This window comes from Melopsittacus undulatus, chromosome Z (genome assembly GCF_012275295.1).
Source record: "Melopsittacus undulatus isolate bMelUnd1 chromosome Z, bMelUnd1.mat.Z, whole genome shotgun sequence".
In the NCBI taxonomy this organism is placed as follows: domain Eukaryota; kingdom Metazoa; phylum Chordata; class Aves; order Psittaciformes; family Psittaculidae; genus Melopsittacus; species Melopsittacus undulatus.
This window is the reverse complement of record NC_047557.1, coordinates 43,597,274-43,728,974: the sequence shown is the minus strand read 5'-3', so window position 1 is coordinate 43,728,974 and position 131,701 is coordinate 43,597,274. Positions and strand designations below refer to the sequence as shown.

The 131,701-nt window shown below is 40.1% G+C and overlaps 1 protein-coding gene across 1 annotated transcript; it reads right to left on the bottom strand.

Annotated features, from left to right (window-relative positions):
• Window positions 1-22,318: 22,318 nt before the first annotated feature.
• Window positions 22,319-121,401, bottom strand: DAPK1 (death associated protein kinase 1). The gene is made up of 25 exons (XM_005154925.3): window positions 121,238-121,401; window positions 68,185-68,406; window positions 58,499-58,637; window positions 56,496-56,625; window positions 56,171-56,219; window positions 55,996-56,022; window positions 55,409-55,561; window positions 55,214-55,259; window positions 53,628-53,717; window positions 52,284-52,376; window positions 51,254-51,373; window positions 50,240-50,338; window positions 49,343-49,441; window positions 48,104-48,202; window positions 47,372-47,569; window positions 46,165-46,362; window positions 42,758-42,856; window positions 38,077-38,154; window positions 35,118-35,340; window positions 32,447-32,635; window positions 30,465-30,662; window positions 28,053-28,191; window positions 26,647-26,767; window positions 25,184-25,372; window positions 22,319-24,734 (listed from the first exon to the last, which is right to left on the bottom strand). Exons 1-25 carry the CDS (start codon window positions 121,297-121,299, stop codon window positions 23,502-23,504), a joined length of 4,293 nt encoding a protein of 1,430 aa, XP_005154982.1. The 5' UTR covers window positions 121,300-121,401; the 3' UTR covers window positions 22,319-23,501.
• Window positions 121,402-131,701: the final 10,300 nt, after the last annotated feature.

Below are 131,701 nucleotides of genomic sequence, written 5' to 3'. Positions count from 1 at the left end.
CTCTTTGGGGAGGTTACCATGTAGTCAGCTAGCATGTGATACCACTGTGTTACCTCTCCTCATGAATACTCTTGTGCACGTACACACACACAACTGCCAGGTACCATTTTTACTATAAAGATAACTTCACCCTACAATTTTTTTTTTTATTATAGTGGATAGAATTTATTGAAATTCTTGGAGGAGACAGGAATACTTTCACCTTCAGCACATTGACTTTGGCTTGCACTCAGTCATAACTGTTGTGTGGACGTACCAGTTCTCCAGGTATTTTTGGAAGGGAGCCTGGGAGCTCAGGTGCAGAAACATAGGCATATGCAAGGGAAATCTGTACTGCAACAGCTGTGGTCAGAACCTGGTCATCACAAGATTGCCATTTAGAGACCTGTGATAGAAAGCTAGCCTAGGACTACCTCTAACTCCTGTCTCCTATATAAACTTTTCCTCTCTGTGAACCGTTTATATTGTCATCAATGTGAAGACTGCCAGCCATGCTGCAGAGACTGTTCATGACATCAGTCAAGGTAAAAAAGTCATATGACACAGCACTGTTCCTGCTGCTTCAGTCTGTGCATTGTGATGTGTTTGCATGCCAAACTGCAAATGCAGTGTAGTCTGCTGAAGTCTGTTGAAGACACCTCTGTGAGGGCTAGCAGCCATGATGTGATCTGGTGGCAAAACACTCCTTTCACATTAGCAGACTGAAGCTGTGGAATGAAGAGCTTCTTCAGTTCCTCTTGAAAGCTCAGCTGTTCATCCAGTCCAGAGGAGGTCTGCGTAGCCATGCTAATCACAATAGTCACAGTCCTTTCTGCAATAACCTGAAGAGCAAAACTTGGAAGAAAGAAAACCCTTTTCCATTAATTTAAATCTCTCCTGCTTGGAGGGTAACTTTCCAAATAGCTTTGAAAAAACAGCTTTTGAGGAACTCCATATGTGCAGAACTCCAACTCTTTTGTCAAAGCCATACCACACTTCTAAGATACAGGAATAACATGTCATGTTTCCATTGCAACAGCTTCAGGATTGCTAACCTCCCTGTAGCTGCCTGATCCTGCAAAGTACCAGATGACAGAGGCCATGCATTTCTCAATATTCCCAAGAATGTGCACAGCACTGTGTTGCTTCTGCACTTGGCGGGTGGTCTCAGCATGGATCTCCAGGGAAGCATCTCATCAACGTGAAACTCAGCTGTCACTGCACATTTCAGGTGTGCAGCACAATCCTCCCCCTCTGGAACCACTCTGTGGTTTCTGAACTTGTTTTGTACTTCTAAATATTTTTTCTTTTTTCTTCTCCTGGTAAAAGTAGTGCAGGGGAAAGAGCCAAGGTCAACCTCTATTTGCCAGAAAAAGACCCAAAAATCAGAACAGCAAAGCTCCTTTGTCATGGTAGTTGACTTACAAAGCTACAGTAGGCTGCCAGTGTATCACAAACATCTGTGCAATTTAAACAGAATAAGCTAATGTCACACTTCACCATGACACGAATGCGTGCAGGGGCAACTCCAATACACCAGCAATTGCAAGGTAACTCATGTACCATGATCATTACTGAAGTAAAAACAAGTGGTTTGTTTGGATGCCATTTATCCCAACAGCAAAGGAAGGTAATTTTATTGGGGCAAACATCATTTTTTTCATTACTACAAAATTCAGGACCTTTATTCCTGGAATAAAAAAAGCTGAACTGGCTTACTTAAAAAGCTGTAACTGTGAACATGCTTATTTATACCACATCTGGCTTAAATGTGTGATTTAGGAATGGACTTCTACAGCAGTATGATCTTAATCAAGGTGTATCTTAAAGTGTTATTTACCCTCAAATACAAAAATAAAGAAAAAAAAATGGAAAGAACAGGAAAAAGCCCTAAGCAAACACCCCCCCCCCCCAAAAAAAAACCAACCAAAAAAAAAACAAACCAAAACAAAAAAAACCCAAATGAAAACCAAACAAACAAACAAAAAAGAAACCCAAAAAACCAAAAACCAACAAACCACTCAACAAAAATCTGGTCATATAGGTACTTCTGTTCAGGCTGACATTGATCCAGTTTAGAAAAGTACAGGCATATTGCAGGGCACTGTGCTGATTTTACATGCCAGAGTCTTATTTATGTGTAAGAAACATCAGAGTCATACTTGTGTTTAGGAAAAAGAAACTTCAAACATCAGGTCATAGAAAGTTTCAGAAAAATAATCATGTTTTTCTTTTATGGTAAAGATTCTTTTTCAGAAAAAAACACAGTAAGTTTCCAATACCAGAGTGACTATTTCTGAAGCTAGGAGGATGTGGGAAGTTAATTATAGAACAGATATCCTTGTGCCACCTAAAGAAATACTACTCACTTTAATGGTTATTTTTAGTGCCAGTTTTTGATGTAATTTGATTTGAATATGGCTTGTAAAAAGGCTACTAAAAAGCATGAAGAGTTTCTCTTCTTCCTTAGAGCTCCATGCAAAGTAAGCAGCCTTCCTCTCCAGCATGGGCATTCCTCACCAAAGATCTGAGGTTGGTCTGGACTTCAAAATATCCCTCTGGAATTAATAGCATTCATAAGTACCCACTTAAGAATCTTTGTTTTGAATTCTCTCTTGTAAAAAAATCAGATTCTAACTGTGCTTCAGCTATAGCACCCACAATGAAGTCAGTTGCATCATTATTAGGTTAGAAAAAGAAGCAGCATGTGCTTCAAGGGAACATAGGGTTCTGTGAATTTTCTGAAGACCTGAGAGATGGCTGGGACACAATGACACAACCCTTTTGAAACACTTCTTTGTTTTCAGTAGTCTTGTGATCTCCCAGAATCATCATTTCCTCACCCAAGTGCCAGATAAGAAACTGCATTCCAGCTTCTCTGCTGGCCCACAAGGCAAAGGCGACTTCGTTTGCATCTCAATGCCTTACCTGGTCACAAGAGCTGGGGAATGATGCAAGGAATTGCTTGCCTTGCAACAAAGAAGGGGCGGGGTCCTACCATCACCACTGCTTCAGGGTTAGAATTTCCCAAAAGCAGTATAATTTTCCTGTGGGGTTTTCTGATTATTTTTGTGTGCAAGGAAATATGAATTGGTTTGCTTTCTTTTTCCTTAACTTATATTTTGTTTAGAGAGCTAAATATTGAGTCGTATTTGAAGTCAGCTTTGAAGATTTGACATAGTGTAACTCACATACCTAAAATGTCAAACCTCAGTTTGATCAGTTCCTCATTCTTTACTCAGTGTCTTCTGATTTCTGGTGGGTAATCATTTCTGCGTTTTGGGAGACTTCAGATTTTTAAAGCTAACATGGGGGAATAGTGGCAGCATTTGTGAAAGTATCATATTAAATTGCTGATGTAGATGTTCATAAATACAGAATTATTTCCATATTAATGTTTTCTCTAAAATTTAAAGGGCATTGGGTTCCCTCCCCCGTACTAAAAAGAATACCTTTTTTTTTTCAATTTTTACACAAAAGTAGTTACTATTTTCTGACTCTCTTAATTTAGAATTTTATTGTAACAAGTTTGAAGTTTCAAATCTTGTCTGTATTGTAAAGTTTCTCTGACCAAGATAAATTTTTTCCTGCCTATCTCTCCTCTAGAGATCACAGTGAAGACATTTGAACAGAATTCAAGGAAGGCTTTGGGAAGTATTTCTTATACTGTTTAATGTTTGAAATCACATTTTGATTTAAACAATAATGATCCAACATTTCTGTTTTGAAATGCAAGCAGTAATTAAGTTCAGAGAGGTGTAAGTCTTGCTTGAGTGCAATGTTTGTGCTTCTGCAAGGTGTTGTAAACAGTTACAGAGCATGAAGGAAAGATCTGTCTGTCCTGTTGTTCTTGGAGCAGTGGTGTCTAAAGGGCAAGCTGACATGCTGGAAAGCATTTCTGATGATAAGGTTAGAGACTGTGAGTGATGTTAGGAATTATTTTTAAACTGAAAAGTTACAGGCTGGGCTTCATTAACAGATCATGTGAGGAAAGGTTAAACAAAAGCTGCTTGCAGAAGAGGAGAGAAGTAACTGAAACAATCCAGCACTGGTTTAAAGTTTGTTTTCCTGAAAATCAGGTAAGAGGAAAGAGACCAGTGCATGTGCTTTATGTGTGAGAGCAGTGGTGACTCACAACTGCTGCTATTCCCACTTTACAAATGGAAATACTAGGCAGAAAGAAGCCATGGTAAATCATAATGCATCTTTTTCCTCTCTTCAGTTAATCAAAATAAATGCCAGGGTTAGCTCATTTTGGGAGTGTGAACAGATGTGATATAAATCAGTGCAATAAGCATTGCCTTCCCAGTCTCTTGAGGACCACTTGAAGCATACTCAGCCCATTGAACACCAGCATGCTGGTATTTGTTGTCAGATTTACATAATTATTTCAAATATTTTAGTAACTGCTAAATCACTGTGGCAGACACACACTGCACCAGGTCATTTATATGACCTTTCTGGTGGCCAAGGACCTTCTTGATTCAATTTGTCTCACTATCAGTAGAGAAGTTTCTTCTGATCTCTCTTTGATTACCCTGGAACCGTGGAGCATCCTAAATGTACATCCGAAAGCACCATGACAGTACAGCAGAAGCAGAAAGACTTTGTGCTGGTTGCTTATGGGACTGAAAGCGAGTGTGCACAAGAGGATGCAAGATGAAGCTGGTTTTGTTAGTGGCCAGCATGAAACAAGGTATTTTTAGAACACATTTCACATCCTGGCAGTGTCTTGATGGCTCCATGTAAAGGCCATACATAGTGCAGCAGCTGCAGAGCTGAATATTGTGTCTCTGTTTCTTCTCATGGCAGCTATAAGCTTATGTAATTTATAAGCTTATGCAATTTCCTCTTGCTCCATATGGGAACATCCATAGGGAGTTTGCTAGACTTTACCCTTAGGCTTGCAGAAGGGCACAGTGATACACAACATTTGTATGATTACTTCTCATCCCTGTCACCAGAATCTTCCTCTGCTTTTATAGTAGGCAGTCTCTTTGTGTGTTATCATACAGTGCTAGAAAAGGAGGCTGGCATGTGGTGGTCACTGTGATGCCTATGGTAGCGTAAAACTGTGCTGGACTGTGGCCCAGCTGCCTAATATTTGGGCCTGCTCAGGTCCAAGCCTTACCATTCACATGTTAGCATCCTTGCAGTTTCCTCCTTCCCTAAGCAGTATTGTTGTAAGTAAGAGATTCAGGTATCAACCAAATAAACTGCTTCACACACTGGCTTGCAACCAGCTGATTACCTACAATACCCATTATTTAATTCAAAAATCTGACCTTTGCCCACTACTGGAAAGGTGGTGATAAAGCCCCTTTGCCCAGGGTCTGTCACAGCTCTGCATGCCAGAGTGGCCTTCTGCTCCCCTGCCCCTGCTAGCATCCCAAACACCTCCCATTAGCATGAAGAGCAGACAGCTAAGCACACACTGCAATTCAAACAGCACTAGCTGCTTTCTCTCCCCCAGTCCCAGTTAACTTTTTTCTTTTTTTCAGGATTTTGTGTTTCACTGAGCAAATAACTGTTCAAAACACAGCCTGTGTTTGAGGAAGAATAGTTTGGGCTTCTTTTCAGCTTTCTTTACTTGGCACAGGTTGGAGCAGCCACACTGGGGGGGCATAGGAGCCACTAGCTATGTACCCCCTCTGCGTCATGGGAATTGAGTTTGCCTGGGTGAACGCAGGCTGCTCCATCTACCATGTTTTCTGACACAGGCTTTCCTTGCTGCAGGTTTCAATCCAAGTTTACACAGGCCCTCAGTAACTCAAATACAGCATCACACATGCTGTTTCATTTATTGTTCAGTGAGCTGAATTTGTACTGTCCTAAACCAATCATGGAATGTACCTGAACATGCCCAGAAAGAAGGGTAAACTATTCTTGGAAAAACATGCTTTAGTGATGTACTGGATTTGGTGTACTACAATAATTTAAATTAAAATTTTCCTTCGTAATAGTATTAAAAATTTTTCCCCTTGAAGCAGTAGTTGAAGCTAAAACTGCAGAATTCTCTTATCAAATACTGTGTCAGATTTGGCTGAGCTAGCTAGAAAGGTTTCTAATTCCACATAGAAAACTTTTTTCCTCTTTCTTACTTCTCACTGAAAGACAAGCCAAGCAAATGTGGCAGAATCCAGCTGAGACTAGCCCATACTTCCTTCTGATGTAGTTGTGTTTAAAAACTATATATAAAACATCACCCATTGTCAAGTATTCAAGTCTTCACTTGCCTCTTTTGTCTGAAGTGGAACGAAAACATTAAATCTATTTCTAATGAGCTATCAAGAAAAGAATTTTCTTTAAAAATAACTTAGAAGATTCAGCCAACTGGCTGTCTTTCCATGTTTGCTTTTAAACAGGAATCAATATGCACTTGTTTTTAAGTGATACCAGAATAGCTACCATGGGTATGTCTGCATGTTTTAGCTCTGGCTGTGCCCTTTTCACCCGGACTTCGGGAGAATTTTCTACCTTTCAGGTAATCCCATACAAGCCCAGTGCCGCCAAGGTTGTTTGCTTCTCCATGAGTAAACTCAAGGTCAAAGTCCACTTCCTCAGCTGCTGGCCTCTCTGCCGCCAGTGGTCTTTCTCTTAACCTTTTTTCATGTGACAAAAGCTGGGTGCTGATGAATCCTCATGCAGAGTGAAAATGAAGACAAAGGGCAAAGTTGCCAGAAGTGACTGATAGTTGGCCTGAGTAGAATATGTGAGATTTCTCAACATTTTCCCTGGCTTTTTCTTTTCCACCCATCAGGTCAGTTCATTGTCCTTTATAGTGCTCTTTTATCCCTCAATTTTTTCAAAACAAAGAAGAGCAAAAGTAAGCTTATCCTCCCTTCTGCACCCAATTTGTATCAGCAAGACCATTCACTTCGTAAAATATGTTTTCATTAAGTGTCAGCCTAACCTTATCACTATCCTTTGAGAGAAGCAGAGGGCAGCAGCCACAGTAGATACCGTGTTAATGCCCATTGTATGTTTTCAACTAGATCTTGAGTGAAGATAATCAGAACAAAATGAATAGGAGCTAATAAAATACCTCACTCTCATGGTATCAATACTAATTGTGATGCTTTGCCTTGATTGAATGCCTTCCTCTTCCACAAACATTAACTAACAATGTTTTATCCTTAGGTAAGTCCTGTGAGGGAGTGGGAAATCAATCCTGAAAATAATCTGGGACTGGTGTCCCACACAGCTGTCAGGATGCTTTCCTATATGTTTTCCTAGCTAAAGCCTGGCTGAGGAAAACAAATTCCTTGGGCTAACAAATCAGCATATGTGTCACTGCAGTGCTGCCTGATCTTTAGGGGTGGAAGATGAAAGCAGATACTCTAGATTTTTTTTTCTTTTTTTTTTTTTCCTTTCCTTTTTCTTTTATTTATTTATTCTCTTCTAAGATAAAATGTTACTGTGTTCTTTGGAAAAGGCCCGGAACCATTTGTCTCATGCACAGCACTAGGAAGACCACAAGAATTCATCACCTATGTTTGTATTTCATCAGTTTAGATATAATTATGCAGCCTGAACTCACAACAGGCCTGGAGCAGAAAACAACAGACTGGAAATATGATCCAGTGAGGTCTTGGCTTAGTTGCTGGAGTTCTCCTCTTCAGGCAGAAGAATTCAGGAGGATGCTGGTTACTTGTTCTCACGTACTACAGCAAAGGTACATTCACAGAAACCCAGCTGCATGTGCAGTGGTTTTTCTGATAAGACTGCAAATAGTGGGGCTGTGGGTGGCTCTTTATGAATGTGAAGTAGGTGAGATATATCATAAAAGTTTTATCCTCAGGTCCCTGAATGACCTTCTTCTCACCATTGGGTACTTACTTGGAATTATGTACATGCATACGTGGGTACACAGATGTCACCTGCCTGTTGCCTGTTGTTTTCCCCACTGTTTCTGCTCCATTCCTCCCTCCCACAGGTTCTGGGAACAGACAGGTTTACCTCACACTTCTCAATCAGCTTTTTAAATGTACTAACCCCAAGTGTTTTTCTCACTATATTACTAAGCGTGCCACAAAGCAACAGCTTCTTATAATCAGGGAGTGCAAGCAGAAATTCAGCACAACTATTTTTTTCCATTTTCCTGTTTTGGAAAGATAAGAAAATGTTCACTTTTGTGTGAATCATAGTGAAATGCACCCTTACGTAGGCTGAATTCAGCGTGGCATTAAGAGTTTTGCTAGCTAGGCAATGCAGAAAAAACCACACTTGCCCTCGCTTAGTCAGACCAGCAGTACCTTCTAGGGTTTTTTTTTTTACCTTAAGAATATGGGACCTAGGGCGTCTAATTGTCCATGTGTCTATTTCCCCCCTCCTGTATCTTTTCAGCAGGTTGGCCATTGCAAGTCAGGTGTGAAAGGGAGAAATCTCCAGCTCACCTGGAAGGCAGCAGTTTAGTAGGAGAGAAGACATACAAACCAGATCAAACCAGAGCCACCACTGTGGGAAACCCAGGTAGACCACAGCTGCCACATGGCAGTGCCTGTCAGCTGCTGGTGTTCCTTAGCTTGAGCAGGTTCAGCTCTCGACTGCCTGTAGCATAGCTCTCTCTTGCTCAGCAGAGATAGGAACAGGTACAAAGAGGAAAAGAGCTGCTGGAGACAAAAGAGAGACCCAACAATAATGAGAATTTGTAGGTTTTGCCCTCCCAACACTTTTCTGCCATTCATGTTGCCCGACTGTTGCCAGAGCTGGTTCTTTTATTTTACTTGCAGAAGATCCTATAGCTACTTCTGTGTCACTCCTATAGCTACTTCTGTGTCACTACTGAAGACAGATAAACAGATTCTTGAAATGATGAAACTTAGCTATGAGGAGCAAGTGGGAGCACATTCCTACCTGCAATTCTGTTCTTAGTTTTCTTGTGCTGAAGAAAAAGGGCAGTGCAGTATCCTTGGGTAGGGAAACCAAGCCTTTGCACTGTAAGCAGTCAGGCTGCAGACAAAGGAGAAGGCAAAGGCAGGATGAGTTTTGCTTTTCTGTTTGACTTTTCTGTTTTTGCTTGTGTAAAGTCTTTTGGAGTAAGTGAAATCATTGTAAAGATTTAATACCCTGCAACTGCCGAGTATGATGTGACAGTGTACCGATTTCTTGTAGCAGAAGCCAACAAAGGTAATAAACATCAATAATTTTTCTAACCAAACATCTTAGAAAAGCAATAAGACTGAAAGGATCAGCACTAAAGATCAACATATTGCATGAAGAATCTATTATTTAATACAAATTTTAAAAATAAAGCCCTTCCCCTTTTCTATAGATGCCATTTCTAAAACACTTGTCAGGAGCCTCCAGCCACCCTAGTTCTGATGACAATGAAAAACCATGCCATGTAATATTATCCACAGGGATGGCTTCATGTGATTCTGTGAATTCACTCACCTGAATAAACTTACACACTTTTAAATGTTTGCAGAGCTGATCCCTGACCATCTAAGCTGTCTGCTTCAGTGAGAGAGCAAAATTAATTCTTTTTACTCAGGGAATACCTGATAACACTAAGTCTTTTGTTGCCTCAATTTTTTTCTCAACATTAGATTTCCTGAAGACTGTAAGATAAAAGATAAATAATTATAGGGCACACATATGCAATCTTACTGAACAAAGTGTGTTTTGAAGAGTGTACAGCTGAAGACCATATTTCTCATAAGACTAAATGGAGAGTAACCTGATGTTTTTGACACCTAACTTGAGAAATTAGCAACTTTCTAAGAGTTGTATAAGCAACTAGTATGTTGTGGAGGCCAGGTGGAACTGAGAGTAAATTATCAAAGCTGCTGTGAGGTTCATGCGACAGTTTTTGCAGGTGTTGCTCTCTGAAGTGCAGAGTATGAGGATCATTAGTGGTTTGTTCCAACCTGTACAAGTGTTACAGCCATATTTCACAGCTATATACATCTCTGTCCAGACTGAGTGCTTGAATATGAAGAATCAATGCTGGTAGTGTTGCTTTTTGTGCACAGTACCTTCCATGCTAAAGGGATGTTTCTGTTCCAAATCCTCCTTTTTCATTTTTTTTTTTTTTACTTCTGAAGTTATTTGGACTTGCATGTGGGAGGGAGAATGCTCTGACCGTAAGCTGAACATTTTCTTTAGGCAGTGTTGACAGAGCAACAACACTCACACAAGGTTAGCAGTCACTCACATTACTTGTACATGGAAACTGGCAGGGTGAGAGCAGAAGATCATAGCTGCTGTTTTACATAGACCTTTGTTACAGTCTTCTTTTCTCTTGTCTTTGAATCTTGCTTTATATACTTTCTTGTCTGACAGCCTCTGTAGGGTTTTCTGGTTTTCTGCTGCCACTTGAAGAACCTGATTTCTTCTGAGCTTCCTGAGGCTTGAATGGACGTGTGTGGTTTCCCTACCTGCCTGCCCTCCACCTGCCATTGGCAAAAAAAGAAAGAACTGTGCTGTAAGTATCCCTGCAAACTCTTTCTTTCCTTCTTCTCCAGTTGTTTACCATGACAGAAATCACAGCTATCTATGTACATAGAAAGGGTAACTGAAAGGACAGCATGAAACAGAAAATGGTGTGGAGGATGATCTCCCCTGTAGGGCCTTCTTCAATATGGAGCCTGAGCAGAACAAGGTAAATTCACACTCACTAATACGGATGGGTACAGTACCCAAACTGCTGGACAGAAAAAGGCATTATGTTTTCCCTTTGAATGATGAAACAATTCCTAGGCTCTTTCTCTGCTGCAGAAGTAGCATGTGCCTAACTATATTCCCATCCAGCCAAATATTTAGAGACATTTGAGTGTATTGTACAGGGGCCCTGCTAGCGTGGTGACTTCAAACGCATGTGTCCACACATGACTTACTTGGCTAGCAGCTATAGCAATTAAACAAGTTTTACCAGTAGCTTGGGTCGACATAGTCCTTTTCCCATTAAATAGGTCACAACATTGTTTTTGATTTGTGCCCTTGTTTATTGGATTCTTACCCTGGCTGGCAGATAGCCTGAAGGCATGGTGTTGTAAAGGGGCCCGAAGATGACTATAGGTTCACTGATAAGAGATATATCCCTTCTGTTCAGGCACAGAGCTATACACTGCAATGTTTCCTTGTATCTCTACAGGAGCACCTGCATACATGGACATGAAGTGAGGGAAGGAGATTGGGTCAGGGCACGTTGTACTCTGTGGTTTGGTGATTGTGCAATGCAGTGTCCCCAGGCAGAGACTTAAGCCAGTGCAACAGGCCACTTGACTGTCTCCCCACACCAAATACCTCCCCATATGGTAGCAGAATGCATCGCACACAGACCGTACAGGAAATCAGATGTAACAGATATGTGGTTATGTTGCAAAAAACCCTGACTCTGTGAAATCACCACATTTGTTTATCTTAGAGAATGGCCAAATGAGGGACCCTTCACCTCCTTTTAGAGGTGAATTGAGCAGCTTGTACCTCCAAGGGTGACTGGGGGTGAAAAAAGACTATCTCACCTCCCAGCGGCAAGTGTGCTGACAGGAGTTGGGGAAGAATTGTAAAACAGCCAAACAAAGGAGGCATGTTGCAATGGTCATTTTGAAATAAACCTGTTTGTGATGAGCAGTGACTGTGGTGATATTTATGCTATGATTCATACTGAAGTGTAGCACCTGCAGTTTTAGTCTGGATGGCTTTTAGGATAGAAGCAGCAGCAAATACTGTTCTAATGGTTTGAGAATGAAAAAGCTGGTCTGGGATCTTGGACTGCATTAACTCAGAGTACAGCTTGTTTGAGAAGCGTCTGGAGCGTATTTGCACCACAGTGTGCAGCTTGCTTATAATTGACATGACAAACAGGGGTTTGCACAGTTGCATCTCTCTGTATTCCCTTGCAATCTCTCTCCTATGCGGTAATTGGGATTACAAGGATCTCTTAGCTGGCATCTATCATACGACATTAGAGTTCTTTGAGGATGCCCTCAGAAAGCCCCATACCACCCTCCCACCCCCTGTTCCTCCATGTTGACAAGTCTGAACTTTCTTATCTGTGTCTGTGCTAGATTGCCAGTTACAGCGTCTGCTTCTCTGTCTGCCAGCTCCAGACACCTACTGGTAGTCCCCTTACAGCAGTCCTTACTGAGAGACATGCATGTTACTCTCTCAATGCTGCTGATAAGCAAACTGATACAGCCAGGAAGAGGTCAGAGATGGTCACCGCTTTGTATGTCTGGTTGTTGATGCTGTCAGAAGGCAGTTTGGGTATCTACTTTTAGAAACTCATCAAATTCCAGTGGGCACCTTTGGAAGCTGCATGTGATGACAGTGGAAAAACATCTCTTCTGGGGAAAACAAAATGGCAGGCTCCTGTTTCTTTACAGAAACACAGCACGGAGGTTTCAGAATATGGGACTGCAGTTCCACTCCTGCACTAAGACTGTTGATAAATATTTAGTGAAAATGCCTGGCTACAGTCTATCTTACAAGGGTAAAATAAGATCAGGAAAGGAAGTGCCCATAGATTATTTCCTCCAAGAACATCTTTGCTTCCAAAAAAATCTTCAACATACAGGCTTCTTAGTTCAGATTGCAAGAGTATTTAGTGTTTTTTTCTACCAGTGCTTAAAATACTTCAAAGTACTTGAAGAATCTTCACACAGGCTGATTGGATGACTCCTCTGCTTAGCACTACACATGTTCTGTTGTTGTTTTTTATCTTTACTCAACCACTCAAGGGCTAGTTTTTTAACAGTTTGAACAAAACACCTTTAAACGCTTAGGGACAAAAAACAAACAAACAAAACCCTAAAAAAAAGAAAAGAAAGAAAAAAGCAGTTTGTTCAAATAGACAAGTGCTTAACCAAAAGCCTGGAAGAACTGTTTCCTGCAGGAAACTTCCTTGCTGACATTTTGCTCTTCTCACCTGTCTTTAATTTTTAACTTGAAGAAATTTTTGTTTCATTTCCATTTCAGACAGGGAAAACTACTTTCTGTCTTCTAAGTCGATGCAAATGTATTTCAGATCCTAGCTGGTATATTTTCTTTACTGCTGAAAAGGCAAAAGTCATACCTCTGCACTTTGGAAGTAAGTGTGTGAAAGCCAGTGTTACCCACCCCTGAAGTGATGACAGATCCCTTGCTTGTCCTAAACTTAACAGATTTTCCCCACAGCACAGCCCAGTCATTCCTACTTATTTACATTTGCTTTATAGGTGAAGAGGAAAAAATTCAAATACAGATTCCCAAAGCCATCCTAAATTAATGGTGATCACAGAGCTTCCTTTACATGCATCAGGGTTTGTTAAAATACTTGAGAAAGTGCTTTCTGATTCACTTACAGAATCAGTAAGGCTTGTTGGTTTGTTTTTTAATGCTTTCCCAGGCAGTGATCTAGACTGAGGTTCTTGAAACCACCAGTAATATTTGGTGCACAAGCAATGGAAGAGCAAACCTTGCTTTGTAACAGTACTTTGATTTTTAATTCCATTTGCCCATTATGTCGGTTTAAGAGCATTTACAGCAGCTGCTGTAAAATCAGGGGGTTTCCCCCCTTCTTTTCTGACTGAAAGTAACAAATCCAAATGCCAATAGACTAAAAATACCTGCTGAAGCATAATGAGATTAAAGGGGTGAAATGCCATACAGATGAGCTTTATTCAAAAATGTTTAATCGTAAGTAGTACTGTATTGTTCAAGTTCTATGTCTTCTGATCCACATCTCCAGCTAATGTTTTATTTTGCTCCAGCACACAAAGCCCACGTCTGCATCTCTGTGACAGTGCTGTAGGACCACAACATGCCCTGTACTCTCTAGAAAGTCTAGAAAAAGCAATGTGAAGGTGTAGAGCTCCTGTGGCACTGAGACTTCAATCAGTTTTAGAAACACTCCCTGTGCTGAGCCTCGGTCCAGCCCTCGCAGTCAGGGCAGTACTATTATCTGCGTGTGCACTGCAGAGGGCTGAGTCAAGGATGGACTCTACAACTTCAGCAATGCCACAGGCATCCTGTGGCACAGGCAGGAAAAGCAAACTCCCTTATCCTTGCTACAGTACTAACCTTTCCTTCATCACCAGCTGTACCCAGACAGAGCTTGAGGAGAGAAGGAAAGGGCTGTGGATGTCACTGTTCATTTGCTAATGGGAGTAAAACAGATTGCTATTCCTAGTACTTCAGGGATGGCCATGAGTCGGGAGAGCTGAATCCCGCAGGGGCGTATTTTCCATGCTGCCATCTCCTCCACAGTGGAGCAGATGTAATTGGTTCTCAGGGCTAGCTTTCCTGGTTCCTGGTTAACCATCCTGCAGGGTGCAGGCTCTACCATCTCTCACTTGCCAGCATTTCTGGGATAGTTGGTAGTTCCCTAGAAGTGGGTAGAGGACTGTTTTAGTTTACTGTGATCTCTTTAAAATGTCTTTTCTGCCAAGAGCCACTGACATCTGGACAGAGTTTCACCAGAGCTTGTAGAAATGATTTGTTAGCTAAAACAAATACTCAAGTCAAACCTTCACAGGGTTTTAAACTATTTATGGGTGTGGTTTACCAAGCAGCTTAGGCTGATTTGAACCAGCATTTCTGCTGAGAAAAAGGCATTCTGGCCCTTCACTGTCCTGTTGACTTCTCATTCCTGCTCGAAGCTGTGGCAGCAAGCTCATTGGACTGCAGACAAGGCCTTCAAAACAAAGTGATAGCTTCCTGGTGTATCAGTGAGCCAAACTGGCTGGGCATGCCAGGTAAGAGCCCAAAATATGACAAAGCAAGGGTGGAGAGGACAGGACTTCCCCCTTCAGTGCAACACACCTTTTGTTTAGCCTAAGGTACTTGGGCAAATCCACCATAAGTCTTATGGTTTCAAGACCTGACATATAGCAGAACTTGATTAAAGTCTCTTCTGTGTCAAGCTGAGCAGGAATTTAGACCAGCCAGCATCACATTCACCTACTCTTATACAAACTATTTCCTGACACTGTTGTGAAAATGCTCTGGATTAAAGATAAAAAGAAGAAAAAGCAAAATGTCAAAACCACAGATGTTCTTGCAACAAGGTATCTAACCCCCAACAGCTGTCCTGAGCCTAGTTATAAACTCACATGCACACCAGCTACCCTGCAAACAGGAGATGTCAGCCTTGGACAAATCCGCTGATCAGTTGCCAGCAGTCTCCTGACCGAAACATATGCAGTAAGACTTTGAATTGTGGCTACTGGCCAGAAGAGCACCTGCTCCTCTTTGCTCCAAAGGTAGTTACATTAGCTGCTGCATGCTAAGTTTTGTTTACTGTTTCCCACTAAGCTCTACCATGCTGCTTTTCCAAGAGAGTTTAAAGATGAACACAGCACTCACTAAGCTAGCAGAGTTAGACTCTTGCAATCGATGTAAACAGGCTCTGCCAGAACTGCATGTACAGAACTCTCCAGGAACCCATACTAGAACATGGTCTGGCTTTAGAAATAGCTGTTAATCTTATTTCCCAGGTGCCTTGTTTACCAGGACTACAAGTGAACCAGGGCCTCCCTCTTTCAGGACACTGCAGCAGAGGGAGTAATGCAGGGGATTTGTCATCACTGCTTCCTGCCGACCTTCAAAATTGTCTGTGCTCCCTACAGAAAGCAGTTCAGATATTTTGAAAGGTGAATGCCATCAGTATGTTCTCTAGTCTGGCTATTTCAATATTCTCTAGTCTGGCTATTTCAACATTTGCTTATTCCATTCCTGCTCCCCAAAATATTTTATTTAATTGGCTCCTCAGAGCAGGATTGCAGAGATAGGCTTCAGGCAGCAGAGATTAGGAGGAGCACATCTGGCTTCCCAGATTTGAAACTGTCCCCGAAATTTGGTGCCCTAATGGGCTAAAAGTCAGAAGGAAGGACTGTAGTTATTTGTAATACAGCAAGGTAGATAGCTTGTGAACTTTGTGCCTCATACGAGAGCATGAACCTTTTCTTGACCCTAGTCTCTAGTTTCAGTCCTTGGCATGTGAACACTGCAGCTTTGATCAACAGCCACTAGTACATAACATACTCAACCATTTGTCAAGGTCGAGGGGCCACTGATTTCACACATTTCCTTATTTTTCACATTCCCATTCTACTTTCATCACCAGCCCCCTTTCATATAGTTTATAGAAATGGCCAGAGATGACAGAGGACACTTGAATAAACTTTCTCACTTATAGCTTACACTGTAGTCCTCATCTCTTCTTAGGGCAGTCCAGTAGAAGTCCCTTGGCCACATCAGCTACTGCATCTCTGCTCATCAGGAATATGATTGTGCCATTCCTGGCTAATGCTGGGAAATGTGAGGAGACAACATCTGAGAATCTTCACTTGGCTCTACTTAATACTATGGCCATGGCTGTATATTTTTACAGTAGCATGATTTGGACAATGTCTCTCATCAACAGTCGGACTGATTCAAACACTAACAAGAGGAAGGACATCCTCACAATTAAGCATGTGTCAGATGAGAACTAAGTGGCAGGGGCAGTTTAATAACCTAGCACCACACCCTGCCTGATGGCAACAGAGCATGTCAAGAAGCCACTGTTCTGGGTAGCTTCTGCTAATGGAGGCCTTGTTTGAATTGCAGAAGTGACACAGTACATCTGGGATTTGTAAGTGTTAGGAAGTGCTCTCTGGCCCATGGTACAGAGTCTTCTGTTGGGAAAACACAGGAAACAAAGCAGAAACACACTTCTGCCAAGCAGAGAAGAGAGAAGTTGGACTCCTGCTTTGAGCAAAAGAAAGCAGTCTTGGATGATGTCTCCAATGAGCAATTCCAACCTGCTTTCTTAATAGTCATGTTTCAGAATATAGCCCAAATCAATTATACTAAAGGCTTTCCACACTTTATTGCATTTCAAATCAAATTTAGATTTGAAAAAGACAAATGACTTGGCAGATTCATTTTTTTTTTAACTGGAAGCTGCAGAAAGAACATAAAACCAGCTTTTTGTTGCAACTGAAATTACCTTACCTGCACCTGATCTTAGAGCTTCTCAAAAAAATCATTAGCACTGTTGGCCCACTTCTTGAGGCTCACCTCAGTCTGGATAAACATGTGAAGTTGTGGGCAGGTAACAGGAGTAAAAGGATAGGCAGAGAAATGTAACCCTGATAGTCCTGAGTAGGAGTGAGACCAGGTCTGTGGGTCACTTCCTCCAAGCTACAAGTGGAAATTGGCTTCAGTTTATGCAAAGTGTGGCTCTGGGCCTGGCTGATATTAAGAGTAAGGTTTCAGTGGCATAAGCAGTCCTTTTAAGTCTGACCACCTGTAGAAGGAACCACAGGTTTCATGCTTACTGTGTATGAACAGATCTTCTAAATACCTGTTAGGGAGAGTAATCTTCATTAATTTGTTATGCAGAGGCATACAGAAGTCATGACTGCTGTGGTAGTTAGTATGTGTAAAAGCATAACAAAGAATTGTGGCTTTAGATTGATAGTGGATTAAACGTTTTGAAACTAATTCTTCTAATGACTGAAACAATTTACATATTATTTCACTTACCAGTCAAAGTAACAGTGTCAGTCTCTATTAATAACTCATATGAGTAGAAAATTGCTATCAAAGGTTGTGTTTATGTTTTAGGGAAAACTTTTTCTTTGAGATTTCATTGAAATCTATCCTAAAACCAACATAAACCAAAGATGCAGATTATAAACCCTTGCTGAAACAAGTGGTTTCCAGCACGTACATAGAGATTGCCTTCACTTCTGGGAATGAAAAAGTGGAGTCCAATGAATGCTGAATGAGGCAGGAATGTTTCCCGTACTTCTTAATGCAGTGGTACAGAGCTTTATACAAATACATGAGTGTCAAAGCTGAGTTTAGCAAGATGCCTTTGTGCTTACAAACCCTGTTCCTGAGCTCAATGGTGGAATGTGAGAGATGCTTCATGTCAATCACACCATAAAGAAAAACATAAGACATCTGCCCTTCTGTTCTTGTCAATGGATGTGGTATTTTGTATTTGCAGCTAAAGCCGTGGGAAAGTCAGAGAGGTATCACATCCATACTACATGTCCTGGGGTCAGGACTGTAGTTGGTCTGACAGTAGAGAGAGGCCCTGGGATCATCACATTTATCTGGGCAGTGACAGCAGCCACCATGTCCATTTGCTTTGACCTGTGGTGTTATTGTGTGCAGTGCCTGAGTCACCTGGTGCTGTAGTTGGCATTTTGCACAGGTGACATGACACTCCTTCCTGCAGTGAGTAACTTGAAGCAGAAAGGCGGGTCTGGTAGGGGAGTTGTGAAACTACTGCACCAGCATGGAAGACTGCAGTGTTTAAATAACTGAATATCCTTACTGAAGAAGCCAGAATTTCTCCCTGACATGCTTTTTTTTTGGTGACTATGGGAGTTCCTACAGAACTTTCCTAGCCATGATAGTAAGAAATGGGTTAACTGCACGGTGTTAAGTCACAGCTGGGAAAGTGAGTCTTCCCATAACACTCCTTGACCTTCTGTCAAATTATATTCTTGCTGTTTTGTTAACTATAGAAAAGACTGGGCCTTGGAGGGTGAATGGCAACTGGGGAGGTCATTTGATGGCTTTGTGTTCATTCTTTACACCTGTTGTCTACACCCAAGCTGACACCAGTAGATTAGGTTCCTTTACATATTTTCCTGAGAAGGCAGCAGCAACTGCTTTGTGAAGTGCTTCTCAGGTAGGTAGCATTACCTGGGATAAAGAGGTTTGGAAATCCTCTTCCCAGTAGCACTTTGGAGCTCTGGACCTTGACTCAATTCCTGAAGCGTACATGGAAACTGTGTTAATCCATCAGTTTATACATTCATGCAGCTTCTTTCTGAATGTCAATAAACAGACTGATATTGCAGGTCACTTCCTCAAAAGCTTCCCTTGACACCCTGCCAGGTCTAACAGCTGCAAGCTGTATTTCCTTCTGACTGAGAGTAACTGAGGAAATTCAGCCCATCGTATTTGATGCTAATTTGGTTATGGTGACTCAGCCCCTTCCACGATTTACAGACTAATTGCTACAACATTCTCAAGCTGTCAACACAATCCCCAGGGGTCTGTAGAAAATTTTGATTAAAAAAGTTCTAGTTGCAGGGGATGGTGGTTTTAGCTCCTTATGTATAAATACTCAGAGAACATAATCTTAGCTGTCAAAGCCTTTAATGGGTGGAAACACTTCCAAAATAATCTCCTGCTTCTGCAGATACGTGCCTTAGGAATGGTACATACCATAGGCTTAGGAAACTTACATGGGTATGGCACCAGCTTTCATGCGCACTCACATACTACCTTCAGCACAAAATTCAAGACCTGTACCCTCTGTTTTCCATGGTAATGTTCCAAGCAGATGACCCTTCCTCTCTGCATTCCCTCTGTGCAGCTGACTTTACTATGTACATTTTGACTTGTAAGTAGTCCCATACAGGGGATGTTCAAGTGAGACTGATTGACTTCAAGGGAAAGAGAACACACTATAACAACCAAATACACATTCTTTTTTTTTTTGTGGGCAGGCTAAAATAGTGGATTTTGCAATCCAAAATCAGCTTGAAAATGAAGCACAGTGACTCAGAAAGTCGTACACACACGATCCTTTAACAGCATCAGCAGTCTAACTCCAATAACGCAAGAGTTCTCCCTTTTCTCCCATGTTTCCTTGACAACATTTTGAAAAGCAGAACTTTATCCTCCCCAACCTGTGCACCTCATGTGAATGTCTCACTCAGCCTGTACTCACTCATATGAATTCCACCACCTTTGGCAGATAACCCCCCCGACCCAGCCTTAGATGCCAAGATGCAGCAGAAGCATCCTGATTATACTTCAACACAGATGGCCCAAAGCATCTCCAGGTCACTTATGCTCAGCTACAACAGTGCCCAAGTCAGCAGGAAAGATGCCTCACCGAACTGCACTCTGGATCCTGTGCAGGTATGAGAGAGAGTATATTCCTGAACCTGGACACGTACAAGCTAGAAATGCCTTAATTATTGCAGCAGGTACTATGATATTTTACAGCAGGAGGAGGAAGTGTGGGCCAGGCTGTCAACATGCACCATGTTCCTCACCTCTCTTCAGGTGAGAAGAATCATATATATCCACCTTCAGCCAAGGTCACCTCTGGATGCCCTTCTTGTCCCACCCTAAAATCATTTGCATGTATCCACTTACTTATTGTGGCTTTCCAAATTTACCAGTCTGGTCAGCAGTAGAACTCCCACAGAGAGTAAAACCCAGTAAACCCCAATACAAACAGCAACTATGAAGCACTTTCCTATCCCATGCATAGTGCTGCATGCCAGAGAGAAAAGACTCAACTTGGAAAATCGTTTTGCACCAAAATGTTTGCTTCTTCCCCACCACCTTCTTCAGCATTTTGAGTCCAGATGCCAGTAACACACATCTCTAAACAGGTAGATCATCTGTAATGCATCTTGGCCTTGAGTAACTGTGTTGCAAGCTTAAGGGTTTGTCTGCATTACAGATTTCAAAGACAAAATGAAATGTTTGGGTTTATCTGCTTTATCTTCAAAATTCTGTTTCAGAATTCTTCAGAAAGAAGTGGAAGGTAGAGAGTCTCCTAAGAATATCCAGCCTAACTTGTTTCACTGCCAGGAACTGAACTCAGTGTAGTCCTTGAACAAACTATACGTACTATACATTTATGGCTAAAGTGCTTTGATTTTGCAAAGACCTGCATTCCCTCCATTTCTGAAGCAAGTAAAGCAGGCTCAGTGCACTTTAAACACAGTTCTAAAAGTTGCAGAATGAAGCTCTGCTCCTCGTGGCATTCACAAAGCAAAACAGGTGATCAATAAAAGCAAAGCAGTTGAAGGGATGCCCACTTGTATCACTCTGCTAACCTGCTAACCTTTTTTTTGTTATTTAGGACAACAGTCTTTTTTGTCAGTGGCACATGACTTGTAGGAAAGCAATTCAAGCTATCCTATGACTGTGATTCACTTTCCTGAGCCTATTACCATGAAAACTGTAAATGATGCAATAGGCTGTGACTGCTCTTCAAGGATCCATCATAGCATCTGCTAAGTGATTTATACTCCCGGGGCTGTATTTTACAGTAAATGGAAGCAGAGAGTTGTCAGGAACATGCTGTTGTTTTCTGCATATCAAGAACATGCTGAAAAAGGGCAAAAGACTATTGCACCAGTGTTGGTCCGTCAACCATGCATAAAGCAATCCAGGAGGCAGAGAGGGTAGGAGCTACCTGGTACCTCAAAATCTTGCCACTCCACCACAAGCAGTACAGTGGTGAATTAAATCCCAAACTCAGAGACACCACTGACAGCCCTGCTTTGGAAAGGCATCTCAGAGTCGTCTCTGCTCTGAAAAGGCTTGTAATGGCAAGTCCCACTCTTCTGCAGTCACACGGACTCAGTGAAGGTAACTCCAAATTTGATGCTTGAGAAACAGGCCTAAAGAAATCAGCAAGAAAACCATAAAGTCTTACGGAGATGAGAAAGACCCCTCCACATACCAGAATCCAAAAAAAGTGCTGAATGTGTTCACACAGGGAAGCTGAGGCATGGTGGTGGCCATGATAAGACCTAAGCAAATACAGCCTGTGGAAAGCTGAGCTCTTTACTGAGCAACTTTGGGCACTGGCAGGAGACACTGAACTCGGTTCATTAGAGGCAGAATATCAGAGCATGGACACCTCAGGTTAGTACTTAGGACTAACACTTCAAGAAATGTTTAACAAAGGAGCCCAGTGATGCCTGGGGAAGAGTTTAATGAAACAAGAGAAAATATGGAAAGAAAGTCAGTGGGAAATGACAATTATCATTTAAAGAAATTTTTTAACTGCTTTGCAGCATACACAGGGAGGAGGTACTGTGCAGAGCGGCCTGCATAGAGTGCCATACTGAGACTGTGCAGCTATCACTGAGTGATGCTGAGGGTTTAAATAAGCAGCCGTAGCACTCATGTCATAGAATCGTAGAATGGTTAGGGTTGGAAACGACCTTAAGATTATACAGTTCCAAACCCAATGCTGAGGGAATCCTTAATGTAAAGGACTAATACTGCAGCACAGGCTCTAATGCAATGCTCATTCCCTTTGCAGCACAGCATACTCTCGAAGCTTCCTGATGACAGACTCATGTCTGCTGTTTTCGTTTCTACTGCAGAGAAACACAAAGGAGAAGCTATGTAGCAAAGAGCTTTGGCTTACCATTTGCCAACCAGAATGCAAATCCCTCTGCTGCAGAGGGACCACCTCTGCAGTAAAAAACGAGTAAATATTTCTCCTGCATTCTAAGAAATTCCCCTGAAGTGAAACAGAGGGTTCCCAGAACTTCAGAAGCCAGGCACTGCCTCTCCAGGGTTGAGTCTCTAAGGAAAAGGTAAGCTTCAGTCCCTTTCAAATACAGAATATGAACGACACAGATGCAACAAGCAACAGTTTATTTGTAGAAAAATCCTTTAAAATTTTACTACATTGTAAGATTAAGGAAAAAATAGTATTAATGTATGTACATACAATATATATAAACAAACACATCGCACCATTAAATTACATGCTTTTCAAAACAGAAAATGGTTCATATTCCCTCATATCAATTTTAAAGTTATCACTGCAAGAAACCTTGCTTCCTTTTTGTTTTTATCCCCATCAAAGTTTTCAAGTACAGGAAGTAAAGTAATGCAGGATCTAATAGTAGAAAACCTTTCTTATACACAAATTACGACTGACAGCTCTACAATATTTTTCCGCAGTAACCAACACTTGTGTTTTTGAATTCTATAATGAAAAGCGAACTTTTACCTGAGGTGCACGGAAATAATGAAGCATGGTAATTGGCAAGTTTAAGAGATTTTCACATTATGATCCCACTGTAATTGAAGTTGATTAGGTACCACATGTCTATACCCATAGTACTGGCACAAGAATGCTCTGTGTGAGTTATCACCAATGTCTTAGAAGTGCAGGAAAAATTAAAAGGCAAGCACCACTTGCACTGATAAGCATGCAGATGATTTAAGTGAAACAGAGGTAGCATGTTCTTGTAACTCCAGCAGGGTCATTCAAATCAGCTGCACCCTCCCTTCTGCAAAAGGCACTCACTTTATCAGCTAAGAACAACAAAATGGTTTAAAATTCAGTCAGACTGACCACAAATGGTGGATTTCTCTCCTTAAAAATATAAGAAAATGTTAAGCAGAGGACATAATGGAAATTAAAAAAAAAAAAAGGGTGCGTGTAAGACATACACATTTCGGGTAAAATGTGCTATTCCTCTCCCCTGCCTGTTATAGGGAGAATCAGAGTATTTTATAAAAACATCTGCAGTACATAAAAGTGAAAACTTTCCAGTTAAGATGGCAGTATTAAGCAGCACATTATGTATCAGGAATAACTTTGAAACACCAGAAGTACACCAGCCTTTTTAATAGATAAAGAGCAACAATTCACAGTTAGAAGTAGAAAGTTTACGCACAAAAGGTGGTGCTAGAGAAGGATAAAGATCCTTTGATGTAAGAGCTCATAAACTAAAATGCACAGAACCTTTTGTACTGTGTCTCTAATCCTTTCTGCAGTTTGAAAGTATGTCCATGCAAAACACCTGCTCTTACCGTGATACTACAGAGCTAATGGAGTTATAAGAAGTGCCACTGTTGCAACTAGAAGCATAAGCTTCTGGACCATTAGCATCTAAATTTATTTTGAATACAGAAGATGCCTTCAGTAAAAAATCTGCTGCATCTCTGCGACCTAATTCCCTCAGCTTAGACATCAGGATACCTACAGTGCTCTCGGGAGCGTTACTCCACTCCTGCAGGAGAGCATGGACTGGGCTTGAGATAAAGTCATTTTGTGTTCCATTATTTGTATTGTACTTTGCAACAAGATCAGGGAGGCCCAGGTTCATGGCCAGAAGGCACCAATCTTTCCCCATAGGATCAGGTGGATCCAAAAGTCGACTTAGTTTTCTCCTGGTAAGTAGATTTAGATCAGAAACATGAATATCCATTCCTAGGCTTCCCTGGGAGTACACATCAAGACACCCAAAACACAGTATACTGCTAAAGCTCTCTTTATATCCCCCCATAGTGTTAGCTAGTGATGTCTCTTTTTGACTCTGTGCACGGAAAAAGTCTCTAGGCTGGTAGACCATTACTGGTTCATGATGTTCCCTCAGCTGCTGAGGACTAAGGTAGTACTTCCCGGTCAGAAGGCCTGGTAAAGTTGTGGCCATTAAATTATCAATGGTGCTGCATACAGAATCCAGAAGTAAACAGCACTTGATCTTCTCTGTTTCCAGTCCTCTAACTTGAACCTCTATACCCTGACCATGGTTGACCAGCAGCACTAAAAGCTCAGCTCCACGATTCATAATCTTTGATCCATTTACCCACAGACGTATGTCTGCATCTCCCTCTGTGCTTTGCTGATGAACCCATCTGCAGAGATTCACCTGAACTTTATGAAAAATTCCACAAGGAAATGGGGTAAGATGTTCCACAGGAACGATTCTAACACCACCATAAATCAGCACCTCATCCTCCTCATCTGTCCAAGACCTGTGGAGATTGTCAGTCTTTATGAGAGCAGGAATATCCACCATTGCTCCACTGCTAAGGTCCCTTGCACAAATATCCATGGCATCCAAAATCTGTATCAGTTCTTCCACATCACTATCTGTCACCAGACGCTGGATATCCTCTAGAGTGTACCGACCTCTATAGTGATGGAGGGCTTTGGGGTTCTCCACTGACAGGATTTTTCCAAGGACATTTGAACAGAGCCAGCGAGGATCCAGAAGCACAACATCTTGGACAGTTTCACTCTGCATAATGTTAATCTGTTCATAAATATGAAAGTTATTATTTACATCTTGTGAAGTGTAAGATGATACCCCATGTTCTCTCCCTAACTTGCTGACCAATCATTTTGTTAACACTGCTGACAAGAGAAAAACAAACAGTGCATTTTATTTTCTTGCAAGTATTCAGAACAAAGAGCAGGTCTTGTTCTTGATTTTCACTAGTAATGTAATTCTTCCTGTTTCAAGGAAATGCTGTAGAATGAAATAGGAGCCACAGGACAATCATGATAACAAAAAAAAGCATTATTAACCTTTTATTTTTCATTATGTCTTAAGAGGGAGGAGGAAAAAACCCTACAAACTGTAAGACACACAACAACTACAAACTTCCAAACTACAGACATTTGCTTCAATCTCATTAATCAATATTCTGCCAGAGCAGCACCTTGCTAATAAAGAGTTGCAATTTAGATAAAACCACTTACCTCTCCTATGCTGTGCAACTGCTGTGCTATGTGCCGTAGGTCATCTTCACTTGCTAGGGGATTAAGGTGTTCCTGTACATCGTACACAAACTGCTGCAGTGACATCAGCTGGTTGGGTCCATTCATTTTTCTCCATGAAGGCAGTGTGGAGATTATTTTTTCACACAGATGAGTCATAGGTGGGCAAGTCTTATGAAAGCACAGAAAACATCTGTTTGTAATTCTACTGTGCAGAGAATGACAGTACTGTTGTTGTGGGGTTTTGTTGTTGGTTTTGGTTTAATTTTCTAATGGAGGTTACAAAGTCTAATGTATTCATGGCATATATTCACGCCTAAAGACTTCCCCCTGTGATAGACCCTTATTTTCTTAATAAAGTGTTTTTCAATTAAATTAAAACAAGATTTTTGAAACATGATTACAAAAGGAATCCTGGCATGTGAAAGAAAGCTTGGTTTATATAGTCCTGCCTTGTCAAATGTCAAATGGCCAACTTCATGGTCTAGAAGATAATCTTTATTTCAGAAATTGTCAACATTATTTGTACAGGATCAATTTATACAGGGGAGAGGGCAGAGTACCGGATAAGAAGATGTTATTTTTATTTATTGATTGTGTTGGACCTCACTGTTGCCTTACACTCTCAAGCCACAGCATGCACTTCTGCAGCAAAGCCCTCCAGATTTCAAGCTAGTGAGTGTGGCTATGGTGAAGTTTTGTCAGAGAAGAAATGCTTATTAAATCAAGAGACCATTGGGAATGTAAAATAGAGTGAAACTGGTATGAACCCATTTTCCTTGATCTACAGAATGAACTAACGCATTCACTTCTCAGTAATTTAAAAAAAATCCCAACCTATCAGAAGTAGCTACAGAAAGTCTTAATGTGTCACACAAGTATGGTATGAAGAAATTTAAAACCATTTAGCATAGGCTGCATATCAACTTGACTTGGTCACCATTATGGATTCCTGTGATATCACCAGGAATTCTGTGGATTCCTGGTAATAACATCAAGTCATGGCTATTTTACTTACAGTCTCATTTACATATACTTAGCCACATATACACCTCCAAGCACATATTTTTCAGTAAAAAAGTAAAGTAAAAAGTTAATTAATAGTTAGTTCACACATCTATATTGGGAATTATGTTTCTAACAGTTAGAATCAATCACTGTCAATTAAAAACATGAAACTATAACTTTGAACTGAAAATCTTGAATTGTTTCCTTTTAAAAGAGATAATTTTGATGACCTAACAGAACACCTACTATTTTGAAACTTCTGACTGAATCTTTGCTGTCAGGAGTTTCTTTATCACCTTGTTTGTCATGCAAGCTGCTAAAAAATTTGAACAGCACTCACTTGAGTTACATAATGTAAGTACTAAATTTACAGTAAATTATTGCACAGGATTTTTGCATTTTGGCTGGTCCAACCCAAACCACTAGACATTACTTACAGAAATTATCTGGCTTCTTATTTCTTGCAAGTGATTTCGGAGAAGCTTCATATCTTTAGACCCTGATGCTCCAGCATCCAACACATATAACTTTTCTGAAATTTGAAGATCATTTCCAAATCTAAGAGAGGAAAAGCAAGCAATTATTTACTTAGTCCCAAACCCAGTTTTATTTCTTAATTCAATTGTACTTCAGTCTTAAATTAGTTATTTTTCTTCTAAGGAATGATGAAAACATTTAAGTACTGATTATGCTAAGTTATTTTATAAGCAGAGACTACAACTGCTCTCTAATTTTCTTGCAAATAAACAGAGATATTGAGAGAAAATTGTATTTCCTAAAAAAGGAGGCTGAACATTTATAAGAAAGTACCAACTGCATCACAAGACTTGAAATTCCAAACTCAAACATTTTACTAAAGGAGGGGTAGCAGAAATTAATTATTTTAAGGTCTCTGTATTTGCTGTTTTCTTTTTTCACACTTTGAATAGTTCCGTTGTTGTTGCTAAAGACACAACCTCTCTTCTCCGGTTCCTTCTGTTTTTTCAACAGCACATATTTGTTTTCCTAGCTCTGGACTTCCTGCATTTAAAAGTATTCCAACATCAATGATTATGCAGGTATTTTCTGTTGGTTTATTTCGACTGATTAAGACACTGCCCTGCCACTATTGTGCTGGAATTCCCACGTGTTTCTTGCACAGTCCAGACAAGTATCTACGCCCATATGTATAGATGGTTGCTCATCTCATGTGTTACCCACTTACGTGCTTATTGTCAGTTTATACAATAGTATGTTCATGACAAATTTCCCTTTTCCATCTCCAACCAGCATGCTCTCCAAACATTTGCTGAAGAAGGCTAGAAGTCTCCCTAACTTCTAGGTAACTCTTGGATTACCGTGTCACCTGTGTGACTTCACAATACCCGGCTCTTCACAAACTGTGCAGGGAGTATCTCCAGGTTTAAGGTTTTTTCCTGCCCATCCTAAATCCATTCAGAACAAAAGGTGGCTTTCCTGTAAAGCTTCCTCTTTTGCACCACGAGCCTGTACCTGAGAACTGCTCACGTGTCTGAGACTGGTGCAAAACCTGAGTATCAAATGTTAGGCAGATGTCTGATATAGATCTTTGGATGCATCCCAGTGTTTACAGGGAGAGACTTCCTAAGCCTCAACTGATTTTTGCATCCCTTAGCTCATTTTAGCTCACTTCAGGCAGCTTGCTCACTGTATTAATGATGACTAAATATTTGCACAATGTAAGCTTCCTGAACATACTCAAACCATCAAATCATAAAGCTTAAGACACATAAAAATCTTTTACATATTCCTATCAATTTTAGTATTTTTTCTTTCTTTCCACCTGGCATGTTTAAGTGCTGTGTATAACACACTCCCCACTTACCTGTTCCTGATTTCTTTCAACAATGACATGTCTTTGTCATACCAAAACTCTCCCCCAGCAGGCCGAGGAAGATTCACTATGTCAGCATGTGTGGCAACCAGAACAACACGCAGCGGACTTTTCAGCTTTCCACCAAATGCTGGAAGAGAAACGAGAGCACTCCCTCACTATGAGACATGCCTATGGAGACAGCTGCTTTACTAAGCTGGGGAAGCAGCAATACAGTTTACATTCTTCATAGCAATCATTTTTGCAGTGGATTTACCAATTCTAACCATAACCACAATGTGGGTACACCACTGATGCTTTGTGGCTTTTATTTGCCCATAAGATTATCTATGTAGACTCCTTGAATATCATCAGATACATTGATACTACATGACTTTATTGTTTTAACAAAAAACATTAATAACTCTAACGACATCTATTAACACTGTGTCAGTGTGAAGAAGTAAAAATAACAGCTTCTTCAAAGGGTTTCTCTCAATCTTTGGATGATGCTTAATACTACAGGTGCATAGTAGAGGACTGTAAGTAGAACACAAAAGGTCTACAACATTCATACATTAGTATGAATGCTATTTTGCAGTACTTACACAAACAATGACCTCTCACTTAGGTGAGAGTTAAGTAGGAAAGCCTGTCAGAAACCATGAAAAAGAGTAAGAAAGAAAGAAACAAATGACATGAATGAGGTAACAGGATGGAACACAAGAGTTTTCAATCTTTTCTCAAACTAATCTTGCAGAAAAGAGGAAATATTGTTAAACTATTTTTTAAAAAATGACAGTACATCCAATTCTGCTGTTTTAATCTGAAAAAGCATTCAATGGGAGAATATGCTTACATCACTAATGGGTTTTCATCAACCAAGGGCTACAGAATCTTGATTCATTCATGAACAGTCACATTTTCCCAAATCTTTGCATAGTATGTCCATGATTAAGTATTTTGTACTAGTATATATATATTTTTTTTGGCAGCTGAACAACAACTTAGGCAAAATAACTGGAAATTAATTCCAAAAGTGTAAGTTTTCTGCTAACATCAGTTACTACAGATTACATAGAAAGAACTTGTAATAGTACAAAAACGCATTGGTACCCAAGCTGAGCTCACCATTATAAACACTGATTTAAGCAAAGTATTTAAATAATGCTGATAATCAGCTTAGCAAGAAGAGACAATAAAATTCTAACACAGTCAAACCAAGAACTATGTTTCCTCACTAGACTGAGGAGCTGGTAAAAGCTTTCCACAATTGCAAACTCACTGTTTTTTCAGCTTTGATACTTTTTGCATATTTCTGAGTTTTTACTTCCAGAAGTAATTTCATGTTGGGTAGATCCAAATGCTTATATTGTTAACGTCTGTGACTATTGTAACTTGATCTAAAATGCAAAATGCACATGCCTGAACCGAAAACTGAAGGTCTGCCTGGGCTCATCATTATCATTATTTGTCTGAGACAATGCATACAGAATTGAGCAGAAAACAAAAAGAGAGAATTACTCTACACTATGTAAGTACTTGATATGCTTGTCTGTTGAGTCCCTAGTGGCATTAAACATGCTTGTGAGTGCTGAGTTAGATCTGCTCGCTGGAATAATATTTTGGTTCATAGAACCAAGACACATGTCAGACCTTGGTTCATCCTTGCTGCAATCTGCAGACCAATGCTCAGCTAAAATCACAAGCAATTTATATGGTGTATACATACCCAGACTTACAGACTTTTTAAGGATTAAAAAAATAAATGCTTGCCTGCTGAGTAACTTTGTTTGTTAGAAAACTTATATATAAACCAAGTAAACTTACTCAAAACCTATGCAAAGTCTGAGAATATACAAAGTCAAATTTACAAGAAATAGCAATTTCTGTACACCCTGATACACCAAAAGGTTAACATACTTGAAGTCCCAGTACAACTCTAGTTAAACGTGTTAAGGTTGCATGTATTGAGAGATAATGCCATGTCACTGCTTTCTCTCCTGTTCTCATTGACAAGACTAACTTATGCTGGAAACACTGTTAACTTGTGCTGGATTTACGTGGAATTTAAGCAATATGTCTAAAACTGGTTTTAAATGGTTCCAACTCTCTGAAACACTTTTCCACACAGCTTATTTAAGCCAAAACTTCATGTGCCATTTTCAGATGTAAATCCCAGCGCTGCAGGAGGCTGTACCACACTTCACGATCATTTTTAGTTGGACTAAGTGGTGTGTACGACTCTTCAGGCTTGTTCCACAGATAATTCCCTTTCTCTAAGAAATCTTGTGTGAAGTTTGTTTGAATACATGGGGATGACATAACAGCGCTCAACACAGATGATGTACAAAGTTGCAGAGAAACACAAGAAGCTTTATTCTACAGTCCCCTATTATTTAATTAACAGGCAGAAGAGCATACCTATTGGCTCCTCAACTGGGACTAAAGATTTCAGTAAACTGAGCCAAAAGGTCACTTGGTTTAACTGGATTTCGTAAGGCTCCTCGAGACTAAAAAGCACTATGTGAATTGCTGTGGCATCATTTGCAGCAAAGTAATCGTAACAGCAGAAGTACACAGGATTCCCAGAAAACTCCCAGATGCTGAAATCACCAACTCCTGAAAACAGACAAACAGATGAAAAGATCACACTTTATCAGTAAGCACAAAGCACCTTTCAGCCACGGAAAGATAAGCAAAAGAGTTAATCTGATTTAAACTTTCACAAAGATAAACCCTATGCATATAAGAAAGACAACTGCAAATGCAATCATGAAAAAAGGGAAGAGATTTCAGTCAGTTTCAGAGCCTGAGAAGTTGGGTGCTCACAATCTGTTCCTCTCTCACATTCACTTCTCTTGGACAGTCAGCTGGATGCCACATGGAAACACCTGTGTGTTAACTGCATGCAGCCTCACACATTAAATTTGCCTTTGCCTTGTAATTCACTTGCAAAACAAGAGTTACAGCTTCCCTTCTTTTCCCGCTCACCCCCAAAATCTGAGCATTCAAATTAATTTTATTTCTTAACATGTCACTGCTGCTATTAAAAAGAGCAGAGGGACAAAAAGAAGCCTTCTGCTTTACAGAATTTACAGTACTATTCACAACCCATTATTAACTCAGGATTTAACAATCACCATGTTAAGGATCCCAACAGAACCATGCTTCTTGTTGCCATCTCCTTTAGCTTCAGGTGAGAAAAACATTAGTGTGTTGCAGTATATAGTACTTCCCAGATGCACCATCTGATTAGGGACAAGTCTGCTGCACTTGTGCTACCTCTATTTAAATAAAATGCTGATTAAGGTGAACCTTAAACTTCTAAGAAGAAACCAGAAACCTCAAACCTGCTGTTAAGAGTACAGCTATTCAGAGTTCCCCCATGTGTATTCATTCTATATCAAGACAGCACAGAGAAAGAAAAGAAAACCTTTCTGACAGTCTGTTGCACAACTCTGTTTCATTACAGAACTTGACTTGGTTTCAAAGACAGAGGAAATGAGCCTGGACAAAGAACAAGCTTTAGCTGCATGGCAAACTCTTCAGCATCTAGGATGAATATTTTGTCACTGCATGTGTTAGTGTGTATATACTGCATTCATAAATAGTTTTCTCCCTCCGAGACAAAAATCTTGATTAATCTAAATCAGAATCAAAATTGCAGCTGTTAAGGCATTCAGAACATTTTTGCTATGAAGAAGAGATCCTACTGGGAGAGATCTTACCCCCTATATAACAATTAGTATGGCTGGTAGTGTATATGCACTGTTTGTATGGTCTTCACAGTCAAAGCCATATATGTAGTTATGACAACTTATCCGACTGAGCCCTTTTACTGCTAACAAGTGTAACTTTTCCTTTTAAAAGAACAATGGAATCAGAAGCTCCACTCACCATGTTTGGTGAGCTCCAGGGCTCACCAAACATGCTCTGGCCCTGTCATGGAGTAAGAATGGTAGGTCCTTCATACAGCTGTGAACTATTTACATATCGAGGACACTTGAGTCTATAGGACCAGATTAAATCCAATAAGGATATGGTCCAAAGGACATACAGTTTTGGTGAAGGAGCCTTTACACTAGTAGCTTGTTTGCTAACCCACTCTTACTATACTAAGTCCTTCCTTCCTCCCTCCTGCCCCACTTACCTTAAAAACATTTCTATGTGACACTATAAGCACCTGACACTAGTGATTAGTATGTATATTACAGCTACAAAACTTTATGCAGATTTACCTTCTGCTTAAATAAACCAAATCCCACCACTGTTGGATTTTGAACCACCATCACTACAATACCAAGTCAGATTTTTTTTTCTTCTTAGTTTTATTTTGAAAAACAAGCAACATGGCATTAACTGTCCCACATCATTAAGGCATACCATCCCACAGCTGTGCTTACCATGCAAATAGGCATTCTGAATATCAATGGCCTTTGTGGACTGGTCATCAGCAGATAAGTGAGAGTGATGAGCAGGTGAAACGAAAGCTTCTAATACTCCTTTGGTCAGGCCTGGCTCAAACATCATACTACGGCTTCTCACGCTCACATTCTCACATCCAGGATAAAGATTTGTAATACTTACTGAAACTGGGTCAGGGAAAGGAAAATGAGATTACAAAACATGTGAACATTATAACCAGATCAATTCAAAATAAGTATGCAAAGCATAAAAGCTGATTAAACAAACAAACTGCTCTTCAGAGAAAGCAGATGACTACCAAGCTGTGAGAATACAAAACTACATCCTTCTTTGACTGAAAAGGACAACATCAGAATGATCCCATATAGCACTTATTGCCCTTTAGCATGTATACTTCTGGGGAGGAAGCACAGAAAAAAACCCAAAACCCGATGATTTGTGACTGAAAGGTTTCAATAGCTGAAATTCTTCTATGCTGCAAAGATAAACTTTTTTTTTTAGCTAAGTGCTGCAATATCATAGTATGATCTAATTTTATTGGAATATCACTACATATTGTTGGTTCCTGTAAGTAACGATAAAAATGGTGCTGTGTAACAACACCTTTCTGGGGAGATGGGGGAGAAAAGCAGGCCCTTAACCAAAATTGTTTTACTAGTAAGCAATTTGTTTAGTTCATGCTTAATCCAGATTCCGTAAGAGAAATTAAAGGGCTTTGTAATTGACTGGCACCATCTAGTGGAGAAAGTAAAGTTTCCTCTCCTTTACTAGACACTGCATTTGACTATTGGGTTTTAGCATAGAAACCACCTGTCAGCTGTAAAACTGTATTTTACTGTTTGATCTTCTACTGTATTATTTGTATCTTTAGGCTCTTGTAAATAAATACGTGGTGAGGCCACACATTTATTTTTGCAGAATACAAACAAACCTAAGCACATGGAACCATAGAATCAACTAGGTTGGAAAATACCTTTAAAGGTCAAGTTGAACCATTATACCAGGACTGCCAAGACCACCACTAAACATGATCAAGTACAGACCAAACTGTGCTGGTTTAAATGTTTATCTGATTATGTCACTTAACCCATAATATTATTTATATGTTATGCAAGGAATTTCATCCAAAGGAATTGATGCTGAAACAAGCAATAAACAAACAGTAAAATAATGCCACAGTAGCTTTGTTTGCATAGAATTGCATAAGCTTCAAGTGTGCATAGCACTGCACAACTTTTTGGTTTATGTTTAAGTAAGCTGTTTTCAAGTGCACACTTTGAATTCATTGTTATTTCTATAATGGTTTGACAATGTGACTAGCAGTGTTGTCTGATTTTATGGTGTGAGTACGTAACACCTATCCTCTGCTTCTGATACCAACCAACATTGAAAAAATCTGTCTTCAGTCAAAACCTTCCTGAATTGCCTCCAGGTACTGATAGAAACTTCCAGGTACTGATACTCCTTGAGTGACTTATCTCCCCTTGTATGACACAGTAAATTAAGATAAATCAATCAAGAACTTCTTATTGATTCCTTTAATCAGTTTCTTTTTTTCTGTCATCACAGAACAGCAAATGCAATAACAATCTCTGTGCCAGTCATCTTGTCTTTAGCTACTCTTTGAGTACCTTTTAGCTTCTTCAGGTGACTAGAGAGAAAGCAGAGATGAAATCTACTACTAGCACTGTCCTAACATTACTTCAAAACGATGAATGAAACCTAAATTTGCAAGTATTATCCAAAGGTTTTTAAAGAAAAATTCAACCCTCGACCCCACCTAAAACTTACTTAGTTCAGACTATTTCTAAATATCGATTCAAATTTGAGTTCCTCCAAGTGCTTGCTTAGCTTGTATATTGTGCAGTCTCTCAGTACTAGAAAAGGCACCTGGACAAATAGCTTGCTGCTCTCTTCAGCGTATTTCTAAAACGGCTGTAGATTCCTCCAAAGTCAGGCACATGCTGATGTATAAACCTTGTTAGCTCCTCCACGTTCTGCAGCAATTCCAGCTTCACACAGGCCAAGTGGTACTATGTGGGCAAAGTTTTCCCAATTATTTGCACACATTTATTTCAGTTTGGAAAACCTCTATTTCTACCTTGTTTGGAGGCAATTTTAGACATCCCTAACTGGGCTAATGCACTCCTGTACTTTACAGAACAGCACTACAAGGCATCAGAGGCAGTCTGAATGCTCTGTCATTACTGAAGATCACAAAAAGATGCAGCAACTGTTTCAACTCTGCACAGAGTTTATTGGAGCTACTCAAACAAAAAGACTGCCAAAACCTAATCCCTAAAATCATGACAGTGACATGTGGTCAGGACACTGGCATTCACAGCCTAGGGCATTTTGTGAAAAATAAATGCCAGTGTTCAGAAGTCCTGTCCTCCATTCTCCAAGTTCATGTAAGTAAGCAAAACCTTAACTACTTCTGCATCCTCCACACTGCCTGCTCCTCTTTGCTCTTGCTGTAGCTACAAGCCTGTGTACAGAGAAGTCAAAACCCTCCCCGGTTTTTGCTTAAACAATTTGTTTCCTAAACAATCTGTATGTCCTGTCTTTCGCAGTGCAGCCAACAGCTCTTCCTTGGGAGCTACACAGACCAAGTCTTCTTATTCAAACATTACAGCTTCAAAGCCATACCTGAAGGTTTGGATGACAAAGGAGATGGGGGGAATCTGGTTGAGTTTGTGGATGAGAGCCTAGGCCTTCGTCTTCGGAAAAAGCTTCGTATCAGGCCGCATTTGAGAGACTCCACAAGGGTTGTTTTCCCAGCACCTGAGTGTCCAAACAACTTCAGTTTGATCCGGGGCTGTGGATTCTGTGTGTGCCGCAGTTGCTGGATAAAAATTCCCCGGTGAGCATCCTATTCAACATAAAGAAGAAATCAGAAAGTGGCAGGGAACTTGTGCCTCTCAATAAATTCAAACCACAGGGTTTAGGTAACACTTCTTGCCAGGCTGGTGTTCATCTGGATCAGTTCCTTTATCTGCTTCACTATGCAAATGATCAGTTACTGGCAGAGGGACAGAAACAGGTAGACAAAGTACAGCCGACAGCTTGCTTTCAAAGTGTCACTTTGAGTCTTCATGAAAATCACACATGACTACAAGCTTAACATCAGTGAATAGGATCATTCTGACTTCTGACAGAGAGGGCAAAGGAAGAAAACCTAGCCTCTTTCAGTATCCATTCTCCTTACCTGTCACTCTCAACAGCATAACTGATATCCATAATCTTATATAATACACATATACATGCAGCACTGAAGAATTTTGCAGTGACATCTACCACCTGAGCAGCCCAAAAACATGACATGTGTTTCCCCTTCTTCTTTACATCAACTTTTTCTGCACGTCTCATATTTGGGAGAATTCTCCTCTTCTCTCTCCCATGCAGTTCTCTCTTTACTTTCACTCCAGTTCTTTGCAATATAAGTATCCCTTTTCCCAGACCACTCTTACCTCTCCTTTCCCCACACACTTACTCTTCTTTACCTGGAAAGACCTCTTGCAGACTATTAATTTTCCATTTTTCTAGCCCTCTACTGCAAGTGTACATCCTCTATACTCATCTCCCTCCCTACTCCCAAGCCTCCCTATTCAATTAACCTTTCACAGTTTGCCCTGTTTGCACTCATTGTCTCTTTCATAGCTGCAATCTCATCCTCCTACACAGGCCTTCTTCAAACCCAGTCACATCTACAGAAGAGCTTTCAGCTCCCCCATTACTCATCCATATCTTTTCTTTTAGTATCTGAAGGACACTCCTGTTCCTGCCAAAGATAGGAATGAACAAATCAAATCTGTTTTTTCTTTTTGTCCAGCAAGAGTAATCAGAAATGGATAATCTTTCCCACACAAAATGAGCTTGGAAACTCAATTCAGCATGGGGGTGCAGTGCAGGACAGCAAAGTATCAAGTGTCTCTCGCCACAGAAAGACAGGCTTAAAGAAAATCTGGAGACAGCAGAAAGGTGAAAAGGCAAAGGAAGTAGCTTCATCTTCCCTTCCTTCATTCCCCTATTTGGAGCTGAGACAGAGGCTCTGTTGTTCTGCATTTGTACTGAGTTTAACACGTAGGATGAGTCATTAAATGAGCACCTACAGCTCCCCAAAATTATAAGCATGCAGCAATTAAGCTGAGAAATTTGACAGAAATAGTAGTGCATTTAATTTAGTTCCTTCCTTGCCAACAGACATTTATTAAGTAAATTAGTCACAGTGCAAATACTGAACCCCTCATGGCTAATACTGAATCCTCTCTAAAAAGCACTTGGTAACACTAATGATAGTAGGTTCTTCGCATGTGCTATTAGAAACTAACCACTCCACAGGCACTGAAAATATAACAAGTGTCAGGCACACTCTGTACTAAATGATTTTGATAATTTTGAATAATACTAGAGTATTGTTAGTGGTTTGATGTAATTCATTCAATTGACCAGATTGACTCTGTTGCAATGACTATGCTGATGAAGTATATAAGACATGTTTCTCATATATATATATATATATATGCAGGGCTTCAATAATTAAGTATACTCTGCTATCAAGAAGAAAGTTAACAGCTACTAACATCTCTTTTAGAAGGTGATTTATCTGACCTTCTCCCTTTTGTTCCAGGACACCTTGTATTAGTTCCATATGTAGATCATGACTAAACCACAATTTTATTTATCTGCCTGCAGACACCAGCAAGGATTTGGTGTGGGGATACAACTGTGCAAAAACCAGATCCTCTTACCACAAACATTTACAAAAGCTATCACTGTAAAGGAAGCCTGAACTTTGGCACTTTCTGACATCTTCATTGATATACCTTACAATTGTAGCAAGTATAGTTTTACTGGCAGGACTAAAGGATAAGACTCTACTTCCACCTTGGCTACTCTGCAATGTTCATTTATTTCAGTTTTCCACACGCCCATCGTCCTGTAATGTCCAGGAAAGTGGTCCTTGAACCTCCACATTTTGAATGATGCTGTGTGTCCAAAATAATCAATGCACTATCAGATGTGACAGACCTACTGCCTTACAAGCCCCGCTTTCTGGGAAGATCAGCTTTCTATTCTAGTTGTCATACTAAAATTCCAGAATTAAAAGAAGACATTGAAAACTTATGCAACTCTTCCATATGGTTTTAGTTTCCAGAAGAGGCACAACCCCCTCATACTTCATAACCCTGATCTAACTAAAATGGTGATGGGTAGAAGAAATAAGTCCTCTTGTGGGATGTGCTAATTCTCAATAGTTTATTTTCCAATTTCTTCTAACACTTTAGCTGTTTTGCAGGCAATGTCAGAGACAGGATACGATAGATTAGTGGTGCAGATTAGTTTAGCCACTTTTGTTAATATGTACATACTAGCTTTAACTGAGGGCATAATTTTGAATCAAAATTAAAAATAAAATCACAAAACCCAAATAAACAAAAAAATTCCTCCTTCCCAAAAGAAAGATACACCATTCCAGTAAAGATTTTTGCAACTGCTTCTTTAGAATGGCTTTGATGAGAATCTTATTGCATGATTTTCCATGGTCAAACTTTTCTTGGTATCTTAAAAACAGCAGAACTTCAGTTAAAATTCATGCATTCCCAACCTTTTTAAGTCTTGCAAGCAGACTGGCTACATGTTCATGCTGCTCTGCTCTGGCAAGATCTTCTGCTGTTTTCCCATCCTGTCAAAACACAAATATATTAACAGCAGTTCCTTCCTTTTTTCTGACAATAAAAAAACTCACATGCAACTTAGCTCAGCTACTCAAGGCAGCAACAGAATTGCTGTCAGATGCAACTGCGATAGGCAGAAGGAAAAAAAACCCCAAAGCCCACACAATAACCAATACTGATCACACCCCACCAGAATCCCCATCTTTTTTTTAATTGTCCAAAAAAAGATACAGTACAATACAGAACAATTGCATTTCTTTCACAAATTGGCATCTGCATACCACTGCAATAAGATATTTTGAATTTAGAACCTGAGAGTGATGCCAATACTCCCCATCTGAGTTTCTCTTCCCATCATAGAATCATAGAATCAATTAGAGGATGATAGCAACCTCTACACACTGAACAGACACAGAAGTTTAAATGAATGACAGTGGCATAACAGCCACTGGAGGACTCCAGGAAGCAAGAACATTGTAAGAGATGTTGTTTAAATTGCATCAGCAAATTTAAAAAAAGCAAAGCTACCTTCAGCAATCTTCAGGTCTTGCCATTTAATTACCCATGCTTCAGAGGTCAGCAGCTTAATATTAAATTGGCTGAAAGGAAAATTGCTCACTGCTTCTACAACTTCATTAATGCTATTATGTTGTTTAAAATTTGGTAACAGGTAACTAACTTACAAGCACTTTGCTTCTTTCACTCTCAGATAAAACCATTCAGTTATTAAGAAATAATACTGGAAAACTAAGGTCTCTTTATTTGTGTTTCTACCTTTGATTTTACTAGTTTTTCATGTGAAACCTGCATTGTCTTATGTAGTTCCTGAGGTTACTGTAATTATTACAGTATTATTACAATTACTGTATCATAGGAAATAAACAACTTCAACCACTGAGTGTCCACATACAGAACCCATTTTCAGGTTTCCATAAAAGTTATTATGTACTTCAGAGATAATTCAGGCAGAGTAAGAACAGAACATTAGCAGGAAACAGACAAAATTGTAGTTGATGGCATGAACTGACTAAATTTGAACCAATGCCTTAACCTTCAGCTCCTTCCACAGCTGACATGTAATTGCACTTTTAGTGAAGAAACATCTGAATGTATTTTTAAAAATTTATTTTCCTTAAAGAAGATGTATCAAAGGAGAAACATTTCCTTATTTGTGCTGACCCTACTCTCCAAATCCTAGTTAATTCCAAGTGTCTGCTGTATGAGAGGAAGAGCAGTCTAGTGGCTGGGCAGCTAGCCTGCCATCAGAGCTGCTTCAGCACTTTCAGTGCTTCCAAAGTTTCCAGTCTTGGGCACATACGGTGGAATCCAAAACTTTGAAGTAAAGTGGAAATCTTGATCCCCTTCCTGAGGATCCTTGTGGTAATGGGATGCAGCCTCCCCCAAACAAAAGTGTGAATTTTATCTGGATCCCCAAACCTTTGGCCTCCTCTTATATCCAAAGCAGGACTGTTAGAGCCTGGCCCTGCACTCTTCCTGCTGCAGCATATGGTTGGAAATGGCTGTCAAACTCCAGCACCAAGCATGTATGCAGTGACAGATTCCTGCATGGGCATTGTCTCTTTGAATCAAAGTAGGTCTCACACCTCTTGATGGTACATCACAACTGTACTGGGCAAGGCTAAGATAACTTCACACCCTTGTTTGCTGTGTCTCAGTGCTCCACAGGGGTTTGCTCTGGCTTCAAGCCTGACTTTGGCTACTCAGCTGTACGTCATTTGTTTAGCTCAGTCACAACTATATGAGCACAAACACAAAGGAAATAACTTGGCGAGTATTTGAAAAGGAGTGTGGGTGGCAGTTGCTCATTGGAAAAATGGCAACAAGAATGGTTCAAATTGCTAAGTGTGCACAGAGCAAACCTACCAGTAAACATGGGGTGGCACTGTCATGATCCAGAGATCCCTCCCCACTTCTTAACAGGTTCTTGAGCTCAAGACAAGCTGCTTGACACCGCTGTCTAATCTTGGTGCCGTGAAGGAAGACCACCTCAAAAGCAGCCCTACCAGGAGCTTTACACTACTTTTTGCTCAGGTGTTGCTCTTAAGCTAAAGCTTTTGCCCTTGGTCCTCACCTGAGCAACACCAAAACTACATGTCTGCGTGGCCATGTATCCCATTGACTCACTTCCTAACTTCTGGGTTTGACCTTGAACCTGTTTCTTCTCTATGGACTTGCCTGGTATCACTAGACCCTTGGGTGACCATGGTCACTGAGCTCGATTCCTGACCCTGACTTCATTTCAGACCTGCCTCATTGTTATGGACTTGGCTGGCAGCCCAGTTTCCTGTCTGAAGCTGGTTGCTATCACTGCCCCTGCTCTGCTTGTCTTGCTTAGGTACTGTGGGACCCATCCCTTGTTGTCGAGGTCACTGTCCTCACTTGCTGTGTTGTTTACTCTTAGCTCCCAGCTCACTTCTGCTTATGGAGAAATGCCTTAGCAAGGGCGGTGCCTGACAAACACGAGTTTTGAAGTCATGGTCATTTGACCACAGAGTAAACAAGACACGCAGAAAGGCCAGTGGAGTAAGTGAAGGATACCACAGAGCACTGGCAACAAGTACACAGAAATAACTCTAGGTCAAATTCACTCCAAAAAAGCGCTTTGAGATGTTTACATTGACAGAGGCTAACAGTTCAGTTCACAAGTCTGTTGTAAGTATGGACTCAGATCTGGAAGCTCAATTTAGTAAGATAACATGTAGAAAAAGCATTGCTTCCATGACAAAGAAATTAACAGAAGAAAGTTCCCTTTTTGTCCAAAATTGTGAACAAGATGATGCTGTGCACATTCTCTTGGTGTCCACAGCAGGATGAACTGTAGTACACAACAAGAATTAGAAAATACATACCCAAGTAAAAGAGGAAATGTGTTTCAGTAAGTTATTTTCCTATTAAAGTTTTCTTGACAAGTACAGGGTATATATACACTGCAATAACAATGTGCAAGCAAAACTGGCATCTGAAAAGGGCTTGGCAACAGGGTCAATAAAACAGTATTTCATACCTGGTGGTAGCATTTCACTGCAATTGCTGTCTCTTGTTGCAAATCAGACAGCTATGCCTGCAAGAGCTGGTCCTGGGTTTATCTGGCCATGTGCAAGCATCATCATTCAAAGGTTTTAAGTAATCTGACAATTTTTAACTTGGTACAATTCTAGAAACTTCTGCGAGAAGAAGCCAAGAACATGGTGCCAGCTAGTGTATGAGCACAGCATGAATTTTCTGGTGACATTCAAACACTGGAATCGATTGTATACTTCAGGAACTTAAGGTTTTTTAAGGTTACTTAACAGCATTCATGCAATCTAATTCAAATAAACTAGTCCTTAAATGGGCTTACTGCAGCCCAGTTACTTAAGAGTATTTGAAATGTTAACTTCTCAGAAACAGCATGCTGAGAGAAGAAAAAGGTAATTAATTCTACCACGCTGACTCAGAAAGAAGTGTTACTAAGACTTTTCAGAACAGTTTAACATCTACCTGGAAAACTAACACAAAATTGAAACTCTATTAAAGTCACAACACTCACTTCCTCTCCCCCTCTCCTCCTTTTCATCTCTCTTTGCTACAATAGTGCTAGGATAATGGACAGTTATGTATATTCAGTCTGCTTCTGCCACATTTAGTATCAGCGCAATTTATTTTGTTATCCCCTTCAAACTACCTAAACCAAAGGTAAAAAGTACTTTTATCTTAGAAGGCCAGGTGCATACAAGTAACTATACCAACACGGCTGTCATCATGACATAAATAAAGCGACAGATCGAGAATTCTCCCATCACCTTTTTGTTTGCAAATAAAACAGATTTTTTTTTCTTTTTCCCCCTCCATTTCAGTCATCTCAGGATTAATTTATTAGAGAACTTTGAAAAACATGGACTCTACTAAAATCTAATCACAATGTGATTTCAATAGACAGAAAAATAGTTCTTTCTGAGCAGAATGCATTGGTTAGGGCAAGTAGCTGTGCAAACATATTTAATGCATTTGAAAATAAAATATGCTTTGTTTGTTCAAAACAGAAGTAGTGGTGTGTATGATGCCTAGAATGTATCATGTGCATATGAAGTGTGTATGATGAAGGATACTTCATCCCTGCCATGGATGTGTCAGCTAGGAGGACATTTCTCATATTGGTGAGAATGAAAAATATCTTCAGTGCTGCTAATTGGCAGCAGTGGTGCTGACTGCTCTGACACAAATAATTTGCTTCGCAAGGACACTTGGATGCTAGTTCACTGATCCATGAACCCACACATCTCCCACCATGAAAACAAAACCTTTTAATCTCCTGAAAGCAGGAAAAATATTTAATATATATACAGCACATTTGTACGGTAACTGTATGTGATGTGAAATGATGTACACCTTCACGACAGCAGCCCTGCCATTAAGCACACATTTCTGTGTGCTTACAGAAAACACAGTGCTACAAGTAATTATTAAGTAAAGAAATTCTTAGGTGTAAATGAAGTGGTAGCTATAGTGTACCTTGATCAGTTTCAAACTTCACCCCTCTCTAAATTTATTTGTTTCCTACTATCATACATAAGAAAAGCAGTAAGCATAAAAGTATCTCTCAATACTTACAGAAGTTAAAGCTTCTACATTTGCCCCAGTTAAACACAGGAACCGCACAACATCAAGAATGCCATTGTTTGCTGCCAGATGTAAAGGTGTTCTTCCATACTAAAAAGGTGAATAAAGTGACATTAATCAAAGAACTTAATTTCAAATTTTATGATTAATAATCAAATTTATTTTACAATTATATCTCCTGATAGACAGTAAAATCTGTAAGAAAAAGTACTTTTGGTTACAGCTTAAGCACAACTGCTTAAAGCTTAATTAAAAAGAAAGGCTAGAGTGACTACTACAAAATGAGAAACAATTTTATAGCTGAATGCCCCAGAACTGTGAAGGAATCCTTGATTTTTTTGGCTGTATTTGAGAATGTGGTTTTAATTTCCAGTAAAACTAATTGCATTTTGCTTAATTAAATATGAACCTGTTAAGCAACACTAAGTCCTTAACCTTTAAAGCTCTGGATTCTATTTCAATCCAAGTTATTGAAGATTACATATCTGCAGTCTACGCCTTCCACCCAAAGGAGTAAGAGGAATGAATGCAAGAAGTCAAGCTGAAAGAATTTGTGCTTTCAATGAGAGATGAAAAGCGCTGAAAGCATTGCTTCCCAAATTTTTGCTTTTCTTTGTGATTCTCTTCACTGCCAACAAGTCCTCACAACATCCACTTCTGGTCTTTAGTGTTCAAAGATACTTTTGTGAATATCACTACCATGTATTCTCTGTAACTCCTCTTAATATGACTTCACATATTTTCATGCTTTCATTACTGATCTCCATATTTCAACCCTACATTCAGAAACAACCTCACAAAATAGCTTCACAAAAGGATGTTTCAAATCAAAGCTAACTTTTTGACAACTGGAAACTGAGAAGATACCCAGCTCCTCAAAACTCTGTATCTCAATGCAAATAGCATCTGGGATTGTATCAGAACTAGTGTGGCCAGCAAGACTAGGGAAGTAATAATCTCCCTGTACTTGGCACTGGTGAGGCTGCACCTTGAATCCTGTGCTCAGTTCTGGGCTCCTCACTACAAGAAAGACATTGAGGTGCTAGTGAGGGTCCAGAGAAGGGCAGTGAAGCTGGTAAAGGGTCTGGAGCACAAGTCCTGTGAGGAATGGCTGAGGGAACCGGGGTTGTTTAGTCTGGAAGTACTTAAAAGAGAGAAGGCTCAGGGAGGGACTTTATTGCTCTCTACAACTACCTGAAAGGAGGATAGAGCCAGGAGGTTTTTGGTCTCTTTTCCAAAGTTACAAGTGATAGGACAAGAAGTAATGGCCTCAGGCTGTGCCAGAGATTTAGACTGGATATTAGGAAATATTTCTTCACTGAAAGGGTTGTCAATCATTGGAACAGGCTGCCCAAGGAAGTGGTTGAATCACTGACCTTGGAGGTATTTAACAGATATGTAGATGTGGTCCTTAGGGACACGGCTTAGTGGCAGACTTGGCAGTTTTACATTTATGATGATCTTAAAGGCAATTTCAAACCTAAATGATTCCGTAATAAGTAAATGTGTACAATGCTTTACTGCGCATAGTCTGTGGAAGAAAGAAATGGTGTCCTCAACTGGTATCATGTATATTTGGGACTAAGGATAAACAGTCACTAATTATACTAATGCACTCCCATTACAGGGCTCACTGCTGAAGAGGACCAGTAGAAATAAAGATTCTCTATTTGATAAAACCCAAACTCACCCTTTCAAATAAAGAACAATCTAAAACTCACTCTTATATACACAACTGTTAAAAGAATAATGGAACACAAGATATAAACATGATCCTACCCCTGCTGAACTTGAAGACTGATTTATTTTTTCCAGACCATGCTTGCAGCCAGGCCATTGATGCCATTCTCCATTAGGAAAAGAGGTGCTAATCCAGCCTTGTGCTTAACTCACGTTCCCCAAAGTGTGTTCTGAGCTGTGGATCTTGATTTAATGGCTTAGTCAGTTAGGTTTAAGCTCAGAGGCAGGACTGGAGAGCTCATTATTTTAAGTTTCTTCCACTCGGCAGCTGATAATTTTAATTATTAAAACCAAAAATGATTGCACTGGACAGCCCTCAAGTGAAAAGCTCCACAGCCTTCTTTAGCTGACTAATATGGAGAAGGTCAGTGCTTGGGTAAGTGAAGTGTTAACCGGCAAAAAATAATTACCAGAACATGTACTTTTCCAGAAACACAAAGAATCTACAATACCTGAATCAAGCAAATTGCAGAAAGCAATGTGAATATACCCATGAGTAACTTTTAAACTTTGTAGCATATATAAAGTTTACAAAGGGCAGAGAAAGATATCCAAAGCTAAGTATTGTGGCCTAGGCCCCACCAGCAGAGTCCAATGGCTGACCTTAACCTATTCAAACTAACCAAACGAAAATTTCCTGAAATTGCTTACTTCTCTTGAAAATCTCTGGTGAGGATGCAAGAATGTTAAACCTGTAAAGCATCACAGTCAATTATCTCATACAGTGACTGCAGCACTAGCACAACAGAAGCAGCAAAAAAGATTCTACTATCTCAAAGTTTAGGGACAGCTATGAAATATTCTTTTGACAAGTGCTTACAAAAATTATAGACAGTTCACATTTTTAGCTGGCAGTAACCCAGTGATATGCACTGGAATCAACATTTTTAGCATTATAACATTTACCAAGGGTTCTACAATTGGCGTGTGTTTTTGAAACAATGAGCAATAAGAAAACTCCCAAAACGCACCCTGCTCAGACTGCTGACTCCAACTTTTGAAAATAATTTTACTTTTAACATTTTACTTCTGAGATTCCTGTACCCTGCCAGTGACAATTTGCTTAATAAATAAATTAAAACTATTCTAAGATAAATGTTTTATTAGGGTTTATTGTAATAAACTCAATGCAGAAAACCACAAACCAATCAATATGACACTTTTATAACAGGGAAGAGAATCTGCAGTAGAGTTAAATCCTTTGTTAGGTGTCAGTACAGATCTTTTAATGTAATTTGGAAGAATTCAAAACATTTTTTTCATAAAACTGTACATTCAATTCTGTATATAAATTACTGGTTTTAAATCACATCACATCAAGGTCAGCAGCAATGCATATTATCTGTCCTTCAGTGCCTAGATGTAATTCGCACAAAGCAAAGCAATCCAGATAGGCAAGAAGGCTGGCATATACTTCAGCATCACAGCTGAGTGGCAAAGTACACTGTGGTATTTCAACTGGGCTAGCTTTTCATGTATCTTTAATCATCTACTCAACTGAAACAAACTTAGGCAAACGTGCAAAGCGACTTGTTTAATGCTTTGCATTTGGCCACTTCAAGAGATAAAATATTTTTCATATCAGAGAACTGGAAAGGTCATCTAATGCAACACGTGAGCTACTAAACAAAGGAGTCCGGCATCCATATTCCATTTACCTTATTAGGGACATCCAAATTACAACTTGCTTCACAGAGTGCCATCACAATAGGAACATTCCCATCTTTGCAGGCTACATGCAGGGGAGTGTTGCCATGTCTGTCTTGAAAATCTACAAAACATCCTTGACTGATGAGAGTTTTAACTACTTCTATTTGACATCTTCTCACAGCAAGGTGTAAGGCTATATGACCATCCTGAAATAATAAGACAACATGTAAGGGAGATGTAATAATGCTAAAAATCAAAGCATTTTGCAGAGTCACCATCCTTTCGTGTAATTTGGTGTATCTCCTTGCCTCAAGAATCACAATGGCTTTTATTTCGAGTGTGGAGGCAGTGAGATGCACAGTATCTGTCAGAACAAATCAGTATGGGATGAAAGCAAATTTCTATTAAGCCACCAGGCTTTGCAGTGGAATGGATGAAATGCAAATACACATTCTTTACTAAGAGCTTCCCTAGGAGGCAAGAGAGTGGCCAACTGTAACAACCAGTTGAATATTGTAAACCACTCTAGTGTTTGCTTACAGAAATTAGTGATGCAAAAGTCATGCAATCTGCTTAGTGGTCAGTAACAATACAGACAGGGCTTTCTCTCTGCAGAATAACTAAAAGAGTGTGACTAGAAGCACATTTTAGAAGCAAAAGCATTTTTCTGAACTTGCTTTAGTAACTAACAGCAATAAAAGGACAAGCATACCAAAAGCGCAAGCAATTAAATGTTGAATTTCTTTCCTGGAATTATACCATGAAAGACAAAACCTGATTCTGAATTAAACAGAGCTACATTTTTAAATAGTTGGAATTTAGCTTATTAGAAATAGGTGTGATTTATCCAACCACTGGGAATCAAAAGCAAACAGTGAATCCACCTTTTTTTCTCTTAAGTTAACAGTTTGCTGCCAATAACAGAACCTAAAGTTCCTGCCATTTTTTTGCACAGTGAAACTCATAAGGTGGTAATTGAAGGTGATAATTGATAAGGTGATGATGAATCAGCAAAATCCCAACCATGGAGAAATAAACAGCAGGCAACTTTAAAGACTGCTGCAGTTACCAATAGCGTCTCTGTGCGAACTACTCAGAAAATCCACATCATGGAAGCAATGCTGGCTTGCAGCAAATGAAGCAATTCAAAAAGATGGCTCTGTGACACCTTTGATCTCTGGATGTAATTCCTGGCCAAAAGAAACTCAAATTAACCTTGTCTGTTGCATGAAGATCAGCCTCATGTTCTGCCAAGCATTCCACTATATCATGGTAACCTCTAGCAGATGCTGTCAGCAGTGGGGTCTCCCCTTCTTTGTTTTTAATGTTCACATTGCAACCTGCTTCACAGAGTGCTCTGGCAACAGAGTAGTAGCCGTGCCAAGCAGCACAATGCAGTGGGGTTTCTTCCTCCTATTAACATGGAAAATAAAAACAAATCAGAGCTGAACCAAATGCCAGGAGGAACAATCCCCCAGCCTGACTAAGAAAAACAGAAAGATGACACAAAAGAAAAAGGTATTGTACTTTCTAATGCTGACATTCTCAAAGCAAGAGAACGCCTTCTGATATACCACGTGATTATAGCAATGCACTAGATTTTCACCATACTTCTCACCATAAAACTATCTATTGACAACACCTTGCATATCTAGTCTTAATTTAGACGGTTCCATGCTCTTGAGCTAACTGTCTTGGTTCTCTCACTTGAAAACATCCTCTTTCATAAGAAACTTCTACAACCTGTGTGCTGAGAGACTAATCCAGTGTTTAAAACAGAACATCCACCAAGGAGATGCAAACCCCCGAACTCACAGAGCACAAACCACCATTCACACCTTTGTGATGTTGACTTTCGCCCTCTTCAAGCTTTTTGAGAGAACCTGTGTTTTATAACAGGAATTGGTTGGCCTTATTTGTAGAAGAAAAACAGTCTCCATGACTTACCTTGTCTTGAAAGTTTGGATTAGATCCAATGCTACAGAGAAACTGAACTACATCCACATGCCCATACCGAGCTGCGACATGGAGAGCGGTCTCCCCAGACTGCAATTACAGAAGAACATGGCACTGTAATTTCATGTGTCACTCTAGACTTACACTGCTGTGTACAACATGAATACCAGGTATGTACACTGCATGGGGTACTCCTCCCTCCCTGTAACCCAGTGGCACAACTTCAGTTAGCAGAGATCTTCCACTTATGAGCTGTAATTGTACAGACTTGACAGGTTATTTCCTCAAAGGCCTGACTTTTTCAGAACTTATTTTCCTACTTTACTTGTTCCAGGTCACAGCCACAACAGGATTTCTGAACAATATGAGAGGCAGCTGCATGGGCAGCTGGTGGTGAAACATACCTCCTACTTCTATTCATTCTATACCCATATGCCCCTCCTCTGCCTTATATAAACAAATGTAAGGAGCTTGCCTAACACCTTGGTATATCCTAGCATATTTGGGTCATTACATGTAATTATTTGCAACCTTTTATTGAAGTTGCATGAAAAATAAATGGCATTTTTATTAAGAGGGTAACCTCTTTCCTAGTAGCCCCATCAGCAGTCAAACACTAATTTTGCTAATGTGCCTTGCACTACTTCTCTAAGCAAACTGTATTTCACAAGTAAAAGTGCCTCTTTACTGCAGCTTTAGTTAGCATAAAAACACCACAATGGCATAAGATTTTAACAGCAACTAGTTTCTAGGGCAAATGTTGCTAAAGTAACACTGCTGGAGACAAGGTAAGTGCTCATCAGCCATAAATTGTTAGGCTTCATTATATTCAACTTAATAACAGTCAAATTTACTTGTCAGACAAAAGTGATTTTCAATCAAGAGGAATAAAACCCAGAATCACGATTTTGCCCTATGTTTCAATGAGAAATCTAGTTTTCAAGTGAAAATTAAGTTAAGTTTGTACTTCCCCACCTACCCACCATGTAGTCACCACACTTAAAATGCATGCTTGGTTAACATTTTTCAGGAAAACAATCAGTACATCCAGCTACTTTAAAGCTGTGTTATCACAACCCTATATGTCAGCTTATAAAACCACACTAAAAAACCCGGTCATATGGTTGGAATTACGGCACAGATGAAAATCATTCCGAAAGACCCTTCTCTTTGTTAAGATAAAGTTATAAGAAAGAAAGCTCTCTGCATGCAAAAGAATTCTTTGCTTACCTTATCCTTAACATCCAAGGGACATTTATTATCGTCAAGAAATTTCAGTGTTTCTACATGACCATGTCGAGAAGCCCAATAGATTGCGTTGGATCCAGCCTGTCATAAATATTCGACTACTGATCTTTTTGATCTTTTTAGAATCCTAATTCTAGGTTATCAGTTGAGGTATACATGCACTTTGATGTACACAGATATACTGAACAGATATTAAAGCGTACATGAATATATTTACTCAAAAAAAAAATTCCAATTAAATCAACAACCCCACATACCAACAATGACAACAAAACCCCCTGTATGCAAAGGATGACTAACGGGATTACTAGCTGCAAGGATAATCCTCTTCCTCTTTTTAAGGGAAGTTTTTTGGAAACAGTCATGAGATAAAAACCTTTCAGTTTCTGACTTTACCACTACAGACAATGAAGCAGACAGTGCTTCAAGTTTGTTTTAAATGAATCCCAGATTGTTACCCTATGTTTTGGAAAAAAGCTAGCTGCAAAGTATACCCTCTGTCACGTACCAGTTCTAGTTGCAATATCCCTCATCACTAAAATGTGTATTCATCATTCCATGATAAATAAAGCTCACCATTGTGTTTCAGGGCAATCACTAATTTGAACTAATTGAAGCAATTTTGCAAGCATGAACTATGTTTTAAGATTAGTATCATTCAAATTACTTCAGCTAATAAAGTGATCAAAATCAGAGGATATGCACTAGAAACAGATGACATTATTAAAGATTTGCTTTTATCTTTTTGCTGTAGAAGTCAGTAAATGGGCTCTACAGCCAGCATTTTTTAATTTTCATTACAACTTGGTTGGAACTGCTTGTCCTCTCCTATCTGTACCGAATAACTTACATAGAATGGTGACAAAGAAAAACCCTGACCTTATCTTGAACATCAATACGGGATCCATGCTTTAAAAGCAGCTGAAGCATCTGAATGTTTCCACAGCCAGCAGCAATAAGTAGTGGAGGTGTTCCATGCTAACAATGAAATACAAATGAGAACAATATATTCAATTTTTGAAGGTTTAAAGAAAGAAAGTGGAATAAAAGACAAGTACTGAATGGCATCTCTGGGTTTCCAGTTTCAAATTATGTCTTCATGTATAGAAATAATTTGTCCTTTTGACCAAAGGAATTTATTGCACGCCAATCTTCCAAATTTTTGGGGATGGATTCACATTTACTAAATGATACACCACACATTAAAGGTATGCTTTTCAAATCTGGAATATTAATGTTAAGCTCTCATTAGCCCAGTTTGGCAAGGACGATCCCCTTTGCAACTCCTTTATATCTACATACCTACATTTAAAGCTGGATTACCTAAAGTATTTGCCAAGACATAAGCCACCAGCAACATATAGGAAAGTTAAAAGGGTCTGCGCCTTTAAAACACAAAACCACTGATTTTTTTAAAGGTTCAAGACACCATCACAGTAAAATAACAGATGCTTGCACTTTACAGTGCTCTTCATGAATATTTCTCAAAATACAGATTTGGCAATCTGGTTATTACTACATATTCTGCCATGTTCATCTGCCACAAGAAACAACAACAAAGGCTGACATCTGATATACCACTGCTCTTGACAGCATAATTTCATTAATACTTTCTCAAAGGCCTAGGGGGGAAAAAAAACCCCAAACAACAACAACAAAACAAGAACAACTAAACCAAACAGAAAACCCCTCAAATATTTTATGTTCCATTTTCAGGTAGTTTGAGAAGTCTGCACACAGAACACATTAAATTTTTTCCTACAGAAAGTCAGAATCATTTCCCATCCACTGGTCTCTTCTTTTTGGGTGCTGTATTTCTATTTTACAACCATGCTGCTCTATTCAACAGGGTGATAGCTAGTCCCCCACGCACCTCAAGCAGACCCACACTACCTTGTTGGGTTGATTGACATCATAATTTGTCAGAGATCCCAGAAGGTGCTGTAATCCAGGAAAATTGTCATCATTGATGGCATGAATAATAGCTTTCATTACAAAAGAATCTTCCTCATCCTTGTAATTAAATGAGAAAGAAGAAAAATTATTAAAGGGAAAAAATCCCTATCTCAACTGCTGCCAAGACATGTAAAAAAAAACAAAGTAAAATTTTCAGTCTTCAGCTGCAAGCTGTAACCCTTTGTGAAGCGTTCGGCTAACGTGTTCGCAAGTTACATGAAAAGAAAACGCATGGAGAGTTGCACAGGGAAGATAATATGAATAAAAAGGGCTCTACAAAATATTTGACATTTGATCCTATTAATGCATTGAAAGATGAGGTTAACTAGCTCTAAACATATTAACATTCATAAGCTGCTGATCACAGGGGATTTGTGAAGCGTGTATTAAAACCTGGAGAGTAAGCTAAAGAAGGTTTTTTGATTTACAAAGATTTGTAATTACAAATCATACAGCAATTGCTTCTGACTATTTAAATCCAGTAGATGCAATATTACAAACTGAATATTGGCCAACTTAAAGATATCCGCCTTAAGTAACAGCTAGTGATACTGCTGTCTAGCATTCACTGAATCTAAGAGAATCTCAATGATTTTGAGTATTCTGTTAAAAATGCCATATTATTTTACTCTACACAGTGCTGTAAAAAATTCAGATGCAACCTTTTCGCATTATAGTTGTTACAGCACAAAAAATCCTCTTGAATAAAAACAAAGTTAGATGAATTTCTGGCTCTAGCTATCAGACTCGCCATGGTAATTAATAAATTCAACTTCAAGGTTTGTGACGTGCAGAAGATCAGACTACCGGTAACTGATCTCTGCAGCCTTATAATCTATTTCATCCTACATAAGAGATGGATTAATCGCCATATTTTCAACAACCCAATATTTCTGTTAAAATAATTTCAGAATACATTAAGTTTCAGATGTAGTAAAGCATTCTAAGCATGTAAGTATACACTTACCAGAGTATCATCACTTCTAGCGACACTCATGTTACTTCTGGACAAGAAAGATCTCGATAATCTTTGGCACAAGGATATTAAGCGCACTGATTGCTTTTCAAAAATAGAAAGAAAAAAAAAGCTACATTAAAAAAAAATTGAAAGGGAATACTGTCATATTAGCAAAACAAAGTGGAGCTTGAATTCAACACCCCCATCTCCTTTTTATACTGCATTTGAACCTTCAATTTCTTTTGGCATTTATAATGCAAGCAGGGTATACATATACACTAAGCAAAGCTATATATTATTTTAGGATCACTACTATTTCATCACGCTGTTCAAAATAAAGCAAACCTGATTTGTATCACATCCTCTGGCTTACACTGAAAACATTTAAATGTAACTATTTTAAAGCATTTACACAACAGAAAACCTAAACTGGGTGTGAATTAGTTGACAGCATTGCTTTAAATGCCAGGTTTCAAACCAGTTCAAGATATTCCTAGACCCACTATTTCATTTTAAGGCAGCAGACTAGTACTTGAATTTTATAAACACCATAGATATTCACCTATCACAGCCACTGAACTGCAGAAAAAAACCATTGTACTGCCTGCCTGAACATTTTGTGCCTTCAGACCACAGCTTAGCAAAATCATCCTATTTCCTGGCCTCTGTGACAATCAATAAAACTGCTTTTCTAATAACAGCGACTTCTCTTGTCTCACATCTCATCTCTCCTCATGATAAAAACATATTCCACATACAACATTCATGCCCTTGCTTAGTATCAGTGTGAACTCCCCTGTGTGTATGCTGGAGGAAGAGGTACCTCTCTCAATGAACTGCTCCTTGCACAAAGCAATGCTTTCAACTAATACCTTGCCTCACTTCTGAAAAAAATAACTGATGCCAACCTTCTGAATAGGTTGGCAATCTCAGACCAAAAATCCTCTGTAAGAGAGACTAGTTTTTCCCTCCTACTCTGTGAAGTGGTGGCATAAGTATTGGAGCATTTCATTCTGTGAGGCCTGCTTAAATAATGCTTTATTTATAGGGATTATTGTCACAAAAACATGTACCTACACTTAGAAATGCCTTAGAAATGTTAGAAAACATTACCAACACAGATGACAGCATACAGCTAGAGGCATAAAACTAAAAATCCATACACACACATTTGGATGCAGATCACTAACAAAGAAGTCTTCTCCCATACCACCGTATTCCAAATGACAAGAGGAATGGGTTTCTTCTTCCTCCTTCTTCATTCCTAAAGGCACTGATGGTTCCCTGGAGCAGGTAGTATCACTACTGCATTTGTATGTCACCAATTTTCTTATGATTAATTGAATTACTTACTTTCCATTTTCGTCGTGCTGCAAACTTTTTGAACTTCTCCATATTCACCGCAGAGGCTTTTCTACTAAGTGCTTGCTGGGTGTCTTTAGGCTATGTGCAACAGGAAAATAAAACCATAAATCACACAACTATATCCAGAACTTTCCTAAAATACCTTTCCGTATGCAAGACTCTATCCTTCAGTGATGACTTCCACTTACATTATAATAATACTGTAATAATAAAGTAATTGCAAGCACATAATTTTAACATCCACAGTATAGTGGCGCATGCAAATAGGATTTCCCGAGAAAATGCCCTGAAGAAAATACAGACCTAAGAATATTTCATGCAGTAGTAAATTTTTTTTTTCATTTTTAACAAAATAAGTCAACACTCAACAGAATATTCAGCTTTATCCTTCACCTCCCTCTATGACAGAGGTACTGGATGTCTCCAAAATAAATCCTGTCTTCCTGGAAGGCTTCCTGCAGATTTTAAATGCAATCAAACATTGTTCCAGTCTCAGTGTAATCACTTGGATATTGCATCAGCTACCCGTGGAGTATATCAAATTCAGACTATACGTTCCCATACTTGAAGTAATTTTTATGAAGAAATGCAGGTAAAGGTAGTGAAGGGAATGGGAAAGAGAAGATATGATCAGTGTGGTGGGGGAAAAATGCCTGGGAAGTTAAGATATAAAGGACCATAAAAGGGTACAAAACAACATGCCTTGTTGCAGAGTGGAGACCTGGGTCCTGGAGAGGCAAAACTGGGCAAAGCTTGTGGTATAAGAAATCATTTCAGAATGTTTCAACTATTCGAGATTATCCCACCAAAATTCAGCAAAGCACAGACAAATCTGTAGCTTGGTGTACAGGAGTAGAAATGTCTGCGCTACAATGCTGAATTGGACTGGAACAGTTGTGGCATGGGTAAATATTCTGCTAACTGGCTCTCTGGGAAGTGAAGGGGGTCAAATACCCACTGTGAATCCCTAACACCTGGGAAATCAATGGCACTGAAGAGGTTTATTACTCATAATCAGAATGAGGTATGGAATTTGAAAAAAAATTAAGTGGCAGGTTACCCATTAAGAAGAATGATAGGTCCCACTTCCTTCTTTTCAACCTTGCAATACCACAACAGCTCAAACAAAATCAAGCACTGTGGAACACTGAGAGAAGCAGACCACTGCCCTGCATTAACTGCTTTCTTCAGTTTAAAGAGAAAGGACAGAAGAGATGACCCTTTTCTATTTTTTTCCTCCAATACAAAGAAGGAGATTAAAAGATTAAAAACATGACAGGAAACTGACCAAGAATCAGAGAATGTATCTTAGTGCAATGCTCCCTGAAGATTAGCTTCCCTGCCTAAGCACCAATCTCAATAGAGGGCTATGTCCCTGCTGATGACTTACATAGAGGATATATTAAAGAAGTCCACATTCTGCACCTATTAGCTTTCATACAGACAGCTTTCCAAAACAGTAAGTTATATTAAACTGTTATGCCAATTTTCCATGTTAAGGAACTTGCAAAATGAAAGCGAAGTATGAAATGAAAAATGATTAAAAACAGGGTAACAATTAATGACATGCTAACCTTGATCCAAGGATGCAGCAAACTATCTTGAATAGTCATTCTCTTCCTTTAATAGAATAAAAGGCAAAACTGTTTCAGATAGTAAAAAATACATACAGCTCTGAGTTTGTTAAACTAACATCTAAAAATATAATGTAAATTTAAAACACTAGAGACATAGGCTGCAACAGTGTATACACAAGAGAAACAACTCACTTTGGATCCTTGACTAGAAGTCTTTGTATAAAATCTTTAGCTAGGGCACTGGTATTACTGAAGAACTCTTCTTCAAATTCATAATTCACAGCAGACACATTTGCTAATGTTTCCTGTTTGGTTTCTCCAAGAAATGGTGATGCACCACTTAGTCTGCAAGACAGACAGAACATTCCTCTCATTTAATGTTGTAACATTGCTGTTCCAACCTTCTGAGGTCAACTAACAGTAGAAAAGTGAACATTTTTATTTTCTGCTCTAAGACTGCAAACAGACTTTCAGGAAGATGTGCAGGGCAAAAAGCTTTGTTGTAATTTCAGGGAATATTGACCAAGATAAAGCCACTGTGGATATATAGATCTGAAGACAGCTTCCCCTGCTATCTCAGTGCTGATTAATGGCCTTCTTTCAGTAAATATATTATTAGTTTATGATTGTTCAACTTGAATCATGATGTGCAATCAAAATGGTTTGACTTCTGCAAACACCACTGAAAACCCAGATGACAGAATCAGAATTAAAAAAAAAGAAAAAAAAAAAAAAAAGAAAAAGCATTTGCAAGAGCACCCATAGATTTTGGTACTTACAGAATATAAGTTATTACACCGATGCTCCTGGAGTGAAAGGTAAAAAAAAAACAAAAGGGTGAGGGACGGGGAAGAGAAACAGATGGAGGGATAGAGAGAAGAGAGAGAAAAAAAAAAGGTTAGAACATAAGAATAATCAAGAGAGATTTACTTCAAATAAGATTCAATAACTTACCACATATCTGCTTCAAGACCAAGAGGCTCATAATTTACTATTTCAGGAGCTAAAGGAGAAAGCAAGAAGATCAGTACCTAGTCAGAGAACAGATCTATGTCACTCTGAGCCTATATATGTCAGAGATAATAAGCTGTTGATAGATAAAAACACCTTAATGCAAGTCTAAGTTGGAACTGAATGATACAAATTGCTTATTTACATTTCAAAATGTCATGAATTACACACAAAGTGCATAATCTGTATCTCAGCCAAGCCAAGCTGTGCCACAAATTCTGTTTCATAGACAGAAAATAATAGTTTGAAGAAAAACCAGTTTTCTCACCAACAAACTCTGGTGTTCCGAAGATATTTTTGAATTCATTTCCAAAGTCAATTTTGTGCGCTAAACCAAAATCAATAATCTTGATTCGAGGCTTTGGTACATTCCTGTCCAACAACATTATGTTTTCAGGCTTTGAGAGGGAGAAAGGGAGAGAGAAGGAGAGATTATATATAGGTACAAAATGCGCGATACATATCAGCATTATTCAGCACTGAACACTCAGTCTAAAATTCTGTCTTCAATAGAAAAATCCACCTTTTCCTATTATGATGTAACGTATGTTAAAAATTAACTACAGTAAATTAGGATTTCATGTTGATGACAGAGTGCTACAATTACCACAGGGGCAAGCTTTTAGCTCTTGCAGATATAACAGCTGCAGTTTTCTTGTGGACTGACCATAAGTGAAACATGCTGTCTTCCGTGAAGACCACAACCTCTGTACAACAGCCATTCAACCAGTCCTGGGAACTTGCAAGAAGCAAAGTCATATAAACTAGCATTTGGGCTTGGTTAACATTACTCATTGAAAGAAGTTTCTTTCACACTACAAGCAGTCAGGGAGTGTATCTTGTTGCCTTTGAATCTCCAACATAAACTTTTGGAGTAGTTCAGCTCCCAGATTTTAATGTTTGACATACTGACAAAAAACAAAACAGAACAGGTTCTCATGCCTTTTCTATCTTATTTTAAAATACAAACTTTGGATTATTTTATAACAAAGATTTGCAAAACCAGAAATTAAGTTAGGAGGTAAAATCTCAATATTACCAAAGGAGCCTGCTTTTACACTCTATCACTTTCGTTAGTATACAGAACCAGTTATTTAGTATCTGTATCCTGACATGTCCATAAGCTGGCATGCTTTGAAAAGTTCCTTGAGTTGCATCCATCTTTGTTCAGGACTTCTGGAGTCAGCTCAGCTTTTCATCATCACCCTTCTTTTACCTCTCTTCCCCAATGAGATGGGCTGATATGTGCAAATATAATATTCCTCCTTCCCTTCCTACATTTCTATTGCATACTCCTATTGTTCTGCATACTTTGAGTCCTGTTGCATACAATTCTTATGTTTTTGGTATCTGGTGAAACGATGATTTGTATTATTACAAGCACACTGGCCAAAATTTACATTTCATATTGTAACGAATGTATGTCTTAACTAGATTCACAATTTTTTCTCTTGTTAACTGTCGTATAAAGACCAAGTATACTATTGTAGGCAATGAAGATGAGACTGGGAAAGGTATGCTTGTTCTAAAAATCATTTCCTTCCCTACCTCATGCTCAGAACACAGCACCCCTTTCAGAAGTGCACTGCAATGTAACAATTATGCCTCCTTTTCCTATTATGGATATAGCTGCCAACTTCAGGGTATGTTCAGCTGCCTACCTCTGAAAAAAAATCTTACAGAGAAAAACATTCTGGAATCAAAACATTAAGAAAGCAATAACTGAGTTTAGATACAAAAGATCTCTTTTTATTACCAAAAGGATGCAATTTAACAGGCTTTCAGAAAATGAATAAAAAAGCCCGAAGAGCAAAAAAAGCAAACAAAATGATTTGCTCAGTTTGCTCCATAAGAATTTTTGTATTTAACTCTGTACTTTTTCAATTTAGTACCTATAGATAATATTCATGGGAACATAAAACAGCAAAAAAAAGTTTAAAAAACACATCCTGGTCAGATTATTTCATCCAGATCCCATTTTCATTACATAAAATCATAATCATCATTTTTATTTTGAGACTGCTTCCTCAGAATGGTTTAATTTCATCGGAAGATACCATTTTCTGTGAAGAATCTTACATTAAAACCAGATGGGAACTATTTATGGTTCAGTAATTTTCTTTTCAATGGCTGACCTCTTCCCCGTCTACATAAGCTAGCAAAACAAAACTGCTGCCAAGGTCTGCATGACAGCAGATTTGTGGCTGGTGTTACAAAGGACTTTAACAGAAATTGCTTACAGTTGTCGAAGTTTTTATTTGCTCAACACACCTTAAGATCAAAGTGGGCAATTTGCAGAGAGTGGAGATACTGAACACCATTAAGTATCTGCTTGAGGAATTCTGTGGCTTCCTCCTCTGTGAGAGATTCTTTCTCAGCTAAGAAGTCGAAGAGCTCTCCACCTGCAACACTTGGAGAGCAGAAGCAGAGTTACTGATGAGCTTCCTTTATCCAGCGGATTCCTTTTAGCGTAAGTAGTCTCAAATCAGCCTTGAAACGGATATAGATGCTTTGAAATTTGTCAATACCAAAAAGAACATCAAAATAACTTAATTCAATACCCCACATAGTTAGTAACTACTCCTCATCATCCTGAAAGGAATACAATGTAAAGAGTTTTATTTTCTAACAAAAGAAGGTTTAAAATATCCAAACACATATAGTTGGCTGTATCTAAATTTAAACTAAGTAAAACCCACCCACTCTCTGTATGCACATTTAAAATAATATAATTAAATGTGGAGTAAGTATACTGAAAACATACCACTGTAATGGGACATCTAGAAAATAAAACATGAATTGGCTCCTATCAGTAAAACATCAGATTTCCAACCACGCTCTCCCCCATAGAAAAATACAAAATTTAAAGTTTACTGTGAAACAGATACTGGTAGCTGCCCTACTGTTCAGTTTCTAAAGTCCTCAAAGCATCCAACTCTTTGAAAATTCAGCCTTTGAAATAGTGTATGACATTCAGCATGTACGTTGTATGTTCTCTAACATTACCACACTTTTTCTGCAATGAAAAGCCACTACTGCCCCCAAGTCTATTTCCAGCAAGTGTTTTTGCTGTGCAGGCAGAAAGAGGGGTAAGAAGTGAGGAAGGTACAGAAGCACATCTAGATTTTTGCATTTGAGGAAGCAGAATAAACTGAAGATGACCCTTTTCTCAGCTCTGTCAGCAGTTTGGCAGGAGAGACGATAACTGTCAACAGAAAAAACATACTGAAGTGAACAGGAAACATGAACTACAACTATTCTAAAACAACTGATCTTCTCTCAGTTTAAGGACATTCATGGAGATGACTGTCTACTGTGGCAAACTGTTTTTCCTGTTTATAAAAGTAGTTTTATTACTTAGAAATGTCTTAGAGACCATAAAGATGGTCATATTACCCCCTATATTTTGCACTGTATTGGCATCAGAAAGTATACCCTAATTAATGTTGCCTTTCTGTAGGGAAAAAATATAATCTGTTCACAATTTAAATTTCTGATTATGAAAAATAATGGGATTAACACATAACAATAGCTAAAGAGTCTGTGCAAATTTCTGGAAATACATTTGACTACCATGTCAACTTTTCAAGAGACTTGATCTGCATTATTGTAATGCAAATTGCATGAAGAGTGTATTTTAATGAGTTCTTGGAGCTTTCACTGAGCTGCCTAGACAATAATGAGAGTATTGTTTTTGGTATTATTTGTGTTGTAGTATTTTCTGCATGAAAGAAATTACTGAAACAAAATGCCATTAAATGTAAGAATTGTAGACTGGAAGGGAGGTAATTTTTTTTTTAAGAGACATTAAAATAGAATTTTTAAATATTAAATGCAGTTCATTATTCTACAGAGGCTGGTCAGAAAAATCTTACAAATGGATATATGTGCATATTCTCTTATTCTTTGCTTCCAACTGAAAACACAGGAAAAGGTTTTCAGGCAAAGGTCTGTATCTGCAGCATTTTGTGATAATGAACAGAAACCTGGACGGTGACAGTGCTGGCACTTCTCTTCATTTCCAGTTATTGGGCTAAGAGACTTAGATATCCATGGAACTTGTTTCCATGTGTTTCCAAGTGGATGTCTGCTGCATTTGCCAGGAGGCTGTTAGCTGGAGCACAGCCATGCCATGCAGAGCAGACTCATTGTGGTGGCTTCCCCAGCTGTGGGCAGCTGCAGAAGCAGTCACAGCAAACCCCAGCACCTCTGTGCACTCAGCATGGTTTGTCACTGGGCTGTCACACAGTTTGGTGAGCTGGCAGAGCTGGACCCTTGGCTGAGGAAGAGTCCCAAAGACTCCACCAAACACATGGTTATATGTTCACTTCTTATGTGAAACAGTGAAAGTGCAGGATGATGCTAAAGCATCAGAAATGCAAAAGAAGTACTCAAAGCACACATTTTCAGCAACAGCAACTTGCAAGACTGTGTTGACCATCCTGCAGTCCAAAACAGACTGTGACTGTGTCACACAGGTATTGGTATGTTTTATGGCTGCTACAGTTTAGTCTCATATCTACTGGCATATTAAAGATAGACAGTTTCTGTGAAACTTATTAATCATCCATAAACAAGTGGCACCGATTACACACCTTCCTTTTAGATCCACAAGAATGACTTAATTCCCAACGTTTGATTATTTTCAAGGTACCTAACAAAGAAATGTAACTGTGTTTGTGTAAAATGGAAAGAGTCTCCTTCAGGTTCTTATCTGCAATCGTTCCATTTTGTGCAATTTTGCATCCTAAAAGTTCACACTGCATGAAATCACAAGTTTTATGTACATGCACTTTTATGCATCCCAAAGATGTCACATTTGTGAGTAGTTAATTGCATGAGATCACATATGGCTTTTCTCTAGCACTGCTGAGTACTATCCTGTCATTGCCACAGGTTAGTTTTAGTAACATTTCTTTTACTAGGCCTTATACTAGAGTAAAATTGAATGTTACCTGTATTTCACAGGTAATATACCTAGTGCTCATGAGTCTTAAAACTGAGGTCCAGAGAACCTAACTGGTTAAAAGCAAGAAAACAAACAAACAAACAAAATCCTGATTTTTTTCCCTTAAAATTTGAAGCTAGTTAACAAAAGTTGTAGATTTTTCTTAAGTGCTGTGTGCTTCTTTAGATGCCTAAGTACTGTGACCCTAAGTGACTTGGTAACCCTATACTTAAGGAGTGGGTGGGTGAAGAGCTAGATGTAATATACTCACAGCTTTCTTCTAGAAGCAGCTGTACCTGTGGTCTACAGGATTTTAGTGTTTTCCTTCACATTATGCATCTTAGCCTTAATGCCTAGGGTGAGATCCTATGCAGGTCCACCTCACTGCAAGGCAACTACTTCAAGAAAATCACATAGGTTTAATACAGCTTCCTTTACAAGTTTCACTTCCACAATTAATTCACTGCATTATAGAGACCCAGGTCTATAATCAGAACCTGTTTTCATACATTTTATTATCAAATTATATACCTAAAATCACTACATGATCTTGACTGGACTTTCAGATGTCACAGGTCAAAGAAACTTATTAGAACAAGCCAATAGAGACACGAGCTACGTAAGCTATTGCAGTCTTCACAAACTTCCTAAAATCTTGTCAGGTTTTCAAGCCTAGCCCTGCACCTCAGCCAGGATAACAGAGTCCCACGGTAAACAAACACTGCATATTTTACTATCCCAGGGTCTCCTTAAGAGGTGGAGCCAGAAACCAAGCAGAAACACCATTCCACCACCACTGCACATGTGCACATCCCATCTCACACACAAATACAATCTTAACCTAAAGGAGAAGGGGCAGACAACTCCATACATCAGCCCTACAACTGATCTTTTTGAATGTCACCTTCTCCCAAGTTCCACTGGCTCCACTTCTATTACAATTCCTCAGCCTTGTTTCTAAGTTAGCTTTAGTGTGGCTGGTGCATGAATGCCTTGTTGAAATCTGACTGAAACCAGGTCATTACACAGGTTTCCAGAGCCATGCAAACTGCCTTCAGGGCTCTGCAGAGAGGCCAATGCAGCCAGCATCTAGCAGACTGCCATCAGCCAGTGGCTGGATAGACTGCTTCTTCAAGTGAGTAGAGGCAAGAGGTTAACCAAGCACTAATGTTTCTTCCTGTAGAGCACTTCGGAGTGTCTGTACCTAGTATATTCTGGAAGCACAGTTCTCTTCAATTTCTGTTTGCTGGTAGGAATTAGCACACAGCTTTCTGAGAAGTTCATCTGTGCTGTAACATGACTCTGATCGCCAAAGTGCTCATAAATAACTGATGGGGAACAACCTATATTCCTTCAGATTAACAGAAGAGCTTGATTACAGTCAAGTCACAGCTAATTCCTTTACAGCTGCAAAGTCCCTATGTTTTCCTTCACACAGTTTTTTTTAAGCATTAATTCTTTAATATTCCTACATAAAAGTTTGCTGCTTATATTTAAACCAAGTCACAATTTTGCAGTCATCATAGGTTGTTCAATTATTTTGCTCAATAAACCAAGAATTTGTGACTGATGGAGATGACAATTTTAATCATAAAGGGCGTGTTACATTATTGACCATGATATAACGCAGAAAGCCGTAAGGGCTCAGTAAATCTATTTTCACTGTTATAACATGACTACATTTTATAGCGTTTTTGAGTAGCAGAGCACATTTTCATAAATACTTTGTATAAGTATTTTCACTAAGAGAGAAAAGCCCTGATGCTAATAAAATAAAGCTTTGGTCAACAGCATTCTTTTTTATAAAATGCCAAAGTGGTAAAAGCATTCTCAAAGGAAGGTCTGCAACCCACATATCTCCCTCTGGGAATGAAAATATATCACCTCTGGGGAAAAAGGGTTTCTGGATAGCACTTTTGCAAGTTGCCAGACTTTCTTAACTATGAAATGGAACTGTTCACCAGATCTCAGAGGAAGTCATTATGGGAACCTACACAGGGAACTTAGAACTAATTAACCTTCACAGTCAGTGTGGTCACCTTGTAACAACTCAGTCATATGTCAAGTTGATCACACTGCTCATATAGTAACAGCACGTAAATGGTAATTAATGATTATCTAAGGATTTCTAATAAAGTTAAAAAGCCACAAACAAACCCCCAAACCCAAATGCAAGCCACTTGTTTGAAGAAAATTAACCTTGTAAGTTGAAGCTTACAAAGTTTAACTTGCCTTGCTTACATTCTGAAGCAACATAAACTAGTCAAATTAAAGAGCTCCACAACCATTTTATCTCATTTTTTAAAAGCAGGTTTGATAAGTTATCTGAACCCTTCTCTAATCCATGTCAACTGCAAAATAAATGCTTCCTCTAAGCATCCTGTGGTCAAATGGCTGCTGTATGACCCTTTCCATTCCTCTAAAACAGAAGTTATCAGTCAGCCAAGGACTAGACTGAAAAATTGCTACTTCAGTTTTATTTAAGGTTAAGTGGTTTTACCTCCACTGCTTTTCACAACCTTTATGAATTGTGCAGTTACCAACGCACTCATCAGAAGTACAAAATGTACCATATTTTGAAAGAGCAGAACAAGTCAGTTAGCTGTTTCCTACTCATGGAGAAACACTGCACTTAGCTTTTTCTTTATCTAGCTACCAGAAATATCAAGACATGTTACAGCATCGCTATGCCTCATCATTTTCCTTTGTCCAGCTTCCATTAGACACACCAACTGTAATGAAATAACCTTTTCAGTGTGACTGAATTCTTCAGTTATATTAAGCAAGAAAAACATTAGACTCAGAAATGCCAGCCAGAACACAGGCTAAGATTTAGGCAATTAAGTCCCACTAAGAGGAAGGTCTGAACACTCCTGTGAGTATTTCCTGCCCCAAACATGGCTGGTATTCAGGCTGTCATCACTAATGCTCCCTAAGTGCCCAGAGTCTAAAAAATGCACATGGTTACAGACACTTTGGCCCAGAGGAGAGCCTTAGTATTTTGATCATGCCTAAGACATTAAAATTTAACATATGAGGACAATTCAGGTTTAGCATAAAAGAGTGCCATGTGTTTTGCTCAGGGACTGCAGAGCCCAGAAGCCAAGTGCTCTCTCTTCATAACATGTTCAGGGCACTGCAGAGTTGCACTGGCCCTAGCTCCTTTCTTTTCATCCCTGTCAAACCTTCATTCTCGCCTGTCTACATACCCTTTGTGAATCTATCTGTGGGCTCACAGTTTGGGATTTTGGAGTAAAAAGCTGGAATATTCACAAGTTCACACTGCAGAGATTGCTTACCTGCTGCTACGTCCCAGTAAGCACTAGAGATTCAATCCTCCTCTCAAAATTCAGTACTTGAGAACAACTTTCTTATAACTTACAGGTAAAATCAGCAAAAACCTCAGACCTATTTGTATCAAAAGACAACTGAAACTTAAACTCCATGCAGATGTCAAGCTTCTCTGGAAGCTAAGCTATTATAAATATAAAAAGTTAAATGAGCTCCCAGTAAGGTAGAAATCTAAGCAGTTTGTAATTATGTCCTTTTATTTATTCTTCATGAGCATCTCATGAGGTCATCAGAATTTTTATACATGAATCTATCATCCTTTTCTTGCTCTGTTGTTTTGGTTGATATGATGAAGGTACCAATAACATGGCAAACCTCTCAGACACTGTGATGCTAAGGACAAAATTTTAAAGAAAGTATATAAGAACTTTTTTAAAAAGCATAAGCCTAGTATTTAATACACAGTGACTTGTAAGTCAATGTCATTCCTCTGTCTGAGCTGACACTTTAAAAGCTTTCTTCTTTTTTTTTTCTGAAGTTCAGCAAGTTATTCATCATTCAGAACTATGCTACAAGAGCTGTCTTCAGTTAAGATTTCCAATTCAGAAATGAAGGTGTTTCTTGCAGAGAAAAACTCCATCCATAACTTCCCACTAAAAAGAGTCAGCTATTGCTATCAAGCTATTTTAAAAGGTGAGACCATCTGCCTTACTTTTGAGCATTCTAAGGAGCTACTATATAGTTTAAGATAAGGGTATTCATTCTTTGCAGTTGAACTGAGAAACCATAACCAAGGCTCTACAAAGCACCACACACAGTATATTCTGTAGGTCTGTAGTCTAAATGAAAACATAAGTAAAGCGGAAGGAAAAACACAACAGAAGAGTCAGATTATGCATCTCAGGTCAGCAAAAGGGGAACCAAGTAGATGCAAAACATGCTTGAGGAAAGAAAATAATCTACTGTGCAACAGAAGCATCTGTGTTTTCTACCCTGTGAAGTCTGAGAAAATTATGGCTTCAGCAGAACTCACTGAAATGGCAAAGAAATAACAGAGACTACTTCCTGCAGCTGGATAGAAAAAAGTACCATAAAATTCTGACTAATTAATTATTTGTGTCAATGGAGAAAAAACCCCACAGAAATTACCACAGTTTTAAGCTAGATGAGGAAGAGACAGTGTCTTCTAGTTAGTATGTAATATGCATAGCACTCCTGGCAAGCTGATGAAAGAATTCATAGAATGGGAATTTCAAACGTTATTTCCAAATCAAGGAGACACTTGCCATTAAGGAAGACCTAGAAATATGAAAATATGCCTGATTGCTCTAAACATACCGAGAGTGCCTCTCTAAATATACAAGGCTCTTCAAAAATATCTCATGCTAGTGTCTGACTGCTGAAGCTTTTAAGGATGCATTTGACTATTAACTATTTCATAGTTTTTGTTTTGTTTTGTGAGGATTTTTTTTGGTTGATTTGTTTTTTGTAGGGTCAGTTCTGTGAGATAAGGTAGTTGAGAGAAAAACCTCCAGACATCTATGTGAATAGTTCTTGATACACAGCTCTGTTCTGCATTCAGTGTTGTGAGGACCTTGCAACCATAATAATTAACTAACTGCCTACATATTTCTGCATACAAATCACCACATTGAATACTTTGCTGTCTGATTAACATTTACCAGAAGGGAATGAACTGAAAATTTGTAGTCAGTCAAGTCTGAGAAAGAGCTGACTAATAACACATTAAAATGTTTAGGAGGCTGCACAAAATACTGCAAACCTCCTGCTGAACCGGGAGATAAAAATCAATACTGAAGGGCAAGAGTCACTCTTGCCCTGAGACTGTGGATGTCAACATCTGGCAGCAAGCAAAAGGGCAGCTGCAGTGGCTTGATCTCTGTGGGCTGCAGCTTCTACCAAGAACAGAAACCAGAGATACCTTTGTGATATCCCAAATATCACTTAAACCTGAAAGTCTAACATAGCAGTTGAAAACCGAAAAAAGGAAGTTTCCAGCAGAAACTATATGGAGTTTGTTAACTAGGCAAAACAACTGGTTAAATTGTAATGCCAACAGTTTGCTGAGCTTCACACCATCAATGTTCAGAAATATTAACACACATTTTCAGAAGCAGTATCTGTTTCCATTTCACGAAACTCAGGAGGTATGCACAGACACACACAGCAACCTTGTTGCCAAAAGAGTTCCTATCCCTGTACAAAGACTGGGGTGCAGAACAGCCCCATTCCTCCTACCACTGTCCATGATTACTGTATCCTCCTCAGAGCTTTCAAGTCCAGACATTGGTCAGATATCAGCTGGACAGATAACAGAACAGAAAGCATGCACTGCAGAAGCAGTGATATAAAGTTATAGACAGAAGGAATGTGATAGCTAGTATCAAGTGGGGAGAAAAGATCACACTGATTTTGCTGTGTATTCATGACACATTTAAAGAGCTCCAAACTAAAACCAGGAGTAGCAGATATTCTGACAGGAATATAAAGTAATTTTACTTCATACAGAATGATAACTAGTTAAGCTTTGTTTAAAAAACCCCAAAACTTGTTTAAATTACCCCAAGTAACAAACTAATGCAAATGTGTACTTCTGGAACTAAAAAAACCCAAAACAACAGAGTACAAAAAGTATTATAGTAAACTATCACATGCTGGACTAGAAGCATGAAAGTATGTCCTAATGTAACAAAGTAGTATCATGCATGTACATACCACAGAAAGGATGAAACTCCAACTTTCCAGTATTCTTTTTAACTCTAGGCTGAAAATCTACAGATACGTTACTGAAAGCACACAAAACTAAAGTATTCTTGTAAAGCAAGTGAAAATAACATTTACCAAAGCTAGTAAACAGGAAGACATAACCTTCATAAGAAAAGTTACATGAACAGCCAAGGAAAAGACACAAGTGCTGCCCAGGAATCTGCTACTAAATGATAGAGCAGGAATGCCAATTATACAGTGTCAGGTATGCACCTTATGTAAAGATACGCATGTCCCACGAGCAGGCACTGCCAAACTGTAACGGGTGAGTGATGCTTAACTTCTAAACTTGTAATCTTTGAAGAACTGGAAGCCACACTTGAAAGAATGCAGAAGTGTTCTCTGACAATATATTTACTTCAATCTATTAACAATAACCTTGGATGGAAAATGGGAACTAAAGCTATATGAAACGACACGAAAGTTCAGTTTATATTTACACAGGATAGAACTGGGAAAATTCTGTTCTCTGTTAAGCGGGTTAAAAAAAAAGGAGAAAAAGCTGTGATGCTACTTCACTTTACACCAACATAAAACATAGTAAAATTTGCTAAACTAATGTCCACTTAGAATCTGTTTCCCTCTGCTCTTATCTTTGTATCAGTTTACTTAACCCCAGGCCATTCCTCTGGATCCATAACATCAACAATGATTAAAGTAACAAGCAGAATAAAATTCTAAATATGCTGGTTTGGGTTTTTTTTTAACCTTCGCAGTAGATTGTGTGGTGCACTGTAGTGAAAAATACGTGTAGAAATCAAGAAGCTACAACTCTGACTTAAAAATAAAGAATTCTAAGGCTATTACTGATCACCTTTTGGGGTGGTAATTAAATCATTAAATTCCCACGATTCTCAGAAAAAGCATCTATTTTGTTAAAAACAAACAAACAATATTTTGTTATAGTCTCCAGGTCTCTGGAGCTACTTACAGTTCCAGAATAAGAATGACGTCTGTTTTGTTCTCATAAACATCGTGCAGGGTGATCACATTAGGATGTCGAATCTCTTTCAGTATGCAGACTTCTCGCTCGATATCTTCCCGGCTCACCCCGCGCCGGCTGGATTTTGTTCTTCGTTTCTTGATGAATTTTGCTGCAAACTGCTGGCCAGTGCTTTTCTCACGGCATTTTTTCACTACAGCAAACTGCCCACTAAAAAACAAACGGGGCAGGGGTTGGGGAGAGGAATGAAGGTAAATGTTTGCTTTGACGAAGTGTTAAAAGTATCCTCTATTTACCACAGTGGGAAAAAGAGCTCTAACTGCATTACCAATTTGACTAAAGTACATTAGTGCTCTTTTATGCAATCTAGAATAATGCTGGAAAAAAACAGTAGAGAAGACAGAAAAGGCAAGTTAAGGTACTTCTTTTACATCACATATCCATTCATACACACACATATCAGTCTATCAGTAAGTAAAAGATAACACCTCTGTAAGATCAGTGGATTTTTGACATTGGGGATTACTGGGCAAAAGTAATGGTTTCTGAATTTCTCCTTCCATGTGCACGTTAAGGATAATTTGTTGTTTTGTTCTGGAAGAGAGACAGCGCTTACGTTTGTTCCAATCTATATGGTCTGTCAAAATTCGCTTTATTCTGTTCTGAAGTACAGGACTTGTTTTCTTTTGTTTTGTTTCTTTCTTTCTTTTTTTTTTTGTGTGTGGGAGATTTTTTGAGTTTTTGTTTTTTTTTTTTTCACAAAACCTGTGACTGTGTAACATACCAGGAGAAACTTCAGGAAGCTGCTGACTCCAGTATTTTATCATTTGACATACAAGCCTGTTGCTTCCAGACATAAAAACTGGTTCAAATCAGAAGCCACCAGGAATCTAATGCTGAGTTAAAACAAGCCCAGGATTTCTAATATTGCTGAGTTTTGCTTTTAAGTTTTCTTGATTTCTTGCTGGCAGTTCTGGTTTTGGTTTATTTGACCTTATGAAGAATTTGCAAAATTATAAAATTATGCAAATGAGAAATTCTTCTGAAATTAGCTTACCCTGTTAACTGAAGAAGTGTTGTCCCCTAAAGTAGACTCAAAACAGCAGTTAAATCAAAGTTAAGGCTAATAGGCTTATATCTAGGCATGTATAATTCTACCCATACCATGAAGAGGAGCTGACTTATATTAGTGGTTAATTAATTAATTACAGCTGACAGAGATCTCTCTAGAAGATGTATCACCTGCAAAAAGGGCATCACATAATGACGAAGTGCCAACTGGGAATCACCCAAAGCTACACATCTCATGCATGAACTAAATGCACAATACTACTTTATTACTGGAGTATGAACATGTGCCAAATATGCCAGCAAAGTAATTGAACAATTAAGGTGTGCACAATATATAGAAAATAGAAGATGGTAAGTGATCAGCAACGATTTTATGTAATAAATGAAGATAATAAAATGCTGGAAGAGAAAATCACACTCATAATTATTGAATTTAAAGGGCTAATCAGCTAAGAATACCTTATGCTACTGTGTCACCCATTGCCACCATTACTATGCAGAACCCCGAGTGACAAATTGACTTGAACTGGGACATGCAGTTGGGAAAGGCAAAATAATTGTCACCTCTAGAAGGCAGGGCAAAGAGATCCTCTTCTAGGGAGCCACCATTAAGGCAGCTGCCACCAGGTGTGAGAGAAATAAACCCACAGGCAGCTAGAGAAATAAACTCTAAGAGAAGCAAAACAAACAGCCTTTTAAGTTTCAAAGTTTAGTTGTAATTCAATGTTATGATCACCACTCAAACTTCATTCTTCCTTATTTCCTGAAACCAGTTTATGAATTTGTGAGATGACTTTACACTGCATGAAAAGAATCCTTGCTTCAAACTGCCCCTCTCCTTCCCCAGTTCTGCACAAAGTTGTCAAAGGTGAAACAAAGAGGCACAAAATGTAATCAGTTCTAAAGTAATGATAAGTTTGGCTTTGTAATGAAAAGTAACCGTTTTGCCTGAAGGCAGTTTCAGGTCCTCAGAACCTCAATACAAAAGGTGTGACAAGAACAGAATGGAAAACGACCAAGGGGTGGGTAGCACCTGGGACTAGCTGATGGCCAGGATGGCAGTAGTTAAAACCTATTGATAAGTAAAAGAACAGGATGATTGCTATATCTGTAATGTTAATTAAGCTGGGAACCACCATCATATTTTGTATGAATGCGGGAAACTTTCTGGAAATGATGTAATGTTCTCAGTGACCATATAAGGATGACCTGTAGAGCAATACGGGGATACACGTTAGGAGGAGCTATCCCCCGTGTCTCCCGGCGCCGTAATAAAGAATACCTGCTTGTCAACTAGAAACTCTGTTGGCGAGTTTGTTCATGGAGTTTTCTCCGAATCAATTTGGTGACCCAGATGGGACCCTCTCTGCTCGGCTGCAGGACCCGCTGAGGACAGGGCTCCCTAGGGCCCTCGGGAGTTTTTCCTGGAGGGACCCCTCGACTCATTCGGATCACTGCGGGAGCAGACAAGGACCATCTTCAGAAAAGGTATTCTTTTATATTTTAAGGGGGGATCCTGCAAGACGCAGTGGCAGAAGGCGTCTTGTAGAAAGCATTGTATATTGGTTTGGTACGCATGGTGAGGAAGCCTTCCGTAAATCGAGATAGGAAATCTCGTGGGTAAAGGCGTATACCCGGCTGCTAGCGTCCGTTTGGTATACACCCACAAGAAGCAGTGGGCATCTTGTGGTTTGGGTTATGCAAGACGCAGTGGCAGTAGGCGTCTTGTAGGAAAGGTTTTTACCGGTATACAATCACAAGAGGCAGTGGGCATCTTGTGGTTTGGGTCATGCAAGACGCAGTGGCAGTAGGCGTCTTGTAGAAAAGGTTTTACCGGTTTACAATCACAGGAGGCAGTGAGCATCTTGTGGTTTGGGTCCGCAAGACACAGTGGGTGTCTTGTACAAAAGGTTTTACGCACGAGAGGCAGCGGGCGCCCTGTGGTTTACAGACACAGGGGGCAGTGGGCATCTTGTGGTTCGGGTCAGGTTTTACGCACGAGAGGCAGCGGGCGTCCTGTGGTTTCCAGACACAGGGGGCAGTGGGCATCTTGTGGTTTGGGTAAAGGTGTAAAACAAGAGGCAGCGGGCGTCCTGTGGTTTACAATCACAGGAGGCAGTGGGCATCTTGTGGTTAAGGTCCTACAAGACACAGTGGGTGTCTTATAGAAAGTCCTGCAAGACACAGTGGGTGTCTTATAGGAAGGGTTTTGGATTTTACTGGTATTTGACTTCTATTGTGGCTTATTACAGTTGTGATTTTGGTCTTGTGATTTTTGGTATTGGTGACAGACTACTATAAATGTGTCTCTGTTTCAAGTATTGTAACTGTGGAGTGCCTATTCTGTGGCTTGTTATAGTGATGATTTTCGTCTTGTGATGTTAGTGTTGGCAGCAGGTTATAACTATTGTTTGATACGATTTTAGTCTTTGTCTCAAGTGTTGTAGCTGTGTGGAGTGTGTGTGTGGGATCCCGTGTGTGTGTGTGTGTGTGTGTGAATGCGAGATTGATAATGGGAAATCAGCAGAGTGGAGAAATCTTGAAAAAGAGTCCTTTAGGTTGCATTTTGGCCCATTGGAAGGAACTGGGAGGGTCTTCTGGGGGCTCGCTAAATAAGAAAACATTGGTGAAATATTGTAACCAATGGTGGCCTTTGTATAGTTTAAAAGATCAGGAAAAATGGCCTAAAAATGGAACTTTTAATTATGATACATTGTTATAATTAATGTTGTTTTTGAGGTGGCAAGGAAAATTGAAGTAATGTATGCAGATATGACAGATGGAATGCAAAATAATATACCTTCGCCAGATCCCTTAATTTTGGCTTTGGAAAAGGACAGGGAAAAACTTGAAAGCTAAGCTGGAGAGATGTTGTTCAGATCATGATACTGGGGAAAGATGTTTAAAGTTAAGGAAAACCAAGAAGGAAAGTAGGGGAGCTCGGGCAGCTCCTGTGGTTGAGTGGGATGAGTGCTGGGGAAAATGCATGGGATGGCTCCGGTGGCTGAATTGGAGCTAGACTGACAGGAACCTGGGTAATCTACCCTAGTAGATCTACTGGTTAAATTAAAACCGGGGACTAGAGGAAATAAAGTAGAATTTTAGTGGATACAGGAGCAACTTGTTCAGAGTTAAGTCAGAGGGAAAAGAATTTGTTACAGATGTGGGAGCTAATGGTCACCAAGGAAAAAAAACAAACAAAACAAAACAAACAAAAAACTTTCTGAAACCCTTTCAGACAATTGGAAAAACAAAGGAGAATGCATAAATTTATGCATACTAAATTCTCCAAAATCTATATTAGGACTAGAAGAAGCATTTAAAGAAGGTAAAATGGAATTGAGAGTTAAAAATCAGTTAATTTCAGTTTTGAGTTTATATCTTCAACAGAAAAGCGAACAGGAGGACACCCCCTGAAATAGAAGAAATCCATAATCAAGTATATCTGGGAGTATGGGCATCTGAAGTTCCAGAAATGGCGATAAGAACTGCTGAAAAAAGGATATGAAACAACAGGAGAACATAGAAGTTGGAACTGCTAGAAAGGAAGCCATTTATCAAACACCACTATCATCAACCATCAAGGAGTTCTGTACGTTCCTGGGAATGACTGAATGATGCAGACATGGATACGTGATTATGGTGTTCTGGTAAGACCACTATATGAACTGTTAAAAGAAACCTCTCTTTGGACTGTAGAGGAGGGCTTTAAAACAGAGCTAATGAGAACTGCAGCTCTGTGACTTCCAGATGTGACTAAACCCTTTTGGCTATATTCCTATGAAGAGGGAATAGCTTTGGTCCTTGCTCAGAAGCTAGGACCCTATAAGAAGACAGTGGTGCATTTTTCAAAACAGCTGGATGAAGCAAGCAAAGGATAGCCCAGATGCCTAAGAGCTGTGGCTGCAGTTGTCATGAACATTGAAGAGGCTTGCAAATTTACCTTGGGACAAAAGATTACTGTACTAGTGTCTCATGTTGTATTAGCAGTTCTGGAACAGAAAGAAGCCCACTGGTTATCTTCTTCATGTTTTTTTTTTCTTTTGGTTTTTGTTTTTACCAAATTTGAAAGAAACCTGGAACATGCTGAACAAGAGCCCTGGAACTGTCTAAAGACAAAAGGATAAATATTTGGACTGATTCTAAATATGCATTTGTGGTCCATGGACATGGTAACGTCTGAAAAGAATGAAAACTTTTTTTTTAACAAAAAAATAAATAAATAAATTTAAGCTGGTGACTCTGATCAGGAAACTGGAAATAATTTGGCCAATATTGGAGCCAAACAAGAAGCTGAACAATCTTAAAATCATTCTTTTAATCCCTGATGACAAACTAACAATTGAGAAATCTAAACCTAGATATTCAAAGGAGGATAGAAAATTGATTGAAGATCTCGAAGGACAGGAAAACAAAGAGGGTTGGGTTCAGATACCTGATGGGCGAATTGTAATTCCTTATAATCAACTCTGGAGGCTAGTTCAAGAGGAACATAATAAAACTCATTGGGGTAGCAACTCTTTGTATAAATATTTGGACAAACAAATTGTAGGAAGGAATCTATACACCACAGTTCAATCAGTGACAAAACAATGTCAGCTCTGTCTTAAGAATAATCCTAAAACTGAAAACAGAAATCAAATTGGGACCATTGGGAGAGGAAATTATCCGGGACAGCAATGGCAAATAGATTTCTCTGAATTACCAAGAAAAGGGGGTTACCAATATTTGTTGGTGTTAACGGATACTTTTTCAGGATGGCCAGAAGCATTCCCTTGTAGAATAAATAATGTAAGACAAGTAATTGGAACATCGTTGTATGATATACCTTGTTTTGGAGCACCAGAGGCAATTTCTTCTGACCGAGGCTTACACTTTAGAGCAAAATAGTTACAAGAAACTAGCAAAAATAGAAGCTGATTGGCAACTACATGTACCATACAGGCCCCAGGTCAGTGGGCAAGTAGAAAAGATGGTTCATCTGATCAGAACATCAGATTGGTAAAATATGTCAGGAAATAAATTAATATTGGTACCAAGCCTTACCACTGGCTCTATTAAGGCTTTGAACTAAACCTCGGTCGAAAGAAAAGGCTAGACCATGTAAAATTTTATATGGAAGACCATATCAGTCCCAGTTTAAAAGAGAAAGTCTTCTGGAAGTGGGAGAAGGCCATCTCTGAGAGTTTGACCACCTTTACAGCAGTGAAGATAAAGGAACAACCTGCTTGGATATATTATTCAAGAATAAAGAAAGCACCAGAACCAGAGAAGACATGGCGGATTGAACCCTCAGGCTCCTGGTGTATGAAATTGTATCGGTCGTAATTTGAACTTATATGATAACTGGCATACTAGTTTGGGACCAATACTTATACCTGAAATTAATGCAGAATGTTGCTAAAATTGTTAATTGTAGTGGCTGTTGAGTGTGTGCACAGTTGCCTGAATCAGGAGATCAGGGCCGTCCATTAATTGGCATTCCAGTTTCCAACACTATCTCATGGACAAATTTGTGGGTGATATCTAAAATGGTATTACAAAGCCGAATGGCTCTAGACATTATTGGCTTCACAAGGAGGGGGTTGTTCCATAATCAGTGAAAGTTGCTGTTCCTGAAACAAATCTGGAGGAAATTTGGAAATAAATTAAAATCTTTCATAAAATGGCCAAGGATGATACCTCCTGGGGGCTTAAAGAAATATGGAAAAAGTTAACTTCATGGTTACTTGATCTCTCCTGTTTAAGGCAACTGGTTGCAGGATATTGTCTTAATATTAATTACTTGTGGTATAACAAAATTTTCTTTCTGGTATTGTAAATGATCTATAATAAGTTATGAAGACTGGAAAAAGAAATGAAACTTAAGTATCAAGTAGAAACAGGACACTTTCAAAAGACTCTAGATGGTAATGGTATTATATAAAATGTTGCAAAAGAATTTGCAAAAGGACAGAAAAAGGGGGGATTGAAACAAAGAGGCACAAAATGTAATCAGTTCTAAAGTAATGATAAGTTTGGCTTTGTAATGAAAAGTAACCGTTTTGCCTGAAGGCAGTTTCAGGTCCTCAGAACCTCAATACAAAAGGTGTGACAAGAACGGAATGGAAAACGACCAAGGGGTGGGTAGCACCTGGGACTAGCTGATGGCCAGGATGGCAGTAGTTAAAACCTATTGATAAGTAAAAGAACAGGATGATTGCTATATCTGTAATGTTAATTAAGCTGGGAACCACCATCATATTTTGTATGAATGCGGGAAACTTTCTGGAAATGATGTAATGTTCTCAGTGACCATATAAGGATGACCTGTAGAGCAATACGGGGACACACGTTAGGAGGAGCTATCCCCCGTGTCTCCCGGCGCCGTAATAAAGAATACCTGCTTGTCAACTAGAAACTCAGTTGGCGAGTTTGTTCATGGAGTTTTCTCCGAATCAAAGGCCAGGGTCAGACAGGGCTCAAAACATTATTACAAACTGCGCTGGACTGAGCACTGCTTTAAGCCACTCCATAGCCTCTTACCCATTACATGGAGGTTGGAAGACCTGCTTCACTTGCCTAGACTTTGTTAGCTAGTGATATCTGAGATGCTCTAGGACACTTAAGCCATTGGCATGGTACTGGCAGACGGCGTACATGACCTCTGAAAGATGTGTGTCATCCTAAATTGGCAGCAGAGGGCTAGACCAACCCTCCCTGCTTGGTCCACACCGACTGTGTCTGCAACAGTGGCTCTGTGTTTGATCTCCAGGGTCGGAGCATATTTGCACTGTGGACAGCAGGCCAGAGTGGTACCACGTGCACTAAGGTATTTGCACTGCTGCAGAGAACACACACAGTCTTCTGGCCCTCGCTTATGGGAGGGAAAGGAGCAATACACTCTCTCCCGCAGAACATGCACATCTCCACAGAGATGTGAAGCTTCACTTAAAAAGCAACCAGCTTTTCAGACAGTTCCCAGCTCCAGAGAAACTGTGAAGTCAGGCAGCAGACAGATGTAGGCATCATCACACTCTCAACAGCTACTCAAGCTCACAAGCCATAAGGAAGTAAAAAGCCATTGCTTGCATTTTGGCCACCTGGCTGCCTTTCAGGCTAGAAGCCTTACATGCTTGAGAGAGTAAGAAAAATATTTCTGCTTATGATTCATCCATAGGCACAGATGCTACGTGGCTATCTAACACTTATCAGTGCTCACCTCTTAAGTCTAGGGCAAAACCTACTTCTTCATTTAGAGAAAAAAACACCCCACAAGGCAAACCAAACAAACCCAAACAACAACAAACCCCAAAAGACTAAAAACCAAAATTACTGCTAACATCACCTCTGGAGAGTCTGGGACTGCAAAATAATTCTGAAGTAAATTGACACACAATGCATTTTGACATCCAAGAAGATTCAAATATAAGAGTTGACTGTGATTAAGTTACGTATGTTTCACTGACAAAACATGTATCACTGACTTCTGGAAAATTCTGGTATTCAAAATTCCAATCTTTAGCCCATGGTGGAATTTTTCTGCACTGAAGAGAGTAATACATTTTCTAATTACTTTCTAAATAAAAAACATTGCAAAGGTCTTTTTAAATACGCACTGTAGCTCTGTAAGCTAAAGAAAGACGACTTTTCCAGAGTACTATTCATATTTGAATTACACCATTTCCCAAAGCCACTTCATGCTTCTGATGCCTTTACAGCTGAGGCTGTTTAATCATATTTTTGGCAATGAGTGAGCTATGATATTAGAACATGAAGATGACCTAATGAAACAAAGTGGACCAGGTAGGACAAGCAGATCTCTCTTCTGCTCAGCTACACAGCTTTATTTTTTCAGTCTTTCACTTTTTCCTCCAACTACAACTACCTGTTTGAAGGATGTCCTATCTATTACAGTTCAATATAAAAGTGTAATTGGGAGACCAATACATTGTTTAAAACCAGACAACTTTATAGACTGGTACCATTCACAGTTCATTAGGATGTCAGGCTCCAGAAATCTTCCACATTGCTCAAGGCAGCAAAAAAGCTATCAACTCACAGGTATCTAAGTGTCAATCTTTTACCAAATAACCTCCTTATTGTTGCCTGTTGTGGTATTCAGCACATAATCCCACAATTAGTTGTTTGTTATTAAATGCTGTGCATGCAGATAACACTTAAGTTGCAATCAAAGGGGCCCTTTCATGCCTGGGATCCCTAAGACACACCATTTTACAACTCTCCTGTTTTAAAAGGAGGAGAGGTGTAAATCAACAAGAATTTACTGAGCTTTAACACACAGAACTGCAGTGACAAGTTGTTGCAAGTCAATTCTGCATGGTCTAACACATTTATACACAGCAATATTCTCCCACAGATCCTATAGTTTCTGATCCAGCATTCATTCATTCAGTGTGTTCAAAGCCAGAAAGTCCTTCAGTTTTTTAAGTTCCCTTGCTTTTGAAGGTGATTGCCATTTAGGAGACAACTACACTGAAAAATAATACAGAAATAAATCACAAATTCACACTTAATAAAATATCTGAGATTTTTTTTTTTTGTTTTCCACATGGCAGACTCAGATTAAACAGTGCAGCAGGATGACAGCTTGATGTTAGAACAAATACTTCTGTTAATAACAGTAATTTGTTTTGTGATCTTGTAATTCTTACTGAACCACCAGCCAATTACTATTCTAAATCCACTCTCTTGCCCCACGAACCCTCCAAGTGCGACACAGAGATGCTCAAGTAATCCCCACAGACTATTTTTCTATTATTTATTGTCACAATAGGGCAAGCATAGGGGAATTCTCCATGCTTCTTCTGAGGACTACGTTCAAAAGTGAAAGTTTAATGGGAGCAGAGGATAAGAATAAGTAAAAGGTGTTATGTTGACATTAGAGTAATAAAATATCTTGGTATGTTCCTGACACTTAGGCTCTTTTTTTTCCCCTAGTTTAAAAATTTGGTGTTTACTACTAAAATCTGAAAATGTGCTATATTAAGACCCAACTGCTTTTACTATTTGTCTGACTGCTTTCCTTTTTAAAAATTGCACTAATCCAGCAGAAGGAGGCTTACGTAATACAATTAATTAGCCTGTGAAAGAAACTGCGACTCTATCATACAGCTACTTGTTTCCCCCAACGAAACCATTACTAGCAGACTGCAGACACCTCTGTCTTTCTTCAGAGACGTGCAGCAAGGAAGGCAACTGAACAGGCCACCTGCACCCCCAGCAGCACCTCAGCATCAGTCAGCTCCATCACTCACCACTGCCACCCATGTACCACTTCCAGTCATAAAGGTCATTTGGGCCGCTTCTGCTAGTAACGCTGTCTCTCACAAAACTCTCCAGTGAGGTAGCAGTACTGGAGTCTTTTCCGAAGGAAAGGAAAACCCTTCACAGTTTGTGGAAAAGTTATAGCTACATTAAATCCCTCTACATCTTCTAAATCAAACAAAACATTTTCACTGCAGCTTCAATGCCAAACTGCAGACAATTTCTTTCCCCTCAGTCCTCTCTCCCTCTTTATGGTCTTGCAAAAGACAGTGTACTTACAGAGACACTTGAGAACCTCTCTCTTATGTATGTTTACAATAGCACAGGGAAGAGTCTCTAGCACAAAGCATTATCCTTGCCCCATTCAGAAGATAAGCTATTATTCCCATTAGCAAGATGGTATAATCTGTGCTTAATAGGTTAATATAGCACTCCAAGCAGATGCAACTGGGAAGTGGTAGCATTTCACCTGTACCACACTCAAAAGACAACATGTCTCATGGAGTAGCAGCACTAGTGCTAGCTACCACCATCGCATCTGCAAACAAAAATCTTCATAGATCTTGATAAAGAAACCGACATACTCTATAAAAAGGTATCTTGGCAGGTAGAGTTTCCCTAAGAGCATGCACATCTTTTCCCCACAGAGGGCATTTTAAGGAATGTGCCCTTTCTCCATATCACATTTTTAATTTTGAGCCAACCAAAGAGTACAGGCACATAGGGAATAATGCAGGACTGGCTGATAATCTTGTATCATACATGTTTAGGCTCTGAAAATCAGAAATACTTGCATGGTGCTCACAATTTCTGTGCTCCTCCCCTTGTCCTGCAATGTTTAATTTTCTAGCACTGATGCTGAGGTTGTTCAGCTGCCAGCCTTCCAACCACTGAAAAGCTTTGAAAAGACATGGCAAACAACATGAAGATGATGAGAACACTGCAGGATGGCTGTTACCTGAAGGATATATGGATCCTGGATAGATAATTAGGGTGGGGATTTTTTTTTTGTTTTGGCTTTTTTTAATTTTTTTTAACAGCTCTGGCAAAATAATTTCCAACGTAAGTAACAAGCACTTCAAGTGCTGACACAGACACACATCTCGCAATTGACAGTGGAGCTGTCTGATTTGTGTCCATGGAGAAACGCATTTTCTTGGTCCACAGTGAATCTAAGTGTCAGCACTCAAAGTACTTACCACTCTGTCACATGAAGGATCACCTAATTACTGGGTAGGATAAGGAGCCACAAGCACCTGAGGCCTATTTATCACTGTAAACATGTTTCAATTGCACATAAACACTTGTTATAAGGGCACACTGGTCACAGCACAACAGAAGTAGTAACTTTGAGATACACACACAAAAAAGCAGTACTAAACTCGTGAAAGAGGAGTTAAATGTGATACAGCATATAAACTAAAGAGAAAAAACTCCTCAAATCCTATGAGTGAGTAAACAGGAGGATAAATCAGCTGAAATCTGATGGTGCACTGAAAAGATCATTTGTTAGGGGAGGTCTTTCCTAACTACTACTAATATAGAAAAACAACTATAAGAACTGAATCAAAATTGAGCATGAAACTATAACTAGTAGAGTGGTGCAAGTACAAAGGTAGAGGGGTAACACACTTACATAATTTTGCAGTACATTCCAACATGTATGGAATTTAAATCAAGCTGTAATTTATACCTGTTTTATCAGTAAAATGTATGCTGATACATTTTCCTTTGAAATATTCTTGAATAGCAGCAAAGCCGAAAAGAGCAAGGACAGCAAGGAAAGGGAAGCGAAGAAGAAAATCTGGCAGATATATAAAGCACAGACAAACAAATGTACTGACAAACAGTATTTCTTAATTTCCAAGTTTCTTGTTATACATAGATATGTTTATACACTTACGGACTCTGTGTCTCTTAAATTCCCTTCACCAGTTTCTGTTTTTCTTTGGTGTCAGATTACCACGTTTCAGAAGTATCCTGATCTGTATATACTGACTCAATCTATATGATGCTGTAATAGTTTGAAATATTTGATGTATCTGATACACGGGTAACCAATGTACAGGGGGTAATACAGAGAAATTGGACAAGGGGGTTAAAGGAATTCCTTTGCTTCAACAAAAGTATTGTCTGTCCTAAGTACCTGCCATTGCCATCTTGCCAAGGCATTGATTACTGCTGGAGGGGGAGAAGCAGATGCTAGTTCTACTGACAAAAGAAGATGATTGATTCTGCTGATAAGCCAGGGAGAGGCAGACTGGGTGACCAAGCCCTAAAACCATGACAAAAGCACAGGTGTTTGGTCCTACTGAGAAGCAGAAAGGGCGCCGACCAAACCCTAAGGCTATGTCTGAAGGTTAAAAGGTGTAAAGTTTAAGAAGAGGAAGACTCATTTACTTCATCTTGAAGACCCCTACCCACAAGAGGAACTCATTTACTTCATCCTGAGACCCCTGCCCATGACCAGAAGGGGCACTGCGCAGGTGCAAAGGACCTTCCGGCTCATTATAATACCAAGCGGGGATAGATACTAAATATGTATAGGCGAATTGAGCAACCTCATGTCTATGTATACCTTAAGAGAATAAATGCAAAGGGAGAACAACCCTGAGGTGTGCATGCTTTGGAGGAGTGATCCCCATGCACCTCAGCGCTGAATAAAAGCATACCTACTTTACAACTTCAACTAGTTGTGGAGTCTATCCGCGCATCATATCCATACAGAAAGATAATAATTTAAAGCTATTTTACCAAAACATCCAAAGCATACAAAGGACTTCTTCCCTTATGTAATATTTTAAGAAAAAACCCAAACAAACCAAAACAAACAGAAGCCCAACTTTGAAAATCATCTGTATTATTACTGTGTAAAATACTGCCAGTTGGAAAAAACACTGCATTATCAGATACCATTTTTTGCCTGTATAAATCAACTGAAACCTCTGTCATACTACCTATTCAAATACAGTTCAAACAGTGTAACTGTAAACTTACTAACACAATTAATAGAAAGATTGTAACAGATGGTATCACACAATGAAGCAGTCGGAATTTGAGGTTTCAAACACTGTAAAAAGCAGGTGGTCTAAATTCTTGTTTTAAACATATCCATATACTAAACTACCTATCATAACCTTGTATAACTGAGGTCATGTTACAGAATAGACCAGAAAGCAAAAAATCACAGCATTTGTTCAAGGTGTTCTTTTCTCCAGCATTTTAACACTTGTGCCTTATATTTCTGTGGTTTGGTTATTTTAAAAGCTACCATTATGCATTTCAACTATGCATTTATCTCCTGCAGAAATCCTCTTGTGCTGTTAGCCTCAGTAGATTACACCGATGAAAATGGAGATTCCTATTGCTCTGCAGCTTTCTGCAATTTCATCAGGCTGTCAACATACTTCTCTAGATGTTCTCTAAGCTTACAGGAAAGTGATTTTCAATCTTTCTGTTGTTTTCTTAGAAACCCAGAAGAACCAGTAGTCCTAAGGGAGGACACAGATAAAGTAATTTATCATTCTGTTATGACAGAGTACAAGGAAGATAATATGCTGTTTACAATTTATTATTTCTTATGTGCTTCGTATCCCTCCAAGTCCTACATGAAAAATGAGAGGAAGGGGCAGGTGGAAGTGGACACAAGACTGGGATGGACTACTTCTCTGCCTTTGTACATGTATGCACATGCATCCAATGCTGAATGGAAGACTATGCTACAAAGCGTCTTCACAATACCAGTTTATCATACTATTACCTCACTTTCTGGTCCTCACATTTAAAAAGGACAAATGATCAAGGGGGTGAGCAGCTTTGCCAAGACTCACTACACACAGTTTTCTATATATGTATTCAGTCAAGATGTCATCTCACTGAACACAGCTCTCCAGAATAGCAATTATTGTTAAGCATCAGCAGATTAATCAGATGGTTCTGGCAGGCTCAGAGAAAAGGGGATAAAGAAAGAGAGCTAGGTTTGGAACACTTTCAGTGTATTGTATCCACGTGTTGAAAGTGAGACAGCACACCAGCACACACTCTCCCATGGCTTTCTCAACACCCCTATCTGAAAGAAAGGGGCTAATTCTATTCAGAGAACTATGATAAAGTTTTTTTTAGCACAGTTAATATCAAACAAGTCAAACAGTTGGAGTGTGCAAGCATGCACACATGTGTGCATACATTTGCTAAGATGAAAAGCACCCATAAAACTAGTACATACAGTCCATCACACCAAGATGATGGAAAGTGGATCCTATGTATCAGGAATTTGACAGTTAACTTCTACCACAGATGACTTAATAATTGTTCACATTCAGAAACAAGAAATTTAGAAAAAAATGTAGTCTCATGATTAGGCTTTATTTGTGAAGTGGAACAAAGAAGAAGTTAAAGCAAAAACAAAATCCAGCTCTTCCCACCCCCATTTACATGTAATACATGTAAATGCTTTCACCCACTCTCTGTGTACCTAAATATGCTAGTATCTCTATACAATCATGACTAGAGTACTATAGGAACAGGAGACAAACCAAAATATGACTACATGATATTTGCTTATAGTTTATTTTATACACAATATGCAGTGGAGCTAGCAGGTAGATATTTGATATATTCTATCTTTGTAAGTGGTAACTGAGTTACTGTCCTTGAAAAGGGCTTTAATTAGTAGCACAGGAATCTTAAAAAAGAAATTAAAGGAGTCAGAGCTTGCAACATTTGTATCCTGCTGATATACTTCGCCTGAAGGCTAATGGACAGCCCTTGCCAAGTATGGCTGCTATGTAACCATGCCAAGTATGGCTGCTATGTAATCAAATGAGAGTGCAGTCCTCTCTTTTATCCCAGGAGAGTGCCTTCACATTTTTTCCCTTAAGGAAGGCTTTGTTCCAGGACAGGGCTCTAAACTGAACACGATTTCAGCCCGCAAAATGTGTTTTCACTGGGTAACAACTAGATGTCCCCATGAACTTGCAAATTTAACTGCTCTGCGCAATTCCCGAGTGTTGGCATACAAGAGCAGGGAAAAGAGTGGAAGGAATTATGAAAAACAAAGTGAGAGGTGCTTTATTGTGTGCTTCAACATGATAAGACTTTTAAAAAGTAAATGCTGCTCAAGAACATATTAAATAATAAACAAGCATTCAAACAGAAACATGTATAGCAAATTTAATATAAACAAATCACATGAAGAAGACTTTATCTGCATTGAACATGTATTTGTCTCTAGAGATACCACTGGTCTTAGTTCAAAATAATGAGAAAGAATAATACAGGAGTTATAGTGAAGAATGGAAAGCTCTCTACAAACCAAGTCAGCCTTTTGTATACAGAATAGTTCAACAATTATTTATTATCTAAACTGAACTGCCACACAAAGCATGTTAACTGTGAGACACTGTCCAGGCTTATGGGTCATTTCACCATTATTAAAAAATACTGAACAACAAAGCTTACCCAAGATGTTAAATACGAGTTAACATCTTGTCATGGGTTCAGCAGTAGCAGTCATTTTTCTCCTTCTTGGTAGCTGCTGCAGTGCTGTGTTTTGACTTTTGGGCTGGGAGCGGTTGCTGGTGGCACGTACGTTTTGAGTTACTGCTCAAATGTTTGGTTTTGTCCAAGGCCTTTTCTAAGCTCATGCTCTGCCAGGGAGGAGTGGAGGCTGGGAGGAGGGAGAGATAGGGTGCCTGGCCTGGGCTAGTCGGGGAGGTATTCCATACCACAGCACGTCATGCTCAGGGAGGTAACTGGAAGTTGGCCGGAAGCCTGGGGGTTAGCTCTCTTCTGGGTTGGGCTCGTTTTGGTGGGTGGTATTGCATTCTCTCTCCTTGTTTATTTCCTCTATCATTGATTTATTAGTGGTAGCAGTAGTGATTTGTGTTATACCTTAATTGCTGGATTGGTTTTTATCTCAGTCCGTGGGAGTTATATTCCTCCGGTTCTCCTCCCGATCCTTCCAGGAGTGGGGAGGTGGGGGGGAAAAAGGGGTATGTGGTACTGTGGGAGACTGAGGTGGGGCTTTAAACCACGACACATCTTGTCCTTGTTTGAGCAGTAGCAGTCATTTTTCTCCTTCTTGGTAGCTGGTGCAGTACTGTGTTTTGACTTTCAGGCTGAGAACAGTTGCTGATAGCAAGTATGTTTTGAATTACTGCTCAAATGTTTGGTTTGTCCAAGGCCTTTTCTGAGCTTATGCTCTGCCAGGGAGGAGGGGAGGCCAGGAGGAAGGAGAGACAGGACACCTGACCCAGGCTAGCCAAAGAGGTATTCCATATCATAGCATGTCATGCCCAGGATGTAACCGGGAGAGACCGGGAAGGGCTGGAGCTTTGGGGGGGGGGAGAATGGAGGAGGTATCAGTCAGTGCTCGGTCGGGCAGGGTGGAGTGTGTTATGGGTCGGTGGCTGGTGAGGTGTTGTATTCTCTTCGCTTGTTGTTTGCTTTACATTATTATTTGTAGTAGTAGTAGCAGTAGTGATTTGTGTTATACCTTAGCAATTAAACCGTTCTTATCTCAATCCGTGGGGGCCACATCCTTTGGATTCTCCTTCCTAACTCTCCGGGAGTTGGGGGAGCAAGGGGGGGAGTGAGTGAGTGAACTGTGCGGATTTGGTTTAAACCACGACACATCTGTAAGCTCAAATTGGCAGACTACAACTCAATAGTGCAACAGATGTCAGTAAGTCCTTCAACAGTTGCCTGCTCAGTAGAAAATGCTTTGCAAGAAAGATGCATTTTACAGTCTATACACAACCCTTAAGCTTTATTTCTGAAGCTGCCCAAGCTGCGTGTTTCTATAGACTACATCAGCCTTAAATTAATTTTTATTGTTTTTTCATCTTTAAGGGAAAGAAAAAAATCCTGTGACTCAATTTCCCTCTATTTACATTAACTGTAAAATGAATTTCAGTTCTATTTTCCCAGGTGATCTTCAGATTTCTTAAAGCATTATAAATAACCCTTATAATTTTATTTTTTCATATCCAAAAGACAGATTTATACAATTTAGGAGCAAAATAAGTGGAAGAAAAAAATCCAAACAGCCCCACACATGAAACCATTATGGCAGAGACAAGAAACAGAGCAACCTCACACAAAAAAGGGTATGTGAATGTGCAATCTTTATCTTGATGGATACTTTAGAACATTTAAGCATTCACACAGAAGTCTTCAAACTGTTTCTCTTTTCAGCACTGGTACAATAGAATCATTTTGGGAAGCACTTGAAAATTGCTGGAAATAGCTTCCATCTGTTAAATGTAATAATGCTTCTGCTTTCCATTGAAGACCTTTGAATAAAATGTTCTATCGCTTTCAACATACAGCTGCAACCATCCCATGAGTTTACTCCACCTCCTGATTAGAAATAATGGCAAGGGCAACAAAACCATCAAGTCCAAGCTTTAAGAGAGTTTGGAGCAGGGCACCTCCTACTACACACCCTCCTTTCCTTTCTTCTACCTCAGTCATGAACTGATTTCCTGGTTACAATGCATGATAAACGAGGCTTGCTGTCATCGGGTGTCCCACTGGGGCAACATGATGAGACACTGTGCAACGTGCACCAGTCATCTTGCTGCATTGCTAGTCTTTCTTGGTGAAAGTTTTACAGAACAAATGAAACACCACGTGTTTGCCTATTGTCTTTTTTAAAACACCATTTTTTTTTATTAAGCTGCATAGTTTCATAGGCTGTTTATCTCTGGTGTTTGCCATCTTGTCCTGGTTTGAGCAGTAGCAGTCATTTTTCTCCTTCTTGGTAGCTGCTGCAGTGCTGTGTTTTGTCTTTCGGGCTGAGAACGGTTGCTGATAGCAAGTACGTTTTGAGTTACTGCTCAAACGTTTGGTTTGTCCAAGGCCTTTTCTGAGCTCATGCTCTGCCAGGGAGGAGGGGAGGCCGGGAGGAAGGAGAGACAGGACACCTGACCCAGGCTAGCCAAAGAGGTATTCCATACCATAGCACGTCATACCCAGGATGTAACCGGGAGAGACCGGGAAGGGCTGGAGCGCTGGGGGGATGGAGGAGGTATCGGTCAGTGCTTGGTCGGGCAGGGTGGAGTGTGTTATGGGTCGGTGGCTGGTGAGGTGTTGTATTCTCTTCACTTGTTATTGGCTGTATCATTATTATTTGTAGTAGTAATGGCAGTAGTGATTTGTGTTATGCCGTAGCTATTAAACCGTTCTTATCTCAATCTGTGGGGGCTACATTCTTTGGATTCTCCTTCCTAACTCTCTGGGAGTTCGGGGAGCGAAGGGGGGAAGTGAAGGAACGAGCTGTGTCTGGACTTGATTTAAACCACGACACATCTTCAACCCTCTTCACCCCATTCACTATGCTCTTTTAATGTAATTGAAAGATTTCATTTAAGTATTTTCAGAACTGCCAGCCTTCTGCATTTATTTTCCTTGCTAAACCCTCTTAATTCCAGATTTTTATGATGTCTGCCTTTGCCTCTGACCTCAGTACTTTGAAGTCCACCTCTCTTGTACTTCTCTACATCTAGGTATTTAAGCCAGGTTGTCTAAAATTTTGAAAAATTACAAATTCCTCCTCGCTCCTTTGACCTCTGCTCTCTTCTTCATTGCTCTTCCCTGACTTCAGTGGGACAGCCAGGCACTCTGTCGTCCCCCCCCCATCCTCTCCTAGGAGAGACTTCTTCAAATCACTCCTTCTGTAAATCACTCTCTTGCTGCATATACTATGTCCTGAACACAAGAGGTGGTTTGCTTCCAACTTGCCTAGCTTACCTTTGCAATAAAGTGGCAGAGCACACCAAAGAAACATACTCTGGGGGCAGGGAGATTGGGTGGGGAAGAACAACCAACCCTGATAATTACACTTCCTTTCTGAATTAAACAGAGTGCTGCACCTCAAACATGCATTTACACTCCCTGAAGCACCTTTAACACTCAGTAGAGCCTATTTATTATCAGAGAGAAACAGTCAGAACCTGTTAAGGTCTCAAGTCTGGATGTAAGAAATGGGTGGAGTCTCCACATGTTCAAAACCAAATTCCTTACTATAATCTAACAGTAAACTGTGCATTAATAATTTAATGCTTCTATATATCTTACGTTAAAAATACCCCACAAATCTACTCTTTTCAAAGTTACTTACTCTTGCTTAGATAGCTGAATAACACTTTTGTTGCAACTGTTTTAAGGAACAAATTAAAAAAATGTGCACATCTAAATTTAACTTAAGAGCTAAGTGGCAGATGGCACATCATGTGGTTACCCATCAATCTGCAGCATTGGCAAAAGGATTAATCTGCAAATCCTGCTGCATAACCAGCATCAATATAGGGAGTATCTACACCCCATGTGCCTGTACTCACCCCTCCAGCCCATGAGGGAATGGTATTTCAGCAGGAAATTCTTGGACATTTACCTATCCATTTGCTTTTGGGCCAAGGCCAGTCATTTTTAAGTACTGCCCAATTAAATGTATAAGCCACCTGAAGTTCCAGTGTTTGCCAAAATGTCTCACTTCTAGGAATACTATTACGTATGGGTTTCACATCTCTTTTCTAATTCCAAATCAATATTCTTCCAAGAAGTAAACACAATTTTCTACTGGTTTGCTTCAGGTTTTTAACCTCCTTTCTCTCCCACTCCCAATAAATGGAATATTTATCCAAACCACAGCAAATTAAGTTCTCTTTAGCTTGCTGCAAATGGCGCCAACTTACAGCAACTGCATATTTTCTAAAAGTAACTCCAAAGACAGAAAAGATTGGGGCATGATTTGTATGCTATCCAGTAGGACATAGTACAAATTCAATAGCTGGAGGGAAGGGAGGGAGAAGAGTGACAAGATTTTTGTTTGTTTAATTATTTCTACCCAAATCCTTATCACTTTTTAAGATAACACATAACACTCCAAGCCCCTTCCTTCTAGGGAAAGCAGAGCCCATGACCTAGCAACTCAACCTATGCATTTTTACATTGAAACATAAAAATGTCTCAACATGCTGAACTGAAGACCACTGCTGTTTGTTACTTCAGTATAGGTTTTGTTTAACGTTCAAGTCTTTCATTTTAGGATTCCCTGTTACAACACCAGTCACAGTGTAGTCATGTAAGTCATGGATGAAAACCACAGACAAACCCAGCCACTTTGCTCTCTTCACTAAAAACAAAGTGTTCTCTTCCTTTGGCAGGATCCTGAAGTGCTGTTGTGCAGCACTTGAGAGATGGCATATCTGGAGCACGACTGCTGAATAATAACATGGTTTCAGGTTAAGCATGCATTTTATTTGCTTGAGTGCTCCCTGTGGAACAAGAATGAGGTTTACAGTTAGACTTCCAGATGGAATTTGAGAAGAGGGAAAAATGTCAAATCTTTGGCTTGCTAATTGGCTAACTCTTTCAGAATGTGAAAATGAGAAATAACAGTAGATCACTAAAATTAAAAGGCTTGCATCAAATTAACAGAAGAAATAAGCCCATCATGATATTATTGATCTATTTGCTCTCTTGAAAAATAGCAGCACCACCATCATCCTTTGGGAATTCATCCATTTGCATTTCAGATTATTAATGGTGTCCACTTCCTCTCGAAACCCACTTTATTTTCCTTGCACAATATTTAACATGCTCTCCGTCTATAAATACTTTGACTCGTTATGAAAAAGCCAGCAATATTAATATAGTTAAGAGCATTAAAAGCTTCATGTTTCAGTGTTATGCTGCTATATAGACAACACTAGGTTTTTTTATGCTTACAGGCAGTTGAACTGCTGTTCTGAAGCAAATAAATGGATAAGTGATTTCTAGATGTCATCCTATTTAGCTTTATACTTTATATAAGATAGCTTATTGTTAAAAATGTTTGTTTTTTCTAAATGATCTAAATCTGTATTTTACTGTAGGTATAAAAATTACTGTCCCTAAAGAAAGATTAGGGAAGATGTAGCAATCCAGACATAAGGTAGTTTGAACAAAAGGATCTCTGGAGACAGCAGCACGCTGCAACATCCAGAAATTACCTGAATCCCATGATTTGGGATTTAGACATTCATAAATATTAACGCAACATTTTAGGGGATATGTTCCTTAAGCAGCAAGTGATGCCTCATTTTCACTCCAAGTTGTACTTGGGATAAAATGGTTAATCTTCTGCATTTCTAGAGAAAGCAACCTGGTTATATGCACAGCCGGACTGTGCAACGCAGCATGTGCGCAGGCAGCCGCCCATGTGAAGCAGCAGCTGTCTCTCCACGATCTGCTGGGGCACAGAATGTCTTCTCTACTCTGGATGCACTTCAGCAAGTTCATGTTGTGCCCAACAACTCTCTTCTGGAAGCTTTGACCTAATGACGCCTTGATTGCTTATAGCCAGTATTGTGAAGTGGTCAGAAGTCCACAGGCATAATTTAATAAACTTCACGAAAGCTATGAAAACTATTACACTGAACAGAAGGTTGGACATTGTTGTAGCAATGCAAATACTTTCATCACTACAAGCAATATGTTCAATGAATAACAACATTAAGAAAAAATATAAACAAAAAAGATACACGAAAGAAAACCCAACAACAAATAACCTGGTTGCAAGTCCATATCAGCATTACCAAAAAGAATTGTTTCCTAAAATCCAGCTTCTGTGCACAAAACAGAGAGCTTTTTTCTAAGTTTGGTTTTGACTAACAGGATGTCAGGAGATTTGTCATTCAAAATAGTTGGGTATTTATAATCGCTACCATTGCATCAGAAAAGTTTCACTTTCTATAGTAATTCATTCAGTCTACAAAAGACTTGCACACATCAATTCTAGCTTTCAGCACTGCAGCTCCTTCTACACAGATGAAGACTTAAGACACCAGAATAAAGACAAAGTCACAGAGACATCCACATAGCAGTCTCTGCAGGCTGAAGCTGAAATCTCATCTGCCTGTTACAGGGGCTGAGAGCAATGGAATACACAAACTACAGTAAACATTTAGAAACGATGGTCTTAACTGAAGGTCACTTCTGTAGACTTCTGCACGGAAGTACTGGAGATTGTCATACACAACCCAGCCTTTCCCCCTTCACCCTCTTGCTTTATATATTATGGATATGCAATCCTACATCAGATATAAAACAAGTGGGATAACTTGGAGACACTTGCTTAAGTAATGAAGTGTTTCTTAACACAGATCCAAAATAAAGCAACAATTTTTGAATTCACAAATGACTTTGTAAACACAGCTTTATCAAGCGTGTTCTTGCAGAAAGCTAGTATTCCCCAGTTAGAACTGGCAAACAAGAGCTGGCAAACTGTACCCCTACAGTGAGCAGCATCCGAGTCCATCCCTCAGCCATGCTTTGCTCCAGAGGTACAAATGAACAAGTAAGGGATTTATGCTTCTTCCTCATTGCTAGCACCAGCAGTATACTCCCTAGATTCAGTTCCCTCATCTTGCCTCTACTCAGGACCTTCCTGCATCCCAGCTGAAGATAAGCAAGGCCCTGGAAAAAAACAGAACCAGTCACCCAGTGGCATTTCAGTATTTCCAATGAATGTTCTCTGCATATCACTTCCCCCTCCATCCTTTCAGAGGTATTTTACTGTGCCACTTTTGCTTCCATGAAGTCCCCAAAAATAAGTTAAGAAATTCACTTCCTAAAAGCATTAACTCTTTACGTAACAGATTTCAGAAGCTTAGGGAGGAGTACTCTTGACATGCCCAAATGATACAAAGGGCTTTTGATTAATTCAACTCTGCATCAAGGCTCTCTTGGGAAAGTTTTAGTCAGATCTTTCTTTACTGCACGGTATTCTAATACATACATACATACATATATAAATAAATAAATAAATAAAAGCCTACAAGGGACAGGGTGCCTTGTGGAAGATGTGTTTGTTCTAGATACTGTCTATTTTTTGCATACAGAAATAAATGTCAGACAATCCTGAGGTATTTCACTTCACAAGCTACAGCCTACTTTGATCTTTGATTTTCTAGGTACAGACTTCTCAAATAAAGATTTCATATATTAAACTGCACTAATTCCAGGAATTTTCTTGTATCTATTGCTTTCTTGACAAAGAAAACGTATAGAAATGACTCAATCTCCAGTAACACAAGCAAAGCTGTAACTTCTTTTTGCTGCAATATTTGTGACAAATCCAGCTTACAGGGGCATTTTATTTTGGCTCCAAGAACACAAATTCCATTTATGCATTTCTTTTCTTTTTCCGTCAGAAAGCAGCATTCATTTGCATGAGTTGCACTTACTGGAAACATTACCTGGAGCAAAGTTTCTCTTAGCAGGGAATGCTATCGTTTCTTTCACAGAAGCACGGATCTGTAATAAACCCCATTACGCCGGATGACCACGTGCCTCTCGAGTGCTCGCTGCATGCCCCCCCCACACCCCCTGCTAGTGAAACGGTAAGCAGCTTTGCGTTTCAACCACAAGCCACCAGCTTTTCAGTTCAACACAGATTGTGCAGGCTTCCCTGAGACAATGTGCTCTCGCCCAGTGTCATGCTTCATTTTGTTCCTTTTCATGTTAAAATGCCAGACAAAGAAAAAGCACTCTGATGGGGGGTTTCTCTCATGTCTTTACATTGGGGAACATCAAACTACAAGAGAGCAATAGATCAATCAGTGTGGCAGTGCATTTGCCACAGCTGACCTTGCAGAGTAGTTTGTCTAAGAACAACCAATTTTAATTGTCCATTTTCATGCTAGGGAAAGAGTTATTTTAAGAAGGACTTACTGTACTTGGTAAGAAAGTCTGTGCTGACAGAGGCAGAGTCTGGCAAGAAGCATTTTCTTGTTTCACCTCCAATAAAGGTCTCACGCCCAGCCAGAGAAAGCAGCAGCGGCTCCTCCTTAGGAGGTCAGCCCTTGAACGCAGCTTCAAGAGGCTGGGGCACAGCTCACCATTTGCAGGATGAGTCCCCCCCTATATGTGAGGTCTCACCAACCTCCCTCAGCAGCACTGCTTCTACTTTTCAGTCTCTCAGTATGCGAAACTCTCAATTTCAAATTAGTATCTTGCTCTCCCTCTACCCCACCATGTTTCTTAAACTATTCTGGCTGTTCACACTTGAATTTGCATCTGCAGGGCAACAGCTGTGTGTCAAAGTCCCCCTTCCCTCATAGGCCAGGTGCTTCTCACATTCACTGTGAGAGCTGCTTTGGCATCACAGATTTGTCAGGGCTGAATGCAGACAAAGTGTGGGAAAGAAAACAGGTTGGGGATGGGAGATGGAGGGATGGGGAGAAGGCAGAATAAAATAGGACTGCCTGAAGTGGAAAAGCACTGCATGAACAAATGCTCCCTTCCCATTTCCAAGAGCAACACCAGTGAATTTTTTCTCGCAATTAATGAGTTTGCACAGGTGTTACTCCAAACGTAACCACTAGACTGTGTAGCTGCCAGAAAAATGCTGAAGTGATAGTGTGTTGGTGGTGACAGAGAGTGAGAGCAGAGCTCAGCTGCCACAGTGCATGGTAACTACAGCAGGGTTGGCAATCAAAATTCAACTTGTAGGCTTGACACAGAAATCTGTCAAATAGAATGGGGAATCCCCAAACACCTTCCCATCTGAAACTGTACAATCACACCAGAAGAGTCAGACACAGCCATGAACCTTAGCTCTTTTATAACATCGCACAGGCTTAAATTCAATGTCATTCTCAATGCACTCACTAGGTACAACTTAAGATATTTATTGCTCTTCTTGAAAGCTTTCTTATAGCATGGAAATAACAAAATCCCACTCCAGCATCTGATAAAATTTATCTCAATCTTTGTCTCAACATTTGGGTAAATAAACTGAAATCCTGATAGGTGTGTGGGCTCAGGCTTCCACTCGTTAGTGAACAGGTTAAGTAGAGGCATTGCCGCAAGCAGCCTTTGTCAGGCATGCAGACAGAAACTATCTTCACAGTGAGTACAAACTCCTCCCAAAAAAGGTTCTTCAAAAAGCCATGTCCTTTTGGAAGCTGTAACTCAGTAGAGGTTGCATGGGAAAAAGAAGTTACTGTACAGCTGCAACTTCCACCGCACTACCATCTCACTGCAGTGCTAAAAGAACATGATTTATCAGAGATGGGAATGCGATAGTAAGATGAAACTATATGACAGAATGGCTTGAAGTGGCACTCACACGAAACATAACATGATTTCTGCAGAGTAGGCTGTAGATGGTACTGCTAGCACTACCTGAGCACAAACACAGCTTTCTCATGACCACAAGTACAGGGGGCACTGGAATTACCGTGAGGACAAGGGACACTGCTCTCTTTCAAAGATGTTACAGAAAGCCTACAACCACGTGGAACTAGACTGCCACCAAGAAACAGTCATTCTTTTTCTGGCCTCACATGATTTTTCATGCTGTGATGCTGAAACTCTTACCCACTTATGCCACATAAATGGAAGAAATAACCTTCAGTTAAGACCACCATAGTAGCACAAAAAAGGTCAACACTGATGCTCTAAGAATCAAACCAGTAAGGCAGCAGCTTTTTGCAATTCTAAAGCTCTACTCCAAAGTTAAAGCCTATGTAAGACACACATTAAATAAACATGTTAAGTAAATCAGGTCAGCACATAAAATTAATTTAAAAGCAGTGCTATGAAGAAGAACAGGGGACTTGTCTATGTAATTTATTATCAATTTCTAATTTTCCCCACTCATTCTTCCATAGTATGGAAAAAAAAGTATTTTTTCCATAATTCAGTTTAACTGATTTTCAGTTCACATACATTTGTTGGGCTGGGTTGCTAGCACCGTGGCAATTCTGGAGCATATAGTGCGTTGCAGAAAGGGTCTCAACATGTTCCTCCTCTGTCTAGAAGTGAATCTGTTTCACAAATGTGCACATGGTACCTACCCTCCTGCACACCCACCTACCTGCCCTTGTTGTCATGCTTCTTCTGCAACTCATGTCACAAAATCAAGATTTTCTTCTAGCCCTAATGTTCAACGTTCCACTTTAAAAGGTAATTAAAAAACAGTGTTCACACAAGTCATGGAAGAAAGTGCGTGTCCTAGGATAAAATGGCAATTAGCTGAAATTCTTGAAGTGAGCCAACATTGCTCTGTATCCTGTGACCAGACTTGGAAAGACAGCATTGTAAAAGAAGAAGAAAGGAACTTAGGAAAGCAGGCAGACCAGAAGATGAATTTATCCGATTGTTTCAACTTTTATACCTCCCTTATGCTACTTTTTTGAACAAGAAAGGTTGTTGTGTGGCACATTTTGCTACCACAGATTTAAACTGATGGAGTAAAAAACAAGAACCTCTCATATGAGCCTTCTGCTCAGCCAGCCATATCTCAGTCGTTAACATCAGCCAGAGAAGTCAGAGGAAATAAATTTTGGACGTCGCATATAAGAAGCTTTTCTTTTTTTTTTTTTCCTTCTCAGCATCCAGTAGTTATTCAGAATAATTTTCTGAAATTCCAGTTCCTTTAAGATGTTCCACCAAAGGCAAAGTTTAGATTACTTGCAATATGATGTGACTACAGAGAGATTTACTAGGATTTACATGGGGTTTAGTCAAAAGCTCCAGTATCTTTCCATAGTGCTCAGTTTCTTTGAACTACAGAAAAGCAATTACTGTCAGGTTAAGAAACAAAACTGAAACAAATTACAGCTAGCTCCCTATATTTGGGATGCTATTCTGGAAACATCAAATTTGATTTTTATATAAGGCAGTTACAGAGATGGATTACCAAAAATGAAATATAAGCTGTTTTGAATTGATACAAGCAGAAAAAAAGCAGAAAAGGTCAGAAAATTTTCCTGGTAGAGGATTTCCTCCCCAAACTATGAAGTTGAGAGGACAGAATTGAATATTTCCAGGAGTAGCACTAAGCCATTTATATTAAGTGCAAAGTTAACACAAAAACAAAAGGCCATCTTGCAATGGTTGTGGAGGCCACTTCAAGTGAGAAGTATGGTCAAACCCCACAGCTGTCCCTGTAATCTAAAACCCAACAGAAACGCAAGATATAAAGATACTCCTTTACTATGTAGTTTTCTTATACCGGGAAAGTATTGGTGTACACTTTGGATTCTTGAGAATTTCAGCAGGAAACTCTGTATGGACAACAGTGAGATTGTATGCGCAACTAGCTTTGATGTCTCCAAAGGAAAAAGCATTATGAGCAGATGAAAAGGCCACATTCATAGCCCTATCTCCTGAACAGTTCTTTATTCAGGTTCAGCATAACCTCCTCTAACATAAAATACGAAAGACTACATATCCTAATGTCATGGTTTAAGACCAGCCAGTAACACAGAACCACGCAGCCATTTGCTCACTCCCACTCCCTCCTTCTTCCCTCCAGCTCCCAGCAGGATGCGGAGGAGAACTGAAAGAATGTAACTCCCATGGGTTGAGATAAGAACAGTCTAGTAACTAAGGTATAACACAATCCACTACTGCTACCACCAATAATACTAATGACAAGGGAAATAACAAGGGGAAAGAACATAGAACTAAAAGGGGAAAGGAAAGAACCCAACAAGCACAAGTGATGCACAATACAATTACTCATCACCTGCTGACCAATACCCAGCCTGACCTGAGCAGCGATCTGGGCCTTTCAGATGACTCCCCCCAATTTATATACTGGGCATGATGTGCTGTGGTATGGAATACCCCTTTGGCTAGTTTGGGTCAGGTGTCCTGTCTCTGCTTCCTTCTGGCCTCCTCTCCTGCCTGGCAGACCATGAGAGATTGAAAAGTCCTTGATTGGGGTAAGCATTACTTAGCAACAACTAACATCAATGTTATCAGCATTGTTCTTAGGCTAAATCTGAAACACACCACCACAGCAGCCACGAAGAAGGAGAAAAATAACTGTTACAGCTGAACCCAGGACACCTAAACACCTAAAAAAAGAGCTTCAAGGAAAAGTAGCTACTGCAAATGGCGAGGAAAAGGCAGTAAATTGACTGTTAGAGGCCTCTCAAATGCACTTGAGCGTAAAAAAACCTTCAGATGTTTACATTAATTCTTTTCTCAACATCTTCCCACCCTACGTAAAAAAACACAGTTAAAGTTTTCAGGCAAAAAATTCTAACTTACTAGAGAGAAATTAAATTTTCCACCAGTTAAAAATGCATAAGAAGATAAATATTAATAATTAGCAGTGTTAATTTGAATGGATGCCAAGAATTCACTGTGAGATGTGTTCTGATACTAGTGATCCCAACTTCACCATTTTTAAGCTGAAGTAACAGTATTCCAGTCACTTTTAGTTATAACAGCTATGACTGCATTATCTCTCTACCCCCCAATCAACCAATGTAAACTCACCACGTATCAAGGTGAGCTCATTACCACACAAGAAAACCTTCTGAAGCAAAGGATACAATCACATGATGGGCAAATATAGGCTAATAGCACATCCCAGAAGGAGATACCCCTAGACTAAAAATGGTGCTGTTTCCACACTTTCTTGACTTACAAACACCCTAAAAAAATCCCAATTTCTGGGTATTTATTAAGTGATTAAGAATAGTGTAGTGCATTTTAACAGACAGAGATAAAGGAACAAATGCAATAGGCATCAGGAAGAGAGTGTCATGTTGAGATTAAATAGCTGGCAAAGTGCAAAGGACAAAAAGCAAATGTAAACAAAGATAACACCCAAGACAAACCAGAATGCAATGATGTGCTGTTTCTGATGGCATATAAAATCTAACGCTGAACCTTGATACAAAGAGGAAGAAGGAGAAGGGAGAAAAAAGGGTTGAAAACAATTGATTTAAACAAAGCTATACATATAAGCAAGCTGTCAAACATACTTAACCTGATTTGAGCGTTACAAAGATTAGCAAGCCTCTCCCAGTGCAACCTTGAGACATGGAGAAGCTACTGAAAAGGTAAGGTAAGCAGCAGGACTCCAGTCAGCACTCAAGACTTGGAGATCTGCTTCATTTTGTTAAGTGTCCTGTTCCACATTGCACAAGAACACACACTTTACATGTGCCTATTGTAGAACTAGGATAAACCTGCTCTCACTCCAGCAAAAGGCTACATGGTGCATCTAATAAATGTCCATTACCTACTTCCTACCTCCATGCACGTATCTGCCAACCAAACACAAGCATGTACATTTTATAACCACCAAAAGGATGATATTAACCATATCCATCATTCCCTTCCATAAAGGATGGATGGACTAAATTCTCAGTTCAAGAAGTATCACATTACATTACCTTGTTTTTTCCAGTGTTTTCGGTCTAACTGTAGCTGAGAAACTGTTTCGGTACGGTATCTTTTTCTCTATGTCAACAGAGTTAGTAATTCTTGAGAACATATGAAAAACCACCAGCACATACACATTATTAAAGAAAACAGTACTTAGTAGGTATAAAAAAAGCTGTGTATAAATGAGACAGCTTATAATGCTTTTCAAAATTCATACTTTCCCAAAATGAGCAAGAGAATTGGGTGAGGGAATAGAGCTTTATCATTAAGTGAATTTATGCAGCTGACTTAACACAGGACCTCTCAAAATATCCAACTCTAATACAATTTTATGGGGCAAAAATGGAAGAAAAAACAAGCACAGAAACCTAAATACCATACATCCTGTATGTCCACACAAACAAGCACATAAAGCCTTCTTCCTCTTCCCCTTCACCCTTGTTTCTAAGAGCGAGCAAGCTCCTTTATGAACATACTCAAGTGCACTTACCTCATTACCTCCAAGAGACCTACTATAGGGGGGGGGGTTAAAGTCATGCTCAAGGACCTTGGGTCTTCAATCTCTACAGTATAAATTAGAGACCAGTAGAATTGCAGAAAAAGAATACTGATTTGAAAAGACCCCCTTGACAACACATGGCATGTGAGATTTGAAAGGGCAGTCACCTTCACGTTTTTTTTAAGGAAGTTAAAAAACAATACAGAAAAATGGGATAACTACTGCTGAAAGACAGGGAAAACAAGTCACTTGTATTCTTATTTTCAACTGAAAGTAACAGTCAGAACAGCTCTCCCACCTCAGCCTGCTTCTTCTCAAAACACAACCATGATGATAGCAATACAAAGTGCTACAACAGATGAGCTTTGAATTCAGCAGGAGTTGCACAGTGAAGGAGAAGTCTCCTACAGAGACACAATCAGTCTTGCAACAAAAGACAAAACTTAATAGCTCACATTTATTTAACTAATGAACCCAAGATCAGCTAGGAATCACTGATATTTTACCTTGCACCATACTTTGCACATCATTAACTTCAATAATCCTTAAAAACTTCACATTTGACACTGACAATTTTATTCACAAGTGGATTTTCCTGTCACTACACTACTCCATAAGCTAGAAAAACTCCCCCATCCTCACTGAATTTGGGACTTGTTTTAGTACAGATAGACCCATACAAAGAACTCAGAAATAATTTCCATCTGCTTCACAAAGGAGCCAGAGAAAACATTTCTTCACTTGACTCTCATTTACGTTACCATTATGCACAGCTTAAATCAGAAGCATGTTAAGAGAGCTTTCACAGTGTAGCCCTACATTCATCACTGCAACAAGTAACAGCAGGAAACGCGGGGCTTCAACAGATGGAAGATTCCGTCTGTGGCAACCTACAGCTTCAGGATTTTTTTTAGAGATAGCCCTGATGAGCTAGAAAGGAAGTACCATCAGTATTGAAAAGAAAGATAAAGGTTTGAAGTGAGGTGCAGGTAAGAAAGACACTACAGGCTCCCTGGATGTGAGCATGCTGACAAAAGCCTGTCATGCTCTCTCTCTTTCCACCATGTTTGGTGGCTGCTCTGCTTTGAAGGTTTTCAGAACAATGAGCTATCATTTGCACATCCTGCTTTACTTTGTCTTCCGGTCTCTTATTTATCTTGTTTCCAAATCATCAGAGCATTTCAGATTTGCACTATACCCACACATAGGCCTTCTAAGAAACAGACAGAATGGTTTGGGTTGGAAGGCACCTTAAAGATCATCTAGTTCCAACCCCCTGCCATAAGCACGAACACCTCCTACTAGAGTATTTTTCATCTAGGGGAAGTACAGATTCACCGTTCAGTCAGACAGAGTAGAGAGTTTCTGTCTCTTTCGTAAGTGCCACACAGCACGAGGACAGTGATTTTTCAGAAAGAAAAGGTGCAACTGACAATGGTACTTCAGTGAAAGAAAAAGAAATCTTGGGGCTGCTAAATCCTCCAGAGACAGTGCCAGAACACAGCCATCCCTCCCATCAGTGTGGTCTTCTTTCAAAGGAGGCACATGACTTTAGAGAAGTTATGACCACAGCGTTAGCAGACAATATATGGGATTTCTCCATCATCATACTCTGCTAAGCAATTAGGTCAAACTGTGCTCCTGAAAATTAGTTTAGCGCAGCTGAAGGTCAAGGAATAAAAGCATGTGGGGGAGGAGATGAGGCAGAAAAGGAATAGAAAGATTTATTTTAACTCTCAAAACACATGCGAAGTGCTTGCCAGAAGGAGAAGTTGCTCTGTTGCTAGAACTTTATAGTGTGTGAAAGGAACATTCTTGGCACTGAAGAACTGGCATCTGTGTACAAATAGGAAAAGTGTTGTTCCAAGTTACAAGCTGTACACAGAAACAAAAAGGAACTCCTTTACATCAATGTGCTCACCAGTACTGTGTTGTTCATTCTCAATTACACTTTTGTCAGTGGATTGATGCAGCTTAATAGTCAGGTAAAAAAAAGCAGATTTTTGTTGCTGTTCACCAGAACAGAAAGGTATTATATGCTCTTACAGAGTTCTGTAATTTAAAAAAACAAACAAAAAAACCACCAAAAACCAAAACCCCCCAAAAAAACAAAACAAAAAAAACCCCAACAGATTCTCTTGTAGGAGCAGGAATTCTGATGTCAGATTTTTTTTTCTATTCACATTTGGGTTTTGGAATGTAAATTTGAGTGAATAAAGTATTCTAGGTCTATGTTGGCAGCAGATGTTCAGAAGAGAAGGCACACTGAAAAAGCTAGAAGCATTACTGAAGGTTTGATGATTCCATCCTCCTGGAAACCCATAAATTACTGCAGATACAAAAAGACACACTAACAACTTTAGATTGCTGTAAGAAGTTCACTAAACTAAGCCTGAAAGTAGCTAAACAAAGACAAAATTCTCTTTTGTGCTTCTTACAGTGCTTTGAACAGTTAGAATAGGTGGGTGAGAGGCAATCAGACAGGCACAGACAAAACCTTCCCTGCTTCCTGTATGTATATAAACAATTCAGCTCTGTCTTCAGTTTCATATTCTCTATCCAGCATTCACTTGTACAGTCTGGGTAACACCAGACATGTATGTTTGTCACTGTGCCAGTAGACCAGACAAGAAATGCAAGTTATCAGCATCACTGAAACTTTATACAAGAGACTGAGCAATGGCTAGACACTGGTTTGTTTTGTTGTTTTCCCCTCCTCTGATCCAGTTAGGGCCTAGGCAGGAACAGCAATTACAACATAATGGAGAGGGGAAGCAAGGGAGAGAGAAATCCAGTTGCTGGCTCTTCCTTCGTACACAAAAGTGTAATATCCAAATACTGTGACTTGCTATCTTTTAGAGCCATAAAACTTCTTCCTGCTCAAGAGATAAAGAATTTTTCATGGTGATACCATAAAAAAGTCATCAAATAAAACTCTCCCAAGGCTTGTCCTAAAATCTTAGAAACCAGGCATTCTTTATTGTAGTGCTTAAGACATGGGGCATCCCTTCACCAAACGGGTCTGCCTCGTGTTCTCAAAAGCAAGTATTATGTGACAGTAATACATACATATTCATTACATCTCCCAGAAAAGTCTTGCAAATGAGTGAAATCTGGTCTGTTTTTCTACCAATGGATTATTTCACAAGTGGACTCACATGGATTACTCACCCAAGAGGTGCTATTTGTTTAAAAACTGTTATATTGGGAACTAAAGCGCCTTTCCACCTGGATGGCAAAATTTGTCTAGCTTTGTTATCACACAACCAGTATCATTTGGTTCCTTCAGGGACTGGCTGTCATGTGGTCATTTCTCCTACACCTATTGTGTCATTACAGTTAGTATGATTTCCCACATAGTGTGGTTAAGGCAATCGACACTCCCGGTTCCTCTAGGTGGGCTACATCATTGAGAACATTTCAGTGGTTCTCCTGTGTTTAAGGTAGCGATTACTTGTTTGTTTTCTTTTAGTCTCTTTTTATCCTCAATTGTACTACTCACCCAAAGGTGGTACCAAGATTTGTTAGCCTCAATAGGAATTCCAATTAGGAATTCCAGATAGGAAGACTGTTAGTTGAATGTTCAGGAAAATGAGTACATATTCAACAGTCAAATTTGTTTGCTGTCTTCATTGTTTCCTGAATCAAGATGAATGTACATTTTGATTCATGGACCTTTTTGATTTCTCAGAGGTTGACCTACATTTGTTACACCCAGCAGCAATGATATGATTAAACAATACATGGTACCAGCAGTCAAAATGAAAAGGTTCAGAGCTAACTGTAGGTCACTGTCATGGTTTAAGCCCAGCCAGTAACAGCCACTCACTCACTCCCCTTTCTCCTCCTCATCCCTCCATGAGCAGGGGGAGGAAGAATCAAAAAAATGTAACTCCCATGGGCTGAGATAAGAACAGTCCAGTAACTAACGTATAACATAAACTATTACTGGTACCACCAATAATAATAATGATAATGGAAATAACAAGGAAAGAGAATACAACTGCCCATCACCTGCCTACCAATATCGAGCCCGACCTGAGCAACAACCTGGGTAACTCCCCCCAGTTTATATACTGGGCATGATGTGCTGTGGTATGGAATAACTCTTTGGCTAGCTTGGGTCAGGTGTCCTGTCTCTCCTTCCTCCTGGCTTCCCTCCTCCCTGGCAGAGCAAGAGACTCAGAAAGTCCTGGGTCAGACTAAACATTACTGACCAACAACTAAAAATATTGGTGTTATCAGCATTGTTCTCAGGCTGAAAGTCAAAAACAGCCCTGCACCAGCTACTAAGAAGGAGAAAAATTACTGCTACTGCTGAACACAGGACAGTATCCAACCCTTATTCCATACCATTCATGTCATGCTCATATCCCACATTTTTCAATACACCATCACCCTTGTTTCACATATATCTCTCTCTATACATATATATATATACACATACACACAAAGAGAGAGATATCATTCCTTAGTGGATGGACCAATCCCTATAGAGCTGCTGAGTTCATATGGTCCATAATGTCGAGCTGCATCTCTTGTAAGTCTTTCAGAGCAGGAGAGACGGTGTGCAGTGTTGGATTCATTCTTTGTTGGGAGATGGTTGTAGGGAAGTCAGGGCCAGTCGCTGGTGACCTGAAGACATCTAGTTGATGGACTATAAAAATATTACACAGCAAGCAACAACGTATAATTAAGTTCATTGGCTGTTTTCCCCTAAAATTGAATCCCCTTGAGGTACACATCAGGCTTCCCCATCTTCCCACATTACCCACCAAGTATGCCTGGGTCCCTGAGCAAAAGCAATCCCATGAGTGGGTTTGCCTTTACCTGTAGCAGGAATAACCCAGACTGTTTTCCCCAGCAAATTCTTTATGTGCACCATAGGAACTTTATCCCCTCTGCAGTCTGTAAAAGTTCTGACTGGGCTGGGCCAGCCCTGTTGGCAGATCCTCTGGTGTTGACCAACCAGGTGGCTTTTGGTAAATGTGTATCCCAGTGTTTGAAAGTCCCACCACCCATCGCTCTCAGTGTAGTTTTTAACAGCCCATTGTACCATACCCAGAGGCTGGTGCATGGTAGGGGATGTGATATACCCACTCAATGCATGCTCTTTGGCCCAAATGTCTATAAGGTTGTTACAGAAATGAATTCCATTGTCTGACTCAGTTCTCTCTGGGGTGCCGTGCTGCCACAAGATTTGTTTCTCAAGGTCCAGGACAGTGTTCTGGGCAGTGGCGTGGGGCACAGCGTATGCTTCCAGCCATCCAGTGGTTGCTTTCACCGTGGTAAGCACATGGTACTTGCCTTGGTTGGTTGGTGTGAGTGTGATATAATCAATGTGCCAGGCCTCCCTGGGCCATCCTTCTCCATACCAAAGAGGCTTTAACTGCTTGGCTTGCTTAATTGCAGCACATGTTTCACAGTTGTGAAAAAAAGTCCATTGTTAAGTCCATTGTTAAGTCCACCCTTCAATCACGAGCCCATCTGTATGTTGCATCTCTGCCTTGATGGCCTGAAGTGTCATGGGCCCACCGGGCCAAAAATAATTCACCTTTATGTTGCCAATCTAAGTCCATCTGACCCACTTCAATCTTAACAGCTTTATCCACTTGCTGATTGTTCTGGTGTTCTTCAGTGGAAACCAAATCTGTCTGCTCACCCATTGAGAAGAAGTGCTCTTGATGCTGGAGTAGTGAAACCAAGGTCCTTTTCCTTTAAGATTTACAGCAGTGTAAGATGTTAGTAGTACCTAAAAAGAACCTTTCCACTGCTGTTAATGGTTCTCCTGGTTGAAAAGGATGGGATGGACCATCCAAGTCCAAGGATTTATTTATCAAATCTAGTCTCGAAAGTTCCTGTAAAGTTTTTCCAGTATGGATCATGGGTTAAAGTCTGTTTTTACTGGTTCTGTTTGCTTAGATTTCACTGGAACTTCTCTGTTCCAAACTGTTGGAATCACAGCTGAACATGACCTTTTGAGATTTTTACTCTTTTCTTTGTTGTTCTCTAATGCCAGCACTAAGGAATCTGAGGAAGCTAAATGAATTTCACACTTCTTTTGCCACTCTGGGTGATATAGTAAAGTGTCTGCATACATTGTCTCATCCCACTTTCCCTCTGATTTAAAAAACAGCATTATTATTAACAAGGTATTGTAATCCAGTGTTCCATTAAAAGGTCATTTCTCTCTATCATCTAATTTATATAGAGGCCACCACTGACTACAATATTCGATTAAATTTTCCAGAGTCACAACCCCTCCTGGGGACCAACAATTTGTCTCCAAGGTGTTAAAATATATCCTAATTGTGACTTCATTACAATACCACCTGAATTCAAACTTTTGTTACCCATACCAACTTCAACAAATAATTCAAATAGCCAAAATTAACAAAACAACTTACCAAAACAATAACAAATAATAATACCATGGGAACTCAAAACCTACACAATACCAGAAGGACTTGAATCTCCCTTCTTCTGAAGACTCTAGCCCCTGATTACCAAATCAAGTGGGACTCTAACCCACGAGCTTACACAAAACCCAAAATACTCAACCACTGCATAGTATTAAGCGGATGGGGTTGCCTAAAAGAATGCCTTTTGTACTTATCAGGGGTCTTACTTCCAGCTCTCAGGTCCGGGGATCAGGGTTCTCCCCAAGAAAATCCTCAGTGCCGACTGGAGGTTCCATGAACCCAGAATCTGTCGAGGTCTAGAAGCAGGGTCCCATCTGGGTCACCAAAATGATACCATGAAAGTCATCAAATAAAACTCTCAAAGACTTGTGTTGAAATCTTAGAAAACAGGCATTCTTTATTGCAGTGCTGGAGACACAGGGGATCCCTCCACCAAACGCATCTGCTTGGCGTTCTCAAAAGCGAGTATTATATGACAGTAATACATGCATATTCATTGTATTTCCTGTGAAAGTCATGCATATTTAAATCATTCATTGGAACTGATGAATATCTGCCACGCATGCTCATAAAGCTCTGGCAGTCTTTTTACTTGAGTCGGAAGGCAGTTTTTTTATGACCCCCATTGTTATTTTTCTAGGTATTTTTCTTTATTTCACCCCAAGTAGAGCTTCCTTATTTGGTCATATTTGTTGTATCTTGCTCATGCAGACATAAGCTAGGAACAATGTTCCATGTTGTTCCTCTTATATCAATGTTTACCTGACTTTGCTCAACACGGCCAAGATTCTTTGTTCTATATTGCTTACACAGGCAAATATTCTACTCCTAGTTAAACATTTCCTGTTATCTAAATTGCTGAGTACAGGATATATAAAAGACAGCTCAATTCATTCTCTGCCAGGCTTAGTCTAGTCCATAAATATTAACACTTTAAGGTTACAGTAAGTTGAGCATCAGTGATTCCATCTTGAGAATTCATTTTACCATACAATTAGTTTTCACTTTTAAATTTCACCTAATACAGTTCAGTGTGAGATGGCCAAAGTACACAAGTACTATATACAGCTTTAAAACTTCAAAGCTAGTTTTTAAACATCCTTTGACATATGTTCAATCCCTTTCTTACTAGTACTTTAAACGAGACTAAATCATACTGCTAATCTCCAAGTGCTCGTAGCCTCCTAGTAGAATAATAGAATAGTTAGGATCGGAAAGGATATTAAGATCATATAGTTCCAACCCCCCCTGCCATGGGCAGGGACACCTCACACTAAATCATGGCATCTAAGGCTCTGTCCAGCCTTGCCTTGAGCACTGCCAGGGATGGAGCATTCACAGCTTCCTTGGACAACCCATTCCAGTGCCTCACCACCCTCACAGTAAAGAACTTCCTCCTTATACCCAATCTAAACTCTCCCTGTTTAAGTGTGAACCCATTACCCCCCGTCCTGTCACTACAGTCCCTAATGAAGAGTCCATCTCCAGCATCCCTATAGGCCCCATTCAGATACTGGAAGGCTGCTATGAGGTCTCCATGCAGCCTTCTCCTCTCCAGGCTGAACAGCCCCAACTTTCTCAACCTGTCTTCTTATGGGAGGTGCTCCAGTTCCCTGATCATCCTCGTGGCCCTCCTCTGGACTTGTTCTAACAGTTCCATGTCCTTTTTATGTTGAGGACACCAGAACTGCACAATATACTCCAAGAGCAGAGCAGAGGGGCAGATCACCTCCTTTGACCTGCTGGTCACGCTCCTTTTGATGCAGCCCAGGATACGGTTGGTTTTCTGGGCTGCAAGCACACGCTGAAGCCAGCTCATGTTCAGTTTCTTATCAATCAACACCCCCAAGTCCTTCTCCTCAGGGCTGCTCTGAATCTCTTCTCTGCCCAACCTGCAGCTGTGCCTGGGATTGCTCCCACCCAGGTGTAGGACCTTGCACTTGGCATGGTTAAACTTCATGAGGTTGGCATCAGCCCACCTCACAAGTGTGTCAAGGTCCCTCTGAATGGCATTCCTTACCTCCAGCATATCAAACGAACCACACAGCTTGGTGTCATTGGAAAACTTGCTGAGGACGCACTCAATCCCACTGTCCATGTCACCAATGAAGATGTTGAACAAGATCGGTCCCAACACTGATCCCTGAGGGACACCACTCGTTACTGGTCTCCAGACGTCCATTGAGCCATTGACCACAACTCTTTGTGTGCAGCCATCCAGCCAGTTCTTTATCCACACAGTGCTCCACCTATCAAACTGATGTCTCTCCAATTTAGAGACAAGAATGTTGTGTGGGACAGTGTCGAACGCCTTGCACAAGTCCAGGTAGATGACATCAACTGCTCTACCTCTGTCCATCAGTTCTGTAGCCCCATCATAGAAGACCACCCAATTGGTCAGGCAGGATTTCCCCATAGTGAAGCCATGCTGGCTGTCACCAAGCACCTTGCTGTTTTTCATGTGCCCTAGCATGCCTTCCAAGAGAATCTGCTCCCAGGTTTTGCCAGGCACAGAGGTGAGACTGACTGCTCTGTAATTCCCTGGGTCATCCATTCTCCCCTTCTTGAAAATGGGGGTTATATTTCCCTTTTTCCAGTCATCAGGAACTTCACCTGACTGCCATGATTTTTCAAATATGATGGCCAGTGGCTTTGCAACTTCATTCGCCAGCTCCCTCAGGACCCGCGGATGGATTTTATCAGGGCCCATGGACTTGTGTGCATTCAGGTTCTTAAGATGGTCTCAAACCAGATCCTCTCCTATAGTGGGCCCAAGGTCTTAATTCTCACAGTCCCTGTATCCGCCTTCCAAGACTTGGGTGGTTTGGTCAGGGCATTTGCCAGTGAAGATCGAGGCAAAGAAGTAATTCAGAACCTCAGCCTTCTCCAAATCTAGGATAGCCAGTTCTCCTGATAGGTTCCAGAGGGCACCTGTGTTGTCCCTAGTCTGTCTTTTATTTGCAGTGTACCTATAGAATCCCTTCCTGTTATCTTTCACATCCCTAGCCAAATTTAATTCCAGCTGGGCCTTAGCTTTCCTAACCTGGTCCCTAGCTTCCCAGACATCTCTGCATTCTTCGCAGGCTGCCTGTCCTTGCTTCCACCTTTTAGAAGCCTCCTTTTCCCCTCGAAGGCTCCTCAGCAGCTCCTTATCCATCCAAGGAGGTCTCCTGGCCCTCCTGCTGCACTTCCTTCTAGTCGGGATGTAACACTCCTGAGCTTGTAGCAGGTGATCCTTGAATATCAACCAACAGTCTTGGCCCCCCCCTGCCCTCTACCTTACTAAGCAGGTTCCTGAAGAGCCCAAAGTCTGCTCTGTTGAAGTCCAGGGCAGTGAGCTTGCTGCATGCTCTTCTCACTGTCCTGAGGATCTCAAATTCGACCATCTCATGATCGCTGCAACCAAGGCTGCCCTGGAGCGTCACATTTCCAAGCAGCCCTTCCCTGTTGGTGAACACAAGGTCAAGCATGGCATCTCTTCATGTCTCCTTCTCTCTTATTTGGAGTTGACACAGAGGTGGCAGCAGTGCTAAACTACACTTTCACATTCTTACTGTCTCTCTCACTTGTACTCTACAGTTCACAGAATGCAAGTACAGTTGTCTGACTGAATCTTGGTATTGTGTGGTTCTCTCTCAATGGAAATTTTGAAGTCACTGATCTTTGCCATGTATATTGCCAACACTGTAAAATAAACAAAGTAGTAATGATCTGTTCCAGAGGACTTTGGAGCTGGCCCTTTGTCAAAATGCAGTTGGGGAAAATAAAACCAAAACACTTCATTACATGCTTGGCAGTTATACCATGTGACAAATACAAGATGTACACAACCAGTATGAAAGTGAAGTGAGCCTAAAACATGCACGTATCGTTCTTGTAAAATCTGGAGAGGCAAAAATAAAAAAAAAAAAGTTCAAATGTGAGACGGTCCCTTTTCTCAAGTCCCTTAACACAGGCACTTACACTTGAGTGATTACCAGACTACAGAATGTGAAGAACTAGGTATGATCTTATTTGCCCAAGCAAGTACTCAAGAAAATGATTCAGACAGAAGTCTACTCATAGACATGGTTGTTTAAAATATCAGTGTGAAGTCTGTACTGAGATGTAGTTATATGTTATGTATAAGCTAAGAGAGTATGTATGCCTGTAAAACTCCAAGGCTTCTGGATGTCAGCCATTTCCTATTAATGATGCTTGGGCTGGAGTTTGCTGAAACCCATTTGGTCTGAATACATGTACATCCACTAAAGCCTTTTTAGAAATCATCTTATCATATGAAAAGCAGAGTACTTGTACTTGTAAGCAGTTCACAGAATCACAGCATAGTCTGAGTTGGAAGAGACCTTCAAAGGTCATCTAGCCCAACCCCTAATAGTTCAAATAACTACAACTATGATGAAAATGAAAAAGCTAGAAAGGTGCGATAATGCACAAAAATGCATAGATTTTCAAGCAAAGTGCTACCCTTACTGCCATTTATGGATTTAAAAAAAGAGTTTACATACACAGGTACCTGAAGGATCAATGACTAAGTATTTATCAATATAAATGAAGGCCATAATATTGTGTACCAGTACTTAATGCCAGAGATTGATTCTAAATGCTTCTACTGTTCTTTAGTACTTCAATTTCCACCTCATTTGGACTTTCCATGAACTTCGTAAATCATCTTAGCTATTAGTATTAAATAAGAGGTTAGTTTTGCTGTATGTATATGTTAAAAGAAGTACATGATGTACATCTGACTCAGAACTGAACACAAAAGCTCAGTCATCACTTGCTCAGAAATTCTTAAACCAGGAGCCTGGGCTGAATATTAAAATATACATGCAGACCAAACTTCATTTTGCTGATGCTAAAGACTGTTGACACTGCTATTTGATAAATAGAATGTTTTTGAGTTTCCTGTTTCTCTTCGGTAGCAATGGGTTCTGAAGCACTCCTTCAGTGCATGCTTGTCCTTCAGCTTGAGGGGGAAGAATCTAGTGCTAACGCGTAGCAGATCTCAGATATGCCATCCACTCTTTCATCACAATGAGCCGCTTCCCTTTATTTCACCTTTTCAGAACCTCCTTGTTTTATAGCATATGACCTATGATCTTAATGAGCAATAACAATGTGCCTCTAGGCAGTATTTCTTTGCAGATTTGGACCCTGAAGCTGTCTACTTTGAATGGCCACAAATAAAAATACACAAATACAGGACACTGGCAGCACAGCTGCACCTGCTAGGTACGTTAAATGATGTTGATGTAAGAAAATGTTGCTTTTTCAGTATATCTGAAATATCTTTAATATGGTGATAGGGTACTGATTCCTCACCAAACACTGCTAAAAAAGGGTAAAATATGAAAGCAGAAGGGAGGATGGACTGCCAAGTCCCAAACAGATTATGTCCCAAATTTCATGAGAAGTTAATGGAGTTAAAAGGTGTGGCATGTATTTCACCAAGTTTCATTACTTCCTATCAAATACAAAGAGTCACTGGTAAACCCACAGGTCTCTTACTAATCTTTCAGTATCAGAGCACAATGAAAAACATACTACCTCAAGCTTATGCTCTACAGAAATAGAGTAATTTTTTGCATGGGAAAATTCCTGTCTTTTCTCCTCCAATTATTAATTTAATTTAAGCTACATCCTTAAGAAAGCCAACAAGCAACAGAATCTACAGACACAGCATTTAAGCAAAAAAAAAAATTTAAGCCAGTGATGAAAATACTGCTTTCCCTTCACTGAAGGCAGCTTTTTAAGAAGACATGGAATTACAAACAAAGCATATTTGTGTCATATACACAAACCTCATACCACGTGCCTTAGTAACTGTCCATGTACATTATGGTTTTATGAGCTGCTATTTACAGTCAAGTAATTGTCTGCTTCCCTAGCTCTTCAGCCTTCATTTACAACTGCTCCTTCTCACAGACAAGCTTGGGCACTTAGAAATTTAGAACATTAAAAAAAACAATACTCCAAGTTGCCCCCTCTGACCTCAGTGCAAAGGAGAGCTTGTCTGGCCACCCTCAGGCTGCTGGCAAAGGAAAACATACTCAGACTGTGCAGTCACCAATGGCTGCCCGTGGTTGACAGACAGTCAAGTTTTGCTTCCCGGTTCAGAGCAGTTCTTCCACACAGTCTCAGCCAGCCACACCTGTGTGGCACTGACACAGAGCATGTGAGGCACAAGCTTTATGGTGTGCATTAGTAGACTGAGCCAGCATCCATCACAGAGGCTGCCCCATCCCTCTGGCATGCATTCCTGCCATTCTATGCCTGTGGCTGGCACTGACATTCCCGTGGTGCCCACCGTGACCCAGTTCAGGGAGATCAATCTGTAATTCTCTCTTGCTTCGAGACTGTGCTCAAGATGGTGACAGCACCAGCACAGAAGAAGCAGGAGAACACAGCTCAGCCAGTGAGGAACAGGATCATTCCCATTCACTGACCCCCCACACTAGGCTGGTTTAGCCACCCTGTAGAAACACCCAGGCAGGCTGGCAGGCAGGTAGGGCAGCACTGACAAGGCATCAACACACTCTCAGGAGGGACAGGAATGTAAAGGTTTCTTTTTAAAGGAACAAAAGGGACAGCAGAAGTGAGCCAGCTTTATAAGATATAATCTGGAATGATTTGTTCTCTAGTTAATGTTATAACTGGCAACAAATGCAGGGAAAGCAATCCTTTTAGGCAGGAATGTGAAGTAAATACTATCAGAAGGCCCTTTCAAGTAAAAAGCAATGGGAAAAGATGAGACATAAGGAACTAAGCCATCCCCTGATGTGTTTTCCTTTCCCAGGAAATCAACAGCAAGTCTGCGCAGATGGCCCTGCTCATGAAGATAAGAAAATACAGCCAGACAGATAATACACTTAAAAAGTCCTAGCTCCCACACCAAAATATCTGAAGTCTATGTAAGCTTAGGGTGTGGGTAAAACCACAGCAATGACAACAACAAAAAAACCAAACAAAACAATGGAAAAAAGAAAAAAGAGAAAACCCACCAAAATGACAACATACACAGAAAGAAAAATCACAACCGCCCCAAAAAACCACAATCCCACCTCCCTCAAACAAAAAATAAAACAAAACAAACAAAAGAAAACAAAACACACACACACACAAAAGAACTCACCTCAAAAGATGAAGAAGGTACAAGACAAGGTGAAATATCTTTCTCTAGGATTACATCTGCATCCCCGTCATTAAAGGTAACAGGAGCCAAGTGCCCCAATAAAGGAATCAAAAGCCAAGAAATAAGGTATCAGAAGAAAAATAAAATTTATTACCATCCAAGACTCCTGTGAATTTAGTTTTCTTAAGAAATAATAAACTGCCAGTTTTGGTGATAAAGCTATAGGAAGTGCCGAGTTCTTGGCCATAGAGCTGTCAGACCCAAGTATAATACCCACTAATATTATTTTCCTTTGTAGATAAAGGGGGAAAAAACACCTCAGATTCCTATCTCCATTAAACCTGGCAAAATGATTTAGTTGTAAACTATGCCAGAACAGAATACAATATTATCAATTAACATAAAAATTAACTCCACCTAGTTATATTTACATAAGTAGGCAAAGCACAATAGCAAGTAACACACACCACACACAGTACAGATTATAAATTTTAAGCATTTGCTTTCTCAGTTTCATTTAGAAATACAGGATTGGTAAGGACTATCTCAGCAATGAAGTCAACTCTGCAGTAGTCAATGGGACTAAAAATTTCAGAAAACAAAGAAGAGATGAGAGGCCCCACACTGCTTTCCTATAATCACAAGACAGTTAAAAGCTACCAAATACTACAGAAAAATGAACATACTTTCTCTGTACCATAAGAGTAACAACTCTGAAACACCACAGCCTCAACAGACTGTGTGACCTGGGGAAAATGTCCCTTTGCTACCAGTTCCCATGGCACGTGAATAGGTTCTCAAAGTGAACATTTCTTCAGGCACACCCATCCAGCACCTCAACTCTTACAATGACTTACTCATACTTGAGAGAAAACAAGAAATGGACCAAAGCCCAGAAGCCAACTTACATACCAGACTGAAAGCAGGGCTCCTCAAGTAACTTGTGAAAGCTTAGAAACACCATATGAATTGCTCACAAATAAAGATATAGTGGAAATCAAGTATTTCCAGTACACTAGTCCAGTGACAGGCTAACTTAGCATTCTATTTAAGCAAGAAGCGCACAAAAAGAATGGTACTGTATGAAGCCATTATTTTTTTTCCTTTCCAAAGGCTCACTCCTATGTACAGGTCAGCAGAAAATTCAGTTGAACTGTATCTTTCAAACAGGTTGCACACTCAGTTACAATTTACACTTACTGTGAAGTCTTCCAAGTTTTGGATATACCCCCTATGTTTCTGGCCACAGGGTAAGAGATGTTTCTCTTTTAGGCAAGTACAGGCAAGACCATCTAATCTTCATAACAAAGATACTTGCACCTGCAGGAAGGTGGTACTGGGGACTTTAGTCTTGCAAAGAGTGGTACACCACTGCACTGCGAGGTCCCTGCTGATGGTGGTCAATGCACGCACGTGGTCTGGACAGCCCTGCAATGATGCTTCCTGCTCAACAGTATTGCCTCTTGAAGCCAAAACTGTCTGTGACATTCACTTGTGTAATCAGGAGGGAACAAGGGGAAGGAAATACAATGTAAAACCCAAAAGAATAAGATTGCAAACCATCATGTGGATTACTCAATTTTACAACAATCCTATCTAAACCATGTGAACTATTTTTGACTTGGGTAAAAGAACATAATACAGGATGTTCTCCCCAATGACAATGTGTACCACAACCAGAAAAGCCCACCAAACTGCAACACACTAAAAATATAACACGGTTAATACAAAAGAATAAAATCCTCAAGGGCTGCAGTGTGTCTGGAAACCTTGAAAGAGAGGGGTAAAACTGATCTAATATATCCACAATGACTGTATCCTTATCAGCTTCTTCCTTCCCCAGGACACTATCATGCAATCCTCTCCTTTAATTTTACAAGCTCAGTCTTGACACAATTTAGCTTCCCTGTTCACACTGTCTTCATTTTAAAGACAAGTCCCACAAGTTCATTCTCCTGAAGGCAAGCAGCCTCTCAGTTTCCAGCTTGTAGATTCATCTGTGAACCCTCTAAATGTAAACCTAGTTTCTAAATTTTCTTTGTTTCCTCAAGCATTTTTGTTCTTCCAGTGTATTTAAAAACCACATCACTGCAAGCTTTGTGGTGAAAAGCTAAATGTATCAAAGTCTTAAGTCCTCGCTCTCAAGAAGCTTCTTCCCACAGCTTCAGTGCCTTCATGTTTCTTCTTCATTTTAGAATAGAAAAGCAGCAATCTGTTTGAAATGGAGGGACAAGAGCTCTGGGTAACAGGTAAAGGAGGATGTAGCAAGGTATAGCATGAGAATATACGGAGATACCTGACCCTACAATTAATCTCTTCTATTAGCCTGTTCTGTAAGTGCAACCAAAGCCAACAGGAACATCACTAAACTGACCAAAACATGCAGGCTCCATTCCCTCTGTAGCACCCTCTAGGTAATGAGATCTCAGAGCTCAACAGCATTATCCGTATTAGACTGCTTGGCACAGGCCTTAGGAGAATCCAGTTCCCCTAAATTTCACACCGTTTATGTGTGAATTTACTTCAAAAATCATTGCACAACAAAGATAACAAAACAGTTTAGGCTTGCTTGAAGATCTTTGGGCTTTGTCCAGACTTCTCTCAGCTTCCACATAGCTCAGCCATGAACTAGTGATGGTTAAGCAGGATCTACTATACTGCATGTTAAGTCAATGAACACTTTTCAGGTTTGTGGATAATCCTCCTTTGTGTCACCTGTCTTCCTGCACTGCTGTCAAAATACAGTTTGAGAGGCAACAGCTATTTGAGACAGAACTCCTACGCAAGTTACTACCACCCAGGAAACAGAAACTACTGATCCACTGCTTTGACTGGCACCTTTTCTTTGGAATGTATAATTTCACCAACAAGTTGCACAGGTTTGCTAACCAAGCCAGTGAAAACCAGAAGGGCATTAAACCATTAAGCCCAGCTGTGGGTCTTACAGGAAACATACAATTTCTTACAAAAACTGATACACTTTTGAATATCTCTGTCAACTGCAACAACTATTTGTCAAGGTTACTCTAGAACCACTGTACCATTCATCATTCTCCTAATTTCTAGCTTAACTTCCTTATTGCTGGTTTATGTTCTTCACCCCTGTGGTAAAGTGAATATCTTCGGCCCTGCTACATATTTAACTTGAGGTAGATTTATGGGGAGAATCACAATTCCATGCAGGCTGAGACTTCACAGTGCTTTCAGCTGATCTCAGTGTGCACTGCTGCCATAAATCAGATATAAGGTGTTTCTTCCCCCCTCCCCTTAAATGGCACCACCGCATAAAACAAAACAAAACAAAACAAAAAACCCACAAAAACACACACCAGAGGAAAGTGATACTGCTTTCAGCCAGTAGCAGCACAGACTGAGCTTGCACACAGCTCTCATGAAACGATGGCCTCAGCCTCCCTTTTCCTAAGCTAAAGAGGCCAGTTTCTATTTGGTACGTACAGCTCCAGCAGAGGAAATGACATACTGGAACATCTGGAAAGGGAGACAATGGGGAGGAAAAAAGAAACGCCAAACCCCTCCACTCCCCAAAACACAGAAGGGCAAAAAAGCAAAGCACAGAAAGACAGAATGGAAGTTTCAGGACATCCCTATCAAAGAAGCTCCAGTACTGACTGTGCCTCACTAAACCTGTCTTCTAGAGTAATCAAAGATGAGCATTTTTACCCACTTCCTAATGAATCTAGATTTACAAAGATTTGTGCATTTAAACTGAAGGCACAGAATAATCAGCAAGCTCTAGTTTTAATTACACTTCATTTTAAAAGACCTACAAAGCAGGCATTATTCTCCCCCAGAGCGAGAAATAAACTAAGCAGGACCAAGCAGTTACACCCAAAAAGCATCTGCACCTCTTGGGTTTTTTACAAAGCAAACCTCCCAGCACATTTTATATGGCAGTAATTGTCATCAGTGGCACTGTATGGTGACAGCCTCTTGCAGCCTGTGCAATCAGCAGCTTGCAGGTTATTATGCACTTGTGAAAAGGAGGCATTCTGAGGCACAGCTGGGAGGTAAAGTGACTTGAGACATAGAAGAATAGTTCCTCCCACCACGCTTCTCAGTTAAGAGACCTTCTTTTTCAGTACCCACGCAACCACCAGGGCCAAGACTTGCAGACAAGCACAGATCAACCAACTTCTTCTCTGAGAGGTAATAAGGCTAATACAATATTTACAAGGTTCACAACCAGCACAGAAAGTGTTCTTCACTGTAATCCAAATGTCAAATTTTTCAACTCAAAGCCAAAAAGAGGCACACAAAGACACCAACCACGTTTCCTGCTCAAACAGTGGCTTGGTGGCTAATGCTTTCAGGGCTGCTTGTAAAGTCTTTGAAAAACTCATAACATCCGCTCAGTTTACTGTAATTATCGTGTTCTGCCAGAATTTACAGACCCATAGCTATAGAAGCAGTGTGTTCCACCCTTGCAGCATTTATTGTTGTGTACGTACAAATAACACAAGAAACAGTACTGCAAGTCTGCATCTTCTGCATATTCAGTACTTAGCCATTTTATCTCCATATGAAAGGGAAGGTTAACACATGCCTCTTAATAGAGCAGTGGAGATGAGATTACAGCACGAAAATCCAAAAAACAGAAATTGGAAATTTCAGTGTATCACAATTAAACATTTCTTACCTACATGCAATACTTTAAGCCTTACAAGATCATCTTTCACAGTGCTCTCCCCCCCCCAACCCCCCCGTATGACTTCCTGATCTGGTAATTCCTAGGAAAAAATGTTACATTATAACATTATTAAAGATGGCTGGTGTGGATTTCAAATGTGACCATTTTGAAAGGAAGTGTGACCTCAAAGGAATTTCACATCCTATATATGTCACAATGGAGCTTGACAATACACACACAATTTTAGTATGTTGGCTATTTTAGCAACATTAGTTTAGAATGTCAAGCCTGAAACGCACTCTGAAGTACAAATTCTAGTTGCTATCCAAGTGTTTTTTGTTTTCATGTTTATCCTTTTTTGCTGCTCTAAAAAGCAGCGGTTTTGAAAACTGATATGTGAATAACCAAAACCACATACATGCATATATATATATATATATATACACACACAGATAGATAGATATATATATATATATTCTGCCTACATAGTTCCTGTTTACTACAGAAATCAGTTCCTGGCATCCAGGGGGGAGGAAAGAAAAAAAGAGAAAACCAAACCACAAAAAAACCTCTCTCTTTTCACTCAACACTCAAAAGAAAGTACTTGTAAATACACATTTGCATAAGTCCCTGTTCTCATCAGCATCTTCAGCATGTTATCCTTCACATTTTTCTCTCACAACTGATAAGGTGATTAGATACCTTAGATAGCAGGTTAGCTTGGTGCTTTTTACTGTGAGCATGTCTGCTTAGTGAGCTACCAAGCAGAAACAGACTAGTTTCCAAAACTGCTGAAATTCATCACAGCTTTTATTCAACAAGTTGTAGGTGTTTCCCTGGTGAGTCCAGCAGGTCCAAACAAGCTTGAAGTTTAAGGGTATGATAACTCTCCCAACTTTTTGAATCAACAAGAATCTAAAAATTGCAAACCACCGTGCAATGCAAACACCACTCTTGAATTCCAAAGCTGTGTTTCAATAATTTGCATGCCTTTTAGGAAGCCCTTGGAAGTTAAAAAAAAAAAAAGCCTGAACAGGGGAGTGGGGGTGAAGGAGGAAGGAGCTGCTCGCAAGACCAAGACCTAAATCCCTTCAATTCACATAAATAAGACACAGTATGCCATCTATAACATAGCTTTGTTTGGGTATGTCTCCCTATAATCATTTAAGCAATGCTGCATTTCTCTCAGTGTGTAGCAACTCCCAAGTAAGGCTAGTCATAGGACGATTAAAGAAAACAAAAATTAGTATTTTGATTAATTTGATCTATTTAAGCTCTTTACCTTCATGAGCACTGTGAGTGAGTCTGCACTTGTGGTGCAGGTTTTCAATACTGATAAACTTGAATTCCTGTCTTTTGGGTGGAATGGAGTAAAAGCACTGCAGCAGCGTGTTTAAAATGCAAGGTCACATCACCTGCAACTGCAGGCTGAATTAAAATGAATAGCTTGAGTATATTTCTTGCTTTTTCACAATAACCTCCAACACCCCTCGAAATTTTATGGTTGGATAACTACTCAACACATCCGTAGTAGCCTGCATCTGAACAACGCCAAGTAACAGGTGTCGCTCCAGACTTACAAGACAAAAAAAGTGTACGCAATGCAAATTAACACTGACCAAGAGCAGTGTCTTTGTACACATACTACACTGAAGACAATATCTGATCCACAAGTCTCACACAAGACTCCCTTAGTACAAAAGCTTAAGACAAACAAACTTGAACATCCACAAATGTGTTAGAAGAAATCATGTATACGCAAGACAAGGAAGGGTGATTCTGCCAGGATTTACAATCTCAACTGCCTTTATTTTCCTTTATTCTCCCCAGGCACAAATCAAAACCAACCAAAAGAATGGAATAAAACTCAAACATTTTGGTAAAAGGATGAGACCCATTTATTACTTTTTCTACAAAAGCACTGTGAAATGCCAGAAAACTAGAACGTGCATTTTCAGCCCAGGCACATTATCCCTTCTCCTTGTTTCCAACAACTCTAGTTCTTATGCAGTATTCAAACCTCCATTACCAGTTTCAATCAAAAATTCCATTTACACAACCCATTTGCTTTCTCCAAGACACCTTTCTTAGATCACTCTTACTAAAATTATTTTTTTATTCTCACTTCTGTCAGATGTATTACAGAGTAGTAAAGACTGCTAAATAATTTACAAGGGAAAACAGTGAAGATTATTAAAATTTCTGAGTATTTGCATCTTCACTGAGCTTTCTCACAAGGCAGGTTGGCCTAGAATTTCATGATCCATTCGAACACACCTTTGTCAAGAGAAACTTACCTGTTCATTTATTCACCTTGCTTGTTGCATGACTGCAGCAAAGCAAGAGGAAATAAAGGAATTCTTCCTAAGAAGCCGTGGGGAAGGCTGATTTTGCAAAATGGAACCTTTCATCATTGCTTAGCTCAAGTATTAAATCATGATGTGGGCTCCCAGATGAACAGAAGAAATTTTAAAGTAAAAGGTATTGTTAATATTCACAGCTTTCTGAGTTTTGAGCCTCAGTGTTGACATTTGCAACTACATTTGTATGCAAAAGAAATGGTGAGAAACCTACATAAGGGGTAAAGGAGGAGTAGAAACTCATGGGATTTACAAGACAATACTCCAAGCAACCATAGAAATTTAAGCTTTAAAAGAAGTTAAAAACACTACTAAAGTAAACCATACAACTATCCTAAGATTTTCTTACTCTTACAGTTTTATGGCAACACCTTGCAGTGAAATAATATCTTTTTTTTTAATGATGCTGAAGTGAAAGCTTTTGCCTTTTTAAATAACTGCATTTCACTTTTAACACAAAATCCCTGTCAAACACTTTGTAATGTTTTACCACCCACTGGCATTTTCTTACAAAAGTAAATAAAATTGATGAGGTTCTTGGTTTTCTTCACCTTTTTCAAGGAAGAGACGGAAGAGTTTAAAGTTAAGATGCTTAAAATATTAGAAGCTTAAACTGCATGCCAACCCTATATAGCACTGCAATGAACAAGAACAATCTCAGTACCATAATAACATTTATAACAGACCACATTAATACACCATTTATTTACTACACTCCTAGTATTCTGACAACTTGAAAAACACTTTTTTTCTGTATAATATTACTCAGTGTTTGCACTTCCCCATTCTGTAAAAATTAAATGCTTGGTCTTCACTGCTGTGTTCTGGAGCCAACATGTGACTTTCAAAGGGCGTCTGTTTGGAAAAATACCTATGTATTTAAGCATTTCTTATGTGAGTGACCTAAGGCAATTGCTCTCTTTTATAAATATGTATTGGGATCTAACACTACATTGACACTTTCTTTTTAAAGTAAGTACAAGAGAGGTTACACAAACCTTACACGTTCTAAATTAGCATACCGACATCATCTTCTCCCTGAAGAACCTTAAGAAAACAGGGCAATTTCTAGATGTGTCTTTATTTACTTTTGTAAGGTAAACCATGTATTGGTGTCTGTAAGCACAAGCATAGTTTTATTTTTAAGAGTCCAGGCACCTAAAACTAAGTTTCAGGACACTTCATGCATTCTTGCCAAGAAGAATGGAAATTAAATCAAACGATTTTTTGTGTCCTAACAAAATATTTAGACCTCACAACCTATACTATGGCTTGGCAAGATAACATGTCTTTCTACCATGATATCCAATAAGTTAATATGCCTTCACTGTCATATTAACGTATTAACACGGACTGTCATTCTAGACATATGAAAAACCAACCCAGAACACAATGTGAAAGTACGTATTTATCATGTACCTGTACAAGTCACGGCAACAAACTTGTACAGAAGTAGGGTGAAGGATATTTTAAATACAGTCCAATGAAGTTTCCAATAATGTAGGAATTTTCTGTTTATTTGGTAGGGTTGGGGTTTTTTTAAGAAACAAGATTGTATTTCTAAGTTCCTGTCTATGCCAGTATCTCGTTTACATTTGCTATTACTTGTCCCTTTACTGGAAAGGTACACACAGGCACAGGCATGATCATCTGCATGTTGTCATGTACACTGCCCTGTGGTAATTAAATACTGATCCTCAGCTTTGAAATTCCCGAGATGAACACTACAAAAGGATTCCGCCATACTGATGTGCTAAAATGCCACTGAATTCCCTCTGAAAAAAGGGGGAAGGAAGATGAAAAGGAGACATGCACATAACATAATTCAGTGTTAAACTAACAGTTCTGAAACACGGAAAGCACTGAGAAAACAAGGCATGACTAACAGCATGGATTCAGAGATCACTACACAGCATTCAAGCATTATGGTTCAGGCAGGCAACGCTTTATCTGCAGCACCCCGCTCACATCCCCTCATCCGACTTCCAGCTTAACAAGGATACCCAGAAAGTGATCTTCACCGCACGGATGAAAAGCAATTTGTCTCACTTCTTTAATCGTCTTATTAAAGCGAAACCAAACAGATACGGAGCCCCTCACTACATACACACCACCAACTCCCGCCCTACAAACCCACCACGTTTCCAGCTACGCGCCGGACTAGTAGCAGCCAGCCGTACATCTCGCAGCAGACCCCGCAGAGCACCCCGACGGGCACCAAGCAGAGACAGTACCACCAAAGAACTGCCCGGCTCCAAACCCACATCAGACCTCTTATAAGCGCAAACGCGCTGTAGCGTAGAAGCCCACTCCCATTTCTCAGAACGGGCACCTCCCGTCAGGACTGAAAGGCGACGCGGGGGCTTTTCAGGCGGCTGGAGCAGCGCCTGCCTTGGCCCCTCCGCGCTCAGCAGCAGCGGCTCCCCCTGCTCAAAGCCAGCACCGGCCCGCACCCACCTGCCGAGGTCCTCGCCCGTCTCGTAGTGCTCCTCCAGGTTCTCCTGCCTGAACACGGTCATGATCGCCGCCTCGCCTTCAGCCCGTTCTGCTCCGCGCCCTCATCACCAGCGCCCTGGAGCCGCCGGAGCCGCCCCACGCTCAGCTACGCGCCCTGCGGAAGAGCACGGCGCTGGGTGAGCTGCCCTGCCCGCGGCGGGGCGGTGTCCCTCCCGGCGCTGGGGCCGCCCCCCGCCCGCCCCTCACCGCTCCGCTCCGCTCCGCCCCGCCCCGCCCCGCCCCGCCCCGGAGGAAGCGGCACCCGCGGGCCTGAGGGCACCTCCCCTGTCCCGGCTCCTGCCCCTGCCCTGGCGGCGGGAGAAGAAAGCGGCGCCCGGAGCCCCGCCCCTGCTCCAGCAGCCGCACCACCGCCCAGCCCCGGCGCCCGCTGCATTCCTCCATGGCTCTGTTGCCGGGTCCACCGGGATGTGCCGCCGGACCTGCAGCAGAAGCACAGGGGCAGCACCGTACCTAACTGTACCCTGCCCAGGGCGAGGGCAGAAGGGTGAGGCGGGGGATCCCCTCCCCACCGCCGGGCAGCGATTGCCGGGGCCAGGCCACCCGCCTTCGCCGCCCGCTCACTCCCTGTTCTCTCACCCGCTGCCGCCGCGGCTCCCCGGCCCCTCCGCGCCCCGTGAGGCGGTGCCAGCGTTCCCGTCCGGAGCGCCAATGGGAGGCCTTCCACCGACTCACCCCTCCTCGCCGAGGCCTGTCCCCCTGTGTCGCGAGGGGGGGCTCGGCCAGGTGTGCCGCGTCCCCTCCCGTCCCGCCCCTCCCGACGCGGTACAGCTTGATCCCCCGGGTGAGCCCGGGGCGCCGTGTCCAGACAGAGCGCGGGCAGCTCGGCGGCTGCTCCCGGCGTGGCCATTGTGTGCGCTCCCACCGGCCGCGCCTGCCGCAGCCCCCCGCCTCACTCCCGACTCCTCCACCCTGCTGGGAGGCCGCGCCTCCTCCGCGGGCAGGGGGCAACCGGGGTCTGGTGGCGACTGCCTTCCGGCCACCACCGCCCTCACCCCGCTCTACCACAGCCGCGGTCTCAGTAGGGCAGAGGGGGCGGTGCCGTGGGGGGGCCCGGCACTGCATCCCCTGCGGCAGGGTTCTCCAGAACCTCCAGCAAGCGGCGGGAGCAGAGGTTAGCAGGGCAGCCCCGGGCACCGCTGGCGCGCCTCGGCTCCTCACAAAGGAAGTATGGAGTGTACAGGTACTCTCTTGCCAGCAGGAAACAATAGCGAGCTCTTTTTAGTACAAAGTATATTCAGTTGTCTCTGCGGAGTGTTGCACCTTGCATTCGTCATTTGTTAACGTTTCCTGTCTTCCTATGTGCTGCTGCTCAGGTTCAGCTTCCAGCACGTGTTGTTTTCTGTGGTGTATTGGTCCCGTGCCAAGATGTGTTTTGTGTTGCTCTTTCCTCTCATCCCTGTTCTTCAGCCTCGAGTGAGTGCATGATGTCAGGTAATTCAACAGCTTTTAACTTCCATCTGAACTCTTGAGATCTCTCAGAAAAAATCGCTCATCAAAGGTGAACAGAAGTTCAGTGCAGTCATACAATATGACACGTGAGTCAAGAAAGCCTATTTCTTCAGGTACAGGGCAATAAGAACACAAGCCCAGAAATTTTCTGAGTGAGTCATGGCATGACCTGAGGCAAGCCTCAGAAATTTTTGTGTCTCCACTGAAGTCATCTGTAAAATGGAAAGAGGGCATTTGAATGGATTGCTGGATGTGAAGTTACATAAAGCCATCTTCAAAGATGACAGCACTGTCGATGGCCTTACGTTCAGAACTATGCCCCGTCATTGTGCAGTTTACAGCCAGGCATGATGCTGGGCCTTGTCTTCAGCCCATCTTCTATGCATTTATCTCTTAATAGGTTTTCAGACTCATGACTCGCATGCTTTAGATTGTTGGATTTTCAACACAACTCAAACTTTTTAACAGACACTGGCTACAGGTTCAAAAGTTCAATTTTGTTTGACAGATTCTTCCTTTGCTGGAAATGAGGGCAATCACTGGAGCCAACCTATGAAATCTGAGGCACTTTAGTCTCCCTTGATCATGGAATCATAGAATGGTTTGAGTTTGAAGGGACCTGAAAGCTCATCTAGTTCCAACCCCCTTGCCACAGGCAGGGACACCTTCCACCAGATCAGGTAGCTCAAAGCCCCATCCAACCTGGCCTTGAAAACTGTCATGGATGGGGCACCCACCACTTTTCTGGGTAACCTGTGCCAGTGCCTCACCACCCTCATAGGGAAGGACTTCTTCCTTCTACCTACCCTCTTTCAGTTTAAAGCCATTCCCCTTTGTACTGTCACTACATGCCCTTATAAAACATCCTCCTTTAGGTACTGGACTGCAAGGCTGCTCTTAAGGTGTTCTTGGAGCCTTTTGTTCTCCAGGCTGAATAAGCCCAACTCTCTCAGCCTGTCTTCATAGGAGAGGTACTCCAGCTCTCTGATCAATCTTTCTGGCCCTTCTCTGGTCTTGCTCCAGCAGGTCCACATCTGTGTGCGGGCCCAGATCTGAACACACCACTGCAAGTGGGGTCTCATGAGGGCAGAGTAGATGGGCAGGATCACCTCCTTCCACCTGCTAGTCATGCTTCTTTTGATGCAGCCCAGGACACTGTTGGCTTTCTGGGCTGTGGGCACACGCTGCTGGCTCACACTGAGTTTCTCATCAAACATACCCCCAGGCCCTTCTCCTCAGAGCTGCTCTCAGTCCATTCTCCGCACAAACTGCAGCTGTGCCTGGGATTGCCCTGACCCAATGCAGGACCTTGCACTTGGCCTTGTTGAACTTCATAAGGTTCAAGTCCATCTCTTGAGCTTGTCCAGGTCCCTCTGAATGACATCCCTTCCCTCCAGCCTATCGACCGCACCACACAGCTTGGTGTTGTTGGCAAACTTGCTGAGGGTCCACTTGATCGCATTTATCTTCAGATGTTTCACATTTCTTTGTTTCGTATTTTATGGTGATGTCGAACTTGTATAAGAGCAACATCCGTTGTAGTTTGTACGTATTTTGCATTGTAAGCGCTACTCAAAGACGCAATTCAGTATAACTACTTATGACCCAGCCTGCTTTAACTGCAGCAATTGAAATTTCGCTATCGATTCAAGTGAGAGCAGGCACACATTGGAATCAACATGCCGTAACTGACATAATTACTGAGATGCATAGGATCAACAGAAAAATTAATTACTTAAAATGTTCTGGTTTTCCTGTGAACTTCTTCAACTACCTTATCTGAAGGGGAAAATCTTCCTCTTGTTGCCTGTCCATTGAGGTCTGGGATGCCTGAATTTTGTTATTCAGGCCCTCAGTGGGCCTGGGAGTTGTGTTTGAATACTCTTGTGACAGCAGCAACAGCACTTGCCACCATGTCACATGCATGAAGAGCAGTCATGCTCCACTCCAGTGAAGACAGCTATGGCAGCACATCCATGCCTCACTATACACAGGTACCAAAAAAGATGCTTTCCAGGTGAAGCAGGGATCCTGTTTCTTCAGAGAAATGCTCAGTTGGTTGTGTTTCATGCAGCCAACTTTGAAAGGGCTTGCCTTTTCCAAGTGGCACTCATCTTGCAGTCTGGGGACACTGAATCTAGGTGGAAACCCAACAACACTGCTCTGCTTTCAAAATACCCAACTTCCATGAGTCATACTGGATTGCACATGTTATAAATGAGAAAAATAATTTTAAATTGCTGTCAAATGTAATTCAGGCATTGCAATTGTGATTTATGCTTACAGGTTTAATAGCACATTGGATGAAATCCAACCATAATAGACTCAGCAGCAACATCTCTGTGATTTCATGGTTCTGTGATTTCAAGCCAATGTGTATTTTTTGTTTATTGTAATGTAACAGGAATAATAAAATGAAATTAACTCCTTACTTGCACTTTTGAAAATTAGGAGTGATACTGGTGTCAGTAAGACTACTTCAGTGTGAAAGAGGGTCAAGAGCAAGATTAATAGCAACAAATTTTATTTTTTTTAAAGGAGTGATTTGTTCCTGCTAACTTATAACATCAAGTGGTTCACGTAGATTTTGCTGTGTAGATAAACAAGTGTTCTGTTCTGTAGTAAAAAATACTACAAAGTATTCAGATTTGTAGAAAGCATTTGCATCTCCAAGCAGTAGTGAAAAGAAAGCTACATTATTTCTTCAAGTCAAGTGATTTATAGCCCTCTTCAGCCGCTTTACAACTGAATCAACACAGCCATTTCTACATACAGTTGACAAGAAGGCATATTAAGTGTATTATTTCAGGATAAATCTTTTCAAGATCATTGACTGATTTTTTTCTGTCATCCAGGTAAGATGGTTCTTCTAACCATGTAAAATACTAATTATGGCAAAGAACATAAATTACTTAGTCTGGCTATTACTTCTTCTGTGTATAGTTTTCTTTTTGAGAGATTGGCATTTATGTTTGACATGACTGTAAAAGTAGTTTCCTGGGTTATGTGTGATATTCTTTGTGCAGATCCATAGATTTTTTCATACCCATTTTAATTTTTCACAAGGCAATCTAGTTACTGCCACTGAAGGCTGCTCTTCTGCTTTTATCAGACACACCAGGGATGCACCAGAATGGGTGACTGTTAGTGCCACAGAGCCACTGAGATTTGGTAAACCCAAAGCATTTTTCCTATAAAAGGAGCTCCAGATGTGCCAGTGACATCTGTGATTAGGGCTCCCATGCCTCAGAAAGTAGACTGAAATCCTTCAGTTCCTTTCACAGATGCCTGAAATGCCTGGCAAGGTAGAATCTGTAACTTTGCAGTAACTGTGACTTTTAGCACTCTAACCAGACTCAACAGTGGTGCAGAATAAATTTTGCTGGAAAAAACAATTCCTTAGCATTTTAGCCAATAAAAAAAATAGCATTTTGTTAGAAATTCATTAAATTGCTGTGTTTTAGAAGACACATAGAAGTCAAGTTTATAAAAATTATCAGCATTGCTTCTGAAAGCACCAAGCACAGCAAGATTAGTGCCTCTTGTATTCTTTAGGGATTTATGTCAGTTCCTCATTAAAAAAAAGTTTAAAAAATCTAGGATCTGCTGATTTATGTGTTTATTCATCATAGGCCATATCACATACATCCCTCAGTGAAGACTTTACTTGGCAAGGCAATTAATAGAATACTTGGCTTGGACCAGTGAACAGCTGATAATCTGAACTTCCTGAGGACTTAAGCAAACAATGAGAACTACATAGGAATTACCTATCTTAAACTTTGATTTCCTGTAACTGTTCTTGCATGTAGATTTGGTCTCTGTGTATTGTATATTTATTTAATAGAAAACAAACTGCAAACAATTAAATTCTTTGCAGGACTATTTCTTCATGAAAAGAAGGTTTACTCCAAGTCAAAACATTTTGACAAAGATTTTGTTAACGTGTAGTTTCAGTAAGGTAAATGTAAGATTACAACATTTACTTAAAATGCTGCTTGTAATAGTATAATATATCCTTATGTTGCAGGAATAAGGAAGATATAAGATATATCTTAGATATAAGGAAGAAGTTCTTTACCGTGAGGGTGGTGAGGCACTGGAATGGGTTGCCCAGGGAAGCTGTGAATGCTCCATCCCTGGTGGTGTTCAAGCCCAGGCTGGACAGAGTCTTGGCTGACATGGTTTAGTGTGAGGTGTCCCTGCCCGTGGCAGGGGGGTTGGAACTAGATGATCTTAAGGTCCTTTCCAACCCTAACTATTCTGTGATTCTATATACACAACATTCTGAGAGAAAATATATGTTCTAAAGTGACATGAGAAAGTCCTTTGGTCTTCTGGCTTTTTAATTCTGAGCTCAGTTTGATTCCCTACAAAATCAAAATGCACCAGGTATGTAGCAGTATGTTTGGTAAATTTTCTTTAGTCAGACTAAAGAATACTCCAAACCTACATTTGAAAGAAGAAATCAAGAAAGCACTTGCTGGAAGTCCTTGGTAATTCTCAAAGTACTTCAAGAATTTTACAAGGAGATTGAAGGGTTTATTTTTCAGTATATTGTGCTATAAACCTTGAACTTGACTGACATCTCAATATTGTGATATGCATGTTTTATAATAATAATTTATAACATATACTATCATAAAACAATGGTCTTTGCATCAGCTTCTTGCACAATATGCACTAGTATTACCGCCTCTCAGCTTTGAAATGCAAAAGTTCAGCAGACTTATCAGTAGTATATGATGCCATGAAACCACGTTTACTCTGTTCAGTAAGCTTCCAGAGATAATGGATGGCAGGATGAGGTAGCACTCGCTATCCTGTCCTTATGCCTATTTCTTCTTTTTCTAAGGGAGGCTCTAAAATTCCAGTCACAAGAAAAACAATAGAAAATCAAAATATATCTATAAAAAAATGTTAATAAGGATTATTAAATTTATATAACAACTTTTATTCTGTGCTCCCCAAATGCTTTGTAAACATTGGTTGCTTTAATTATCCTTTGCTACACCTCTGTAGCAGAGTGTTGTTAAGCAATTATGCTTGTCAGTGCTGAACAGACACTCACAGTACTTGCCAGGAATGAGAACCAGCTTTAGGGAAAGCCATGTGGAGGGCAGAGGAGGTTGGTGAGATAGCGCCTGTGGTGGTGGCTTTTGGTGCTGTAGTCAGCAAGACCTCTTAGACCACTTTCCTGCAGATGTCAGCTGTTAGAAGGGAAATCTGCTTGCTGACACTTGGCCTTGGTTCACTGCCTGGGAAAGACATTTGTGGGTTCAAATTCTTTTGGCATAGTATGGTAATACAGATGTCATAGCCTTATCCTTAGAAATAAATGCTAAGTAGTATTTAATGTAATCATTTCACAGAGAAGCCATTGGAAGTGCAGGCTGGATACAGGATTTAACCCCAATGCCATGGATGTGTACTTAATTGCTGGCATTCTTTCCTTTTTCTCTTTTTAGCTAGACATGACTAAACTGGACATGCAGAACATCTGTAGGACTAGTCTGACTTGCACAATATCACACTTGAAGTGAGTGATGATGACTGAAAAAAAAGTGCTATCCTAACACTTAACTCCTTATTTCAGTTAGTCCTGTAGACAGCCTCTGTCAGCTCCCAGGAGCCAAGACACCTACGTGATGGTGTTTCCTTTGAGGATGTACTGTGAAAATCTGGATGTAAAGTCATTAATGTTTCTGACTGCTGACCCAGATTTTTTCTGTGTCAGTAGGTCTGTCATGACAGATACACTGCTGTGGAGTCCACATTAAATACCCTGTTACTACAGTTAGTAGTATTGCATCTTTTGTTCTCAAAGAACATTTACCAAGGGAATCTCAAATCAGTACACTGTGCTGATCCAAAACTATCTTAGCACTGGTGAAATGTGCCTAAAACATTTTTTTGTTGTAGAATAGCTTAGAACACAAGACTTGACTATTGCTAAACCAGGACAGATACAGCAAGGAATATTTAAAGGTAAAATGTGGGAGATTTCTTTTGTTGGTTTAGTACATGATACAGGTTCCTCATAATACTGGGGAACCAGTGGCAGCAGTTTTAACATCATGGGGTATGACGAACTTACCAGCTTCCTGGCACCCTGGAAGCTACAGGGGAGTGTGAAGAGAGTAAGCACTCTCCAGCTGTCTGTGAAATGCCTATGTGTGAAATCGTTAGCATATAAAAAAAAGTCTGTTTGACTGTTTTGCAGCATTTGCTCAGTGTATTTGGGCATTTCTGAAAGCAAAACATCCCTAAGCATGAATATACAACAAATATGTCTGCATGGAGTTGTCATCGATGTTTGGGAGACAGAGTAATCATGTTTGGCATGTTTCATGCCCATCCATTCCCTCTACCTACCTATCTTCCCCAAATGTACAGCAGGCAATGAAACACTTGTGCTGTAATTTCTGAGGAGAGAAATTTGAAGTTTGCACTGAGTTTCCTCTGCATGTGATTAATTTTCTCAGGCACTATGTATGACACACTGGTCCTGCAAAGTGCTTTTGTGTGTGTGCTGTGCAGAGACCTAGGTAGGAATATGGGAAAAAGTACAAGAGGCTTCTTCAGTGTGACATTTAATCTTGGCTGGCTGATTAAGAGATACTGTGTGCTGTTCAAGTGCTGTAATCCAGTCAGTTGAAGTTACCTGTGGTATAGGGAAAATCTGTGCTATTAAAATGCCAGTTTCTGAAGTTGGTCCCAAAGTTCACCAGGTGTAAAGTGTAATGGTTGTGATGCCCAGCCACTGCCTGCAGAACTTTGGTTTCATAGCCCTCCTAATCCCTTTATTTCTCCTCTTTGCATTGTTAGCTCAAGTAATCCAAACTACGTATGTTCCAATTTGCTAGGGATGGCTACAATAGCAGCTGTGGTGTGGAGGGCCAGCAGTGAGCACCTCCCATCTCGATGAGGCAGAGTGTGTTAAAAGAGGGGCAGAATCTATCTTCCTCAACTGAAATAATCCCTCCCAGCATGTCTTTAATTAATTTATTATTGTATCTCTTTAATTGATTTATTATTGTATCTCTTTAATTGATTTATTATTGTATCACAGATAAAGCTGAACAAGTTACTTAGTGAGTTCAGCTACCAGGATGGATGGATGATTTGTTATATGATTTGGTGATAATTTTCTTTCTGTGCAATTTTCAGAGTAAAAGCAGCTGCCATATACCTATACACTCAACTATCCCAGTAGGATTTTACATCCTGAGTCAAAGATCTTCCTTCTCCAAATGCCCTAGAGGCTTATCAGTTACAAATAGAACAGGAACAATGTTATTGTCGCAGTTTCCCATTAGGAAAGAGAATTCCTGCAGAAATCTGTAACCAAGACTCAGGAAAGAAGATCCAGAGGTCTAGATGCTAGACACAGCATTGTGAAGTCTGATTCTGGTGAAGTAAACTGCTGCTTACCTAGGTACAGGCTGGAGAATTTGTAGTCACTCTTCTTGGTGAGCAGCACTCTGTAGATCAAAAGGTGGAATTCTTAATTATGTGCTTAAATAAATGGACAGCTTTTCACATCCATACTTCTCTCCTGACATCAAGAGGAAGGGACTGGCATGGGTTTGTCTGTCATTAAAGTACAGATTGTTACTTTGGTATTATTGTCATAAAAGTAGCATCATGATTCAATCGCAATCACATAACAAAAATGATACATTACTTACATGCATATTGCTTAAATAGATACTATTGTATCCAGAAAGATTTACTAAATGGGAAGTAAGCACTCAAACCTTCTTGTTCCTGAATTAACAAAGGCATGCATTAACAGTGATGTGTCTTGTACCTGAAACCATATTTAGCAGTGAATTTAACTGACAGGCAAAGAGATCTCATGCAGCTCTGTTTTTCTTTTGACTTTCAGCTATGCTCTTGCAAAGACCTAATGCATTATACTTAAATACAAAGTACTTTTACAGTACATTCTCTTTAGCCAAGTAGAAATGTATTTTTATTCAGAAAAGCATTTTTTCTTCTGCAGAAGAATTCCGTTATAGGAAAAAAAATAGTATTTTACAAGCTGTCCAGTGGGATAAAAATCTAGTCAGGATGTGTGAAATTAAAACAGATATACCAAGTGCTTCAGATTAAAACCTAAAAATTATTATTGAAAATGTGGTGAATGTTACTCAGGGAGAGAGGCAGCCCTTGGTCTAGGTGAGGGAGGTGTGTGGGTTGGTGGCTCAGCCATATGACCAGGACCTCTGATTCTGGAGTGAAAGCAGCACTAATGGGACAGGTCTGAGACTGGAGGAGAAGGAGGGAGGAAGCTCATGTCCCTTCAATGCTCTGGTAAATCTGCATTGCATTGTTTTTCTGCAAAGTAGTGAGAACATGAAGAAACACTAGGGAATACTAGTATCTGTTTCAAATAAAGTGAAAAATATTCAGTAATATTAAATGACAAAAAGTTAGTCAGGACTAGTTCTTCAGCTGGTGTAAATTGAGATAATAAATTGTCTCAGTCTTCTAAAGTAATGGAACTAGGATAACTCAAAAAAGGGTCTGTAATTACCATTAATTAAATGTTTAACTGAACCTCTTCCTTTGATTTGGGGGATTTAGTGTTAAAAAAAGTTAAATTTCTCCTTGGAGAAATACTTATGCAGAGTACTCATACATACACACTCAGTAGGAGAGTGGTAATTGTATATTGGTTCTTTACCGTGGAGGGCAGGATTTTGTTTTGATTTTTTTTTTTTTATTGTATCCTTCAGATTGTGGTACATGTTCTGCCAGCTGTGCTCAGCCTGTTGATCTGCTATGGAGGTGCTAATTTTGAAGTTGTTGTGGTGCAAAAGTGAGGTGGCACACTGAGTTAATGCCATAGCATTTTACCTCAGGAAATCAGGGTTTTGCTTTGGCAATACTAGGCTAGTGTAGGTGCTTGCTCCTACCCCTCCCAGTAGATCATAATGCAGTGTTGTG

Coding starts and splice junctions, on each gene's coding strand:
- DAPK1 (XM_005154925.3), bottom strand. CDS start 121,299: ATGACCGTGTTCAGGCAGGAGAACCTGGAGGAGCACTACGAGACGGGC. Junction 56,220..56,495: donor CGGAACACCAGAGTTTGTTG/GTGAGAAAACTG, acceptor TTTCTCCTTTAG/CTCCTGAAATAGTAAATTAT. Junction 50,339..51,253: donor ATGTCAATCAACCCAACAAG/GTAGTGTGGGTC, acceptor TTTCATTGTTAG/CATGGAACACCTCCACTACT.